The sequence below is a fragment of the Plecotus auritus genome, assembly GCF_963455305.1.
Source record: "Plecotus auritus genome assembly, chromosome: 9".
Classification (NCBI taxonomy): Eukaryota; Metazoa; Chordata; class Mammalia; order Chiroptera; family Vespertilionidae; genus Plecotus; species Plecotus auritus.
Genome location: NC_137783.1, coordinates 17,106,781 through 17,250,959, shown reverse-complemented (window position 1 = coordinate 17,250,959; position 144,179 = coordinate 17,106,781). Strand labels below are relative to the sequence as shown.

Genomic DNA, 144,179 nt, shown 5'->3' with positions numbered 1-144,179 from the left:
TGATTCTTGAGTGTGCCCTGACTGGGAATCAAACCTGCAACTTTGGCATATCCAAGTGACACTCTAATCAACTGAGCTGCCTGGCCAGGGCCCTCATAATCTTGTATATTAGCCATATAATGATCATCTCTGGTGCTATTCATTTCTCCCTGTAGGTATAGGTGCTCCAAATTGAATAAGCCCCTTGAACTGTGACTGAAGTACTGTTGGTGCTCATGGCCTGCCCTGCCAAAACATCTATGTTGATCAAGCTGGGACTGGGGGTGGGTATGTGGCAAGCTGGGACTGGGGGAGGGTGTGGGGCATGAGACCAGCCCCAGGCCAGAATGCCACAGACTCCCATTGTTCTTACCTGAAGTTCAGCTATTTTTCAGATATAGATGCTTTTCAGATTTTTCAATTGCCTTTGATCTATTCTCAGAGTACTAAAATGGTTGTTTTGGCCAAATTTGTCCTGTTTTGTGGTTGCGTTTTTGGGGAGACCATTTGCTGATTTTCTCAATCAGCTATGGCTGGAAATCCCTGATGGTAGGGTTCGTAGTTAACAGTAGGTCCTTTGGGTCAAGCATAATGCGGTAGCTCAAGAAATAAGGGGTGAAGGATTGAATTGTAGAATGAGGTCAGAAATTACCTAGCTGGAGAAAGCAGTTACTTACAGCCCATCCTTCCTCATGGAGTTTTAAGTCGATTTCTAAGTCAGCAGGAGACATGTAATCCGCTGGAGCATTTCCTGGAATGAGAAGAACCAGAAATGATGTCAAAGGACAGCTGAGTGTGAGATACCTTCTAGGTCTTTACATTTAAACTAACTCTTCTTTTTAGCCCAAATGGTCTGATGTGACCAAAGGGGATCCAGAGATGAGGGTGATGACCTTTGCAAAGATGAAGAGAGCAGGAGGTAAGGGGCTGGGGTTCATCCTGGAGAGCAGAGAATAACTTTTTCATTAGGAACACTTGTGTCCCAAGGGCCTGAGTTGAGCGCATGAGAAAGAATTTTGCATTTTGTGTTTTAAAAGTCTGTATCCTGAAGAAAGTAGAATGGTGGTTGCCAGGGACTGGGAGGAGGAGAAAATAGGCAGTTATTGTTTAATGGGTACAGAGTTTCAGTTTTGCAAGATGAAAAGCGTTATGGAGCTGGATGGTGATGATGGTTGTACAGCAATGTGAATGTACTTTTAATATCACTATACTGTGCACTTAAAAATTATTAAGATGGTAAATGTTATGTATATTTTATCACAATAAAAAAATGAAAAGAAGAGTTGTATCTCAGTGTGATGCTGAGCATGGTGTGGTTTGTACTATGTAAACCTATGTGACAGTCACCTGTGCACCACATTATACCTGGTCATTTAAGACACAAATTCACCCAGTGTCTTGCCAAGGGTGGAGGTTCCTGTGTGTACTGGGTAGTTTATGAGATAGGTGGACTATTTTGAATTGGACTCATGCTCATAATGAGCTGAGTGGAAACAATCATGCCTTGTTCTTCACCTCAAGTCTTGGATACACATTCACTTTTCTGAGAAAATCCCAGAGTGTTGCTATGACAGATGTCCTTAGAGGGGCTGAGCTGGTAACACAACTGCTTCCCTAGAGACCACCATCTACCAGTGAGCACACCAGCTGGAAAATAAACTATCTGTGTCTTACTCTTATTTTTCTATTTTTATTATAAAAATGCCACAAAGAGTGTATGGCACCTGGAGCTGACTAAGGATCTAGTTTTGGAGAAATGGAATGAAAAGTCCTAAAATAACGGAGCAAAATGTTGATATCTGTCCAAGCAGATAATTGTCTAAGCCAGAATAAAAGGACTACTAAAAATGTCAAAAAGAGATGAGAACCTTTCTTTTTATGCAGGACTTTTATAAAAGTTTATAATCTTGATCAAATAAATTGTGTATAGACATGCACACAATTTTGAAACTAATGAAAAATTATGGTGTATTTTCTAATTTTTAAATGTTGAGTATATGTTACTTATTTAATAACAAAAGTCATTTAAAATCAACATCCCTTAAATCTCACAAATGTAATGTTAAGTGAAAGAAGCCAGACATATAAGAGAGTATATACTGTATGATTCTATTTATATAAAGAACAAAACCAGGCAAAACTATTCTATGGTGTTAGAAGTCAGGATATTGGTTACCCTTTAGTTGGGGGTGGTGATTGAGAATAGAAGAATGAAAGGGCTCTTGAGTATATTTAATGTTTCTTGATCTTTAACTATTTATTTCAAGAAAATATTTTTTCAAGTTTTCATCCTTAGTATTTAAAGTTGAGAGAAATTAGAAAGTAAAAACTAATTAAATGCATAAAATCCCACATTTTGTGTTATTGTCACTTGCATAGAAAAATAGACCATTTTAAATGTTAATGTAACTTAAGAGATGAGCTATATCATCATCCTGATTTTTCTTAATTATTTGACATGTACCAATAGGCTCAAGTAGCCACGGCATTTCATAAGCATTAGCATAAAGCTGGCCAATGGAATAGAATTTTGATTTTCTTATCAATTTATCATTCTCCCCAGGGCTACTTTCAATCAAGGAAAAATTGAACTCTCCAATGATGTCAAAGACAGCATATTGCAGAGGTTAATTAATGAGTCACCCAGAGAAGATTGAACAGCCATTGTGTTGACATGTTTAAGAGCTAATAGGTCCTGATGATGTAATTTGCAGTAGTGCTTGATGTATATTAGCTGAATGGGTGACAGCTGCTGTGGGCCTTGTAGATTAAAGTGTGAAGCATGGGGAGGTGAGTGCTTTCAAATGGAGAGAGACTTTTATAGAACGAGTGAATTCAACCTGGTCACACTGGTTACTCTGCTTGGGAAAGCCTGCTCAACTAATACAGATTTTACCAGGCCTAACACAATCTCAACTCCAAGATCACTTCATCAACTCCAGTAAACACTGATGCTCCCTTCCCTGAACTCCAGTAGTACTTACAGTCAGTATTAAACACTTTAGCACTTATTTTTTGAATGTTTATTATGTTTCCCCAACTTGGTGATAAGTTACTTAAGGACTTAATTATTTCTGCATCTCTGCAAAATGTTGATAATTTCCAAGCAGAGGGATGGTTACATGTAGGTTTATTCTATTCTTTCTACTTTTGTGTATTTAAAAATTCCCTTGGAAACAGGATTGGCAGATTTAGCAAATAAAAATGCAGGATGCCCAGTTAAATTTGAATTTCAAATAAACAATAAATAATTTTTTGCTATTAATAATTTATACTTTTTATAGTATGACAATATTTCATATCTTTTAATTTAATCATATAATCATTTTATTATAGCATATATATTGATGTTATATACTTATATTATTTTATTACATGTTCCCATGACCCATATTTATACTAAAAAGTATTGTTTATATGAAATGAAAATTTAACCGAGTGTCCTGTATTTTACCTGGCAACCTGACTTGCTAGAAACTTAAAAACATGATTGGCTAAGAGAAATGGATGGTAGAGACAGTACAATGTTTCTTAGATTGTGATCTGCTGTCACTTGCATCAGAAACCCCGAGGAACCCTGTTAAAAAGGCAGCTCCCTATGGTCCCGTGCCCTCACTCTCTAGGTGCCAAATTAGTATTTCTGCTGGTGGGGTTCTGCTTTAGCAATAAAGACCCCAGGTGATTCTGGTGCTGTTGCTAGCTGACCTGGAATCTATGCTGTTTCTAGTTTTTGTGATATGCTCTTTTATTTCCGTATAGTGGCCAGACTTGAGCAACTTCTACTGTTTTTGTGTCAGGGACCTGCCTTAAGAGATGTTACTATTCCTGTTCCATGATTCACCCCTAAAGATTACAGGTCAAATACTATCCTAATGGCCTTTTGTAGTTAAGCTACTCCTTGAAAATTCATTCAATGGCCTAGCTTCTTAACTACTGATGTATATTCTACTAATACATATTCATTGTTACTGAGAAAATGATAGTTGACAAATTTACACCTCCCTTTAGTATTTTAAGGTCAGGGCTTCTAGGGCAACCAAATCTCCTGGTTTGCTTGGGACTGTTCCAGTTTTAGCACTGATATCCCCATGTCCTGGGCTACCCTCACTCCTGGTTGCCCCTGGTCATCCTATCTGTAGTAGATATCATAGTATGCCACCCAGATCTCCACTTCAGGACCAAGGCACTGTTTTCACCAGAGCTGGTAGTATGAGCTCACAGTTGACACCCTACTCAGGAAATTGCCTCCCTCAAAATTATGCCTTGTCCCCAGGGTCAGTAACCAATTGATGCAGCCAGCCCCAATCTTCAATTCAAGACATTTCTGATTACCCATTTCAGTGTCAGAGCTCCATGTAGGGTCAGCTGAGGCCTCTGTTACGCCTGCCCTACAATTCAACTTCTCCCTCTACCTGATCCTGCTTCCTTTACCCCCTCACAGGAGCAGCTCCTGAATGCTCTCCCTAATACACCCCTACAGGCAAATCTAGAATCTAAGAATCTGGATGAACCTGACCTCCAATAATTGGAACAACAGTAGGGTGGTCTTAGGAAGCAGATTCTAAAATAAGATTTTGGAGTTGGGTTACCTGCTGACTGGCTGGTAACAAGAACTCCTCACTAGAGGCCCTGAGGAGGTAGCAGTGCAAACAGTAAAACTTTCAGCAGTGGCAAACTGGGATGGGATGCCAGCAGAAGAGAATGAGCTGGAGGGTGCAGCATCCTGGGCATCCAGAGGTTCAGGGGAAGTAGCAATGTAAGGCCAATGGACTGGGATAGCTCCTACTGGAGAAAGACAAGAAAGGCGGAGAGTGATTAATCACCAACTGAAGAGACCAGACCTCCTGAGGTTGAGGCACAGAACTTAAATTATAAGGTAACAGAGCTCCAATGAAGACAGAATTCTCAATCGTAGCAAGTCGGCTATGTCAAAGTCCTGGCCTTAATTGGGAAAGATTGAGATTTTGTGATATGGGAGAGGACATGTGGGTTGATATTCTTGTACATCTTGACTCCACAGATTTCCTCTGAATCCTCTGGGTTACGGAAGGGGCCCACTCTCCAGGTTAAAAGTTTGCACTCCCCACTCTCAAGAGTTGCCTTGCAAGAAAAATTATTGCCTTTCCTCAAAGAATCTTACTCACTCCACCACACCCACTTCCTACTGCAAACCAGTAATTAGAATTAAATCACAACATAAGTGATGGTCCTGATAAAGAGAAAAGAGACTAAACTGTACTGGCAGAAGCTGGAAAAGTATAGATCCTGAGTATGCATGGTTAAGGGGAGTGGGAGTGGGAAGAATGAACAATTGGATAAGGAAAAATTCATTGATAAGATAGCATTCTCCCATGATATGGGAGTTCACCATGACAAGGACCCAATGAGATGGTGCTACCACACTACTAGGATGACTCTTGGAAGCTTGGAGAAAATAGTACATCAAATAGGTCTGCTATATCAATGATAATCATATTAATCACACTAGGTGGGCAAGAAGTGTCAGTATGTTGAAGGTCTTGGTCATACACTTGTGCTTCAAAGGGAAGGAGTTAAATCTACAGAGATTCAAGGCTCCGCTACACCAGTGAATTTGCAGTAGTGAATTTTGAAGGGTGTAGAGGCTGGGCTATACTGGGACATCCCTTCAAAATAAAGATCGAATTGTTGCAGTTCATGTCTTCCATTACTAAGAAGGAAGCACAATGCCTGGTAGGCTCTTAGGGTTCTGCAAGCAGCATTTTCCACCCTCAGGAGTACTTCTTTGGCTCTTTGGCTGGTAACTGAGATGTGTAGCTGACTGGTGCTTTGAAGCAAGGCCAGGGTGCGGTGACAGCAGCCCTGACACTTGGGCTTTTCTAACCAGCACACCTGTTCATTTAAAGTCATGGGCATTGCCATGTAACCCCCCCTCCACCACTCCCCTAAAATCTTCAGTGAAGAGGTACCTTTCTCTCACTGTAGGTGCAACAGGAGATGGAATTTGTTATCCAAACTCCTGTGCTATAAAACAGACTCTAATATAGATATGTAAAGCCCCAGACAACAGAGAACCTAAGTACCCTGAAAATTTCATAATGCCATGGAAACTGAGCCAACTATGGGATGGGAAGGAAGGCCCCAGGAGACAATTGGGTGGCACATCTAATTCATCATTATACAAATTGGAAAGTGGAGAGGAGTTGTTAAAAATGAGCCTAATGAGTTATACAAGGCAATAAAATATCAATGCTTTTCACATTTGTTCTCAAACAATAGAAAATATGAAAGTGCTGCTGAAGCTTTAACCCATGTTTCCTGGTTATCCCGGAAAGGAGATATAATTGGGATCCGATATAAAGTCGTGTTTCTCTGGCTCTTCCCCCTGATACCAGGTGGCATCGCCATTTCGCTTCTCTGGCTCTGCTCCAGCTCCCCAGGATTCTGTCTGTGGCTGAGGCAGCCAGTACCTGGGACAAAAGTGTCTAATTTATCCTGCAGATGCCCTGGCTGCCCCAAAGGCAGGGAAGCCGCTGTGGGGGCTGCCAGCCCCCAGACTGGTATTCCTTAATTCCCCTATTCTAAATTAAAACCCTTGGCCTCTATTCTTTTTTACAATACCCTTTAATTTCTTTATAACTTTTACCCATATATAAAATACTAATGGGTGTACTTGTTTAATTAATGTCTACTTCACCAACTGGACTATAAGCTCCATGAGATCAGAAACAATGTCTGTTTTGCTAAGTACTACATCCCTAACTCAAAAATGAATGAATGAAGTAGATTATGGAACTCATTGAGAAACACAGTTGTATATACAACGGGAATATTTTTTAACTACTTTGAGGAGAATATAAGGAGATAAATTTTGGAAGCAATTGTGTCTGTGGCCATATGCTAGGTCTTTTTAGTCTCCAACCTCCACAGGTGTGAGAGTCTAAATATTCCAATGCCTAGATGTTTCAATGAGGCATAAGACTTTGATTCTAGTAAATTGAACAATTCTCCTTTCCATTGGGAACTTGTTTCTCTCTATTCTTCTTCTTTTTTTTTTAAAAAAATATTTTATTGATTTTTTACAGAGATGAAGGGAGAGGGATAGAGAGTTGGAAACATTGATGAGAGAGAAACATTGATCAGCTGCCTCCTGCACACCCCCTACTGGGGATATACCTGCAACCAAGGTACTTGCCGTTGACCGGAATTGAACCTGGGACCCTTCAGTCCGCAGGCCAACGCTCTATCCACTGAGGCAAACAGGTTAGGGCCTCTCTATTCTACTTTTGTGTTGAAGATCAAAGAACTTATTATTTGAAGACATGAGGTTGAACAAGACTTTATATATTAGTTTAGCAGCACCTCCTTAACAAGTCTATACAGACTGATCATGAATTGGGTGGAGTTCAAAGCAAAGTTTTACTTCAGGAATTTCCTGAAATAACTCTCCACAAAAGTTTGGCTCTCATAAATGAAGATTACATAGACCTTATGAACTGTGCATGCACATTTTAAAACTTCCTGGGATCATAAAGAAGTTTCCAGTTATGATGTTACCAGTTTATAATGATCAGGGGCACTTTGAACATACTTTTCTTCATATTCCATTGTGATAATTGTAATATATTACAATAATTTGTTTATGCATCAGTCTCTTCTACCTCTGGACTGTGCCCTCCTCAAGGGCAGGAATACAGTAGTTTCTTAGAGAGAGACAGTTCTAATCCAATTCACCACTTGTTATCTCTGTAACACTGGATAGGTCATTTGAATTATCTTAATTTCCCTCCTTTTAAAACAATTATGACAAATTTAAACATACAGACAAATGTAAAAAGTAATAAAAATTAATGTCTACCTACCACCAATTTTATAAATTTGTAATATTTTGTCAAATGTGACAAAGAGAATAACATGTGTTCATCAAATCCTATTTCATTTTCTTCCTTCTGGGCACACAAAAGGACTACATCTCTCACCCTACTTTGCAGTTAGATTGGTAGCTGAGCCCTGCGCCGGTTTGGCTCAGTGGATGGAGCGTTGGCCTGCAGACTGAAGGGTCCCCCCCAGGTTCAATTCCAGTCAGTCTGGAATTCCAATTCCAATTGCGTGGTTGCAGGCTCTATCCCCAGTAGGGGGCGTGCAGGAGGCAGCCCATCAATGATTCTCTCTCATCAGTGATGTTTCCATCTCTCTCTTCCTCTCTGAAATCAATAAAAATATATTTAAAAAGAGGATTGGTAGCTGAGACTAGTTGTGCCAATGGGCTGTAAGCAGATGTGGTGTGTATTACTTCCAAGGTAAGCATAGAAGAATGACTGAATCTGTGCTCTCTTCCTCTTTGCAGAGACTGTGGAAGCCATGCTTTGAAATGGCAGTATCAGAAGACTCTGAAACCTCCATCAGCTGGTATCCCTAAATGGATCGGTGTCTGAGGATCTTGCCTGACCTATCTACATCTTCATCAACACTGAGTTTTGTCAGTTTGATGATCTGAAATCATTGTTTTAATTTGTATTTTGCTTATGATTATGCGTGTTGTTGAGCATCTTTTCAAATGCTTGTTTGTCATTTAGTTTCTTCTATGAATGCATATTCATCCATGGTGGTGGTGGGGTTCATTGTCCCAGTGTTTTGTAGGAATACTTTATATACAGGGGTGGGCAAAAGTAGGTTTTCAGCTACTCGTATGGAAAATAATATAGTAATTAATAAATAATAAACTGTGTTTTGCACACTCACAACTGTGAACCTACTTTTCCCACCCCTGTATTTTGGACACTAATGTTTTATCAGCTACATTCTCTGCAAATACTTTCTCTGAATTTATAGCCTATATTTTTACTTTGTTTAAAGTATATCTGATGTATGAAAGTTTAAATTTATTGGTCTTTTTCTCTTACTTTATGTGAGAATTCTTTCCTATTTCAAGATCATAAAGGTATTTTCTTATATTTATTTTTGAAAAAAATATTTTTATTGATTTCAGAGAGGAAGGAAGAGGAAGAGAGAGATAGAAACATCAATGATAAGAGAGAATCACTGATCAGCTGCCTCCTGCATGTCCCACACTGGGGATCAAGCCTGCAATCACAACTGGGGCATGTGCCCTGACTGAGAATTGAACCGTGACCTCCTGGTTCATAGGTCGATGCTCAACCACTGACCCACGCCAGCCAGGCTTAACTATTTAAAACAAAAATAAGATGAAAACACTTCCATGTTTACTGCAGCATTATTCACCATAGCCAAGATGTGAAAACAACATAAGTATCTGTCAGTGAATGAATGGATAAAGATGTGATACATACACAAACACACATACATAGAATATTATTCATCCATGAGAAAGAATGACATTCTGCCATTTGTCACCACATGGGTGGACCTTGAGGGCATCATGCTAAATGAAATACTAAGTCAGACAAAGACAAATACTGTATGGTATTATTTATACAGTATTCTAAAAAAGCCAAACTCATAGAAACAGAGACTAAAATGGTGGTTACCAGGGTGGGGGCGGAGGTAGGGTAGGGGGAAAAGGGAAGATAATTGGTCAAAAGGTACAAACTTCCAGTTACAAGATGAATAAATTCTGGGGATTGAATGTATAACATAGTAGTTATAGTTAATATTGTATTATATATTTGAAAGTTGTTAAGAGAGTAGATTTTTTTTTATCCTCACCTAAGAATATTTTTTTCTATTGATTTTTAGAGAGAGTGGAAGGAGAGGAAGAAGACAGAGAAAAACACCAATGTGAGAGAGACACATTGATTGGTTGACTCCTGCATGCCCCTGATCAGGGCGGGGAGCAACCAAGGTACATGCCCTTGACTGGAATTGAACCTGGGGCCCTTCAGTCCCCAGGCCAATGCTCCATCCACTGAGCCAAACTGGCTAGGGCAAGAAAGTAGATCTTAAATGTGCTTACCACAAAAAAGATATGGTAATTATGTGATGTGATGGAGTAGTTAGCTAACAGCTCTGTGGTGATCATCATTTTGCAATATGTAAGTGTATCAACATGTTGTACACCTCAAGCTTACCCAATGTTATATTTGTTAATTCTATCTTTAAACAGCTGGGGTGGGGGGAGGAAGGGGGAAGGAGATTTTGGGGAAGGCAGCTCTGAGACTAAGATAAAACGTCCCGAAAGTTTATCACTTGGAGAACATGGTTGGGTCCAACACCTGTGGAAAGGAAGGAAAGGAAGTAGGATTGGGCAGGGAGAAGGTGGACTGTGAAATAGATTCAGCAAAGGTCTCCACTAAGCCTGTTGGGATCTCTGGAGTTTGGATGGCCTTTCAGAATTGTCTTGCATTGGGGTAAGAAAGCCAGGTCTTGATGTACACTGGCATCAACAAGTCAATGGATGAGGAAGAAGATGTGACCTGGGGAGAGGGGACTCATTAGCGGGTCATTTCTGGAGAGCACTGTCTCCTATCACCTGAGGAAGTAAGTCCTTCAGTCTTGAAGGGGGTAGTGGGTGACACATTTAGCACCACTCCTGTAGCAAAGCCAGTTTTCTGTCATTCTGCCCAATGACACTTTAAGTTTGTCAATAAAACCCCACTTAGCCCTTTCAATGACAACTGATATAGCTAAGAACAGCACTGGCTTTTGGCTCTTGCTCCTCAACTCTGGCTTCTTGTGTTAAAACTAGAGGCCTGATGCACGAAATTCATGCAAGGGGCTTGGTCCCCACCGCCATGGAGGCCGCCTCTGCCTTGGCATCGGCCTCCGTCCACCGTGGTGGCTGGGGGCCTCTGCTGCCTCTGCCTTGGCCCCCGCCACCAGTGCTTCGTCCGGTCTAATTAGCATATTACGATTTTATTATTATAGATATCGACCAACATCATTTGATTGCTGTCCCTCCTGAGTGCTTAACTTCTTGTGTTAAGCAAATTGGAAAAGATAAAATGTCTTCTATATCAGAGACATCACTGTTCTTTTATTTTTTACTTTCAATATGATTTTGTATTGGTTTCAGGTGTATAGCATAGTGGTTAGACAATCATATATTTTACAAAGCATTCCCATCCCTCCACCTCCCATATCTCCAGTACGCACCTGGCACCAAACATAGTTATCGCAATAGTCACTTTTCTTCTTCTTCTTTTCAAATCCTGCTTTCACCTTCTCATTGTTTAAGACCCATTGACGTAGTTCTAAATCTCTGGTTAATTTTCCACCTGCTCTTGGGAATTAAAGAAATACTGATATTTTTCCCTTCTGTGTAGCACACAAGTAAGAAATACTTTGACTATACAAAAACCATTATTCTTTAATAAAAATGGTGTTTATTGAAGCTGAAGAAGTACATCACCTAATAGTGCTTTTACATTAATAATTGAGCTAGCTTGCTTTTCCAGCTCAATAGGGTAATTTGAAAATAATTCAGTTGGCCTGGTTTACAGGAGCGCACCGCATTGTAAACGAGTTTATCTGGAGAATATGGATGCTATCAAAACATAATGGAACATAACCTCCCTTTGGAAAAGTAAATCATGCAGCTTGAGGAGAAGATGAAGGGAAGCCCTTTGGGAGAGAGCTGGTGCTTCTGAGTTTGTTGGTTTAGCAAGATTGGTTCTGGGTTTGGATGGCAGTAATACTTGGCTTCAAAGCAGCCTTGATCCTTCAATAATTCCCTAATCCTTGTTGTTATGTGAACCAGCAAACATTTGAAAGGCAAAGCTGTAGCACAGAATTAGGATGGTTTCCTAAGTGAGACAGAAAGTCTCAATGGTACAAAGGACTTGCAGTGTTCCACTTGAAACCTGTGTTTTGAGGATTTTCGTGAATATTGAATAGAAGCAAAATGTTCTACATATCTGAGGATAAAATTATTGGTGTTAACCACAAGTAAAAAAACCACCAAAGCGCTTCCATATTATAGGAAGAGTCACAAAGATGGGGAGATCTCCCCCATTTAAAGGACATGTCTGAAATTCCATGGAATAGGACAGAACCTAAGGTAACAGAGAAGGTAGAAAAGAGAACGTTCCAGATGTTTAAATGACAACACTGAAGTCTAAGTCAGAGGCCAGTGCGATCACTGCTTTATAAATCATCTTTGTTAAAACAAGAAGAAGGTGTCCTTTGGGTAGACAGACTCACAGCCTCTCAGCCTAGTTAATAAAATGTGGACTGAATTTCAGCCTCCCCTTACCCTTTCAGGGGTGTGCTTTTGTGCGATGCACAAAAAAACAAACTATTAGTCTTTCCACAAGCCAAAGAGAAATCTGGAAACCAGAATGCCCAACTTGATTGATTTGGGAGTGAGGTGATTAGAGTCAGCACAGTTTGAACACAAAGGTTCAAACAGAACATAACTTTTCCAGCAGTCAGGCATGGATCAGGGTAGATAAGACTTGGCAGCATGGTCATGGGATGGAAATCAGGAGGGCACTGTTGATTTCGGTAGGGTATATCCAGAGTGGGATAGAGAAGACTGACTGGAGAACTCTATCTCCAGGGGTCAGGCTCTAGGAGAGGATCTGAATGAAGAATGATAACAAGGGGTACATGGGAAACTGGTCAGTATCCTAGTCTGTATAATGTTGTACTTTGATGCTGAAGTATTTTTATTATTTATTTTTATTGATTTCAGAGAGGAAGGGAGAGAGAGAGAGAGAGAAACATCAATGATGAGAGAGAATCATTGATCGGCTGCCTCCTGCACACCCCACTCTGGAGATCGAGCCTGCAACCCGGGCATGTGCCCTGACCAGGAATTGAACCATGATCTCCTGGTTCATAGGTCGATGCTCAATCACTGAGCCAAGCTGGCCAGGTGATGCTGAAGTTTTTTGTTTTTGTTTTTGTTTTTTTTTTTTTAAAAATATATTTTTATTGATTTCAAAGAGGAAGGGAAAGGGAGGGAGAGATAGAAACATCAATGATGAGAATCATTGGGGCCTCCTGCACCCCCCCACCTGGGGATCAAGCCCGCAACCCAGGCATGTACCCTTGGCTGGAATTGAACTCAGAACCCTTCAGTACGCAGGCCAACGCTCTATCCACTGAGCCAAACCAGCTATGGCATATAGTACTCCTTTTTAAAGTAAAATTTTGATTTACTTAATATTGTTTCAATGATATATTGTTGCTTAACAAACGTCCCTAAAACTTAGTGCCTTAAATTAACAGCAATTGCTTATTTACTTCATGAATCTGCTGGGCAGGGCTCAGTGGGGAAGGCCTGGATCTCCTCCACTTGCTGTCAGCTGGGGTCATTTGGCTAGAAACTGGAAGATAACTTCAAGATGGTTTATTCACATGGCTGGCAAGTTGATGCTGGCTGTTAGGTGGGAGCTCTACCAGGACTGAGGGCCTGGGACCCATGTTCCTTTCCTCCCAGGCCTCTCTTCATGGGCCTCATCATGGGTTGTTTGGACTTTCTCAGAGCATGGTGGCTAGTTTCCAAAACTGAGTGTCCAAGTGACAGTTTCCAAGACTGAGTGTCCAAGTGACAGGAAGCAGAAACTGCCAATTTCTTAAGGAATGGGTCTGGAAACTGGCAGTGTCACTTCTGCCATATTATATTAGTTAAGCAGTCATAGCTCCAAGATTCATAGACACCCCTCTTGACAGGAGGAGTTTCAAAAACATGTAGTGGCTATACGTTAAAATTATACATACAGAAAAACATACAAATCATAAGAGCAGAGTCTAGTGAATTTTTTCATAATAAACCCACCCATATAGTCAGCATCCAGAGGTCTTCCCCTGTGACCTTTTCTAGTCACTACCTCCTCAAGGGTAACCAACATCCTGATCTCTAATACTAAAGATTAGTACTGTACAGGGTTTCTCAACTTGAGCTGGATAATTCTTTGTTGGAGACAGGGATGGGGAGCTGTCTTGGGCATTGTAAGATGTAGAGCAGCATTTCTGACCTCTACCTACCAGTGGCCAGTAGCACCCCCTCTCACAGTTGTGACACCTAAAAAAGTCTGCAGAAATGGCCAAATACCCTGTGTGTGCAAGTGAGGCGCAAAATTGCCTTGGGTTAGAAGATAGTATCTTTTATTATTTGTCTACATCCCACTTAACCATGGAGAATTTAAGTTCCACCCAACCGGTGTGACTCAATGGTTGACTGTCAACCTATGAACCAGGAGGTCACAGTTCAATTCCTGGTCATGCCCCGGTTGCTGGCTTGATCCCAATTGGGGGGCGTGCAGCAAGCAGCCAACCAATGATTCTCTCTCTTCATTGATGTGTCTATCTCTCCCTCTGCCTTCCTCTCTGAAATCAATATAAATATACATATATTTTAAAAAAATAATACTATTTCTTTTAAAAATATATATTTTATTGTTTTTTTTTTTTCAGAGAGGAAGGGAGAGAGATAGTTAGAAACATCAATCAGCTGCCTCCTGCACACCCCCTGCTGGGGATGTGCCCGAAACCAAGGTACATGCCCTTGACTGGAATCGAACCTAGGTCCCTTCAGTCTGCAGGCCGACACTCTATCCACTGAACCAAACCGGTTAGGGCTAAATCTTTTTCTTAAAAAGAAAAAAGAGAGAGAGAATACAGGTTCCAAGAAGCTACAGGGTTTTGTTTTTGTTTTTGTTTTTTTGCCCATTTTGATTCTGACTGATTCTCTAGTCATCCCTACAGGAGTATATAGCCTAGCCTATAGTAGAAAATTGAGACCATCTGATGAATGAAGGAGTGGATGAAACGTGGCAATTCTAAACAGTTATTTAAAGAGTCAATTCTGGAATACATTTTTTCTCCCTCAGTGGAACCCTCAACCACAAATAATTGGTTCATTTTTGTTAGAAATGGCCATTTTATAAAGTTCAGATGAATGAAAACTTGAAAATAGATGTGGCTCTAATCGGAATCTATATTGGTTAATTTCCTCCTGCAGCAGCATGAAACATGAGTCACAGAAATAGAAAATTTCGTGATTTCCCAGACAAATAGGCAGTGTCTCGTGACTGTAATAAGCCACAGATTTTGGTCTCTAGTTGTTGTGGCGGCTTTGTGAGACAGGAATGTGCAGTAATAAAGTTTTCATTAAAAACCTGCTGCTCTGAAAGAGTAGAAGAGTTAAAGGGGAAGATTATGAAACGATAGTAAGAACTTTTTATTTCCTTACGGGGAAAACCTGAAAATGTCTTTTGGAAGATAGCCACTGACATTACTCTGAAAACATCCCACGCAATCCTCAAGGCATGTGGCAAGCTTTCTTATCTTACTAGGTACATTTCCGAAGGTTATTCCAAAAATAGCTTTGGGTGGAAACAGGATTCTCAATGAGTTTTGACAGACAAGCCCTTCTTTCTGAAATCCCTAACTGCATTTATTTACTCCTCAGTCCCAATTGTGTCAGAAAAATGGACACAATTACTAGTATATGCATAAGGCAGCTAATGTTAGGGACACAATGAAAACAGAATTTTACAGTTACAAGGGCCCTTAAAGTTCATGTTGAAGAAGCTACCTACTACCAAAATCATACCTTAGCAGTTATTCTATTTTCTGGGTCTTTCTGAATTGTTTCAACTCCCTGAAGCCTCCATTGTTAAAAATGAAACTCAAGTGTAAGCCTCATAGTGTCGAGTAGTGACTTGCCCACAGAGAGAGTTAATGATGGGACAAATAATTTTGAGCCAGTGCTAAAAAAATGATCACATCCAACTTGTTTGCCTTATGAAACAAAGAAGAACTGCAGTACTTAAAAGTATGGGCAGCACAATAGCACAAAGACTTTTATTAATCACAAAGGATTGGCTGCCTGAAGGCTGCAGCTCATGTCTGAATGAGATGAATTCAATATTGACCACTTTAAGTCCTTAACATTCAAAAGAAGTGGTATCTAAATTTTTAAACTGGAATGTGAGTGCCACTTGTAAAAGAAGTATGCCTGTAGAGTTTTTAATTCCTCCAGATTTGAATATGTTAAGACTTGCCATTACACTGCCAAATGTTTATGATTCATTTCAGCAGAAGCAGCTAGAGATGAGGAGATGGTGGGAGTGTGAGTGCAACAGTTCTGTATGACGCAGAAAGGGACATTAATGTAGAAGGGAGGATATTTTTAGATTCCCCTTTTGAAACAAAAGTAGCTTACCAGGTGATTTGTTTACTTTTAAAGTAGGAAAAAAAAAAAAAAAAAAGACCAAAAATCCGTTTTGGAATTTTCTGAATGACACACAATCCTATTTCAGGAGAATAACTGTCATGATTGCAGGTTACTTTTTAAAAATACCTGAGAAAATATTTCTTTCTAAAAATATAACTCCACAAGGATAGACTAATGTATTTATACCACAGTTCTTGTACACCAAAGGAATTTGCTACTTCCATGGTAACCTACACAGTAGCATTTAAAGAACTTAGTAGTAAACTTGCTGCCTAAATTAGAAATAAGGAAGGGAAAGTAATTGATGTGAAATTTGCTTTCAATAGGTATAAAGTTCATTCACTTTCATTCATTATTCTACACAAATTTATGGAATAGGAAGATATTGGGCTACCTCCTGTGAGGTAGCTATACAGACCACCTTAGTTCTTCAATGCTAGGAGTTTGGTTTACCAAGATCTTGGATTCCAGTTCAAATCTGCTATTGTTATCTCTGAGTAACTCTATCTCAGTTTTTCTTAACTTTTATGGGGGCTATTTTAGATCTTACCTCATTGGGTTGACATCAGGTTTAACTGGGATAATGCATGTAAACCACTAAGCACAGTGCTGGCATATAGTAAGCACTCAATACATATTTGATTTTTAATTAAAAAATTTAAATTGATTTTTAAAGAGAGAGAGAAGAGGGAGGAGAGAGGAGGGAGGAGGGAAAGAGAGGAGGGAGAGGGGAGAGGGGAAAAGGGAGAAGGGAGAGAGAGAGGGCAAATTGTGAAGATAGTTCTCCCTTCACCAAGCTATTAGTGAGAATGTCTTGAACTGTGTATTAAATGAATACTTTACATGGCCACTGGTTAAACTTCACTTTCAAAGGTTTAAGAATTCAAGGAAGCCCAACTACGGTTTACAAATAACACAAACATCTAGCTATCAAGGTCATTACTGGGAAAATCTGAATCTGTCTAAATGACATCTCACTGGTATTATTAAATAATTTCTGTGGCTATAACTTCATGGAAAAAAATGTATAAACTCCTATGAACTCCCTCATCATTTCAACAAAGTATGTTATACTTGATCACCTCATTTACACAATATTAACAATGCCATTTGACATTATTATTTGACATGATGCGGCAATTCATAAAATAAGATAAAGTGGCCAATATACATATGAAAAAGTGTTACATCATTAATAATCAGAGAATTGTAAATGAGAGGTTATTTGTTCTATCAGCTTGACAAATATTAAAAAGTTGAGATAATACCTTGGTGCTATTGAGGGTGTGGTGAGACTGGCACTCTCACATATTGCTAGTAGGAGTATAAATTAGTATAATCTTTCTACTGGACAATTTGGCAATACAGGAAAAAATTCTGAATATTATCTTTGACTCAGTAACTCCACTTCTTGTATTTTATCTTAAGGAAATACAATCAGACAAATACACAAAGATGCTTGTGTATGCATGCTCACTGCAGTGTTGTTTATGATAAAAAAAATTGGAAACCACCTAAATGCCTACCAATAAAGAAATGTTTAAATGAAATGTGGTTGAGGTATACCCTCGGACTCCATGCACTTATTAAAAATGATTGGATAGATCTATTTGTACTGGTATGGAAAGATATCCATGATCTATATTTGACACCATTTTTTTGGACACCATTTTTATATTTAAAAAATATATGCATAGCCCAGCTGGTCTGCCTCAGTGTTGTCCCATGGACCAAGAGGTCCCTGGTTAGATAGCGGGCCAGGGCAAAACCCAGTAGGGGGCATGCAGGAGGCAGCCATTCTATGTTTCTATCTCTCTCTCCTTCTCCCTTCCTCTCTATCTAAAAATCAATAAAAATATGTATTTTTTAAAAAAGTAAGATATATATGTAGAGAGAGAGATTTAACCAGATTTTTTTCTATGCATACATTTTTAGAAGTATTTTTTTAAATGTACACAGTTGTGTAATCATTACTACAATATAATTTTAGAACTTTTTTTTTTTGTTAACCCCCCAAAATTCCCTCTTGCTCATAGGCTTAACTTTCACAGTGGTTAGGTTGGGACTGAAGTTGGGTAGAGGGAAGGCAGAATGGGAGAATTATAGACAGGTTCCTAATTTACCATTTCTAAATTATTTGAATTAATTTACAACAAGGATATACTATCTTTTAATTTGAGAAAACAGTAAAGGTTTTTCTATTTTGAAAATAGCAAAAAATGGAAACAGATTTAAACCCTTTGACCCAAATTTGCTTCTGGTAATTTCCCTAAGGAAATAATCAAATATGTGGAAAAGGATTTGTAGAGATATTTATCAATGTTTTATCTAAAGTTGAGAAAAGTTCTATGTAATCTAAATATTTCATGTTTTAAGGAAACAGTTGCTAATGGTATGGGAATATGAAGTGTGTAGGGTGAAAACCTTTATATTCAGTATACTTTAATCCACGTAAATGAAAGTCAATCCACAGCCAAAAAGTCCGGTTTGGAAATACAGTGCAATCTTATCAATATTTATATCTGGGTGGTAGAATTAAAGTATGTCTTTGCTTCTTATTTTATTCTTTGTGCATTTAAAATTTTCCACAATGAGTATGTATTACCTTTACATCTAGTGCCATCTGCATAAATAATAATAGTTAAAAATAGATTAGTTTTTATTGCCACAGGTGTATACATCTGTCAAAACATAAAATCGAATATTTTAAATATGTACAGTTTGTTGCATATCAATTCTACCTTAATGAAACTATGAAAAAAACAAGAGGGATCTTGAGAAACAAAATAATTTTAACTCTCTTTCTGGAAGAAGAGTTTTGGGGCTGGAGGGAAAAATGGTTGGGCCTTATATAGATAGCAATTTGGCCTCTGCTCCAGATAAACTCCATTCATTCAAGGGAACTGCCTTCTCATTATATGTTAGGAATGTTGTCAGGTTCTTGGATACAATGATGAGTAACAAGCCACTGCCCTAAGTGCTCCTTTCTGGTGGAGAATAGGAAGGCAGGTCACTATCTGGTAGATTCCAGCCAACGCCCACATGGCCCAAGCCTTCTTCCACTCATGCTGCCCAAGGGGCCAGAGGCAGATCTGGAAGCCAAGGTAGTAAGTGGTTCAGATGGAGTCAGGAAGGGTGGCACAGGAATACGGTTGTTGAAGATTACCCTCAAGGAGTGTCGTGGTCATCATCTGAGAAGTGGACTTACACACTTTATATATATCTGTGTCTATCTACCTGCACACTTAAAAAAATTTTTTTTTATTGTTTTCAGAGAGGAGGGAGAGGAATAGAAACATCAAGGATGAGAATCATTGATCGGCTGCCACCTGCACACCCTCTACTGGGGATCGAACCTGCAACCTGGGCATGTGCCCTGATGGGGAATTCAACTGTGACCTCTTGGTTCATAAGTCCATGCTCAACCACTGAAGCACACTAGTCGGACTTACCTGCACACTTGTAGCAACAGCAAGAACAAAAATTGAGCAGGCACCGCGCAAACGGCTTTATATCCATTGCCTCATTTACTCCTCTCCGTAAGAAAGGAAAGGTTACTGCCCAAGGTCACAGAGCTGGTAATTTCTAGCTCCAAAGCTCCCAGCCATCACACATGCTCCTCTCACTGTACTATTGGACCCATTTGAAAGCGAAAAAAATCCTTTCGGGCCCCATCGGTACAGCTCAGCTTTCAGTGTTTACAAAATTTCTCAGATCCAGAATGGAGGCAACATCCGCTAGCAACATCAACAGGGTCGTGCCCGCGGGGCAACTCTACCAAAATCCTGGACTGATAGGATTTTAGGGCTTAGAAGGTAAATGGGGAACAATTCGTAAGGAGCGAGGAACGCAAGAGTCCACGTCGCACCCCGGGCGGGACCCCTGCGAGCCCCTCAAGGCCGCCAGCAAGTTGAGCTCAACGCGCGTGCGCGGGGCCAGAGGGCACGCCCCCACGCGAGCGCGCGGTGAGCGGGGCGCGCGACCTGCAGAGCGCGCGGGCGCGCTGCGGCATTGGCGTCGGCGTCGGCGTCGGCGCGCGCTCCAGAACGAGGCTGTGTGGGCTGGGAAGGGAGCGAGGAGGCGGCGGCGGCGTCGGAGCCCAGGAGCCGAGGGGACGCGCGGGCCTCGCGCCGCGGGAGCGGACAGCTGCGGAGGGGACCCCGGGCTCGCGGCCCGAGGCGGGAGAGCTCGGCCTGTGGATTGCCGGCCCCAGAGGTCGCCGGCCGCGTCCCTTGCCCGGAGTGGCCGCCGCCCCTGGAGACTCGCCGTGACACGGGCCTAAGCCGCGGCGACCGCGGGCGTCTGAACCGCTCGGACCCATCGGGCTGGGCCGGGTTGGGACCGAGTCCGGGCAGGTGCCGCCCCCCTAGGGCCGACAGGGGCAAGGCACCCACCGCGCGGCCCGCGGGCCGGGGTCGGCCGAGGGACCGCCCGCGCAGCACCCCCTCACCCCACCGTGGGTCGGAGTCAGAGTTGCGCCCCGCCTTCCCCGGGACGCCCAGCCGGAGCGGCGGGAGCCGGGAGAGCCCGCGCCCGCCGCCGCCCGCCGGGCTCGCGCGGGAGAAGAGGGAGGAGAAACTTTGCCTTTTATTGTTGTTTTAGTCCTTAAGTGCCAGGAACTCTGTTAGGAGGAAAAATGTCCTTCTTCAATTTCCGTAAAATCTTCAAGTTGGGGAGCGAGAAGAAGAAGAAACAGTACGAACATGTGAAGAGGGACCTGAACCCTGAGGAGTTTTGGGAAATTATAGGAGAATTGGGCGACGGAGCCTTTGGGAAAGTGTACAAGGTAAGAGGGAGAAAACGGGAAGTTGCGCTTGTAAGATAAAACGGCCACTGTCCTGGAGTGGCACGAGGATTTCTCCCCCCCTTCCCACCCCCCTGTCCCTTTCCTGTCTCTTGCCCATCTTTTGACTTCGGAAACGTACATCGGAACTTTATCCAGGCTGTCATCCAAGGAGCAACCAAGACAGTAGGGTTTAAGGTTGAACGTCAAAGAGTGATTGCTAAAGGGAGGTGAGGTTATTATACTGGCTACTCTGTCAAACTTTAAAGGAAGTGGGGAAAGCTCTTTAATTTAAAGCAGGGATCAGGTTGTGGCCTTCAAGTATTTTAAAACCATACTTACTATAGAAACCCATTATACTTTTCAGTGGCTTTATATTTGTCTACTAGCTGTTTGCAGTCATGTGTATGATTGTACTAAACCAGTTTCTTTTTCAGAGTCAGGGCATATGCTTGGTTGTGTCTATAGGTAATACATAACCTATGTCTTGGGATGAGAGCACAGTGATTGCTACTTGCCCACTATTCTTGAATTGGTTGCTTCACAACGTACTATAAAATGGAGTGGAATTTCTGATAGAAAATTTCCAGAAGAAAACCTGCATTTAGTACTAGTTTCAGAGGAAGCATTGACTAGAAGTCAATACCAGTGCTTAAGAAATTAAAAATAACACACACTTTATTTATTTATCTATTTATTTATATTTCAGTAGGAAGAGTCTTGAGGTTTCAACCTGAAGGCATTAGTGTTCGCTGTTTATTACCCCATAAGGGTATATGAATGATGTCATTAGAATATTTTCATCCTGAAGGGTGAGGTTTTTATGAGACACAGGTTTGGGGGAAAGATCCACGTGAAAACAAAGAACTAATGTTTATACATGTCTTTGTAGTTTTTATTAGCACTTTCACATAATTTGGCCCCATGAAAGTCCTGTGAGGTCGAGAGGTCGGTGGTATCTACATTTCACAGATGAGGACACTGAGAGTCAGAAATTGTTCAAAGTCACACAAGTCAGATTTAGTCAGTCACACAGTTTAGATTTGAACTCAGGTCTTCTGACCCCATATTTACTGTTGTTTTTTAGTTGAATGTCCATTGGTAAAAATATAGTTTCCCCCCACCTTTCTAAGCACCAGCACACTTCTGCCTTTGCTCTGCCTCAGATGCATCTCACAGCCCCTTGCCTTGCTCATTCTTTTTTTTTTTTTTTTAAATATATTTTATTGATTTTTTACAGAGAGGAAGGGAAAGGGATAGAGAGTAAGAAACATCGATGGGAGAGAAACATCGATCAGCTGCCTCCTGCACACCTCCCACTGGGGATGTGCCCGCAACCAAGGTACATGCCCTTGACCGGAATTGAACCTGGGACCCTTCAGTCCGCAGGCCAACGCTCTATCCACTGAGCCAAACCGGTCAGGGCTTGCTCATTCTTTACTCAGGCTGAAATATACACTCTGTGTGCTTTCAGAACACATTCTTCACATGGCTACTACGGCACCATTACATGTTATAGTTAATATGTTTATGTTTTTATGATAAAACCAGAGGCCAAATGTAAATTATGATAAACATTTGGGTTCATCAGTTGCCTTAGCACATAGTGTATCTCTCTGTATTTGTTGAAAGGAAAGAATGTATGTTACCTACATGTGAGTGCTATTGAAGTTATTGTATGCTGTGAAAGTTGGCAAAATAAACTTCAGTGCTTGTGTGGAGGATAGAGAATGCGTTCCAAAGAGAGTTTACAGTTTAGATGTATGGTAGGAAGGAAAAGCTTTTAGTGCAGTGGGAAGATCACTCCTGGGATTTGTGCTTTAGTGTTGGCTGTCACAAACCAGCTCTGGGGTCTTGGGCAGAACACTTCTCTGGACCTCCATGTTCTTAGCTGGAGAATCATAGATATCCCCAAACGTTTGTTTTGATTTCTTCTACTAGGTGAATTCTGAGTATGCAGTTATCTGGGAAAGGCAAAAATAAGTTACTCAAGGCACCTGGAATCCGGTGGTTAGAAGGTGGTAGGTGATTATAGGCAGTTTTCATGGTATAAGTTAGTGGTCGGCAAACTCATTAGTCAACAGAATGGCAAACCGCGGCTCGGCTCGCAAGCTGCGGTTTTTTCGACCACTAGTATAAGTGTTTTATTGAATAGATCATTGTAGTATTAAAACACTGGCCCTGGAGTTGTGCTATATCTTGGCTCCCTCAATAGCAGCCTGTGAGTTGGACAAATTACTTAATTGTTCCATGTCTCACTTTTCCTGATCAGTAAAACCTGCTTTTAAATGTGTGAAAATTAAAGGAGATAGTAAATATAAGGCACATAAAAAGGGCTCGGTAAGTGGTAGAAATTACTGTTATTATATTTAGAATTCAGAAGTAAACTATAGGATGGGACAGGAAAAGGGACCTATGAAAATAGTGAACCATTTTCTTATTTTCCTATGGCACAGAATGATTGTATGGACATGATAATGCTCTGGGATTTAATTATTTAATGACTCTTTCTGCAAAGTGTAACATATCTTTCTATAGCAGTGGTTCTCAACCTTTCTAATGCCGTGACCCTTTAATACAGTTCCTCATGTTGTGGTGACCCCCAACCATAAAATTATTTTCGTTGCTACTTCATAACTGTAATTTTGGTACTGTTATGAATCGTAATGTAAATATCTGTGTTTTCCGATGGTCGACTTAGGCTCTACAGCAGCGGTTCGCGACCCACAGGTTGAGAACCGCTAGCAGGGTCGCCTAAGACCATCGGAAAACACAGATATTTACATTATGATTCATAACAGTAGCAAAATTACAGTTATGAAGTAGCAACGAAAATAATTTTATGGTTGGGGGTCACCACAACATGAGGAACTGTATTAAAGGGTCGCGGCATTAGAAAGGTTGAGAACCACTGTTCTATAGTGAGATATCAATTGAAAAATTCCTGAAAAATAAGAGACTCCATATAGTTGAAACACTGAAAAATTGTGTCAAGGATAATTTTTCTGGGCTTCATGACTATTTCAGTGTGATATTTGAAGATCTTAAATCCTTTGTATCTTTTCATTTTACTGGTCTATGCTTCCAAGGCTCTGAGATTTTTTTTCTTTTAAATTCTTTATTTTTGAAAGTATTATATATGTCCCCTTCTTCCCCCATTGTCCTCTCCCAGCCTGATATTTTTTTAGAAAAAAGTTTAAACTTATCTGACCTGTTTTTTCTCTTTTTCCTGAAAGTTTTTGTTTTCCAAGATATGCTAGAAATTTTAAATTTATACACTTCCTTCTGTGTGGGGGAAAAAGCTACTAAACTTTCGTATTGTATGAAGTAGAAAACTATTTCTAAAATTGATTGTAACCATCATTTACTTATGGAAGTTAGTAACTTATAAAAATTAAATTATAAACAGGCAATCATCTTGAGTACTTAGTTTATTTGAAACATTTTTTTATCATATACTTTTATTCTTTCTACTCAATTCAGCACTACACAAATCTGTTTTCCCTATTTTTAATCTATTTTCTCTTTTTTAAGTCTCTGACTTATCTTTATTTTTAATTTTCTCTTTAATGTTGTATTATTTGACATATAAAGGAAAACATATATATCTCTCAAACTTTTTACCTTATTTATTCATTTTTTATTTTTTAATCCTTACCTGAGAATATTTTTCCATTGATTTTTAGAGAGAGTGGGAGAGGGAAAGACCGAGAAATATCGATGTGAGAGAAAACACATCAATTGGTTGCCTCCTGCATGAGCCCTGACCAGGGCCCTGGCTGGGGAGGAGCCTGCAACCGAGGTATGTGCCCTTGACGGGAACTGGACCCAAGACCCTTTGGTCCACAGGCCCACACTTTATCCACTGAGCCAAACTGGCAAAGGCTTATTTTTTATTATTATTTATTTTTTAAACTTAAATTCTTTATTGTTTAAAAGTATTACGTATGTCTCCTTTTTCCCCCGTTGACCTCTCCCTGGCTGTTCCCACACCCCATCACATGCCCTCACCCCCCTACTGTCTGTGTCCTTGGGTTATGCTTATATACATGCATACAAGTCCCTTGGTTGACCTCTACCCCCCTTCTCACCCCCCTACCCTCTGAGGTTGGACGGTCTGTTCAATGCTTCTATGTCTCTGGATCTATTTTTTGTTCATCAGTTTATGTTCATTATATTCCACAAATGAGTGAGATCATGTGATATTTATCTTTCACCAACTGGCTTATTTTGCTTAGCAAAATGCTCTCCAGATCCATCCAAGCTGTTGCAAATGGTAAGAGTTCCTTCTTTTTTACAGCAGTGTAGTATTCCATTGTGTAGATGTACCACAGTTTTTTAATCCACTCACCTGCTGATGGGCACTTAGGCTGTTTCCAAATCTTAGCTATTGTAAATTGTGCTGCTATGAACATAGGGGTGCATATATCTTTCTGATAGGTGTTTCTGATTTCTTGGGATATATTCCTACAAGTGGGATTACTGGGCCAAATGGGAGTTCTATTTTTAATTTTTTGAAAAAACTCCATACTGTTTTCCACAGTGGCTGAACTAGTCTGCATTCCCACCAGCAGTGCAGGAGGGTTCCTTTTTATCCACATCCTCACCAGCACTTGTTGTTTGTTGATGATAGCCATTCTGACAGGTGTGAGATGGTACCTCATTGTCATTTTGATTTGCATCTCTTGGACCATTAGTGACTTTGAGCATGTTTTCATATGTCTCTCGGCCTTCTGTATGTCCTTTTTCAAAAAGTGTCTATTTAGGTCCTTTGCCCATTTTTTGATTGATTGTTTATCTTCCTTTTGTTAAGTTGTATGAATTCCCTATAAATGTTGGACATTAAACCCTAGTTGGATATAACATTGGCAAATATGTTCTCCCATGCAGTGGGCTCTTTTGTTGTTTTGTTGATGGTCTTTTTTTTTTGCTGTGCAGAAGCTTTTTATTTTGATGAGTCCCATTTGTTTATTTTCTCCTTAGTTTCCATTGTCTAGGGCTTATTTTTTTATGTTTGGATTTCTGTTGTTATTAATGTGAAAAAAAGGAGTAACATAAAATTATGTATTGAATTGAAACTCACCTCCTGACTGTATACTGGATGAAAGTGATTATTTTTATGGCACTGATGGGTGTACACCTTTAAAAATAAAAATTTAAAAATTGGGTGTACAATTACCTAGAGCTGTAATTGTATTGAAAAGCATAAAAACACATGTACATTTAGTAAATAATAATATGATAATATTAATCATCAGAGTCAAGGAATTCTGCCAGCACCCCAGAATTCCTCCCACCTTTCTTCTGAATTGATCTCTCCCCCTAAACTTTAGGGCCTAAAGGAAAGCACTATCCTGTTTTTAAGTTTTTCATTTCTTTGCTTTTCTTTATAGTTTACTATCAAGGTATGTAACCCTAAATATTATAATTTAGTTTTTTAAAGAATATATATTTTTATTGATTTCAGAGTGGAAGGGAGAGAGGGAGAGAAATAGAAACATCAGTGATGAGAGAGAATTATTGATCGGCTGCCTCCTGCACGCCCCCTACTGGGGATGGAGCCTGACTGGGAATTGAACCTTGACCTCCTGGTTGGTAGGTGGACACTCAACCATTGAGCCATGCCAGCTGGGCTATAATTTAGTTTTGAATACACTTGAACTTTATATGAATGGAATCATGCTGAGTGTCTTGCCTCTTTCAAAATAAGCATTATGTTTGTGAGGTTCACCTTTGTTATCACCTAGAGCTGTAATTCATTATTGTATAGAATTCCATTATATCGTTACTCTTAATGGTAAAGAATGGGTGTATCAGTTGTTTCCAGTTTTTGGCTTTTATACACAATACTGATGCATATATTCATGAGTTTCACTAAGACTTAATTCAGGAGTAGTATTGCTGGGTTATAGGGTGGTGTATCTTTAATTTTACTAGATGATGCCAAAGTGTACCAAGTTACACTCTTACCAGCAGCATACGAGAATTTCCTTGCTCTGCATCCTTGACAACAATTTTGATATTGTCAAATTTTTTCAGTTTTGACAATCTAATGTTGTCATATATATCTGACTACTAATTACTAATAAGTAATTCTTTTCATAGCTTTATTGGTAGATTGAATTTCTTCTTTTGGGTTCAGTTCTCTTGTTCATGTTCCTATTAGATGTCTTTCTCTTGTTTATTTGTGTATTGTTGATTTTAACAATTTTGTAAATCACTTTTTCTACCTTGCTAGCTGCTCACTTGTAGTTTTAACAATTATGGAGCACTAGAGGAAGGCTGTAAGGAGGTGGATGAAGAAAGGACTTTCACCTTTTTCTTTTTCTGTGGGCTTCCTGTCTGCTTTCCTGTTACTATAACCATCATCCTAGTGGAAATTCCTCATCCAGCGACAGGAGTTAAATCCAGTTTGTAGTTTTTGCAACACTCAGAGCTAGCCTCATCATAACCTTTCATAACACCAGCTCCAGTTGGCTGGCCCCCTCTTCCTCAAAAATTCCATAAGACCCCTCTTCCAAGTTCAGAGAGGCCAGCAGCACCTGAGCAGCACTCTCTCCCCAGGGATCTGTTTCAGCTCTGCAGAACATTTCCTCCAAGCTTCTGAATTTTAATAATTCCAATCCCTTGGCTCCGCTGGTCCTAGGGTAGTAGTCTTTTCCTGCAGTTGTTACTTCCACCTCCCAGACTCTCTTAATCTTCTGTTTATTTTTTAATTACCTAGTTAACAACAGAATCAATAATTATTTATATGAAATTCTCTTTTAAAATGATCAATATGATTTCTTCCTCCTGGCTGGACCCTGATTGGTTAAATAAGCTAATAAATAAGCCACAGTTGAAATAAGAGTAATGTAAGATGATGTAATTTTTACACTACTTCGTTTAGATTTAGAACATGAAAACAGTACAGGAAACTTAATAATCGTTATGTTTCCCTGTAGCCCCTAGTTGTTTATGTAAAGTGGCCAAGCTCTATTCATGATTTGTAAAAATTAAAGCAGTGAGTTTTATGTGATTATGACTGATCTCTGAAAACATTTTATCAATGTCAAGTACTATCTTGGTATGTGTTATTTCATTCTTGTTTTTTTAACATTTGTTTAGTTATTTCATTAAATCTTTATGTGAAAATGAGATTGTTTCTTTTTAAACATTTTTTTAAGTAGTCCGTTTTTCTTTTATTATTAATAATTATTATTATTATTTTTAATCCTTGCCTGAGGATATTTTTCCACTGATTTTTTAGAGAGAGTGGAAGAGAGAGGGAAAGACAGTGAGAAATATTGATGTGAGAGAAACACAGGTTGGTTGCCTCCTGCACGAGCCCCAGATGGGGAGGAGCCTGCAACCAAGGTATGTGTCCTTGACTGGAATCGAACCCGAGACCCTTGGGTCCACAGGTTGTTGCTCTATCTGCTGAGCCAAACCGGCTAGGGCGAGATTGTTTCTTTTTAACACTAATATCCATTATATTTGTTTAAAATGTAGTATTACATGCTTAATCAATGTTTATTTCAGTTTTGAGTTTCAGAGTTCTTTAGAACCAGATCCTCATGAATAATTGTTATTTTCAAGCATTAATGTAGGAGGCACTATACTTTCTAATGTAACTTTTATTCATTATATTAAACCAAAAGTTTCCATTGTTGTTTTAATCGGTATCTCCAGGGGAATGGAATAATTAAATCCTATCTAATAAAGAGGGAATATGCTAATTAACCATCACTCCGTCACAAAGATGGCTGCACCCACAGCTGAGGCCAAGTTCCCATAAGGAGCCTTAATGAGCAATCAGCAGGGACCTGAGGCTATGCCCTCCCCCACCTAGCAGGGCTTGACAGGGGACCTCAAGGTGTGCTTCCCGTCCTGGTGCTGGGCTAGGGGACCTCAGGCTGCTCCTCCCACCCCAGCGTCAGGCCGGGGACCTCAGGCCACGCCCCCCACCCCGGCACCAGGCTGGGGAACCTCAGGCCGCACCACCCGCCCCAGTACCGGGCCAGGGGACCTGAGGCTGCGCCCCCCCCCTGCCTGGCAGGGCTTGACAGGGGACCTCAGGCTGCACCCCCTGCCCTGTGGGGCTTGACGGGGGATCTGAGGCTACACCCCCCTGCTGGAGGGGCTTGACAGGGGACCTGAGGCTGTTCCCCCCTCCCAGTGCTAGGCCAGGGGACCTGAGGCTGCGCCCCCCCACCTGGCAGGGCTTGACGGGGGACCTCAGGCCATGCCCCCACCCAGCAGGGCTTGACAGGGGATCTCAGGCTGTGTCCCACACCTGGTGGGGCTTGATGGGGGACCTCAAGGCATGACCCCTGCCCTGGTCTGGGCTGAGGGACCTCAGGCCATGCCCCCCATCCTGGCGCAGGGCCAGGGGACCTGAGGCTATGTCCCCTGCCTGGCGGGGCTTGACAAGGGTGGGACTGGCCGGGTCTGGATCTAGCCCAATGGGGGGTGGTGGCCGGTCGGGTCTGGGTCTCACGTGATTTTGAGGTGCATGTGGGTGGGTGGGGACTTGACTCAGGTTCCATGGTGTGCCCCAGACTCTGACAGGAGGAAGGTTTTCATATACATTTTACTAATTTTCTTTCATCTCTGACACTTCTATTATAGAGAAAGGGCAAATAGCAATATTAAATTATTTCCTCTAATTAATCCCCCCCTTTTTTTTGGTATAGCAAAGGTGGAGATTTATTGAAGAACAAGTGCAGACTCCCACATGGGGAGAGGGAAAGAGTCCCACAGAATGGACTCCCATGTGGGGAGGGGGAAAGGGTCCCCTAATGAATCCCCTTTTAATGTGCACGAATTTCGTGCACCAGGCCACTAGTCTATATATAAAACCCTCATATGCAAGTAGACCAGATGGTGGAATAACCAAACAACCGGTTGCTATGACGTGCACTGACCACCAGGGGGCGCATGTGGAAACATGGTGGGAGTTGGCAGCAGGTGGCAGAGCATGGAACATGGCTGCGGTGGGATGGTGGAGCAGGTGAGCGGGGGTGGGGGGGTGAGAACAAGGCAGGGCATCGGTCACTGTCAACGGGGCGAGCCTCTGGTGGTTACTGAACATTTTTTGCTCCTGTGTGCCACGATCCTGCTTGGTGCTCACACCTGCTGCTGGCCCCGCTCGCACCCACTACCAGCGCCAGAGCTGCCACTTGCACTGGCTGTTGTCGCCCAGCACCAGCCCCAATTGGTTGGTGCCATCAGCAGGTGTGAGCGGTGGTGGTGGTGGGAGCAGGGCTGCTGGCAGACAGGGAACTGGGGCTGTGGCGGGAGGAGCCAGGCAGGGGCGGTGCCGCTCTGCCCACTACAGCCTTGCTGCCCACAGTTCCTTTCAAGGTGCATGAATTCATGCACTGGGCCCCTAGTTGTTACTATAAAGAACTTTAGAGATTATCTAGTGTTATTTTCTCCCTCTTCATGCTATTCCATTCATAAGTAAAAAACATCTTTAAAAACTCTAAGGACATTAGTAGAAGCATGCAGAAGTAAAATGACTTTTAACTCCACTCACAATATCCTTAGTCTATTACCAGAGTTTATATTTTATAGTATGCCTCTTCAAAGAAAGTTCCTCTGGTCTCTTTCTTCCCAGAGTATTATATTAAAACTAGAGGCCCGGAGCACAAAATTTGTGCACGTTGTGTGTGTGTGTGTGTGTGTGTGTGTGTCCCTGTCCCTCAGCCTGGCCTGCATCCTCTCAAAATCTGGGACCCCTCGGGGGATGTCCAACTGGCAGTCGGATATCTCTCTCACAATCGGGGACCGCTGGCTCCTAACCACTCTCCTGTCTGCCTGCCTGATTGCCCCAATCACTCTGCCTGCCTGCCTGATTGCCCCTAACCACTCACCTGCCTGCCTGATTGGCCCTAACTGCTCGCCTGCTCACCTGATTGCCCCTAACTGCCTCTGCCTGCCTGTCTCATCGCCCCGGAATCGAACCCAGGACCCTTTAGTCTGCAGGCCAACGTTCTATCCACTGAGATAAACCAGCTATGGGTGAGCCAAACCAGCTAGGGCTGAAGTCTTTTGTACAAAACATATTATTTGAATCCTAAACATTAGGGTTACTTAATTAGTAATTAGTATTTTTGCCCCTATTTTTTTTCTAAGGAAGTAAAACATAGAAATAATGTACTTAGAAAATGTTAAACAAAAGAGTTCACAGTCAAAAGTTTCTCGAAAGAAAGGTTTTATTGAGCCAAGTGCTAGCCTGAAAGGACCAGGTCTTGGGGCATGAAGTCTAAACCACCAGTAATGTAGCTAGATGGAAAAGTTAGCATGTTCATACTGGCATTGATGGGCGCTTGTGTACATTCTGTTTTGGGGAAGAAAGATTGTTTTGGAAAGAATATACATTGGCTACAGATGGGGGTGGGGTGGGAAAAGATGAACTGGGGGCAATTTTGTGATAGTTACACAATCTATAAGGAACAAATATTTACTAGTGTTGTTTAATTACGGGCAGCAGTCCTGAAAGTTCATGCATACTTGTCTAGTGATTGGCTAGTAGACTCTGGAGATTGATTTAAAGTTCCAACACATATTCAGGAGTGAGAGCACTCTTGTTAGTTGGCCCACAACTGTTAACTGGTTAATTGTTCCAATTTCTTTCTCTGACTCTCCTGTCCACTGTAATTAATTTAGGACATACAGAATTTTTCTTTTGACAAAAAATTCCCATATACAGGCTGATACCTGTTGTGCTTATTCTTTTCTTCATTATTGCCAAGGTTAGATAATAGATCACTAAGAAATCTCACACATACTGAATTTAAAATGCTTTACTATATTTGTAAAAATAATACATGTTCGTTTTTAAAAGCTGAAACAATATGGTATGAAATATAGAAAAAGTCAAAAGCACCTGAAATTCCACCATCCTCACTAGTGAAGTCTTTCTAGATACTTATGAAGCTATCCATATGTGAAAATGGATGTGTAGTTTCTGTAAAATTACATATCTCTCATGTTTAATAAGTTGTGTTTTTTCTCCAGTCACTGATGTCTATGGGCTACTATTCCATCTTAAGAAATATTAATTGATTAGTCAATTCATTTGGCTGTGTAATGTCTCATTGTAGAATTATATTGAATGATTTAAGCAGGTTCTTGTGAATGGACATTTAGTTGATTCAGTTTTCTTACTGTAAATAATACTTTGATGAATATTTTTATACATGCATATTTTTTATTTTGTAAAATTACCTCCTTATGATCAATTCTTAAAAGTGGGATTTGGACTTTTATTTATAATTTGAAACACTTATTAGTAGCTTTTAAAAGTTTGGTATTTTTTTTTTTTAAGTAATCAGTTTTGCTGAAATGATAATGTATAATATTGAAATGTTTTTTAAAAAACCTAATTAGTATTTTAAGATCTGATTAAGATATGCACTTAGCATGGTGCATAACATGCATTAATTAATATTTATGTTTAGGCTATCTTTCAAAATAAGCATTCTATATAATAAAATGCTAATATGCAAATTGACCGAACAGCAGAACAACCGGTTGCTATGACATGCACTGACCACCAGGGGGCAGATGCTCAACACAGGAACTGCCCCCTCGTGGTCAGTGCACTCCCACAATGGGAGCGCCGCTCAGCCAGAAGCCAGGCTCACGGCTGGCGAGTGCAGTGGCAGTGACGGGAGGCTCTCCTGCCTCTGTGTGGCACCTGCCCAGTGGAGAGGAGACAGGAGCTGCTGGGGCTTCTCATACTAGGAGTCTGTCCTCTCTCCTCATGCAGAGGCAGTCCCTGCACATGCGTGTTTCTCTGTGCGCCTCCTCGCTGATTTCACCTCTACTTCTTGGAATCATAATGGGAAGCTGTCACCCATAGTTTGGGTTCCTTGTTCCTTTGCAAGAGTGTTTTATTCTAAACCTCAGAGCGGGGGCTCCCAGACTGCGAGAGGGCGCAGGCCGGGCTGAAGACCACCTCCTCCAGTGCACGAATTTTGTGCACCAGGCCTCTAGGGTAAAAAAAATAAAGAGACAAGCCACTAGTGGGAGAAAATATTTGCAAAAGATATCTGATAAACTATTCAAATATGTAAAGAACTCTTAAAACTTAACTATTAGAAAACCAACAATCTGATTAAAAATGGACAAAAGATCTGAGCAGACATCTCACCAAAGATTTACAGATGGTCACTGAGTACATTAAAAGATGCTCAATACTATATGTCATTAAAACAAGTAGATACCACTATACACCCATGTTAGAATGGTGAAAATCCAAAACATTGACAACACCAAATGCTGACAAGAATGTGGCACAGTAGGAACTCGCATTCATTGCTGGTGGGAGTGAAAAATGGAAGACAGTTTGGCAGTTTCCTACAAAACTAAACATATTCTTATCATATGATCCAGTAATTGTGCTCCTTGGTATTTACCCAAAGGAGTTGAAAACTTACGTTTACACAAAAACCTGCAAATGTATGTTTGTAGCAGCTTTATTTATAATTACTGAAACTTGAAAACAACCAAGATGCCTTCAGTAGGTGATTGGATAAATAAATTCGCACATCTATATAATGAACTATTATTTAGTGCTAAAAAGAAATGAGTTGTCAAACCATGAGAAGACATGGAGAAACCTTAAATGTATGTTACTAAGTGAAAGAAGCCAATCTGAAAGGCTATATACTATGGATTTCTGGAAAAGCAAAACTAGGGAGTAAAAGATCAGTGGCTGCCAGGGGTTTTGAAGAAGGGAGGGATGAATAGATAGTGCATAGAGGATTTTTAGGGCAGTGAAACTATTTTGTATAATATAGTGGTGGACACATGTCATGCATTTGTCAAAATCAATTGACTGTATACCAAATGTAAACAGTGGTCCGAGAGTGATAATGATGTGTCAAGAGGGCATTAATTGTAACAAATGTGCAGAATCTTGATAGTGTGGGAGGCTCTGCATGTGTAGAAGCAGGGAGTATATGGAAACTTTGTACTTTCTGCTCAACTTTGCTGTGAACCTAAAACTATTCTAAAAAATTAAGTTTATTAAAAATAAAATTAAAAAACTAAGTATGCATTGAGATATTTTTGATCTTATATTTTTAGGCCCAGAATAAAGAGACCAATGTTTTAGCTGCTGCAAAGGTGATTGACACCAAATCTGAAGAAGAACTTGAAGATTACATGGTTGAAATTGATATTTTAGCATCTTGTGATCACCCAAATATAGTCAAACTTTTAGATGCTTTCTATTATGAGAACAATCTTTGGGTAAGTATTTTCTGTTGATCTATAGGAGTAGTCAAAATGAATTAATTGTCCTAAAGAGGTTTATAAGTTTTGAAAGCCTATTTTGTATATAACCTCTTTTGTTTAGTTACTTGTGTTGAGAGTTATCTGCGGATGGGAGGATCATTGACAACACAGTTACCCTTAACTTCAACAGATACAGGGGTAGGCAAAGGCAGGTTTACATTTACTCATATGGAAAAAGACATGCAAGTTGTGATTATTACAATAGCTTTATTAACTCTGTGTTTTGTGACTCACAATTGTAAACCTACTTTGCCCACCCGTGTATTCAGATGTGTATTTCAGATTGTACCATATTTCATGATTGTTTGACATTGGACATTGACAATGGAGAAACTTGGTTAGAATATTAAATTTCCTAAACTATGAAATTAGATAGCCTTTTTTTATTTTTTTTAAATCTTAGCATTTACTTAAAAAATTTTAAAAGTTTCTTTTGCTTATAATTTTATTACCCTAAATTTTTTCTAAATCATGTAATAAATTATAAAATGCTTACTAGAAATGTTACATATTTGTCTTATATAATCAGGCCCTGCTTTAGTACATGATATAAGTAGTTCAGGCTATATGTATAAATTATGTTCATTTTTAGAAAATATTAGACACAAGTAGATATAAAAATTAATGTTTATTATAGTAACCAGTCTCTTGCTCTGCACCAACACTAATTTAATCAAGAGGGCTTTTTGAAATGCAGTTTTTGTTTTTCTCCTTGAAGGAAGAAGCAAAGTGTTAAGACAGAAGAGTAGGTAGTACAAATAATACCTGACTAGGAATCAAAGGCCTATATTTTTTGATCCTGGTGTTGCTAGGAGCTTAAATAAATCAATTAACTTTTATGAGTCTGTGTACTCATAGGATGAGTTAATGACCTACCTCCCAACATCATTTATTTTTTAAATGATGTAATGCATTTAAAAACAATTTGTAATTGGCAAGCATCTGTGAAAAATAAATTGTTATTATATAGAGGGAAAACAAAACAGGAAGGTATGTAATTTGTTAATATTTGTAATTTTAAAAAGTTAGTTATTATTTCTGTGATATCTTTTAATGTAGCTGATCAGGTCTCTTAAAAAATGTTTCCAGAGATTATGATAAAAATGAACTCCTAGATGATTTAATAAAGAGATAAGATATTCAAGACTATTATAAAATAAAAAGTTGGACAACTCTGAAGGGACAGGTTAGTGGGAGAAGTAGACATTAATTAACCAAAGCGTCATAGTCAAAATTACAACTGTGATAAGGGTTAAGAAGGAAAGGTACGTGCTGGTATGTACCAGGGAGGTCTGGGAAGACATCCATCAGGAAGTGATAATTGAGCTAGGATCTGAAGGTTTTATGTATATCGTGTTTTTTTTAACTCGAAGTCTCTATATTTTCCGGATTCCTATTAGTAAAGCTAAAAATGCTACATTGGATCACTTAAATCACAATAGTTACCTTAAAAATGAAAGTAATAAAATCATTCAGGAGTGATGAAATGGATATATAGTATTTCCTGGCCCTGGCTGGGTTGCTCAGTTAGAGTGTTGTTCCTATACACTAAGCGGGTTTGATCCCCAGTCAAGGCACACACAAAAGACAACCAATGAATGCATAATGGGTGGAACAGTGGGTCCATGTTTCTTTCTCTCAAATCAATAAATTAAAAAAAATACTATCCTGAAGAAAAATTCTATGCCTGGTTATTTTAGACAAGCAGGCACGCTAAAGATGGTGATTAACAAAAAAGCACATACTTCCAGAATGTGTTCTTTTTGTGCTTTCTCAAATGATTATCATTAAGACTCCTAACACTTTTAACACTTGTATGGTTAGCATAATATTATTTCCATAGTCCAGTTAAATTGACAGCTATTTTTTATCCTTTTTGCTAAATTGAAGAAAAAATACTCAAACTCAAGGTTGTATTAAATGCATGCTTTTTTATATGCCTGTAGATCCTCATTGAATTTTGTGCAGGTGGAGCAGTGGATGCTGTGATGCTTGGTAAATACCTTTTTTCCTTCATATCTTAAATTACACTTAATAAAAATTGATGGATTTCAAACATTTATGCATATATCTTATTGTTAGGTGAAGTTCAATCAGTTAAGAAATCAGCTTAATTATATTTTTAATATTCTTAGACAATTGTAATAAAATTCTAAAATTAAATGAGTATAATATATGAGGAAAGTAATCTTGTAGATATTCAGTTCTTCTAAAATAAATTCACTATATAAATCATTGACAATGATGGTAAAAGTAAGAGCCTGCTGACATGTTTTCACTGTGTAAAAATGCAGATTTGTTTACTTTTTCCTTACAGAACTTGAGCGACCATTAACTGAGTCCCAAATACAAGTAGTTTGTAAACAGACCTTAGAGGCATTGAACTACTTACATGATAATAAAATCATCCACAGAGATCTAAAGGCTGGCAACATTCTCTTTACCCTAGATGGAGATATTAAGTTGGGTAAGTTTATTTCCTTAAATAAGACATTGGAATTTGTGCTTTTTATCTTCATTTCTTTTATTATGGTGAAATATACTTAACAAAATTTACCATTTAATCATTTTTAAGTGTACAGTTCTGTATCATTAAGTTCATTCACATTGTTGTACAACTATTAGCACTATCCAAAACTTTTCATCTTCTCCAACTGAAACTCTTTATTATTATTATTATTTTTAATATATTTTATTGATTTTTTTACAGAGAGGAAGGAAGAGGGATAGAGAGTTAGAAACATCGGTGAGAGAGAAACATCGATCAGCTGCCTCCTGCACACCTCCCACTGGGGATGTGCCCGCAACCAAGTTACGTGCCCTTGACCGGAATCGAACCTGGGACCTTTCAGTCCGCAGGCCGACGCTCTATCCACTGAGCCAAACCGGTTTTGGCCAGCTGAAACTCTTTAAACACTAGCTCCTCATTGCGCTGTCTCCCACAACCTCTGGCAACCACTGTTAACTTTTCTCTTTCTATGAATTTGACAACTCCAGGTACCTCATATAAACGGAATCAGACAATATTTGTCCTTTCGTGTCTGGCTTATTTTACTTAGCATGTCTTCAAGGTTCATCCATTTTGTAGCATGTGTCAATTTCCTTCCTTTTAAAAGCTGAATAGTATTTATGTATATGCCACATTTGGTTTATCCTTTCATCCATTAATGGACACTTTGGTTGCTTCTACCTTTTGGCTCTTGTGAATAATGCTGCTATGGACATTGGTGTACAAATACCTGTTTGAGCCCTTGATTTCAATTCTTTTGGGTATTCCAAAAGTGGAATTGCTGGATCATATGGTGATTCTGTGCTAATTTTTTTGAGGAACCACCATATAATTTTCCATAGTAGTTTCACCATTTTATGTTCTTATCAGCAATGCACAAGGATTCCAATTTCTCCACATCCTTGCTAATTTACGGGTGTGGAGTGGTAATGGGTATGAATTTGTTTATCTGCTATTGCATTCCTCTTAATTTAGTCTTTTTTTTCCTAAATGATTTTTTATTTCTAATTTTCTCAAGTTCTGCCATCTCATTTCTGAGTTTTTGTAATTCTGACTTAATGTTACTCTTTTATGTTTTACCTCACCTAAGGATATATTGTATTGATTTTTTTTTTTAATTGAAAGAGAGGAAATGGGAGGGAAGAGAGAGAGAGCGAGAGAGAGAAAGAGAGAAACGTTGATGTGAGAAACATTGATTGGTTGCCTCCCACATGCTCCCCAACTGGGGACCAAATCTGTTCCCTGACTGGGAATTGAACCCACAACCTTTTGGTGTACAGGATAACACTCCAACCAACTGAGCCACCCGGCTAGGATTGTCTTACATCATTTTTTGAAGTCTTGTAGCTCATTTTGAAATAGTTATGTTATAATTTTGATTCATTTTTTGGTGAATGTTTTTCTGTAAATGTATTAAAACCTTATTTGAATATAAGAATATACTGTTGTGTAAAATAATGTATACTTTAAAAAATAAGTATATTTTTGAAGATCTAGGAATGCCAAATAGTTTTGAGTTGGTTGACATTTAAAATAGTTTCAATTTCTGTTTAATTAATTTATAAATACAGAGAACCTTCCATTTCTTTTATACCCTGTTAAATAATATTTATAAGTATAGAGTTATACTATCCTCAAGAATCATATTGCAATACTCCAATTTTTATGATCTTACTGGATCACATAATTGCAAGTAAAAATAAGTATGTAAAAATGCTATTTTAACAGGCCAGTGTGTACATGTCACATCATTATAAGTAGAAATACGAAGCACATGGCAAACTTAATTTTTCCCTTTGCACAGAAAAAACAAAGATGCCTTTTGTACCTCCTGTTCATTAGAGTGCTTGGAGAGGTATGAATGTTGACAGTAAACAGTTGTTGTTTAGGCCTGTTTCTGGACCTCCTTCCTCAGTTATGTTCATAGGGGAGAGAGTTAAAAAGAATAGTGTTAATAGGTTCTAGGAAAACAATGGAATAAGTACTGAGCTGACTTTACCTGAGTCCAGAACCTCTCTGGCAGAATTTCATATTGTGATCTCAGCTCCTTCCTCCAGGAATTTAAGAGAAGCTTGTAAGTAGAGGAGGTGGGGGGGTGGCAATAGGGGTGAGGAGTCCTGAATAAATCTATATTGTATCTTCTGTAAATAATATATTCCAAGTATAATATGTTCTGTTTGCTTCTTTATTAATTTAATTATAAAACATTAATTCAATATCTAATGTAATGAAGGATTTTGTACACTACGTTAGGAAGCTTGAACTTCATTCCATAGGCAATAGGTAGCTGCTTATTTATGTTTAAGCAGGAGAACTACATGGTCAAAAAAAAAAAAAAAGAGAGAGAGAACCATATAATAAATACAAATAATTAGATTACAAAGCAGGACTTAATGAGTTTTAAGAGTTCTACCAACACAATATCCCAAAAGTTAGAATTATAGATATGGTTAATAATAGTAGCTACCATTTACTGTGCTAGGCCTTGGGGCATAAATACTAAATGCTGGATTTTGGTATTTAATTTTGAGAATTGTTGGCATGTCAAACATGAAACCTTGAAAGATAGATAGATGTATGGCATGAGGTAATTTAGGCAGCTATAGCAGTTTTATGTTGCTATTAATGGTTGTCTCTGCTGTAAACTTAAAAGATGGTGTTTAACAGCAGCTTTATATTGTTGCTGTTCTCTAAAATTTATATTTTTTTGAGTGGCTTAAAACCACACTGATTTATTCTCTTACAGTTCTGAAGGTCAGAAGTCCTAATGTTAAGGTGTTGGCAGGGCTGCATTCCTTTTAGAGACTCCAAGGGATAATCCATTTCTTTAGCAAAAGCTTCTAGAGGCTGCCTGCATTCTTTGGCTCACGGATCCATCCTCCATCTTCAAAACTAGCATCTTCTCTTTCTGTGATTTGGAGCCTCCTTTCCTTCTTATAAGGAGCCTTGGGATTCCAGTGACAAACCTGGGTAATTCAGGATAATTGCTCTGTCTTGATTTAATCACATCTGCAAAGTCCCTTATGTGAAGTGTTGTGATGTACTTTTAGTTCAGAGGATTAGGATTTGGACATCTTTGGGGACCATTATTTTGCCTACCACAAGGGAAGGGGCAAGCAATTTGGCAATATCTGCCAAAATTACAGATACAGCTTTGGCTGGTGTGGCTCAGTTGGTTGTGCATGTCTTGAAGGGTTGCTGGTTGGATTCCTGGTCAGGGCACATGTCTGGGTTGTTGGCTTGACCCCTGTAGGGAGTGTGTAGGAGGCAGCTGATTGATGTTACACTCTCATTTCGATGTTTTTCTCTCTTCCTTCCTCTCTCTCAGTGTCTATGCAGTCTCCACTTCCTGTCCTTGGTTATCAGGGTTCTCTCCAGCTAGTCTTCAATTGATTATTCAGGGTATTTTTTTTTTTTTTTTTGTATTTTAGTTGTAATTCCAGTTTGGTTCTGGGAATGTGTCTGTGTAGTAGTATCCACTTATTCTGCCACCATTTTTAATCTCCTCTGTGCTCTATAATTTAAATAAGAAAACATGGTTCCTAATTTTTTTCTTTGTAATATAATCTTCTGAGGAAGTTAGCAAGCCATATGCTGTCATAAAGGCTACTTTGGTATAATTTCTGTTTTTCGCACTACAGAAAAATGTTTATATCTATTTAATTATAATATAGCACTAGTTGACATTTGTTTTGAAATGGATAGACTGGTCTGTTTTAAAGTTACAATCTTGTTCTTCAATTCTGGAGAATTTGTGAACTGAAGATGTATAAAAATGGTGGTATTAAGTGTGTTAATGATGGAATCTTTTCTGCATCATTTTTGGTGAGTAGGTGTGATAGAAAGAGGGTGGTCAAAATTAGGATGGTAGAGAAGTTTATTTTCCTTACCCTTTAATAAGAATGGCCTTATGAAGGACTTGATATGTTTTCCCAAACTTCACTGACTACAGGGAACTTGGCTTAAACACTGTCATTAACACTTCTGTATAATTATTTATTTCAAGCGGATTTTGGAGTATCAGCTAAAAACACAAGGACAATCCAAAGAAGAGATTCATTTATTGGCACACCATATTGGTATGTATTAATTTTTATGGATTTACAGGTTAGTTATATCAGCAGTTATTATACTCATTAATTTATTCACATAATTGGTGATACTGTCTATCTTTTATAAGGGTTGCAATCACTATTCTTAAGTTAAACATCTTAACTTCCCATTTTCTGTTTTCATAGGATGGCTCCTGAGGTAGTCATGTGTGAAACATCGAAGGACAGACCCTATGACTACAAAGCTGATGTTTGGTCCCTGGGTATCACTTTAATAGAAATGGCTGAGATAGAACCACCACATCATGAATTAAACCCAATGCGAGTGCTGCTAAAAATAGCAAAATCTGAGCCTCCTACATTAGCACAACCATCAAAATGGTAAAATATTCTAAACAAAGCTTTTTAAGAAGTAAAACTTGACGCTTTATTCTTCCAACTTTCCAAGAATATTTAAATTTATGGTACAAAGACTATATGAAGTAGAAAACTGATTTTTGGTATAGTTTCAAGACTTAAGGACCATTTAAACTCTTAAAACTAACTTTTCCCATAATTTTTTCTTTTAAATCCTCACCCGAGGATATTTTTCCATTGATTTTTTAGAGAGAGTGGGAGAGAGAGGGAAAGACAGAACTATTAGTGTCAGAGAAATATATCGATTGGTTGCCTCCTGCACATGCCCTGAACGGGGCTGGGCCGGGGGAGAGGGAGGCTGCAACTGAGGTACACGCTCTTGACCAGAATCGAACCCGGGACCCTTTGGCTCTATCCACTGAGCAAAACCGGCTAGGGCCCCATAACTTTAAAAAAAAATCAATTTTAGAGAGTGAGGGAAGGTAAGAGAGAGGGAGAGAGAAAGAAAGAAACATCGGTATGAGAGAGACACATTGACAGTGGATCAAATCCACAACTTAGGTATGTGCTGTGACCAGGAATCAAATCTAACCTTCAGTTGCCAGGACTGCTCTCCAACTAGCTGAACCACACTGGCCAGGGGTTTTCCTATAAATTTGAAGATACCAGTGACTTGAGTTCTACACAAAAAAAGTATTTTCTGTTCTATGAGAAAGTGAGGCATATATCTGACCTATATTTGTAGAATTTAATATAGAAGAATTTTTGTGACTTGGCATACTTGTGAATATATGGTTATATCTCATTGGTTAAAACTTTGAATCTACTTACTTATATGTGTAAATTGTATTTATAAATAAACTAGAGGCCCAGTGCACAAAATTTGTGCACAGGGTGGGGGGGTGGGGGCTGTCCCTCAGTCTGGCCTGCACCCTCTCGCAATCTGGGACTGCTGGCTCCTAACCGCTCACCTGCCTGCCTGCCTGCCTCATCGCCCCTAACCCCTTTGCCTGCCTGCCTGATCACCCCTAACCACTCATCTGCCTGTCTGATCACCCCTATCCCCTCTGCCTGCCTGCCTGATCACCCTTAACCACTCGCCTGCCTGATCACCCCTAACCACTCATCTGCCTGCCTGATCACCCCTATCTCCTCTGCCTGCCTGCCTGATCACCCCTAACCACTTGCCTTCCTGCCTGATTGCCTGTAACCGTCTCTGCCTCAGCCCCTGCTGTCGTGGCTTTGTCCGGAAGGACGTCTGGAAGGTCGTTCAGCTGTCTGGTCTAATTAGCATATTATGCTTTTATTATAGATAACTAATAAAATCTTAATATTCTCATTAACTAGTTTTTTTATGTTGAGTAATACTATTGTATACATAATGAAACTTAATTTATTAGAGTTTTGTTTGATTTTAATAACACGAAAGTAAAATAGGATGTCATTGTTAAAATTTTATTTTGAAGGTCTTCGAATTTTAAGGACTTTCTAAAGAAATGCTTGGAAAAAAATGTGGATTCCAGGTGGACAACATCTCAGCTACTACAGGTAAGATAAGATTCATTCATTGTGCTCTTTTTACACTTGAGTTTCCTTGTGGAAACTCAAAATACATTATAGTAGTTAACATTTATTTTATCAACATATATTAGTAGGTGCTGCCATTGCTAAAAGGCATTTAACTTATAAGTCATTCCTTCTGTGCTTTTTTGATTGCGTTTGTGTTCTTTCATTTTGTTAGTTATATCTGCTTTGTTAGTTGCTTCCATTTTGTTTCTCATCTCTCTTAAGGGTAAATGTTGATTTTAACAAATAGTGTTAAAGTGATTGGATAATTTTGATTTATAGTGAGACCTGTTTATAATATTTGAAATAAAACATAGTCAAATAGTTAATATTACAGGTGAACACAAAGAATGGCAAATATTGAGGCACTTACTGTTAGGTTGAGTTACTGTATAACTCCTACATTATCATGTTTTCAAAAACATGATAATGTAGGAGTTATAGGAAAAGTTAGTTATACATATTTATGTTGAGGGGGTGGTGAAAGCAGGAAAAATTGCCTTGTTCTGTGCAATAAGAATTCCCTGGGACACACTTACTTTTATTATTTTACTACGTCCACATTTGAAAGCCTTAGTCTGTGACAGACACTGTTAAGTGCCAAGTACACAGAGATAATGAAGTGTCTTCTTACTCTTAAGAATATTAGAACCATGAGCATAACCAATGGACACAGACAGTAGTGGGGTGAGGGCATGTGCTGGGGGGTGGGAGCGGCTGGGGAAAGGTCAATGGGGGAAAAGGAGACTTTTGTAATACTTTAAACAATAAAGAATTAAAAAAAAAAAAGAATATTAGAACCATGTCAAAAAAGCAGATGTTTGTAGACACTTTTAACTTTAAAAATTTATTTTATTTAGGCTTTAAACTGGATTTATATATATTGCTACTTTTTAAGAACTGGTATTGTACAGTTAACTTGAAACGTACTTTAAATTTAAATTTAGTTTTTATATTACGAAATTTTCAAACATACACAAAAGTACGTGTACTTATAGATATAATGTCATTATTTTTGACATATTTCCTTCAGATTCTTTAAAAAGGTACAAGTAGGGGTTGCAGGCCCCTGTTCAATCCCCTTTACCTTCTTCCTTTCCTAGATGTAATATTACTTGATGGTGTTGATATTTTTCCTAACTATGTATTCATATTTTCACCACATAATAATGTGTTTTTTGTTTTGAAACTTACTCTATGAGCAAGCATTTCAGGTGTTATTGAGCATGCTCTTTTTAATGATCTGACAGCATCCTTTTGTTACTGTGGATTCCAACAAACCAATCCGAGAATTGATTGCAGAGGCAAAGGCTGAAGTAACAGAAGAAGTTGAAGATGGTAAAGAGGAGGAAGAGGATGAAGAAACAGAAAATTCTCTGGTCAGTATAATAGAAAGGAAATTTTATTTAGGTAATTTTTAGAGTTGGGTTTTGAGGTATGATTATACCTGTATTTAATGATTAGTTGATGGGTAGCAGTGCAAACCTTTAATTTTAGAGATGAAGATTAATAGCAAGTTTACTCTTGTTATCCCATTTTTGTCATATTTATTATGTGAAGATTTATCAGTTCTTTAAACTACTTTTATAACTTCATCAGATTTACTGAATAAATATATTAGATCATTATATATGAAGTAGATAACTTTAAAATATAAATAAATAAATAAAGTAAGTAAAATGTTGTTTTGGTCACCATCTTGTTTTAACACTAAAAATATATAAAACCTTTTCCAGCCAATACCTGCAAGTAAGCGTGCCTCCTCTGACCTCAGTATTGCCAGCTCTGAAGAAGATAAACTTTCACAAAATGCTTGTATTTTGGAATCTGTATCAGAAAAAACAGAACGTAATACTCCTGAAGATAAATTTAACAGCAGAGTTCTTAATGAAAAACCCACTACTGAAGAGCCTGAAAAAGGTGTGGAGGTTATTGATGAAACTTTAGGAGCTATGGCTGAACTCCATACTAGAACAATAATAATCAAGGAAAATGGAAGAGAGGAGAAGAGACCCAAGCTTGAAAATCTGCCTGACATAGAAGACCAAGAAAGAGTAGACATGAAGTCAATCAACGAAGGAAAAGAGAATAATATAACTGTAGAAACAAATATTGAACAGAGTCTGAAACCTGAGGAAGAAAGGGATCAGGAAAAGCAACAGATATTTGAAAATAAGGTTATAAAATCTGAAGAAGAAGAAATTAAAGATACTATTATGCAAACAATTGATTTAGTTTCTCAAGAGACTGGAGAAAAGGAGGTAGATATTCAAACAATTGACAATGAAGTTGAGCTTACAAAGAAAGACACCCAAGAGAATTTGGGAAAAGATGAGAAAACGAAAAAAGATGTAATCAGTGATACAAGTAATGCAGTAGGAACAAGTGAGGCCATAGATGTTGCTCAGAAGACAGTTGAAAACAATGCTAAGGACGCTCAGAGTAATGATGGGAAAGAAAAGGTTGAAGCAGGTCAGGAATTAGCAAGTAAACCCATGGAGGGTCCTGAGGTTGGTGGTACTGAGGAAGTTTCTCTTAGAGAAATAGTTGAAACTAATGAGATAGATCAAAGATCTATAGAAGGTAAAGGTGAGAAACAGTTAATCAGCAGTTCTGAGAACATAGTGGAGACCACTGAGGAAACCAGGACAAACGAAGTTGAAATTACTGAGTCAAGTAGCACTAAAGAAATAGAGGTCAGAAGTGCAGTGATTCATACTGACCAAAAGCCTTCAGGAAGTGAAACACAGGATGCTCATGAAGCCACTACTCGGACAGATACAGAGCAAAAAGAGATTCCATGTGAAGTGCCAATTAAAAGAGAACCTGACGTTGCTGCCACTTCACAGCCCAGTGAACCTCAGCCTGTTCCAATACCTAGTATTAATATCAACTCTGATGGTGCAGAAAATAAAGGAGAAATAGGTGCTTTATCAAAAATTGAAACCATGTTGCTACCAGAATCTGAGACTCAAAAGGAAAATGATACTGATTCGGGCACTGGTTCTACTGCTGATAATAGCAGCATTGACTTGAATTTATCCATCTCTAGCTTCCTAAGCAAAACTAAAGACAGTGGATCAATATCTTTACAAGTAAGTGTACATGAGTCCTTGTTCCGGTTTTTCTTTGTCATTTTGGTAATTTAGAGTTTATGTGAAACTGATGTCTTGAAAATGAGGCAGCACTAAATCAGTGTAGTATTTACTACCCCTATAAAATTCTTAAGGCCTACAAAGGCAATCAATTAACAGAACCAAGGAGAGAGGTTGTGGATGTGACCTTTAAATTTTTTGGTAGTACCTACTTATTTTTGCCAACTTGATATAAACAGTATATATTATTGCTTAGTGTGATTTGGGTTCTCTTATTGTACATAGGTAGATACTATTTTAGCAAGAATCAATAGTATATGAGAGAATTGAGAAAGAATGATCTTTTTAAAAGCACGTTTAGGGTGTAAACAGTCCTTGATTTAACATTGGCCCACACAGATGACCACTGTTGCTTCTTCCTCAGTAATAGCCATCACTACTGCCATGAGAAACCATTGTGGAAAAACAAACAAAACTAAAACCCAGCACACTTGCAGCTCCTAAATATTAGTGTGCTTAAGACTTAGCAGGGGGGAGCTATATAGGAGTATGGAGTGGGGCCCAAGAATCAGTATTTGTAACAAAAGATCCCATGGAATTTTGATGCAGGTGAACCATGGACAAAGAGTTTGGGTTGACAGGTAGCAGAAGACAAGACTGTGAAAAGCAGAAACAACTTAGGAAAACAGACCTTATGGACAAGACTAGGGCATGACTAATCAGCCTGCCTATCTGCCTCAGATTATTACATCTTGCCTAGATAGTCTTCATTTTATTTTTGTTTCACTGACTGAAATTCTATTAATCTGAAGTCCATTCACTGACTTATTGAGTAATGCAACTATGTATGGTAACATTTAAGTTACACTATAAAAAGATACTAATTTTTAAAAAATGCAAATGCTTTGAGAATTAAGGTCATGTTAATTATGGATATTTTAGTAGGAACTGAAGAAATGGAAAGTTTGGAGGTTATGGGGATGTAGATCTGTTTTGGGAGCAAGCCCACTTTAGATTTTAGAGGAAGCCTGGTTAGGGTGCTAAGGGGGAGGAGAGGAAACTGGAAGCCTGGAGAATAGAACAGTAAGAGGTTGCAAAAAGGTGACTGGAAAGTGACAGACAGTTTAAAATTCTAATGCATTTAGAAAATACTAATGAGTTTAGTATTTTTACATCCTACTTTTGCTCCTTCTGCTTTGTAAGCTTTCCCCCATATCAAAACCTAGTAATTATCTGTTCTGAATACTTATATTTTTACCATGTTTATGTATTTGTAGGAGTGTTATATTTTTATTTTTTGTTTACATTTAAAAAACATTTGGATATCAGTTGAGGAATCAAGAGTTTGGTCTTAATAGAGTGGTAGGCAGCTCTCCCTCTCAGGTTTCCCACCAGGTATGTTACTTTTCTCTTTCCCTCTCCTAAGCTCCAAGGGCCCTTCTGCCTCTGTAACTTGTTTCCTGAGCTTAGCAGCCCAACTGGCTCACTTCTACTACCTTTGTAACTTTCTAAATAAACTTTCTCTTTTAGTTTGAAAAAAAAGAAAAAAAGAATGGTAGGCAATAGTTAGCGGGCAAATATGGTTCTTTTGAGGTGCAATAGAAGTACTATCTTGCTAATAACTCTAAAATCACACATTCATCTCCAGCTCTGAAATGGAGAGCAGAGCTGTTGATATTGTTGCTGATGAAATAGCTTTTGGTTCCTAGTCCTGGCAGTGTTTAAAAATTACCTGGGAGCCTTTTCAAAATATAAGTTCCCAGCTACCCTTAACCCTATTGATTTAGAGCAGGGGTCCTCAAACTTTTTAAACGGGGGGCCAGTTCACTGTCCCTCAGACCGTTGGAGGGCCGGACTATAGTTAAAAAAGACAAACTATGAACAAATTCCTATGCGCACTGCGGGCCCGGGACGAGTCGGCTGCTAAGCAGGACAGGCAGCGGCATCTGGTGCGCCGGATAAATGTCCTCGGCGGGCCGCAGTTTGAGGACGCCTGAAGAGTCTTTAAGGGATGAGCCCCAGGAATTCAATTTTGTTTTGTCAGTGGTCCTAAACTGAAAGCAGAGGTATATGAGAACCTACAAGGTGAAAAGAGGAAGAAAAACTAATGGTTAACATGTAAAAGTTATACTAATTAGTCACTTATGTGAATTGATCCTTACCACTGTAAGGGTTCTTATCTGATTATGATGTGGTATCATAAAAATTATACATGCACATCATGAAAACTCATACTTTGACTTGAAAAATTTAGATTTCATCTGTAAAGTCATGTGAAAGTCAAATAAGATGATATAACTGGTTCTACATGTGAGTCTTATTGCTTTATATTCTTACTTTATATGTGTAGTCTTAATGGTTATTCAATTTTTTTTAAAGAAGAAAATGCTTTCTATCTTTAGTATTGCTCATATAAAGCCTAACTAAAATAAAATCTCACTCAGGAAACAAGAAGACAAAAGAAAACATTGAAGAAAACACGCAAATTTATTGTTGATGGTGTAGAAGTGAGTGTAACAACATCAAAGATAGTTACAGATAGTGATTCCAAAACTGAAGAATTGAGGTTTCTTAGGTGAGTAGAGAACAACATAATTAAAACTGGTGCCCTAGCCGGTTTGGCTCGGTGGATAGAGCATCAGCCTGCGGACTGAAGGGTCCCAGGTTTGATTCCGGTCAAGGGCATATGCCTGGGTTGCGGGCTTGATCCCCTGTGGGGGGCGTGCAGGAGGCAGCCAATCAATGATTCTCTCTCATCATTGATGTTTCTATCTCTCTCTCCCTCTCTGAAATCAATAAAACAAAACTGGTTTTGTGACTTCTTTTTAGATTCTACAAAGTCTGAAGACTAGAGAAAGGAATAAAGACTTGGCTAATTTTGGACCATTCTTTTATTACTTTTATGTTTGCAAAAAATTACTTTTAAAGGTGTTTTTTTTTTTTTTTTTTTTTTTTTTTTTTTTTTTTAAAAAAGCATTACTTCAAAGGTATAACTTTTGTTTTCTCCTTTATCATGGCTATAACATTTTATTCAGACGCCAGGAACTTCGGGAATTAAGATTTCTTCAAAAAGAAGAGCAAAGAGCCCAACAACAGCTCAATAGCAAACTGCAGCAGCAGCGAGAGCAAATCTTCCGGCGCTTTGAGCAAGAAATGATGGTAAAGTCTTAAATACTTGTACCATTTTGTTAATTATGAAATTTGATGCTTTAAGAAAAAACCCACTAGTGGTTTTAGATCTTGTTCTCTGATGACTAGATTTTTCTGGCTTTATGATGTGTTTTTGCCCAAAAGGGTCCATCCTCGTTTTCCTATCACTGACTTATAGTGTGATCGGGGTCCTCATTTTTCTTTGATTAAAATCCGTCATGAAAACCTGGAATCATGAAGATGTTTACAAAGTTCTTTGGTGTGCCTATTGCTGGATCATTTTTCAGTGTTACAGTTTGACCTCTCAGATTTGGAATCCAAGATTTTAAGCCAGTCTAGAACAGTTATCTTTAAACCTTGCTGAGTATTAGAACTTCTTGGGGGCTTTTTCAAAACAAACTTACTTCTCTGGCAATTCACAGCTGCTAGATAAATTAGTGCTGTTTAGTCAAGGGTAATTGTAACTGAGTCTTGGTTTTTACCTTGTGCCCAAAGTTAAAAAAGGAGTTAGTAATGTGGTAAAACATTTTGATAACTTACGTTGAACATCTAGCTTAATGTAGGTTAAAAAAAAGATACTTTGAAATGTTACAGTGTTTATGCTTTAAACATAGTTCTTTTGCTGTTCTTATAAGTGCTAAGAATTGTTTTGTGTGAAGTGCGGTATTGTTGATTACATTTGTTGGATCATAACTGAGAATTCCTAAGAAAATAATGAATTTTTTTTCTTACTGAGTATTTTTATAGTACGAATATTCTATTTTCCAGAACCTTATAAAAGCTGAGTTTCTTTCCCCCCCCCACCCCCGGATATTTTTCAGAATGTTTTGCTTTTTAATTTGTTAAAGAAAACACCCTTTACAAATATTTAACTCTCTCTTATCCAAAATTGCAATGTTACTCAAGTTTTATATAAGCAGCAATCTTTTGTTGAAAAGGGTAGATTTATAATTCCAAAAGATTTGTTTCAATGATATAAGATGTTTATTTTAAGAAATTAATTAAGAAGGGTAAATCTGAAAATGACAATAGTACATAATTAAAATAGACTTCAGATAAGACCTTTGATTTATCAAACATTATAATGTATAAATATAGAGATTTTTTTTTTTACTTTAGTACTTCATAGCAATTGGATATTCTCCTGGATTCTCTAAAAATTTGCAACATTCTACTGCTTGTATAATAGAAAAATGTACAGTTGACCCTTGAACAGTGCAGGGTTTTAGGGGCATGAACCTGCAGCCCTGCCCCTTCCCTTGTGCAGTAGAAAATCCATGTTTAACTTGTAACTCCCTAAAAACCTAACTACAGTTGTCCCTGGGTATCTGCAGAGGATTGGTTTCAGGACCCCCTACAAATACCAAAATCTGCAGATGTAGAACAGTGCATACAATAGGCCCTCTGCATCCACAGATTCCCAACAATGGGTCAAAAATACTGTTTTCAATTTGTGATTGGTTGAATGTGCAGATGTGAAACCCAGGGATACAGAGGGCCAACTGTATATTTATTGAAAAAAAATCTGTATATAAGTGGACCTGTACAATTCAAACCTGTTCAGGGGTCAACTGTATTTATTTTCCATGTTAGAAGAAAAGAAATGCATGACTTTTTGAAAAATTATATATTTTAGTTCATTTGACTTGTTCAGTACTACAAAGGTTATATATATTCATTACATCTAAATTAAAATGCTAGTTATGTCCTCTTAGTAAACATCTTCATTATAATAGTTAATATGAGTGATAGAAAAATAAAATGATCTTGAGCTACATTGTTTTACAGAGCAAAAAGCGACAATATGACCAAGAAATTGAGAATCTAGAAAAACAGCAGAAACAGACTATTGAACGTCTAGAACAAGAACACACAAATCGCTTGCGAGATGAAGCCAAACGCATTAAAGGAGAACAAGAGAGAGAATTGTCCAAATTTCAGAATATATTGAAGAACCGAAAAAAGGAGGTAAGTTTAACTACTGTTTTTAATTATTAAAGCTACTTTTACTAGTTAAATAGGACTCTATATATTTTTTGTTATCTTCCCAACAGTCATGTAGGTTAGTAGTGAGGTCAGGTGTTAACCCATTTTACTGCTCAGGAGGCTGGAGTAGAAGAGGTTTTAATGGCCTGTTCAAGTTCACAATCTGCCAGTAAATATCCAGCTACACGTTGAGCCAAATCTTCATTTTTCTTCCAAATTATCACTTCTCTTTTATTAATACAGCATTTAAGGCATATTACAGAAGTATTTTTTCAAGACAACTTAGTGTTGTGTTTGTAGGAGGCAATAATATATTTAATTCATACTTAAAATACTCTTTTTATTAACTTGATTGCCTCTCTTTGACATTGTACCAAAACAAAAGCTAAATAATCTGAAATTCAAAATTGTATCTATAAATTCATCAAATTGTGAGGTACTTTGGAGAATCAAAGGTAGAAAACATCTGTAAAGTCATTTGAATAGGATGAATTTTTCATTTTTCCTGAAACTGTTCCATATTGTGGTAGAATCTTGTTTGTGGTATGAAAGATTGTCATTGATTGAGAAAGAAGATTTATATATTGGATTAGTATGTCTTTTTCTCCCAGACTAAGAGAGCTTTATATATTAGCAGCTTTCAGAGATAATTTTTATCATTTATTCTGTACCTTTAGTGTAGGGGGAGAAGTTACTTTTTCATGATTCTAAAGGACCCAGGAACAATAATTATGACATTTTTATTAGATTGGAACCAAAACATCTCAACCAGACTACTAGTGAATGCATTTTCACTTTGTATGTTTCAAATACCCAGCTCCATTGACTTTAACATTTAAATTATGCAGAAAATTGAACATCATATTGCTGAACTTGAGGATCTACTTTAAAAAGGATAGAATCAAACATTAATAAATATAGTGTGTTCAGTGATTTCTTTAGGTAAAGATGAATGAAATGGTATATAATTTTATTTGATGTGGCTATCATTTCTAAAAATTACTGTTTTGTCACATTATATTTTACATAAAATGGTTTTGTATATCATGGTGTATGACTTTTACTGAGGCTACATGTTAATTCTCTTGAAACCATGGGTAGTTTTCATTGAGAGGTTATTTTAAAAAAAAAAATTTTCATTTCAGAGAGGAAGGGAGAGGGAGAGAGAGATAGAAACATCAGTGATGAGTGAGAATCATTGATCAGCTGCCTTCTGCCTACTGGGGATCAAGCCCACAACCTGGGCATGTATCCTGGCCAGGAATCCAACTGTGACCTCCTGATTCATAGGTAGATGCTCAACCTCTGAGCCATATCAGCTGGGTGAGAGGTTATTTTTAATATCAAATTAAATAAATAAAATTTTACAGATAAATATGTGATTTAATCCTAAGTACATAAGAGCCTCTAGTTATTATTACTGTTTTGGGTAAGGGAATTTTAGCCAGTGAATATGTTTGAGATCATGATAATGTATATTTTAAATAATTATGTATTTTTTCCCTTATCACTAAACTTCTTGCATTTGGGGAGTTTCTTCCTTTTCATGGTGATTTGGTTTCATGAGGAATTACTGATGGGAAATTTTAAGTACACTGTTAAATCAAAATCAGTCTCTTTCACAAACCATCAATAGCATGTGGTGATTTGGAATCTGGTTGCTTTTGGTGCTTCTACTTGTTTGAATACATGATCATTTTTCATAGTTGGATTACAGGTCTGTTTTTAGGTGGAATACATATCTAGAATTTTGAAATGATTTAAAAGAAAGAACTCTAAAATATACTTCATTTTATGATATGTTTTATTGGTTATAATAAATCAAAGCAAATTAAACTTATTTTATGAGTGCTTGTATTACTGATTTTAAACTTGACAATTAAGTTTGGCTTAAATTGTCAGCAAAGGAGAATGTTATTTTAATCCAACTCAAAAGTGTCAGATATATTCATTTTTATCACACCGTGTATAAAATGGTGTGTTTTCTGAAAAAAGAAAATGTGGTATCCATTTATTTCTCCTTTGTGTGTTCTAAGGCTTACTTACCCGGTTGTTCTTTTGATCTCATTGAGTGGATTTTATTTAAAATTATCAAGCTAATTGTGAAATGTTTCACTTTTATAAGGGGCATTAGCTTTCCTTATGCCCAATATTTCAAACAGTGTCAATAGATATGCTTATAATTTTATGATCTTTCAAGAAGGTCAGTTGAGTTTATTATCTTAGTTCAGCATCAGTACTGTAAGTAATCCTTTACTGATTATCTTTGGGTCTTTAGAGGGAATGATATATAGAGATAATTAAGCAACTAATTAACTTCTACATGGCATAATGTCCCTTTTCTGCACTGAGATTAAGCATGTTCTGTCCTTTCATTCTTTTCCACCAAACTAACACCTATGCTAATGCATGTTCAACTTTTTAACAGCTTTAATATTTGACTAGTAGCTTGTCTGCTCACATAAATGCTTGCTGTGGAGAAAGTATTATTTCCCCACCTCCTGCATGCTTATACACTGTAGGTTATAAATGAAGTGGAGAGTGCACCCAAAGAGCTGAGAAAAGAGCTCATGAAACGCAGGAAAGAGGAGCTTGCACAAACCCAGCATGCTCAGGTAACAGCAGCAGCTTAATGCTACTAAAAACAGAAAGCAGCATTATTCTAACAGCTCAGTAAACCATGGTTGAAAGGGTAATTTCTAAGTGTATGTGTTACTGACTATGTATGTCATACAAAGGTTCCCAGGGCATTCTTAAGGTAGTTTCTAAAGGCACACTAATGGTGACATTTAAGTTGCTAATATGCTCCATGCTGGGGATCTAGCCCGCAACCCCGGGGGGCATGTGCCCTGACTGGGAATTGAAACTTGACCTCCTGGTTCATAGGTCTCTTCTCAACTACTGAGCCACACCGGCTGAGCCCAATTTTAAATATAAGTCTGTTGCTTTTCTTTTTGACTCAGAATCTAGCAGTTAAAAAAATAGACTATTTTTACTCATATAAATTTGATTCTAGGTTATAAGGCTGAGCCAATGAAGATGAGTGAATTCTTTATTAAATTAGATGAATTAGTATTTTCAATATATTCTTATGTAGAATTATTTCATGTGACTCTACAAGGTTTTTTATACTAGGAATCATCTTTCTTTTAATTAAGTTTGCACTCAGCTTGGAGGCAAAGAAAAGTGAGTTCAATTTATAGTTACATATGTCAATGAAAGGAAGAACACACATGGATTATATATTAATTGTTGCCTATATTATCTTTTTAATGTGGTTTTATGTAATTTCAAAAGTGGTTCCCAGACTTTTAAACTTTATAGACCTATGAAAAGAAACATAAAATATAACCAAAAAACATTGGGGGCCATGACAAATGGATTGCCATTAAAATTTTTTTTATTTTTGCCAAGTAAGGATATTTTAAAACTGCCATTTACTTGTCACCATCATTTCAAAGGAGAGACTATTTTAATACCATAAAAAAGAATAAACATCTCAGAATTAAAAATTTTAATAGTGAAAAGTTTTCTCTTGACTGATATGGAGATCACTAAATAGAAAACATAGCATTTACTATGTATCAAGCACTGTTCTAAATGCTTTACCTGTATAAACTCATTTAACCTTACAACATATGAGGTAGTTTCTCTTATTACCTCCATTCTACAGTGAGGAAATTAAAAGCACAGGAAGGTTGAGTGACTTTTCTAAGATCACACATCTGGTTAATGGTAAAACCAGAATACTTGTCTAAGCCAAGTTTGGTTCCACATTGAACTGCCATAACATACTGCCTCTCAGATTTAAGCTACCCTTTCTGTGCCGAATCTAAACTCTTACCAGCTTAGCTTAGTGGTTGTTGGCCATTTCTTGTTATTAAGTGAAAGGGAAGTTCTTGCTGGTTGTATGTATGTTTTTGGGTAATTTGGATTTTAAATCAGATAATAATACAGTTTTTGCCTTGTAAAGGAATGTAGACTTTTTAAATTCCAAAGGGTAATATATCAGACAATAAAGTTGAAATTGAGAATGCTAAATTGAGGTGCTAAATTGAGAATGCTAAATTGAGGTGCTAAAACTTGATTACAGAGTCTATTTTAAACTTTTTTTGAGTGTTTATAAATAATAGCCATATATTCATGGAGCTAGAATGTATTTGATCATCTGGTCCAGTGGTTCTCAAATTGTGCTTCCAGTAGCTCTTGAGTTTAGAAGTACCTTGAGAATCCTTCAGAAAGTAAGGACTGTGGGGCTCTTGGCCCCTGCTTCCACTTCAACACAAGCAGCAACACTTTTTAACTGTTTTATAAATTTTATGTATTTTTGGTGAGTTTTTTAAAAAGAGGGCTTGACTAGAGTTCGGAAACCATTGATCTAGTTCAAATCCTTCATTTTACAGAAGAGAAAGAGGCCCTTCTGTTCCATGCCTAAAGAAACTCAACATTTGTATAATTATTTTTTTCCATTTATAAAAAGTCATTCAGCTGTATTCTCACCTGGGAGGTGCGTTGTATTCTGATCCACAGGGTCTTGCTCAGGTCATGATTCAATCTTTTCAGTTGTCATCTTGTGCAGTCTTCAACGCCCAAATGCAGGATGTAAGTCCCACGTGCCTGTAGGAGGATGCCTTCTCCTGTTTTACCTGCTTTTTCTTTGGCTCACATGTGCCTTTTCATTGTTAGCTTTATTTGTTACAATTTTAGAAGATTGATAGATGATAATGTCAGTAATGATAATAACAGTAATAATTTGACATGACCTTTATAGTACAGTATTCTTCAGAGTTTTCACATTTGATTCCCACTGCCACCACCCTAATGTAGGGATGGAGTGTATTCATTTTACAGATGAAGAAATCAAGGCACAGAAGTCTAAGTGATCTGCCTAAAGTCTCAAAGAGATTAGAACTAGAACACTTCTAATACAGTGTTCTTTTTCTATCTACTCCACCACAATTTTTAATTTGAGATTTTCATATTTTTTAAGAAATATCTTCCCAAAAGTATTTTATGAACTTTGCACATGTGAGAAATTGAATGCTGTGGTTAGATTTTTATCTTGGTGTGAAGTGACATTTTGATTGCATATATGTTTATGTAGCTGTTTTAATTATGGATATGGTCAGAAAAGCCATATTAAAAGTGGTGATTTTAGTTCCATTTAACTGTAGTTTTCACTATTCAAATTGTTCATAATGAATAGTGAGTTGCTATTCTTCTTGTAGTTTTAAATTAAGTCTGGAATTCCAGGCTGTATTCTTTCTCACAGTTTCTATAGGGAGTGACTAGCTCATTTAACACTATAATTTTTGTTTGTTATGTTTGATATATACAACTGGAATAGATAGAATACAGCTTGATTTCAACCCCCTCTTTCCCCTCTCCTGAAATTAGACTAATTTTTTTTTATTGGTAGCTCTTGGACTCTATAGTCTTCTAAAAGAGTAAGCAAAACATTAATTTTTTTAACGAGAGGGAGAAATTATGAATTACGATCACTTTTCTGATCATTACCATTTTTTAGATTTTCTTTTGAGTTAAAATGATCAAATTCTGTACAAATAGCCCAATATATTATAACCCTTTCTTACAGTTTTCTGAAACACAAAGTTGTATTTTTCATGTTCATAGATATCTGATTAATGTGATAAAATTACTTATCAAAATTCAAACTTGTACATTTAATGGTCCTTTACAATTTATGTGTCCTTTTAAAAAATACTTTTTACTTCCAGTGATCAGATTCATCTCTTAATTTTTTTTTATTGGATGAATGTAATTTGTACAGTCTTTTTGGAATGTAACATCACTTTTCATTTAGAGCCTAAGAGTAATTTCTAATTAAAAAATTCCATTGTGAATATATTGTACTTGGCTTGTGGAGTTAGGAAATTTAATGAAAGCTCAATAATAATAAAATTTCATTTCTTTTGAGGTAATAAAATATATTAATTAGTATGTAAAAGACCTTTCAGGTAATTTTTAGCTTTAATATAAACAATTATCTATGCTTTATCCTTGACTGTGTAATCATTCAGACTCTGCTTAATTATTCAAGTCCATAGCTCTGTAAGGCAGCTGGTGTTTTTGCTAACTAGCTGTTAGGAAGCTCTGCCATGTATTGCTACCTTGACTCTTTCCTGTTGATTCGTATTTTACCTTCTGGACCAGAGCAATGCTAGTTCTGCCTGCTTCCATAGGCAGTCTTAGCCTTTCTTTTTCCTCATTTACTCTTAGCTGCTTCACAGCATGCTTCTGTAGCTCCTTCAGTCATTCATTGTGTAGCATGATTTATGGTGGTAATGTTTTTTGTTGCTGTTAATCCTCACCCGAGGATATTTTTCCATTGATTTTTAGCGTGAAAGGGAGGGGGAGAGACACACAGAGAGAAACATTGATGTGAGAGAGACGCATTGATTGGTTGCCCCCTGCATGATTCCTGATTGGGGCTAGGGATCGAGCCTGCAACCCAGGTACATGCCCTTAATTGGAATCGAACCCGAGACCCTTCAGTTTGAGGGCCGACACTATCCACTGAGCCAAACTGGCTAGGGCTACTGTTGAACTTTTGAAAGTGTAATACTAAGAGAAGGGGCCCACTGCTTAGTTAAAGGTTTTCTTTTAATGGAATTCTTATATTGTTTATCTAGACATATTATTACAGTAATATTACAGAATGTGACCAAAATTGGCATTGACAAGAAATTGCATTTGAGTGGCACCAATTTGTATATACCTTTTTAATTTTCAATATAAATATGTACAAATAAATTTGCCCCATCTTGTATTTTTGCACTTGATTTTTTTGAGTCTAAAGGTAATATTTATATTTATGCTAGTTAATTTGGACCCATTGTTTCTGTCCACCACACACAAATATTTTTTTTTATCCTCACCTGAGGATATGTCTTTTTGTTGATTTTTAGAGAGGAAGGAAGAGAGAGAGAGAGAGAGAGAGAGAGAGAGAGAGAGAGAGAGAGAGAGAGAGAAAGAGAAAGAGAGAAACATGGATCGGTTGCCCCCCCTGGTATGGGACATTGCTCCAACCAACTGAGCCACCTGGCCAGGACCACACACATTTTTTTAAGTTCTTTATACCAACCAATGACAAAAAATGTTGAACAAAAGAAAACCCTTTGATATGTCTGCCAGCTAATGTAAGTTTATTTAATAAGTTTGCATATAGAAATTTTATAATGAAATTAGAAAAAATTTAATTTTTATTACAATTGATACTTACTGTAGGACAAAGAGAAGCTTGAACAACTTTCTTTGTTGTAACTGCTTAAAAGATAGGCATGGCAATTTTGCATCTCTTTAAATAAAACTCAAAAGACCTTATTCTATATAGTTGAATTTAAATATTTATTTAGTTTTACTTTATTTTTTGCTGTGATAAAGTTATATAGGTATCCGTAGTTAAGTTGACAATTTTATTTTATAGAGGTAATTCATTAGTCTTTTGCTACTGTATATTTGTATTTTTGCTAAAATACAAATTATGATGCAGATGAAACAGCAGCTTTTGTGACTCTGAATTACTGGATGTCCTTAATGGTAAGACCTGATCTTCACCTCCAGGGACAGTAGTAACGCAGGGGCTTGAGGAACACTGCTAGACTTGTTCTTTGTGCATTGAAGGCCAGGCTGGTTGTGATTTAGATCTATGAAACTCCGTTTGAGGCCCAAAAAGTAGTTCCAGAAGGATGTGAGGGTTTTATCTTCTCTAGGATGTGCAAGAGGAGGAATTATAGGTGAAATGGTGTTTCAACACTAAATTTTTAAATCTATACTCAAATTGATCAGAATATATCTTGAGCTGATCACAAACTGCTCGAACTGCCAAGAGAGGGGTAGAGATCCAAACATTTCCTGGGCAAAATTTACATTTCTTCAGTTTGGATATTGTTCCTTTTCTTCTGTACATCTTCTAGCATAAAGATCATAAGTCACTTTATCCTTTCTTACAAAGTAACCAAAGTATATTTTTAAAGCATAAATTTGGTATTTAGGTACATGGTACGTACTCAGTAAATATTTGTTGAATGAGTGAGTGAATCCCAAACATTTTATTTTTCCCCCCAAACATTTTAGAATAGTTCTCTGATTATAAGGAATTTTGTTTACAGATTTATAAATGTAGCTCACTTTCCTATTCCTAGTTCACATTTCTCTAGCAATGCACTGCTTCTTATTAAGTCCTCAAACTATTGTTCTTTTTAAGCACAGGCTGTTGATACAGAAACTATCTTTCTCTGTTAGTATAGGCATGGTATTTCTTCCTAACTCTTTATTTGTCAGAAAAATAGTGTTTAAAATTCTGACATCTGTTTTACTTATTTGCTGTTTATTGCCTTTCTTTCTAAAAGGCATTTCTTGTTTGTTCTTGTTTTATCCACACCATACTGGAATAGATAGTCAGTTTTAGAAGATGTAAATTTATTATTTTCCCAAAGATGTCATTGTAACAGGGCATTTTAATTATGAGTTGATAATAGACTTCTTTTGTATGTGTTAGTCTTAATGATGAGTTTAGAATAATATGTATTCTAGTACTTTTTTTCTAGGCTTGAATTGGGTGACTAATACATTTATATATATACTATATAATCTTAGTATTTTAAAAATTTCACTAACTTTAAAAACTTGGTTTAGAAATATTGATAACCATTAATATATACAATCATACAGATAAATGGATGTTTTGCTCAGTAAATACTTATTAACTGATGGTTAACTATGTCTAATAGGAACAAGAGTTTGTTCAGAAGCAACAACAAGAATTAGATGGCTCTCTGAAAAAGATCATCCAGCAGCAGAAGGCAGAGTTAGCCAATATTGAGAGAGAGTGCCTGAATAACAAGCAGCAACTCATGAGAGGTATATGAAATTGTGCAGCATATGTGTACATATAAAATGATATCTCAAAAACATTGCGGCACTATACCTTGAAAATTACTTGAATGCTTTCCTTTGCTAGAGTGGTAGAGGGAAAGATAAAGTTGAGGTAAATAAGAGGAAAAATTATAAAATACTGTGAGTTATAGAATTCCTTTATGACAGTAGAAGTGAAAATAAATATATTCCTTAAAACATCTTTTTGTCCAGATGATGCTAGAAATATACCTGAATAATTTTACATACTCATTATGTCTTATAATTGTTGGTATATTTAATGGCTACATGATAGAATGGGATTTTAACCACTTATTTCCCCTAAGAAATAGCTTAGATTTTTTTTTTTTAATTTCTCATGAAGATGATTAAATAGAATTTTGGTATTGGGGGTGTGGCATTCTCTATTATAGGACATTAGAACAGAACTGAAAGTAGTAATAGATGTTATCTTTACATTGGTAATATTTTATTTATAGCTCAGAATGTCAGTTTGTATGTAAGTGTATATGGATCACTTTTATATAAATTTGTGTAAAAACATGAAATCCAAAGTACATTAGTAAAAAAAACAAAGTGACATTTTTGAAAATTGCTTTCTTCTTCTAGCTCGAGAAGCTGCAATTTGGGAGCTTGAAGAACGACACTTACAAGAAAAACACCAGCTGCTCAAACAGCAACTTAAAGATCAGTATTTCATGCAAAGACATCAGTTACTGAAGCGCCATGAGAAGGTTAATGAAAGGAAAATTTATTTACTTTTTTGTTCATTTTAAAGTTTGCAGAGTGAGGATTTCATTTTTGAAACTTATACTTCTTAGAGAATACATTTCACATTTCTTTATTTTATCCCTAAAATGTCTTTGATGAAGTTTGGAGTAATTAATTATATGTTGATCCTGATTGCAAACTTCTTTTCTACAAATTCCATGGAAGGTAACTAATTATAATGCCTAATGGCTTTGATAATCTTCATCTTGGTCTCTCAAAAGTAGCTGTTATGGCTCCATTTATGGTTCATATATCTTAAAAATGTGGACTCCCTATACTTAGTAAAAGAGAGCTTCAATATAAGACTCTTAGTACTAATAGCTTCATTTTTCCTAGAAGTTATTTTTTGGCTAATATTTTGCTGATTTTTATGCAGTAAGGGAGAGAATAATTTTGGGAAACAACAACAAAATGGCATGTTTGAACATATGTATGGGTATTGAGTGTTAAATTATATCTACATCAACTGGATTCTGTTTAAAACTTTCTAAGGAAACAGAACAAATGCAGCGTTACAATCAACGACTTATTGAGGAATTGAAAAATAGACAGACTCAAGAAAGAGCAAGACTGCCTAAGATTCAGCGTAGTGAAGCCAAGACTCGAATGGCCATGTTTAAGAAAAGTTTGAGAATTAACTCAACGGCCACACCAGATCAGGACCGTGAAAAAATTAAACAGGTAAATAAGCAAATTACTGTCTTCTCTTTTAGGTTAAGAATATTTGAATGACTTTTAGAAGGGTCACATGATAGTGTTGTAAACATTTAGAGGCAGCTTGCACTTATTGATGTTCACTTTGGCTCTGTGGGTTGGGGCTAGATATATGGCATGTGCCAGCTTAGTCTTCCTAGGGTGATGGCCACAGAGGGCAGAGCCCTCCCTCCCATGCCCCACACCAGGTCCTGGATTATACTGGTCATAAAACTAGTCCTGGGAATGAGATGACTTGGACAGCTTTTAAAGTAAAAACATATGACCTCACTATATTTCGAAAGTCCCACACACAAATTAACTGAGGTCAGTCCCTAAGCTGATAGGAGGAACAAGGTTGTAATCAGAAGTCCTCCCCTCCCCATAAAATAGACTCCAGCTTGAGTCACAATATATTATTACATGCAGCTTTAATTTATTGTACTATAAGCTTTGGTAAATTTCTTAATTATACATTTTGAAGATACAGAAATTACATTGCTTGTTAACCATATTTGCTTTTGTTTTTCTTATTTACAGTTTGCTGCTCAAGAAGAAAAGAGGCAGAAAAATGAGAGGATGGCTCAGCATCAAAAACATGAAAATCAAATGCGGGATCTTCAGTTGCAGTGTGAAGCCAATGTCCGAGAGCTGCATCAGCTGCAGGTTAGATATGGAAGCTCTAAGACAAAGCTGGTAATAGATGAGCAGCACCGGGTTTGGGAAAATAATAGCTAACCAAAGTAAGCTTCACTTTACTCATGAAAATGCTGGAATCTGTTTCCTGTTACAGACTGAAAATAAGACCACTTTAGCATCATAGGCACTTGTTTGGATTTTATATAACTATAATAGAGCATGAAATTAAATTATAACCTAAGAATTTGAGTCTTTCAAAAGTAGTATTGAGTATTTTTAGTATATTTTGCAAAGAAAATGAACAAAGTTTTCAAAATGATGTAAGCAGTTTTGTTACCAGATTCTGAATTTGAAATTTCATTTAGGGATAAATAGCTTATTTTCTTCTAGTTTTATGAAAAAGGTGATAAACTAAATATATGAGAATTTTTCCCTAAGAAATTTAAAGGTTACTTTAGAGAGGACTGTTTTTGAACCTTACCTGGAATATGCAACCCATCTAGTAGAGAGCCTAAAATGTTTAGAATTTCAGAGTAGTATATGCATTTTGGATACTCTACATATTTGCTTAATTTACCAGAAGATTTCTGAAACCCATATTCTGGTGCCAATGGGTAAAATGCATACAAGCTGCCTTCTGAAGTGTCAGTGTTATGAGTAAACCTTAGAAAGGAAAAGCAGGATCAAACTAATGCTGCCTATTTAAGTTCTTTTCATGTGATAATAGATCTAGCTTCTAAACCTGCAAAGATGAAGCTATGACTCATTTCCTAATTCTTGGCCCTTGGTTTTTAGAGAATTTGAACCTCAGTAATAGCTTGGTGTTTGATGAATAATTTATTATTTTGAAAGATAATGTATTTGTGAAAAGTTACTTTGTTGATCTGAAGTTTTTTAACCCAAACTTTATTTCCAGAATGAAAAATGCCATCTATTGGTTGAGCATGAAACTCAGAAACTAAAGGAGTTAGATGAGGAGCACAGCCAGGAATTAAAGGAATGGAGAGAGAAATTGAGACCTAGGAAAAAGGTAATTTTAAAAACTTTAATTAAAATGTTTACATCTATCTATCCATCCATCCATCCACCCACCCACCCACTCATCCTCCCAGCTATTGGCTCTTTACCTAATGAGTGTCAGATGCAGGAGATACAGGGGAGAGAAGACAAAATCTCTGTCCCCCAAAGGTTCAGAATCTGGTGACAAGCAATTACAGGTCAGTAGGATCATTGCTCTACTGAAGGAGTTAAGTTCAAGATACAGGGGAGGGGAGCACAGTGTGCAAGCCAAGGAGGAGGAGTGCTTAGGTCTTCAGGAGTGGGGGACTCAGGGAAGCTTCTGAGAGGAGATGCTTTGTAAGCCAAGAGGGGCTTGAAGGATGAGTAAGAGCTTCCAGGATGGACCGACAGATTGGGGTGGGATGAGGCAATTTAGTCACAGAGAAGAAAATGACTGAAGGTAGTATGTACAGAAATTTTAAGTAGCTCCCCATAGCGGGAGTGTGTTCCTACGTGTAGGCATTAGGGAGGGGGAGAAGGAAGGAAGTAATGACAGCTTGGTCTAGACAGGTTGACAGAGCCAGATTGCAAGGCCATTGGGTGCTATGTAAATTGACAATCTAATAAAATAGGAATGGCTTCCCTGCCTTTATCTAACCAGCTACCCATTTTCCTTATTTGCACTTGGCTGTTTGATAGCCTGGTCCAGTTGGTCAACCATTCAGTTCTTGTTATCACTATATGATCCTCTCCCTTTGTTAACTCTCAAACTTAAAGCTTTATTTTCTCTCGGGCTTCTTGCCTGCTATACATTTCAACCATTCCTTTCTTCTATTCATCCCATCAGTGAATTACAGGAATATGAATTTAGCACCTATTATTTGTTAACGTTTCTAGAGGAAGTGAAATGACCAAGTCAGTTGATAGTGTGGCTTTTTAATTTAAATTTTATTTTTAAATTTTTGAATAGGTAATGCATTCATATGGTTCAGAACTCAAAAGGCATGGAAGGGTAAACAGTGAGAAGAAGTCTCTTTCTCTAGTTTCTTTTAACTCTTTGCAGTCTAGCAAACTCCCAAATTGAACTTTAACAGGTCACAAAGTGAGTTGGTAATAACCAGGTCCTATGACATTATCTAATTGTTCTGATTATAAATCTTGTTTCTTAAAATTCTTTTCTCGCCTGACTTTTGTGATATACTCTCTTCTTTGTGCTCTTTATCACCTTTTCTCTGTCATCCAGGCACCTGAAGTGTAGACATTTCCCAGTTTTACATCCTTAGCTCGGTCCTTTATCTTGATGATCTCGTAGCTAGTCATGGCTTAAACTGTTGCATATTTAAGGACAATCCCAAAACTTGTATAGTAGGGGTTGTATAGAGCACAAATTCTAAAATCATACAGATCTGGATTCAAATATCAGTGTTGACACTGATTAATTTTGTTATTTAACATTTCTAAGTCTAGTTCTCCTTATTTGTAAAATTTATGTTAGTTTGTGTTAAGACAGTTAAAAGAAGTGCTGCGTGCACAGCAGTAGTCCCAGTACTTGAGCGTGGTCAGGGTTCAATGAATGGTTATTATTGCTACTGTTGTTTATTGTTTTACTATTATTGGTTCATTCTCAGAGCTCCCATTTTCCACCTTGATGTTCCATTCCTCATTTCCTTCAGGCCTCTGTTCCAATATTATTTCATCAAAGGTTCTTTTTTGGATCGCTATATAGAAAATAGACTACATGCCTACCTCAAACACACTCTATCCCCTCACCTTTCTTTGTTTTTCCTCATAGCATTCATCACCACCAGATACATTGTTTATTGTTTGTCTTCTCTCACAAGAATGTAGGCTCCTTGAAAGCAAGGACATTATTGCTTTGGTCACTGGTACATCCCTAACTTTTAGAATAGTTCCTGCACATTATAATGGTCATTACATACCTGTTGAATGTTGATTAAAGATTGTAAACTCGGTGGAGATAAAACTAAACTTAACATCCTTTTCATCTTCATCTATGTGTCACCCTTTCCCTCTTTCTCTAGTCCCTTCACCAACAGATGTTCTTTCCGCATTCCTGTTCTCTTGCCATCTAGGCTAGAAACCTGAATTATTTTTCATTTCCATGATACCCTACATTCAATCATAATATTTCTCTTTTTCATATTATCATCTTACTACTTGCTTAACATTGTTCAATAATATCCTAATGGGCCTTCCTGTCTCTAGCTCCTTTTCTTTTTTCCTACTTGCCTACCATCACCCGGATATTTGCCCTCAAGAACATTTCTGATACTGTTAGAGTGGTATTGATAAATCTTCAGTTCTTTCAGAAATAAATGTAAATACCTCAATCTGACTTTAAAAAAAAAATCCTCACCTGAGGATATTTCTTCCATTGATTTTTCAGTGGAAGGGAGCGTGAAGGGGAGAAGAGAGAGAGAGAGAGACATCGGTGTGAGAGAGAGAAACATCAATGTGAGAGAGACCCATCAATTGGTTGCCTTTCCCACGTTCCTGAACCTGGGGTCAGGTATTAAACCTGCGACCCTTTGGTCCACAGACCGATGCTCTAACCACTGAGAAAACCGGCCAGGGCTCAGTCTCACTTTTAAGCCTTCATAGTGCCACACATTGGCCACAACCTTTCTAGCTTCATCTTCCACTAACCACTTTGATCCCAGGTTACGTTCCAGTATCCTATATAATAAAAGCCTAATATGCTAAGTGTCCAGTCGTCCCATCATCCATTCAACCAACCAAAGTGTAATATGCTAATGATATGCTAAGGCCACTCAACTGCTTGCTATGACATGCACTGACCACCAGGGGGCAGTCAGTCAACTGGTCAACCAGTCACTATGACATGCACTGACCACCAGGGGGCAGACAGTCGACCAGACAACCAGTCACTATGACATGCACTGACCACCAGGGGGCAGACACTCCGACTGTTAGGTTAGCTTGCTGCTGGAGTCCGGTTAATCAGGACTGACTGAAACAGGCCGGACATGCCCTGGAGCCCGCCTGTGGTCCTGGCTGGCCAGCCTCCTGTGTCCCTCCCCAGCCCTGATTGTGCACCGGTGGGGGTCCCTCGCCTGGCCTGTGCCCTCTCACAATCCAGTACCCCTTGGGAGATTGTGGTCGGAGAGCTGGTTTCGGCCTGGCCTTCGTGCGCCAGGCCTCTAATAGGGTATAATCACCGTTACTCAAAACCATTTTTGCAGTTTCCTGCCTCTGCATTGTTTCAGCTCCCTTTGTCTGGCATGCCTTCCCCATCCTGTCTATTAATTTCTTATCTTGACTTCAAGACTAAATTCATGTTTCATTTCTTCTGAGAAACCTTGTGTCCTTCCATCTTCTTCTATACTTTGATTATACCTCTGTAGCAGCACTTTATCCCTGAATCACTTTTCTGCAAAGTCATTGATACCTCAGATATTTATCAAGCACTTATATTTGCTCTGTATTATGGGGATATAATGTTGAATCTGATTTAGGTTTTAACTTTAAACAGTTTATAGTCCAATGTGGTAGAAAAAACATGCACATCAATAATCAAAATAAAAAACAGAAAATGGTAAGTCCACATGGGAGTCACAGATAATAGTAGGTGCCATCTATTGAGTACCAAGTATGTGTTAAGTACATCATCATCACATTTAATCTTCACACAGCAACCCAGTGAGGTGTAGGTGGTGTTTTCCCTATTTGTAGCAGAAGAATGAAATGATTCTATAAGATAGAGAAGTTAAGTAATTGACCTAACTTAGCCATTAGTATGGCTGAGCCAAGACTTGAATTGAACCTAGGGCTGTGCACAGCCTTTGATCCTAACTATTGAGCAGTCTGTTCTTCCATAGGATAATATACAGAGAATGTGTTTGGGGCAAATAGTTTTATCTTGGCCACCAGAGTAAATTCTGTTTGAAATACCAGTACATAATTTCCTTTTCCCTTCCTTTTTAAGACACTGGAAGAAGAATTTGCCAGGAAACTGCAGGAACAGGAAGTGTTCTTTAAAATGACTGGGGAGTCTGAATGCCTTAACCCATCAACACAGAGCCGAATTTCCAAATTCTATCCTATCCCTAGCTTGCATTCCACTGGATCGTAACTATGGGAAGTATTCTGTGGTCTAGTTTGGCTTTTGAAATATGTCATTTTTTTCTCTTCATCTTCTGCCACAGTCTACATTAGAGAGTGCACGAAGACAATCACCTGCCTCACTTAGAAGTTTTTGTGTTTGTTCGTCTTGTTCATTTAGCAAAGATGAAGGGAACTGAACTAAGACAGATGCTGGGCCATGTTGGCATAGAAGCATTTTGCAGTAATTCCCTAAGATGATTTTGTATGCTAGTATTAATCTTAAAAATTGTGTTCTTTAGATGCTGTTACCTAAAAAACTTTTAGAGATACAATGTTTAAAGTTATTTTAAAAAACCTGTTATGTCACTGAGTATTAGTAAATATCTTTTTCTCAATGATGCCTGAATTCTGTAGTTGGAACTTTGCTGTAGAGAGTTGTAATAATTTTCTTTTGGTGAATCAGCTCTCATGAAAAAGCTATGAGTTGCTCAAAATATAATACTGATTCATTAAATCAATTTTATCTTTAAATATCAACAAACCCTTTTAAAAGAGAAAAATTATTTCAGTAATCTAATATAATTATCTGTTTAGGCCTGAGCTAGTATTCAAGGGTGCTGGTTTTATTAAGATAGTGCCTAAAACACTAAATTTCAATTGAGTCTAAAATAGGATTTTCTTTTTTGATTCAACAGGGACAAAACATCCTTAGCATTAAGCATTATTGTTTTTTAAATCTTGGTTCTATTACCATTTGATAAAAATTTTCATCCTAAATGTGTTGTTCAAGGTTGGAAACATGAAAAAAAAAAAAAAAAAAGAACTTTTAGATGTCCAAATTGGAAATGTATTACTCACCAAATTAAAAAAATATATAGATTTAGCTCTCCCAGCTTATTTTTTAAAATAATACATGAGCTAGTTAAATGACTTCTTCCATCTCATCAAATTCTGTTCATTGAAAACTGTCAGAGGCCTTCTGGCTCTGAGTTACGTATTTTCTGAAATTGATTTTAAAAGAGGCATTTATTCAGAATACTTTTTTAAAAAATTAAGTAAAATATTTAGGCAAATGTTGGAAATGACTTAGTTGTTTTGAAATAGTCATTTATATTTTGGTTTTATTTTGTTCCATGCTTAAATTATTTGATTTGAGTGGGAAAAGCCTGAAACATTTATCCATGTGGTTGCTGATATGTATAATTATTAATGAAATGCTCACTCTTAGACCCTCTTGAGGCTTAGAATTTCAAGCACGTGTCAGGTCAAACAGTATTGTGAACTGTACTGTGCTGTGTGACACAGTAAGTGATGCTGCCTGCCATTTGCAACCTTTTCTCTTTTAAGAGCACCAGGTACCAAATTGTACAAGTTTCAGTTTTTGTTACATTACATTTGATGCTGATGAAAATTTAAATGTAACTGTGGGAACACTTAAGGAAATGTAAATATCTGTAGCACTTTCTTGCAGTTAATTTGAAAACTTTGAATGCTGAACCTTATTTTGTCAGTGGTTTAGATGATTTAAATGCATGTATGATTTTCATTTTGTAATTTTTTTGACAAGCATAATTTACTTGGACAACTTTGTGGGTAGCCTTAACTTCTGGCCAAGTTTGTTTTTATATATAAAAATTATATATACATATATATTATGTATGGTTGTAAATTCATACATTTATCACATGAATGTGTTACTGTATACAAAACTCCTTAATGCTTTATTCTCAAATGCTGGGTTGAAAAATGTTTTGAAAGCCTTTTAAAATATATATCTTTATAAAGTAATATTCAGGATGATGGAAATTGTTTATATTATGATAAAAATGACAGTATAAAGTTACTCAGTGTATTTAAAGATTTATTTTAAGAGGGAAAGAGGAGGAAGGCTCTCCTTTGAAATTTTCAGTGGACATTTTTTCAGTATCATTTAAATTATATTCTGTATGCTAAATAGTTGGTGGCACATAATTCATTTGGTCTGAATATTTGATTATTTTTATTCCTTTCAACTTGATATTCAGAGTATTGAGTAAAGGAAAGAGGCTCAGAGTAAAACGGTTGACACTCTGGTAAGTTTATTTGCAACTGTTGGTATCTCCCTTAAAACTGCCCTTCGGATTCAGTATTAATGCTTGAGTCTTCTTTCAAATATGACCATATTCATGTGTCCGCCGGACTACAGAGTGATACATATATAGAGGTGAAACATTCATTTTAATACTTAAGTGTTTTGTTACAGAATATGCTGTTTGTACCCATCCCTGCCCATTTCTTCTTAGGCCCTGTATTCAAATAGATAATAGTGATCTTTCTTGCATGTAGTGTAGATGGGCAGTGGGGGAGGGGCACAGACTTCTTTGAAATCAAAGAATACGGTCATATCCACTCCTGATTTGGTTGTTGTTGCTGTGGCAGAACGTTCTGTGAAATGCATAAAAGGAATTCTTCATATGTGTACCCTAATTGCTCACCCTCTCTTCTTCTCCCTGTGTGCTGTGGACACACCAGACCGCCACCCTTCTGCAGCTCTAGCTCTTAGAGCTCGTTGCACCAGGCTGCCTTTCCTAGTCCTGTCAATCCATAGTTGAGTGCGAATTGCTGAATTAGCTGCTATATTATGTGGAGTCACAATTAAGCTTTTTCTTACCCTTTTCTATGGGGAAGCTATAGGGTCGGTCAGGAGGAAATTGAGTGCTTATACTTTGCTGAAAATATTAGAACTTTACCAGGATACAGCAAATTGTAGTTAAATATAAACCAGAACCAGAGCTACCTCTAAGTAGTGTTTCCTCAAGCACAAAGCTCTCAGGCATATGAGACCCACTTTAATGGAGGGTCTCTGATTTCTCAAGCATCAGCGAGTTTCAGAAGCAACTGTCTTTTGTACTCTTCTAAGTTCCCTTGTAACTACACACTTTTTCCCATTCCACACTGTGCTTAAATGACAGTCTCTTCTGAGAAGCCAAATTCTGTCAAATGATTAGCTAGAGATAGTGTTGATTAAAGGAAACCTAGAACTGAGGTGAAAGGGGAGTTAGTTCTAGTGCTAATAGTCTTCTGATTAAATAAATCAATTCTTTTCTGGGAAATGTTCTTTTATGGGAAATGGGATATTTTAAATGCTTAAGTTTAAGGCACAACAGTTAATGCCTCTGTTGTTACCTTTCTGTGGCTGACATGGTTTTGATATAGCTTTACACTTTCTGCTACTAAGCTTCGGGTAGAATGTTATACCAGTTTTAAATGTTGGCTGCAGCTTTTTGTGATCCTTCTTTGATTTGCAGTGTAATAACTTCACAAACTAAATTTTCAGAATTTTGTTTCAGATTATGCCTCTTGTCTACTTGGGAGCAATTTGTCTTTTCAATCATGGGATTGACAAAAGAAAAATAAAGTTGTTTCTTAATCTATGTTGAGAAAGCAGTCTTTTATTGAGAACCGTTGAAACAGGATTGCCATACGTGAGAACAGTATGCAGCTTTTTTTGGGCCTACATTTTTATTTTTATTTTATTATTTTTTATTATTATTTTTTCTTGTTAGAAGTATTACAAATAGTAGTACATATGTCTCCTTTTTTTTTCCCCCATTGACCTCCCCCCCGGCCTCCCCTACCCCCCAGTACACGCCTTTACCTGCCACCGCCGCCCATTGGTTATGCTTACATTGCAGTCCTCTAGGTCTTCTGGCCTTTCAGACTTATTAGAGGTGCTTAAAATATTTCCATCAACATATGTATATGTACATATTTTTTCTTTCCCTTTTTCCCCTTGGGATGGATTCTTTTTCTCACCAAACATTTCACAAGCCATATGACCTCACTTTTGCTAAAAATAACCTCGTTTTGTCATTGATATGTTCATGCAAGATTCAGTAGACACTAGGCAGTATCATTTGGTAAGTGTTCAGCTTGGCTGGAGGAAGGCAAAGCATGTCATTTTCTAATCCAGGAGTATCGTACATTTATTGAGCTCATTCTTAACTTTTGTGTGTGTGTGTGTTTTTTAAATAGAAACCAAAGAGGCTCAGAGTCATTGACATCAAGCTGAGGACATATCTGCTTGTTTTTTTCTGGGTCCTGTCCAGAGAAGGTAAGCAGGTTTGGACTTTCACCTAATTCACATGGTCTTAGGACTCTGTGGATAGAGCGTCAGCCTGTGGACTGAAGGGTCCCAGATTCGATTCCGGCCAAGGGCACGTGCCCGGGTTGCGGGCTCGATTCCCAGTAGGAGGTGTGCAGGCAGCAGCCAATCAATGATTCTCTCCTATCCTTGATGTTTCTATCTCTCCCTCTCCCTTCCTATCTGAAATCAATATAGAAATATATTTTTAAAAAAATCACTAAATGGACTCAGACTTTAGGTAAGACTTTTTAGGTAAAACTAAAATATTAAAAAGGTACAATGTAGTCATTTATTATACACAATAAGTTTTCATTAGAAAGTAAAAAGTTTGAAATTCTGAAGGCCTTATGAACTCATTTTTTTTAAGAATTCCTTTATTGATTCACAGCAGGTAACTATCAGGATATGAAAAAGGAGGCAAACAAGAACATATAGAATGTTTGGTGCTTGACTAGTGGATGCTACTAGCAGTTGTTTGATATAGTGGAATTAAGTGTTGTGTTTTCCCCCAGGATAATATGTCAGATACTCAGTAAAGGCCACGTAAAAAATAAATGGTTCAGTCTTTTAGAAGAATAGAGGTGTAGAAGTAGATTTCATTTAACCCCACTTTAAATTATCCAGTAATTGAGCATCACAGTTTACAACAAATTCAAAAGTGGGCCAGCGGTCCTAACCGGTTTGGCTCAGTGGATAGAGCGGATAGAGCGTTGGCCTGCGGACTGAAAGGTCCCAGGTTTGATTCTGGTCAGGGGCATGTACCTTGATTGCGGGCACATCCCTAGTAGGAGGTGTGCAGGAGGCAGCTGATCGATGTTTCTCTCTCATCGATGTTTCTAACTCTCTATCCCTCTTTCTTTCTCTCTGTAAAAAATCAATAAAATATATTAAAAAAAAAAAAAAAAAAGTGGGCCAGAAGTAGCCTTGTCTGAATTTGCATTTCTGTGGGGCATTTGATGTTTGTGTGTTTTTCCTTAATAGGCGTTTTGATATTCCATACTACTTGTTCTGCCATTACAATTCATTTGCCCCAGGATAAATCACTACATTAGCTGAAAATAATCTTGTTGCTCATCTGTTGCATATGTTTTTATTTCAAGTAATTTATGCTTAGGGAAACTCTTCAAATGCTAGTTTCTAATTGCCCAAATTGAGTTACTAATTCCAGATGAAGGTCTGCCTTTAATGATCTCAATGATTAAACAAAATACCAGAAACTATGTCCCAGAATATTGCGTTTGTAATAGCGTTAGTCAAACCCAAAATCTTTTTTTTCCTTAACTTTGGTTAGATGGATCACATTACACGTGTTAAAAAAGGAAAAAATCCTTTAATCAGAAATTTTACTTTTGAAATTACTTTTCATCTAATAGACCACATTAACATTTTAGACATTGAAAAGTGCTTATAACCAACTGCACCCAGTATTCAATGCCATTTGCTAAGTGCAGAACAGGTGACATCCTGCCCCAGCAGTAGATATTCTATTTTCCCTCTCTCTTTCTCTTCTTGCCCCTTGCCCTTCTTTTTCTATTTGCTGCAGCCCAGTTCAGTACAATGAATCTATCTATAAACTCTAGCACAGACCTATGGATATAGCTACCACCAAACTTTCTAAGCAAGTGGGACTATATGTATTGAGAAATAACTGTTAGAAACCCTGTAGCCACCTTCAGGAGAAGTGAATTTCTTAACTTTTTCAGTTGCAAGAGTGGCTCCTTAGCCAACTGTTTTCTGTGACTAGAGAATGCGGAGTGAACAGGGGAGGAAGGAGCTGACAGCATAGCTTTATAGCATTAATCAGAATGCACCCCCATTAAGTGTAACCCACAGGAAGGCGCCCCCAACCATCCCCATCTTCCATTTTCTGGGCTCATTTACAGGCAAAGCTCAAGGACTCCTGAGCCAACTCGTATGGAACTGGCTTTCCTAGGTTAGGCTTGAACTAGCATTAAAGAGGCCAAGGAGCTCACATCTAGATAGCAGAGAAGTGTGTCTGCTGCCACAACACTGCAGCTACTCAAGTCTACCCAACGAAGCTGTTGCAGATGGTGTGTCTTTGAATTATTTATATATGTGTATATTGTTTCAGACTAAAATAAGTGTGTAGTTGACTGTTTGGCTGTGCTGTATCAGTAGGCATTGAGACTCCAGCTTTCATCCTTTGGAGAGATTTTAACTTAAGCACCTTAAGCCATTGCAAGAACTGGTCTGGGGGCTGTTCCACCAAGGGTAGCTCATGGCTTGGTGGCGATGCTTCTCCTTCTCCGCCCAACATAGACCTGGTCACCTGAAAGTTAGAAGATGAGTAGGAAGTTAAAAAATATCTTGTGGCCTGTGGGGACTTTAACGTGGGCAATTATGCCAACTGTGACTACTTGCAAAACTGGCTTCAAAGATAAACTCTTTTGTAAGACTATCAATTTATTTAGATTGTTTACCCTCTTTCATTACCAGATTGGTTCTCCTTTTCCTCCCTGCATTGGCACTCTCTTTCCTTTCTCCCCTGCTGGCTGATTGTTGTGCAGATTACACTGTTGGCAGGGTCTGCCTTTAGTAATTCACATTTGCCTTAATTTTCCAGGCTTGCTGTGGAACAAATCTCTGTGGCAGTGGAGGCTTACCTTTGTCTCCTTTTTCTCCCTTGGGCCCTTGAGGGCCAGGTGGCCCAGGCCGGCCAGGTGGCCCAGCAGGGCCCCTCTCACCTAGAAGGAGAGATGGATGCTAAGTAAAGCTGTTGTGTGGGGCCTGGAGGAGCAGCAGAGCCCAGCATAGCGTTGGCAAGGGAGCTGCTTTTCAACATGAGGTTGTAACACAGGATCCTGGCGGCCATTTCCTGCCACTACTTACCTCTGGGTCCTGAGATGCCCACCTCTCCCTTTTGCCCAGGGGGTCCTGGAATGGCTCCATGAGCTGCAAGGAAAAAAATGGGCCTTAGACTAGCAGTCACCATGAAGCTGGGGAGATAAAGGGATTTGTTCACACATGGATAGTGGCAGAGTTTGAGCTTGTAAGAGGAAAACAAAGTTTAGAATTTGTCAGATTTTTAGCATCTCAGTGTTAATAATGGGGTTTTCCAGGAGACTGTTTTTTGTGGAGCAAGGTACGGGTTGGGAAAACAAGCGGGGAGGCCCTTACTTCGGAAGAAGTCCATGAGGTCCTCAGTCACATTGCTGTAGGCAGAGAAGACCTTGCTGATGCCTGGAGGGCCCTGGGGCCCAGGCCGGCCTGGTGGGCCTTGAACGGTGTGGGCCAGCCCTTGCAGCAGGCCTTGACCTGTAAAGCATGGAAGTGTGGGCACACTCTTCACAGTGGGAGTACAGCACCCCTGACTGTCTAGCTCCCAACGCAATTAGAGGAGGTTAAGTGACAGGAGGGAAAAGCACTGTGGCCTTCCCTGTGCTGTGGCCTTTCATCAGAAGCCTTTTAGCCAACCACCTCCCCTCAGCCCCAGCAGAAACCGTCATAGTCGTAAAGACTTCTGCCACCCACACAAGTTAGTGGGAGAGCAAAGCACAGAGACCCCAATATTCTCCCTTCCCTGTAGCAGAGGTTCTGGTCTTGTCTGGGGCCCCTTGAACTAAGATGACTGAGAATTAGGTTGGGGCTTCCTGTCTTCAGTCCCCGTCCTTCTGACTCCAGAATTGCTGGCCTCACAACCTGGGTGCTCCAAAATGAGAGGGTGAGTTTCTGGAGCCTAGATGGGGAAAGGCTCACATGCTCCCACGCCCTCCACAGCACTGAGGCCTAAGTGCCCCAACTTACGCTGCAAACTCTCGGACACCCGGACAGCCAGCTCGTTGTAATCCAGACCTCCAGCAAAGCCAGCCCCGAACAGTCCGCTGTCACTGCCATACATGCCCCCTTCCGAGCCAAAGGCTCCCCCTTCACCCAGGGAGCCTCCGCTGGTTCCTCCTACACCCATGGAAGAGCTGTAGGAGGTGCTCCTGCTGACCGACGAGCTGCTGCCCTGACTGTAGGAGCCATCCATGGACCCCAGGCGGCCATCTCCAGGTGGTCCCCGGGGCCCAGGAGGACCTGGGGGACCCACAATGAAGCTGCGCACATCAGGACCTGTGGGGAGGAAGCTGCGTGAGTGGGAGCTCAGGTCTGGGTGGAGAGAAAGAGGGGAGTTAAGGGGGTCTCCCAGAGTCTCAACATTCCTGAGCAGGATATGAACTTCAAGGCACTGGGCATTCTCTGACTAGTGCCTGACATGTGTTTGGCCTTCACCTTCTCCCCTGACAGGGAGAAGTGAGGTCTGGGAAGGGGCATAGAGGAAAGCAGAATTAGGGGCACTTACTTGTCAGGTAGCTAATCAGTTCACTCCGGAAGCTGTCGCTGTTATCAGCTGCGTAGGTTGCCAGTGCTCCCGAGACACCCGGAGGCCCTCGAGGGCCCGGGGGACCCGGAGGGCCTGGCGGGCCTGGGATGGAGGACAAGCCAGCAGCTGAGCAGGAGGCAAGAGAAAGAAAGGTCAGAGGTCGCCCTGTGAGAATGCTGAATTCCCAGCTCAGGGGCCCCTCTTGGGAAGGAGAGGATGAGGAGGGAACAACTGACACCCAGGACACCACCAGGGAATGACTGCCTATGACTGGCCCTCCCTCTCCCAATCCTGAGTTGCATTCAACCCAGATCCTATCCCCTCCCCTTAGCCCTCCTGCCCCTGAGGGTTGAACTCTGCCTGGTTCCTGATCATGGATGACACACTGGCTCGTGAGCTGCCTGAGGGCAGTGCTGCGCCTGGGAGCACTGTCCCTCCCACCTTGCCCACTGATGGGACGGACTGAGCACCTCAAAGCTCGTATGTCCCTCTGCAGGCCCCCAGGGCCCAGCCCTGTACATGCTGCAGGAGGACTTGGTAACTAAGTGGATTTAACTCCACAGCTGCCCTTATAAAAACCATGCAGCCCTCTGCCCTCCTCACCCCTGCTCCCCATGCCTTACTGTGCAAGTAAGATGAGAGGTCCTCCACGCTGATGCTGGACCACGCGTTGCCTGGGATCCCTGGTGGCCCAGGGGGACCTGGTGGCCCAACGATGCCTCTGAATTCAGATCCTGAGATGCCAAGGAGAAGCAACGAGTTGGTCATGGCCGGGGCTAGGGAGCTCTGCCTTCCATCCCAAACCACTTGGACAGATGTCCCCTGTTCAGCCTTACCTTGCAACAAGGAGCGGAGTTCCTCATAGGATGTTCCAGGCAAGCCAGGGGGTCCTGGGGGGCCAGGAAGTCCAATGCTAATTCCAGAACCTGAGGAACAAAATCCCAAGTTGTGATGGATTCAGATCAGATAGGGAAAGCAGATAGAAACACCTGTGAGAGGAAGCCAGACAAGCAATGTAACCAGAAGTGGGGGCAAGACGGAAGAAGCAGTAGGAAGGGACAGGCAGAGGAACGCAGAGATACAATCCGGGGTAATGACACCAAGGAGGAGGGGCCCCAGTCCTGGGAAGAGCATAGGTCATAAAGGGCTCATATCCATCTTGCCAGTGTGTGTGTTTATAGAGAGAGATGTGTATGGAAGTGTATGTGTATGTATGCAGAAGTGTGTGTGCAGAGAAGTGTGCATGTGATTGTATGTATAGATGTGTGTGTATGAAAGTGTACATGTGAGGTGTGTTTGTATAGAGAAGTATGAGTGTGTATTGAGAAGTGTGTGTAAGTGTGTTGTGTGTGTATATAGAGAACTGTGTGTGTCTACAGAGAAGTGTGGGAGTCGTGTGCAAATTCCATGAAGGACAGTGCCCAAGACACTCATTTTGGCTTCCCTCACCAGGCTCTTTGATCTGTTCTGCAGCCTCGGTTTTGAATAGCACTGAATGCCACTCCCTCTGGGTCTGTACAGCCGGGTAGGAGAGGGTCATGGGCCATTTCAAGGAAGATCAGCCTGAACTCCTGACCACTCTGGCCTGCAAAGGACAGATACTCACGCGACATGTAGCTGAGAATGCGGCTGCTCAACTCTGCGTAGTCCAAAGACTGGAGGGACCAATCTCCACTGGCTCCTGGTGGCCCTGGGGGGCCCCGAGGGCCCATCAGGTACTGACGTAGATACTGACGCACGTCATCCCCTGAAAGGAAAGGGTGTGGTAGCATCATCTCGGCCAGTGGTCGGCAAACTCATTAGTCAACAGAGCGGCAAACCACGGCTCGCGAGCCGCATGTGGCTCATGAGCGCAGTTTGCCGACCACTGACCTGGGCCATGGGACAGTGTGGTCTCCCCGCGCAGACTGGCTGCTAAGTGATGTGTGAGCCCTGGTTCTCAGGCCCACAGGGGTAGGGGGTGGGGGTGGAGTGGGAATCCGTAAGCTCCCAGGTATCTGAGGAGGGGCAGCTGCCTGTTGCCTGGCACTAGAAGCCAGGAGATTTGCTGCCTCCTTTCTGTGGTTGGGAGCAGTGAGGGAGTGGCTCCTTGTCCTGAAGGACCACCTCCCCTCTGCAGCCCTCACAAGGCTCAAGAGGGACAAGATAGGTCAGGAGAAGGCAAAGGGGCTCCCACATCCAGCCCCTGCAAGAGACTTACGCTGCAGTGCAGCCAGGATGTCTTCAGAAGTGATGGAGGCAGCCGACAAGGAGCTGATGCTGTACCCGGAAGCTGTCGGGAAGGGAAGCTGGGGTTACCTGCGTATCTGTACTAAAGCAATACCCCCATTACTCCAGAATCACAGACTGGTCAACGGGCTGTTTCCACTTGGGGGAGATGAACAAAGGGGGGGGCATTAGGAGGTTGTTTTTAAAGCATGAAAAGGTGGTGGAAGGTTGTTACTTTGATTTTGTTGGGTAAATGCAGTTTGCTATCCAGGTTCTTTAGCCTAAGGCCTACGAGATCCCACCAGCCTGTAGGATCCCATTTCACATATTTAGAACACAGCCCTCAGCTGCAAGAAGGCTCACTGCACACGGCTATGCAGCATTTCTTCATCTGAGCAAAGCCTTTAGAAGCCAGCTCCAGGGGGTCTGATTACCCTGGGGTCAGATTTGAATGTCATGTTCAGAAGAAAGGCAAAGCCAACACAAGTTAAGAGACAAGGTTCTGGGAACAACAGTGAGCCCTGGGGGAAGGGTCATTTCAGGGGTGGGGGAGGCTTACTCCGTAAGTAGCTCACGACGAGGCTTGCCAGCTCTGAGTAGTCGAAAGTCTCACCATTGATGGTGGTGACAGGCCCAGGGGGACCAGGTGGGCCTGGGGGACCCTGAACTCCAGATAGGTAAGACCTAACACTGTCACCTGCCAACAAACAAAGCAAAGTCAAGCCTGCCTCCAGGTGGGCATGTGCTTCCCATGGAGGTGACCTGAAGCACCGGATGAAATGCCTACCACACCCCACACTCGGGCCCAAGGCAGAGCAAGCAGGGAGCCTCGATGTCCCCTTACAGATAAAGAAACTGAGGCAGTGGCCTCGGCGGGTCAGGGGGTGCTCGGGGGCTGTGGACCAACAAGACTATTCAGCCACCCATTTAGCAAAGCTCTGTTGCCCACATTTGTGGAAATCACATCCATGGGGAGTACAGGGATGGGGTCAGGAATAAACACATGTGAAAGTGAGTGTGTAGCTGTGTATGCATGTGGACAAGCGTGTGGGTGTGCGAGTGAGATCATGTGTGTGGGCAGCTAGCAGGCAGGAGCTCATGGACCTGCTGTCTCGCACGCAGGTGTGGAAGACCTGGGCCTGGCCATACAAACTGCTGACCTCCATCACAGATGTGCATGCAGTTGCGCACACCCACGCACACAGGCAGACGTGCACACACACACTGCTCGACTGGCCCGGCACTCACTCTGCATGTACTCAGAAATGTACTGCTGAATCTCCAGGCCAGAGCTTCTGAGGGAGCCTGGAGGCCCAGGCGGTCCAGGGGGGCCTGGAGGGCCCTGCATGAACATGGTGCCAGATGATGATCCCCCTGGAAGAAAGAAAGCCTGAGCTGATTTCTCCACCTTAGGGGTAGACAAAGGGGCCAGGCACTGCTCTCACCAGCTGGAGGGAGGGTCTTTCCCAGGAGAAGAAAGGACAGTGGCAAAGAGAAGGCTCCCCAAAAGGAGAGGATAGGAGTGCCTGCAGCAGCCACTGTCTGCAAGGGGCACAGAGATGGGAGCTCTCCAGGCCAAACCCTCACTCCTTTCTGGGCAGCCTGCTCACCACCCCACAATACCCCTCATCTCTGAACACCCCCAGTTCCCAGGGCCTGTTAAATCTCCATCTCTTGTCATTGGCATTGTTAGTCACCTTTACACACAGGGGTTCTTCCCTCCTGCCCCACTAACATGTAACCTTAAGGCAGCTCAGAGATCCTAGCATGTGGAGAAAGTGCCTAATCAACACTGAGTCATGGCTGAATGAATGAATGAATCCATGTCCTCATTGGCAATGATCAGCCTTGAAGAAGGAGAAAGGAACTTCGGTCACCTTTGGTTCTTACCTTGAGAGGAACCACCAGGAATTCCAGGATCACCTGGAATCCAAAATGAGAAGCCCTTTTTACATCACCTCCTCCAGGAAGCCTTCCTCGATTAAGCCCAACCACACCTATCAGCATGTGGCTCAACAGTTGTCTCATGTCTCTGTTGCCTCAATGATACCACAAGCTCCCTTTGGGCAGAGACTGTGTGTGTCCTCACATCCTCATCCCTTCCTCCCTTCAGCCTCTCTTTCCTTCCCCTCCAGGCGTTAGCACCAATAAACATATGCTGGTCACTCTGGGCTCTGGGAGCCAGCCTTACTCCTACTCCTCACTGCCTCCTTGGCTGCTCCCTTACTGACCTTTGTCACCTTTGGGTCCCGGGGGGCCTGGTGGTCCCTGCAGGTTGAATCCCAGAGAACTGGAACCTGGAAGCCAACACCATACACAGTGCAGTCAGCCAGGGCTGGGAGTGGCTTTAGCCAGAGCCTGCATTGGGGGTGCGGGTGAGGCTTGAGCACTTACCTGAGGTTGAGAACCCTGGGAGGCCTTGCTCGCCTGAGGAACACAGTGAGAGTGGACAGTCAGTACCTAGAGTAGTATACACACACACACACACACCCATACCCATACCCACAAGCACAGTACCTAGAGTAGTACACACACACACATCCATACCCACGAGCACAGTCAGTACCTAGAATAGTACACACACACACATCCATACCCATGAGCACAGTCAGTACCTAGAGTAGTACACACACACACACACCCACACGCACAGTCAGTACCTAGAGTAGTACACACACAACACACACACACACACACACACACCCACAACACACACACACACACACACACACACCCACGAGCACAGTCAGTACCTAGAGTAGTACACACACACACACACACACACACACACACACACACACACAAAAGCACATGGGTTCTCAGTCACTCATAGAGACACACACTGATCTCTGGCCAAAGGCTCTTGGGACGCCAGCTTTTGCCACCCTCCCCCCCCACCAGGTTTTGTGTGATGCCAGCTCTGCTCTACCTTGGTGGCCTCAGGGGCCTGGGGGGCCCGAGGGAAGGAGGCTCAGAGTTGTGAGATACATATGAGCCAGACATTGTGAATAAAAGGGGCCCTTGGGGAGGGGATGGGGCTCCAGGGCTGGGACAGACATGGCTTGGGGCTCCTCCTGCCTCTCCTCCCACCAGGCCAATGCAGAGGCAGGAATCCTGTGTAAAGCTTCTGACCATCATGCTTCCCCCCACCCCATGCTCCAGGGATATGGCAAGAGAATGAAGCAATGCCCCGGCTCATCAAGCCTCATCCAAACTCTCCTGGCCACCAGCTGGGCACATACAGGCTCCCGTATTCCCTAGAACACGGCTCTCACCTTGGTCTCCTTTGGGGCCTCGGGGGCCTGGAATGGAAGGTCCTGCAGGAAAGAGTGAGGAAAAGGCAATGCTGAACTTACAGAGCCGATCCTGCCCCTGGGAGCAGGGCCTGCTTCCTCACTAAGTGCCTAGTTTCCCCAGTGCCCCATGATTCTCCACCTTCCAAAGATCCCTGAGATGCTCACCTGGTGGCCCAGGTGGTCCAGGTGGGCCTGGGGGACCTCGTAAATCAAGACCCTCTGGAGGGAGAAGAAAACGGAAATGAGCAAAAGCTGACACAGGGGTGCTTTCCACCAGCTTCTCCCCTCACCAGGATCATCCGTGCCAGGCACCCTGGGCTACACTCATACCCACACACCAGACCCCCTCTGCCATGGTGCCCTTGCTCAGAGGCAGGGCAGGGCTACAGTCAAACTCCCTGATAGCTCATATGGGTGCAGCAAGTGCTAGGCAAGAACATGGCTTCAGTGTCAGAGAGCCTGAGTTCAAATCTCTGCTCCACCACTTCCAGCTGGTGACTCGGGGCAAGTTCTCAACATTTTCCAGCAACAGCTTCCTCCTCTGTAAACCAGAGGCACATGGCCTATAGCACAGGGCCCCGTGAGGACAGATGCCACGGCACCATGTCTGGTACACATGACAGCTGGACCGGGGTTGGCTACCATCTTGGCTGTTCAGCTGTCGAGAGGCTCAGGTGCTGAGGTGTAGGCCCAGCAGCATCTCCACCTGGGCTCTTTAACGGGCTTTGGGACCAGGAGGACCAGGAGTTCACCCTCCCAGGCCAGGCCTGAGGCTGAGAACCTGGTCACTGCTCCCGTGAGAGGGGCTGCAGTACTGCTGCCAGCGACACTAGCCGTGTCTGGCTCGCTCAGAGGCCCTGCGTGACCCTGGAAGCTGAGAACCTTTCTGACAGCTGCCCCATCCCCAGTGAATCACCTCCCCCCGCCTTCCCCCCCCCGCCGCCCCGCCCCACACTGACAAAGCCCCTGCTGTCCTGGGCTGGCACTGTGTTCCAGAGGACTGTCATCCTCACCTGCATCTGGGGCTCCGATGACTCACTGGTGCAGCTGCCACAGGCCTCAGTGTCCTGACCTCGCTGCCACTTCCCCCCCCCGCCGGACCCCCCCGCCTCCAGCACCTGCCCTGGGACACTCACGGGCAGAGAGAACTTCAGAGATGGAGCTGCTGCTGCTAACGAACGATTCACCAGCAAGTCCTTGCTCCCCTCGTGGGCCTGTGGGAGAGACAGAGTCAGGGTGGATGCTGCCAGCAGAAATCCCTCCGGTGACGGCTGCAGCCCAGGTGCCTGGGGCACCTGGCCAGAGCGTTGACTGCAAACAGGAGGAAGTGGACTGGCTTTCCCAGAGCCTGACTGGGTGTGTTTTGGTATTTGGAGAGGTCTATGGACACCATAATCAGGGTCTGGTCACAAGAGGCCCAAGGCCAGTGAAAACAGCTGAGCTTGACCAGGTGGCCACAGAGCTTCAATGCCCTGTCTGACCGACCCCTGCCTTGCAGCGGAAGCTTCCCAAGGCTTTTGGTGAAGAACCATGTCACCCCCTCACCTCCTTCCCCAAAAGCATGTCTCGCTTTATTTACAGACGGGGCCCAAGTCCAGCCTGGGAAGGAAGCCCTCCTGACTGAGATCACCAGGTGTGTGCCCTCTCAGGCGTGGCATACCTTGCTGTCCTGGGAGACCAGCTGGGCCAACAGGGCCTGGAAATGGGGTTGGGAAGAAAAGGCTTTGTCACACCTCTAGGGTCCCAGTTCTAGAAAGAGCTGAAGACAAGGTGGGTCCTGGGTACACACCTAGCTTCCTCACAAGGCATGGGACAGTAACCCAGAGAGGTCAGCTTGCACTGGGCCCCTGGATGGGCAGGACCGCCCTCTCAGATACTGTTCTTCAACAACGAGGGACTTTACGTGCCCCAGTGCCCCCTCCCTAACTGGAGCTTATCAGGAGGGAAGGCTGGTCCATACCTGCCTTGGTCGTGTTAAATCACGTATTTCATTTACATGTGAACATCTTTAGATAATGAAAAAATAGAGTTGACTCTTGAATAACATGGGGGTTAGGGGCGCTGACTCTCTGTGCAGTTGAAAATTCACATATAACGTTTGATTTTCCAAAAACTGTGACTACTAATAGCACACTGTTGACTGGAAGCCTTACCAAAGTCAATTAACACTATTTTATATGTTATATGTATTATATACTATAGTCTTACAATAAAGTAAGCCAGAGACGAGAAAATGTTATTAAGAAAGTCATAAAGTTTGTTTGCAAATTTTTTTCAAGTTGTCACAAATCTCCAAAAAAATGTTTGTGTATAAGTGAACCTGCACAGTTCAAACCCATCTATATATCAAAATAACAGGCTTTTTGGAAAAAATAGAAAATGTCACCTATACATTTTTTTTGGCATCTTGTAAAAATATTGTTGCAACCACAGAGCACACTTTATGGAGCATTCTGCTGTTTACAATAATACTATTATCCCCTAATAACTTTCTTTTAAGTCTTCATATTTTTGTAGCAATTTCATTATGGTTGAACAATTTGGGGAAATTTTCTCCAAATAGATTCCTAGCATCTTTGTTGCCCTTGATGCGTATTATCAAGTTGTTTTCTAAGAGGCAACTCCTTAGCTGCGTGACCTTAAGAAAGCGGTCTACACGGTGCTGTGGGGTCTGGTGAAGCAAGGCCTGTGCAGTGCATGGGATACTTGGTGTGTGATGAGGGCTCGCTACGCTGTCCGGGGGGCTTTCTCAGCTCCTCCTCACACTCCTCCCTCGGTTCCTTTCCTGGATTTCAGGTACTGAAACACGGGTACTGTCAAATGCTACCTAGGCCTGCTGCTGATTTGGGAGCAAAGCAAGAAAACAGACTGACCTGGAGCACCTGGTGGTCCTGGGGGTCCCATGGCTCCAGGAGGTCCTGGTGGGCCTGGGACAGTGAGAGTCGATGACCCATCTGAAAACAGAAGACACAGGCAACACTGAGCCCACTGTCCTGGCTCAGAGGTGCCAGGACCCAGGCCAGGCTGTGGGCCGGGCTGGGCCATCGGCTCTTGTTCTCATTACTTCTAAACCCCGCCCACTGCCTCAGTGCTGACCGGAAGAGCCCAGCACTGCATCCTGCCCAAGCATTGTGTCCTTGGACTGGTGCTTCTTGGAGGGTATTAGGGCAGAGCCCGGGCAGATGCCCGGTACATGGGAATGCACAGTCCAGGGCCTGCCTACCTGCCGTCACGACCCTTCCTGGAGCTCCTGGTTCACCTGGGAGGGGAGGAAAAGGAGAGCGGTTGTTCCCAGGATCAATTAGTGACCCAGTCAATCATTTGCAAGGCCTCTGATTGCATTTGAGACCCACTCCTGGGCCTCTAACCTGCAGGCTAACGGCATTTTAATGAACTAAGGGGAGTGTGCAGGATGCATTAAGCACCAGTCTCTGCACGGACACCCTGAGGTCTTGGCCCACATTAGCTTTTAGAAGAAGCTGGGACTCCCCGCAGGGGCAGAGTTTGCCTTTCAGTGAGGCCGAAATGAGGCTGACTTGAGAGTCATTCCCACTCCCTCTCTCTTCTCCCACAGTGGTGTCTCAGGATCTCACTGGGAACAGGCTTGGGCAGGAAAAGTACTGAGAGGTCAAAGGACAGAGGCTTCAGGATCCAGGGCCTTGTTGAGCAGAGCAGATCCCTGGCTCCTAGCCTCACAGCCACTAGATGCCACTGTTGATCCAGGCTCTGCCCAGACAGGGCTTCACTCCTGCCAACACCTCCCCTCCCCTTCCCTCCCACAAAAATGATGAGTGAAAAGAAAGAAAATCTAGTTTGGAAAGTCACTTACCTCTAGCGCCTGGTCGGCCGGCGGTTCCAGGAAGTCCTGATGTGATTGAAAACAAGTCAGTCAGGATAATGAAGGCCCAGCAATTTCCGACACCCTCTGTTGTGGCCAGCGCCCTGTCACTCAGCATGGCCACAATCGCTGACGCAACCTGGAGGCCTCCCTGGCTTTGCCTAGCCTTTGTCTCCTGAACTCCACCAGGGAGCATCTGCAGGGCGTCCCTGTGTGCTCAGCTTTTGGGGGACCTGCTGCTTGATTTCTTTTTACATCTTTGCTTAATTCCCTTTAGGGGTTGGAGCTGGGTGTGGTGCCAGCACACAGGGGCCCAACTATAGGATGGACTTGGACGCCGAGGCTGTCTCAGAAACTGGGCCCCTCTGAGTGGTGAGCTCCCACTCCTCCAGGCGACGGGATGTGGGCTGCCACGGGGCCAGCCAACTCCTGGGCCTGAGCCGGAGGGGAGCAGGGCACAGGCAGGCAGAGCGGGCACACGGGCGAATTCCATTTCTACCAGGATGCCGTTCTAGATTGCCCGGTGCATGCCTTTCCTTCCTAAGGTGCTTCTCAAGATGCACAGCAAAAGGTATGAGCCCATTTTCGCTGGGAGAGTGCGGGGAGGAGAGGAGACTCAACAGCGCTGAGGAGAGGCATTGCTGGATGCTGGAAGGCTGGAATGGGAGTGACCCAGTGACTCACCCTGAGGTCCTTGGGGTCCCGTGAGACCTACAGAAAAGAAAACACACGAGGGAGAGTTGAAGGGCTGAGGAGCCACACCCTCGAATGCAGGGCCGGTGGGGTTGGTGGGGCAGCCAGACTCGGGGGTCCTCCCAGCACTGGACTCGGCAGTGAAGTGACCCACTGCTCCCTCAGGCAGCGGTTCTCAGCCTGTTTGGGGTCACAGACCTCTGGCATCTGAGAGCCATGAACTCAGAAAACACACTCACTGACCCCCTCATGCTGCCCCCAGGCTTCCTCCTTGGCGCTCCCAACAATGGAGCCAGGAGGCCTCCTGCTCCTCCCACCGCTGAGGGCCTGGCCCCTCCCAGCTTTCTCAGCGTTTTGATTTGTTTCTCCTGCAGCCCGGAGCATCTGGCTTCTGTTGGGCCTTCGTGGAGATGCCCTCTCATCAGACTGGTGGGCATTAGTGAGGGTCCAGGTATGGCCCGAGGGGAGGTGGGCCAGAGGGAAGGCTCCGAGGAGCAAGGTGCTGAGGTGGTGTTAAACTCTGCCCCTTGTTTTCAACCGTTCCACCTTTCTCTTCCCAGTTGCCAGACTTGGTGACTCAGAGGTGTCAGGACACACAGCCACCTCGCAAAGCCAAGCCAGCAGTTGTGTCAGTTACCTGCTGAGCTGCTGGAGGAAAATTGGACAAGACAGGCATGCGCACACACACACACACACACACACACACACACTCTCACACACTCACTCTCACACACTCAGCAGGGTGTGGCTCCCTCTTCCCGTGGTTACCTGGCTTTCCTGGGTCCCCAGAAGGTCCTGGTGGGCCTCGGATTCCAGGCATCCCCATGAGACCTTGTTCACCTGGAGAGAGTATGACCAATGTGCCAATGTTTTCCTTCTGGGAACGCTGAACTGGCCAGCACATCTGAGCTGATGCTTTCTTAGGGTTTTACTGAGTGACTTGCAGGCAGGTGGGCAGGAGAAAGCTAATAAAAGCCGGATTTGTATGTTTCTATGTGGCACGTGCCTCGTAGCTATGATTGGAAGGCGTGGGCAGGACAGGCAGTGGGGGGCAGGGGAGGCAGTGACAGTGAGGAGAGCTGATCAGTGACCAACCTCTTGGGCCTTGGTGTCCATCGGGGCCAGCAGGTCCTAGGAAAGCAGAACCACAGCTCATCAGTGACTGGGAGCTACTTCTGGGACTCCCTCCCTATGCTGCCCATCAAGCTCACATCAAGTTGTCTCCCAGGTGGGGGGAGCCCTTGGGCCCCTTCCATGGCCGCCAAATGTGGAAAAGCCCCGTCTCTGTCACGGCTTTCTCCCTGCCCTCTTCCCCTACACCAGTAACTTCTATCTTCCTGTTAAAACTGTCCGGTGACTCCCATTGCATCTCCAGTGCCCTGGGCAGGACTCGGCACACACAGATGTGTGTTTCTTGGCTCAGTAAAGGCCAGACTCGTTTGCTCCAGGTCCTGGAAGTCGAGCTCCTCCAAGCTCTTGTCTCCTCCGCTCCAGTGAGGCCAACCTCCCTGAGGTCCTTCTGGGTCCATGTCTTGCTCCCCCCATCCCCACCCCTATCTCTGTCCTTCCTTGCTATGTTATCGTTTCTGCATGGAATTTTCCAAATTGACCATGATCAAAATCTTCTTGTACTTTTTAGGACAATTTGAAATGCTGCCTCCGCCACCTTTCTGGGTACAAGCAATCCTCCTCACACTCTGTACCTCTCATGGCACTTGTCACCTCGTACCGGCTTTATCTCCCCTCGAGGGAGGGGAAGCATATTATTTGCCCAGAAAAGCATCCTGCATAGAATTGCACTTCCTAACAATTTCATATATATATATATATTTCAGAGGGGAAGTGAGAGATAGAAACATCAATGAGAGAAAATTATTGATCTGTTGCCTCCTGCATGCCCCCTACTAGGGATCAAGCCCACAACCCGGGCATGTGCCCTGACTGGGAATCGAACTGTGACCTCCTGGTTTATAGGTCAATGCTCAACCACTGAGCCATACCAGCTGGGCAACAATTTCTTAAATGAATGAGAAGGTGAGTAAATCACATCTCCCATTGGTGGGGCTTAATCCCTCCTGGGACTTGGTGCTAAACACCTGGCCCTTTGTCAGCTCCATGCCCCTGGATCTGGTTGTGAGACCTGCCCTGAGATGTCAAGGCTATGTCTGGAATACAGAGGGTTCCTGGCATTGCCTGTCCTCTCCAGGGACCCAAGTGGCTTGGGGACAGGGTGGGGGCCATGCCTTGCCCAATCCCCCCGCTAGAGCAGTGAGAAACCCACAGAGACTGCTGCTCTCTGAGCCCCAGGAGGGATGTGCAGGCCCAGAAACAGCCTGTAAACAGATCCTCTACCAGGGGGTGGGGGGTCAGAGAACAGGAGAGGTGGCTCAACTCCAGAGCCATGATGATGATCGGAAGGGGACAGACTTGCTGCATTCACTCCTCCGGACACTCACCCATTGCTCCTTTAGCTCCAGGCTCCCCGGCAGCACCAGGTGGACCTCTGGAGCCTGGCTCGCCTGCGAAGGAAATGGCCTAGCTTAGTGGTCGGCAAACTCATTAGTCAACAGAGCCAAATATCAACAGTACAACGATTGAAATTTCTTTTGAGAGCCAAATTTTTTAAACTTAAACTTCTAACGCCACTTCTTCAAAATAGACTCGCCCAGGCAGTGGTATTTTGTGGAAGAGCCAAACTCAAGGGGCCAAAGGACCGCATGTGGCTCGCGAGCCGCAGTTTGCCAACCACGGGCCTAGCTGGTTGGAGGCTTTCAAGTTTTGCATCCTTGACCGTGGTAGAATGCTGTTTCCTCCCTGCCCACCTCCAAGCCTGCCACTTCCCCAACCAGATGAGCTTCGGGTACCAGAGAGGTTGGGGACACAGTGTCCACTTAGATTCTACAGTCAGGGCCACTCAGGCAGCAGGCATGAGCCTGGTCTGCAGCTGAGTGTGTCTGAGTCTTATTTCCTTGGCAACAGAGAGCAGCTCCTTGTCGCTAAAGTATCATTATTATTAACTAGAGGCCTGGTGCATGAAATTTGTGCACAGGTAGGGTCCCTAGGCCTGGCTGGCGATCAGGGCCGATCAGGACCTTCTGGCTACTGGCTGGGGCCTTACTTTGTTCTGCCCCGCCCCCTGGTGGTCAGCGCATGTCATAGCGAGTGATTGGTCTCCCGGTCGAACTCCCATGGGGATAATTTGCATATTAGGCCCATATATATATATTTCCTTTTTAATCATGCAAGTTGGCAGGAGGTAAGTGAATGAGGGGGGACAAGTGGTGTCAACTTTCTGCCACTTTGGGAAGAGCTTAATTTCCTCAACTGGATTTCCCAAAAGAACCAGTGACATCCTAATTCCCTTTTCTGCCCCAGATGTTTACTGTCTGGCAAGCCTGATGCTGGCTTGTCTCCAGCCAGCGCTTCATGCCATTCATCTGTGTTTTGTAGATTGCAAGTTCCCTGAAGTAGACAGAGATTTTGTCTCATACCTCTGTATTTTTTCCCCACCTCCAGTGCCCAGTAGATTTATAAAATGTCTTTCAATGATCAAAGTGGATTCCCATGTAGGACTGACCTGTGAGGCCTCGGGGTCCTTTCTCACCCTGGTCACCTAAAACAAACATGGGATGGGGGGCAGGAAGCATCGGTCAGGAGCAAGGAAAGCGTTCTCACCCCGTTAGAGGGACCCTGCTGCAGAACAGTTCTCACTGTGCCTGGAAGCTGCTGTCAGCAGAATCTGGTGAGAACTCGTCATTTATGAAGTCAAAGGGGCACATTTGATTCCACCCACAAGCTGCCCCCGGCCCTGACTGTCATACAGTGGGTGCTGTGGGCACAGGATGGCCAGAACAGGAGGACCTCAATACTGCATCCTCGCCACCCCAAGGACTACCCACCCACAATGCTGCAATGTGGGTGCTTTGTGACTCCTCTTTGTGCCTCAGTTTCCCTATCTGAGAGGCACATCCCTCCCAGCCCCAGGGCCTGGGAGCCAGAGTCATCTGTGTTCTTGGATGCCGGGGCATGAGTCACATTTGGGTTCCCAGGAGTCAGGCAAGCTCTAGTGATGTCTGAGCAGCAGTAGGAGCAACATACCTTTAGGTCCTGGTGGTCCCATAGAACCTTTGTCACCTGAAAAAGTAATGGCCAACCTGATATAAAGAGCCTTGGCAAGGAAGACCAGGAAGGGCAGTGTCTTTGTCTGAAGACAGCATCCTGCCTACCATCTTGACTTCCCCTCTTCTTGCGTGCCTGTCAGCCTGCACAGGCTGTTGGTTATGTCCATCTGACCCTCTCTGTCCCCCCAACACCTTCTTCCTGAGTGACTGGCCCCTACAGGGTGACATCTCCCCCTACCCAGCTCCTTCCCACCAGCTTACCTTTGAGGCCAGGGAGTCCCACTTCACCTCGGGACCCTTGGAGACCTACAGGGCCTGTGAGCAGAGGAAACCATGCAAGTGGGTGAGTGCCCCAGCTTTGGAACGGACGGACGCACACACAGACACACACATGCAGGCAGACAGGACATAACCATGTATACATGCATGTGTGCACACATCCAGGCGCTTACACACACACTTTGGAGTGAAAATCAAGAGCTGCTCTCTGCAGACTCCTCCCCACCTCCCTCCACATCGTCCTAGTCCAGGTTCTCTGCCTCTTTGACTACCACGCCCTGGTCATAGGGCACCTCGTGGGACCTGACAGAGACACTGGCCTGCATTACAATGTGGCCTGTAGCTCGAGATTCCCAAGACCGCAGGACGAGCTCTGGCCAGTAGAAATGAGGTGGAGGCAGGCACTTGCTCAGATGTGAGGGCAGGATGGGAGCTGCCTGCCGCTGAAGCTGCCAGAGGGCCCAGGCCCCAAGCCAGGCTCCCTGGTACCTGATGTCCCCCGCAGGGGACAGTGTGGACCTGAATTTTGTACCTCCAGGCGCTCTTTAAATTTGCTTCTTTTGCTTAAATAATGTTTGCTTTTCCTTTTGGCACCCCTTTCTTTGCCCCAGAAATAACGTCTATTATAAGGAGAAGCGTACTGACCTGGGGGACCCGGTGGGCCTGGAGAACCACTGGCACCTGGGAAGGATGACAGAACAACAATGATCAGAAGGGTCAGACACAGGCCAGGGCAGCTGACCCCACGGTGAAGGTCAGGTGGAGGGGTGGGGCTCACTTCCCAGTGAGGGCTGTGTGTGCATGCCCCCTACATGGTCTGGGTTCTTGCCAGGACCCCAGAGCCAGTGCAAAGTCATCCAGGGAGGAAGCTGAAACTGGTGGGAACAAGAGAGCCCTGCTCCTTCCCAGTCAGAGTAAAACATCTGGGCTGGGGCGGAGGAGGGAGGAGAGGTGAGCAGTGGGCATCAAATCGAGAAGGCCCACTCTCTCGGGTGGTTCAGACATGTTGCATTTTGAATGTGTGTATCTGGGCCCAGACAGGTGAGGAGATGGTATGACTTCTGATTTCCTGATCCATCCAGCCAGTTAGGGGCCACATAATGGGGCCATTGAAAACAGATGGAAATACGGCCCCAAATCCACCATGCAGCCCGAACTAGCCCCAACCCTGACTCCTGACTCCTTTGTAGGTGACCTTCTGTGGGCCCATCGCCCCTGCACAGACCTGGGGCAGAGGCTGTCTGGGATCCTAGCACCTGGACCTCTGTTATCTATCCAGGACATGGCAAACTTGGGTACCATCCTAGGCACCTGACTTACCTTTGGGACCCACAGAACCTGGGACGCCAGGTAGGCCAGGAACACCCGGTTCACCAGACCCTGGGGAGAAATGAGCACTCTGAGAGAGTCCACCCAGCCTGGAGGTGTCAGTGGGGGGTGGTCCCCACCCTCTGAGCCATTGGGTGCCTCCCCAAGGCCATCAATCAGCAAAACACCTTCAGTTTCTACCCTCAGAGCCTTTATGCTCCATGAAGTCTGACACCCTACTTGATACTCATTTGTTGCCTTATTGAGCAATATTTTTAAGAGAAAGGGAAGCTAAAAATTATGCTTCTTGCTCAGCTCATGACCTGTTGGCATTGAGAGGATTTCTGTTGTTTTTGAAAAAACAACAAAACAAAAACAAAAACAGACTCCTGGTTAAGAATCTAATTGCAAAATCTTCCCAGGCCTCTCCAGGGCTGTGCCTGTGCCTGGGGCTTTCCATGCCTTCTTCCCTGGCTAATTCCAGCCAAGAGAGGCTCGAGGGTCTGAACCGCACTCCGCCTTCCACCAGGCCCTGCTCTAAACTCTTCACCTCAGCCCTGACTCCTCGCCGCCCCACGTGGGAAGGCCCTTTCCCCCTGTGACCATGTTCTCCTTGCATTCTGAGCTCTGCAAGGTTCTTAGCCTGAGGCCTGGACCTATGGCCCTGCCCACACCCTCCACCAGGCCTGGCCCAGACCCTGGCTCAAGATGCCCAGCAAATGCTAGTGAGAAAAATGGAAGAAGGAAGTGTGGATGTAACTAACCCTCCTGGTGAAGGAATCGCCTCTTACCTCTGTCCCCTTTCTCTCCAAACCCAGGTGGTCCCGGTTCACCACGAGGTCCCATGGGGCCTTCACGCCCTCTCTGGCCCACAGGTCCCTCCATGCCAGGCTCTCCTAAAAATAGAAATGGCCATATGAGAGTTAGGACCCTGAGGGCTCCGCGGGCAGCATCTCGCTGGTAGGACACCTGCCTGGAGTCTCTGCACTGGTCCCTTGGGCCTCCCCTCGCCCCCTGTAGCCCAGGCTCAACCCAGACAGAACGACCCTTGAGAATGCAAGAGGATCATGTCCCACCTCTGCCCCAAACCTGCAAGTGGCTATTTGCCTCGCTGGGAGGAAGTCTTCATAAGGCCTCCAGGGCCCCACATGTCAGCCTTGCTCCCTGCCCTCCCTCTGGACTCTCCGCATCCCTTCTGGGTTCTAGCTGAGGCCCCTATGATCTCCTCCTCTTTACTCCTTGACTAGTGGGCACACCTGTGCCAGGGCCTGTGGCTGCTCCCTCTGCCTGGAATGTTGCTCTAAGTTCTCCTCATGCCAGGCTCCCTCATGCGCTCAAGTCTTGGCTCACATGGCACCTTCTCAGGGAGGCCTTTCCTGAGGGCTCCCTCAGGACTCCCCATGTCCCACCAGCCTCTGCCTTTCCCATTCCCAACCACCTCCTACTCTGCTAAGAACTTCACATATTTATCTATTATTTTTCTTCCCCACCCAAACATAAACAGGAGTTTCTCTGTTTTGTTCACTGAATCTCCCCAACAGCTAAAATGGCCTGGCACACAGCGGGCACTTAATAAATGTCTATTGAGAGAGGGAGGGAGGAAAGGAAGGAGTGGATGGAGAAGCAGTTCTTACCAATGCTGCCCTTTTGTCCCTTCGGTCCTTCTGGACCTGGCTGTCCCAAGAGCCCAGGGATACCTGTAGATACATGAAAATACCCCCTAGAACCTGGGATCCAGGACCAGCAGCCCACCACCAGCCGTGCCGTCAGAGATTACGCACCTGGAGTCCCAGGGAGCCCCCGATCTCCTGCGGGACAGAGATAAGAAAGAGAAGTCAGCTCGAAGACTTGGGCCATTACCTAAAGGAGCCACGAGGTGGGATTCAGACAGGATTGCCAAATATAGCAAATAAAAATACAGGGTGCTCTGGTAAGTCTGAATTGCAGATAAACATTGAATAAACTTTTAGTATAAGTATGTTTCATGTAATATTTGGGACATACTTATAGTGAAAAGTTATCTGTGCTTTGAATTTAACTGGGCAGCCCACATTTCCTGGCAACTGCAGGCTCAGGGGCTCCAGGACCTTCGGTCCCCATCCCCAGCAGGGTCATGGGGTATGACCTACGCGCTGGAGTCCTGGGGGAGGGGAGCTGGGGTGGTGACCCAGGCGTGTGCATGGAGACAGGCAAACCTGAAGAGAAGAGGACCACCAAGTGCAGGAACCCCAACTCCTGCATAGGGGTCTCTTCGAAAGAAAGATGGAGCCCAGAGAGGTGACCCTGTCACCTTCAACAGTGATTCTCAGAATAAACTGGGGTGATCAGGATTGCAGACTCCTGGCCCCACCCACCTGTACCACCAGGACTGCGGAATCAGAGGCTCTGGAAGTGGGACCCCGAATCTCCTGTCCATGCTCATGCACTCTGAAGTGTGTGAACCCCACTCAGCTAGATCCAGGGGCGCTGCTGCAGTCCCGGGATCGGAAACCTCTTCCCGCCACCCATGGGCCCACCCCATTGACCATCAAGCCACTTCTCTGAGGAAATACATCAATTTCTTACAGCACGTAAGTGTGTGCCACACAAGGTAGCATGCGGTTGTCCCCAACTGACTAGCACTGTGGGCACCTGCTCCTGTGACTACGTCCCGCACACCCCTGGAGGCAGGTGCTGGTGCTCCTGCTGGATCCCCCACAGGAGGTCAGTTCCCAACGGCTGGGTTTTATCCCCGGCCTCCCTCGGCTAAGACCCCTGAGAGCAGGTGGCTCACTTGGAATGGTGGTTCCTGACTTGATTCATCGGAATTAAAACCCGGATAGAGGGTAGGTCTAGCCCCTGAGCATTTGCTCCAGGAACCTGATTCTCAGCAGGGCCCAGGACTCTGTATTTATAGAAACCTCCAGGGGGCTGAGGAAGCTGAGCCGTAGCAGGCCCTCAGGCTGCCCTTTGGAGCTGGGGGTAGATGTAAGCCCTTGACACAGGCTGCCCGAGGGCCTGCGAGTCCCTGGAGCCCTGAGAAGGGGCGAAGCCCTGCTCTGTCACGAAGCCCCTGCCCCACCCAAGCCCAAGGGTCTGCAGGCTGCTCTGCAAAACTCGGTGCCACCACCGATGGCCAAGAGCATGTGAGGTGGGTTCTCTGATGCTCGCTGATTGCTTTAAGCTGTCAACCCTCACTAATAATTAAGGTAAAAATTACCTTTGGGGCCTGGACTTCCCATGTCACCTAAAATAAGAAAGATAAAACAATTGTGAGTGGGGTGAGTACCCAAGGGCCTGTCTCTCATAGGCGGGAAGACCAGCTGACAGCAGGTGAACCGCATTTCAAGGTGAGCTGGCGTGGGGCGTGGCTTCCTCTCAGTCCCCGTCTGTGTCACTTGGCACATCACCGGCCTCTCAGAGGATGCCCTAGGTCCCTTCCCATCCCGAGATCTTCTGACTGTACAGCCAATTCCCAACCCTCCCACAGATACCGTAAGATTTGTCTACTGCTCATCCTTCAATTTGGAAAACAGCTTTCTAATCCACCCAGAAAACAGGGCTCCAAGTTCAGGAAAGGAGAGGGAAAGGGCTCAACCCACCACAGTACCTTTTGGGCCAGGGTTTCCTCGGAGATTGCCTACAAGAGAAAGTAAACCCCGAGTTAGTTACACATCTGTGTGACACACAGACACGAAAGGAATCTCTGTGGTGTAGTGGGGAGAAACTGAGGGTAGGGCTAGCCATCAGATTCTAAAATGTGCTGCTTGTGTGATATTGGGCAATTCTTTCCGGGCCTCAGTTTTCCCAACAGTAAAATGGATTCACAGTACTGGTCCTGAGAGTGAAGGAAGTGTGGGAGTCCCCTGAGCAGGTACCACTCCACACACAGGCCGGCCCTTTGCCCTGCGATGTGCTCACCGTTTTCCTGCTCCATCATCAGCTTGTCCCTCATGAACAGCCAGAGCGCCTCCTGACTGGAAGCATCCAGCCCTAATTTGTTCATGCCTGTGCCCACCCCGGGCGCCAGCCCCTGCAGCCGTTCCTTGCTGCTTTTCTCTATCTGCTCCTGCAGCAGCACGCCACTCCGCATCCGCTCCAGCTCGTCCACACGCGCTTTCAGCTTCCGCACCTCCTCCGCTGAAATGGCAGACGGGCAGCTCAGCCGAGGGTCAGCCCCAGTGCCTTCCCAGCACACACTCACTCCCCCGGGGGTCCTGAACTGGGGACTCTCGGGGCTGGGGAGCTTTTTCTTGCCATTGGGGACATATTAAATATACATATATATTTACTGATTTCAGAGAGGAAGGGGAAGGGTGAGAGAGATAGAAACATCAACGATGAGAGAGAATTATTGATTGGCCGCCTCCTGCCTTTCCCCCACTGGTTATCTAGCCCGCAACCTGGGCATGTGCCCTGACCTGGAATCGAACTGTGGCTTCCTGCTTCATTAAGTCAATGCTCATCCACTGAGCCACACAGGGAACATTTTGATAGAATGCTTATGGCTAGCAGCCAGATTCGCTACTCAAAATTGTCATCGACCCTTAAAGAAACCTGGTCTGGGTGGCTGGGCTGTCTTCTCATTTGAGAGAGTGACAGAGCTGGCCCTTACCCTCCCTGGGAGCTGTGTGAGGCCAACAGAGCGTTGGGGCAAAACTGCTATGAGAAGGCCTGGCCTGACTACCGGGGCAGCTGGGAGCCTAGAGCCGTGCTGCAGGGATGGGGGCCTGGGCAGTGGAGCTGCACCAGGATCCAGCTCCGCCACTAGGTGGCGTCCTCCCAGAGCTTGTTTCCCCACTGCAGAACAGAGCTCTGCACTGATGGCGGACGCTTGGGACACAGCAAATTCCTGCCCTTTGAATGGGCAGCTGGGCACTGGGACCGGCTGCCCTGCCACCGTTACCACGTACCCAGAGCAATGAGGCCGAAGAGCAGCCCCAGGAGCAGCAGCCAGGTGAGCAGCAGGCCCAGCAGCCACTTCCACCAGCTGCAGCAGGAGCTGCAGGGGCACCAGGTGGGCGCTGCTCCCCATGGGGCCCCGCCGACACCGACACCGCCGCCAGCGCCGCCACCGCCGCCGCCGCCACCTTTACTGCCACTGACACCGTTATGGTGATCGTAGCCGTAGCCGTGGATATCTGTGGGAGAGAGAAGGGGAAGGTGAAGGCAGGTGGCGTTGGCTCTCTTCCCTCTAAATTCTCTGGCTTTGGGTGACTTCCTGTGGGCCCGAGTGAACGTAAGTGAGTCTCTCAGGATCCTGTGCGGCTCCGTGAAGGATGAGGCTGGTGAAGAGTAGAAGTCTGACAACCCTGGGCTTGAGCTGTGTGACCCTGAGATGGTCACTTAACCACTGTTTCCTTTTCTTTTTCCTTTTGTTTTAACTACAATGAGCTTAAAAGATTACTTACTTCATAGGACAGTTGCTGAGTGAAATGAGACGCATGGAAGGCAGTTAGCAGGGGATGTAGCACAGAGGGTTCGGTTTAAAATTCTTGAGGAAGAACTTTGACCTGCCACAACCTCCTACATTTTATTAGGCCCAAACCCAAGGTGTTCCCATCTCCATGGAGCAGTGTTTACAACTCTGTGTAATTCCCAAGTGCCTAGAATGACACTCAGCATTTAAGGTATGCCCAGGCAATTTTTTTTGTAAAAAGGTTAGTATTTAAAACGGGGTGCTAACCCTTGCCCTGCCTCTCCCACAGGCTAGAGGAGGGAGAGAGGAAAGTGTAACGGGTTGGAGATGTGCATGAATTAGTGCCACCTTAAAGCCTCTGTGTGTGTGTCTGGGGGGTGGACAACAGCAGCCCTGCTGTGTTGCTCCTGCTACAGGGGGAGCCCCTGGACCTGAGGGCAGGTAGCAGTGTGTGTGTGTGTGTGTGTGCGGGGGGGGGGGGGGGTAACCTGTGAGTAAATTGCCCCTGAACTAAGCTTCTTCTGTGGACCACTCTAGCCCCGGTCTGCTCCCTCTACCGCCCTCCACCCCACTCCCTTGAGCCTTCAGGGACTCTCTTTAGAGTTGGGTGGCTCAGGTGTGCACTGGCTCCAGGCGAGGGGCCTGATCTGTTCCGTTCACCATCACCAACCCCAGGGGTTGCTGTCACGGCAGGACTCGCCGGGCTCACCTACCTGCGGAGGCCGTCTTGCCCTTGGTGGACACGGTCTTCACGTCTCCTGAAAGACAAGCACCGAGAACAGGTGTTGACCTGTGCTTTTATTTATTTGTATTTTTAAAAATATATCTTTATTGATTTCAGAGAGGAAGGGAGAGGGAGAGAGAGATAGAAACATCAGTGATGAGAGAGAATCATTGATTGGCTGCCTCCTGCACACCCCTCATTGGGGGTCGTGCCTACAACCTGAGCATGTGCCCTTAATTGGAATCAAACCCAAAACCCTTCAATGCACAGGCCGATGCTCTATCCACTGAGCCAAACTGTCTAGGACTTGACTTGATCTTTTAAATGTGAGGAGTCCAGACAGCCTCTGTGCAGATTTGGGGCAGGGCTGTAGGTAGATGTACCCCTCGGGCACCTTGAGTAATTGCATCGAAGCAGACATGTCTTGGCAAACAATTAATGGTGGGAAAAAGCAATGTCATAACCCTCTTGTGACCTGAAACCTGTAAAGCCCTAGACATTTTAGAGGACCATTGAGGAGTGACCTTTGCTCTCAAACAATAAATGTACTTGTGAGAAATGACTTTTTTTGGTGAAGGGACTTTTATTTTTAATTTATCTTTATTGTTGGAAGTATTACATATGCCCTTTTTTCCCCCATTAACACTCCTCCCCCCGCAAGGCCTTCTTGGTAAAGGGACTTTGAATGCAAGTTCCTGACCCGACAGCAAGGATGGGCTGGGAGGAGGGCTGTTCATGAGTTCCTGATGCTATCTGACCATGGAGTGTTTGTGGGCATGTGCACAATTTTCTGGGAAAGTTGTTCACAGCTTTCATCAGATTCTGAAAGGGTCTTTTGGCTTCACTGCCCCATTTCCACCCCGACAATGTAAGGAACTGCTAACTTAGGCATTGTCAGGGCTGGGACTGATTTCTTTTGCATTTATCTAAAAATGTTCTATGACTTACTTTTCTCCTCCTTTACTGACCCCTCTCTTCCCTCCCCCTCTGAAACCAGTGATTTGGAGAGATGGTCCGGGACTCACAGCAGTGAAGCAATGCATTTATCTACGAGAGGATCCAGGTGTTTGAGAAGAAAAAATAAAGCTAGCAAGTGCTTTGCAAAGCATTTTCTATTAGTTCTGAAAATTAAGGGAGGATGAGTAAGGTGAGAAAAAAATACCACTGTAGGCTTTACACATGTCATGGGAAAGCTTTTGTTTCAATATTGTGCGCACACAAGTCAACTGGAAGCCTGTTAAAACGCAGCCTCTGGCTCAGCAGGGCCTGGGCGTCTGTAACAGGCTCCCAGGTGCTGCCGCCGCTGCTGGTCCAGGGACCACCTGTGGAGTAGTGAGGTCTCAGGAGACAAATACGTAAATGAAACATGGATGGGCTGAAGGCAAGGTGGACAGAGATCAGATGTGGTCTTACCATTAGTATCCAAGATCAGCTTAGTGTCAGTGGTGTAGGTAGCTTGCTTTTCCTTTTTTAGGGTGTCCTCTGAAAAAGAAGCTGTGCACACAACTCATGACAATCTAGAATATTCCCTCCCCGCTCTCCAACCCCAGTCCACATCCTGTCCACGTGGGGAGGAGAGGTAGCCGGGTAGGAAGAGGACCCAGCTTTCCTGGGGTTAATCCCCCGCATCTGTGTTTGTGGTTGGGAGTCTTGTTGAGGTTGCCCTTTTCCAGAATTTTCCAGGTTTGTCTGCATTCTAGGCAGACCCCAGGAGTACCCTGGTTAGGCAGGCAGTTTTTCATTTGAATGGATGACTGTGCTTTCACTACTAAAACATCTCAAACCACCTTGCTAGGACATTGGGTCTCCTACACTACCTGCCTTTCTTCTGACACCTGAGTCCCTTGGGCTCCCACATACTTGCAGCGATGCTGGCGGGGGAGGCAGTAAAGACCTTCCCACTGTCCTTGTTCATGATCAGCAGCTCCATCTCCTTCTTGGCAGGCACGTTATCTTTCTCCAGGATCAGGAACTTACAGTCCTTGTGTAAGAGCTCATCATTCTGGACACTCGTGGTACAGGCTAGAGGGGAAGAGGTGGGTGAGGAGGAAGGAAAAGGTACCAGGAGGAGGTGGAGGGAGGAAATGACCAGAAGAGGAAGGAGAAGGAAAAGGGGCGGGGGGAGGAAAAGAGAGATTAGTGGGTGTCCAAGGGTCTCTGATCTCCCTGACAGTGGCTGCTAAGAAGCATCTTAGGGACCAAAGACAACCTCCCCTGCTTCCCAGGGCCTGGTTGTGAGGAGGTTGGGTCCATGTCAGAAGTACTGGGGGGCTGGCTGATGGGCAGCCTCCCACCTGGATGCTATAGGATCTCTACTGAATGGACAAAAGTCCCTTCTCAGACAGGCCCTTCTTTAACCTGGTGGGTTCATTTCTATCCTTTAGGTCTCAGGTGTTAGTGTCCTGGGGGTTTTTCCTGACCACCCTGTCTAATATACACACATTCCTTTTTCTACTCTTTCACCTATGTCTTTCCTTCAAGTTATCTTGCCTACTTGTTTATCTGCCTCCACTGCAATTGTCAGGCTGGTGGGCAGGAACCTAGCCTGCCTTGTTCATTCTGTGGTCCAGGCACTTAGAACAGCGTCCAGAAGGAAACACCCAGGAGCAGAGCAGTGGCGGAAACAGCTGACCCCGTGCAGTGAGCCCAAGTCGATAATGAGTCTACAGAAAGTAGGGAGGGTGTGGCAGCTTTGACCGGCTCCTTGGTTCTTGCCATGGGTGACATGTAACAGGACCAGGCCAGGGGCTTCCAGACAAAGGTGGGAGCTGGGGTGTAAGTGTCTGACCCTAGGCAGGTGTGGAGGGTGAAGCTTCCCGCCTCCCTTGGACAGAAAGGTCAAGGTGAGGTCAGGGAGCTGCTGATCTCTGCTCATTTCTGGAAGTAACCGAGCGGCCCATTTGGGACCTTAGACCACCAATGGGTTATGTCCACTCCTCCCATATGCTAAGTGTCACCAAGGAGCAATTCTCCCGGTACTGCAGCCTGCCCTGGCAGCTGGGGACAGCACTCACCGGCAGAGGTGGACACGCCAGTGCTCACAACGGCAGGGCTCTGGGGTATGTTTTTCTTCATCCCGTATGCTGCAAGAGAGGAACCACTGAGTGAGGGGGACCAGAGTGAGAGGGCAGCTCCACGCAACTTAGCAGCAGCCTGACCAGCCCTGGCAGACAGGCAGCCTCCCCACGTGAGAGGAAGATAATAATAATAATGAATAATAATTATAAATGAATAATGAACATGAAGAATAAGGAATAATGCAATCAACTCTCCAGCTATGGGGGCAGCAATGAGAGCTTAGATGGAACTTTCTTTGTATAATTCCCATCCTTCTAGAACAGTTCTAAAGGTCACCTCCTCCATGAAGTCCTCCTATATCCTCCCACAGTACCTTCCCTTCTGAACTCCTACAACCCTAAGACCTGCTCTGCACAATTTGATTCATGTTTTCTTATAGAATCCCCCAATAGTTTCATGTTTATTACACTTTTTACTCTAAACAGTAAGCAAATTGAGGGCCAGAGCTGAGGCTCATGCCTCTTCTGTCCACCCTCCCTCAGGTGTGCACAAGGAGCAAACCATAAAATCAGCCAGATGATTGATTTGCAGTGGCATTGGCAGTCAGGGACAGCAATGAATCACAGGGCTACACGGGTGACACCCCACAGTAATACTCCCCCGGGTTTTCACATGTCTGATCCAGCAAATGATCGAGGTTGGCATCTCTAGGTTGGGAGTGGAGGCTGTTTCTTTGGTGGGAAAGGTCGATTGATTTTTAGGGACATCTTGGTCCCTCTGATGCAGTTGTTGAAAGGGATATTGTGAGTTATAGCTGCAAAGAAGCATTACGTCTGAGCCCCTAAGCTCCAAGCCTCAGCTACTGACCTGTGGAGGTGGTGGCCATGCCATGGGACAGGGCGGATGAGCTGGGGGCCAGATTGTTCTGCATGCCAAACACTGTGAAAGGAATTGAAGACAGGTGAGCGCAGGCGCAGAGAGGAGGGTCCTCAGCTTACGGCAGCTCCACCCCCGGCATCCCAACACCACTTTCATGATAAATAAATGCCTTTGCATATGACAGAGATTCCCAAACTTTCTCAGTTCTCACATTCTAAGTGACACAGCAATATTTTTATGCCCCCCCTCCCCATCTTGGGCTAAATGTTACAAATAGTTCCATTTATTGAATACTTAGGTCTACACAGCTTACAGCGGTAGTTCACACAGGGTCTGACATTTCACTGTATTCAAAAATACCCTTGGAATGTAAAAACACCCCCGAGTTCCGTTCCCTACAGCACCCTAGGGTGCCTTGGTGCACAGTGTGGGAACTGTGGGCATAGGATACAGACACAAGGGGGCCAAAGGCATAGACTTGGCAGAGACCTCGTTTTCCCTTGAACTCTTCCTTCTGACTCAAACACATCAAGCTCCCCTCACCCCTAGTCTGATTTCAAAGCCGAAGCTCACTCCTCCTCCTCCCTAGTTAACGCTTTCTCTTATCCCATCCTGTGTAGTGTTTGGGGTACAAGATTGTGGATTTAATATCTTCAGTCAGTACTTGGCTAAACAGAATAGCAAAGGCAGAAGAAATGAAGCCTGAACCAGGTGTCTTCTGGGTTTGGTGGGATGCTAGTCAATTGGAGGTGTTGAAATCAGAGATATGCCAGTCAAGTAAATAAGGAGGCCCACATCATTATGTTAATTAGTCATGATGCCACAAGGAGAGGGCACATTCCTTTAAAAAAAGGGGTGGCTGGTTACCTACATTCAGGTTGTTGCAGTGTATGTGGAAATAGACTGAATAAATTTGAGCTCCCAATGACTTACAGTATTTATAAAAAGACCTGAAGTAAGAGCTTTCTAACTGTACAATGTTGTGGTTTTCTTTTTATGTTTGTTTTATCTGAAATGTCCTAAGCCAGGCCTCACTTAGCTTCTTTCCTCCAATTTCTCCACCTCTCAGAGAAAACATGTGAGGTCTCTGGCCCCTCTGCCCTTAGACCTCTCCCTTGGGGATTGAGCTGTCTCTGACCCCTGGGCCACTGCCTCTGTGTTGGTATATATGCAGGAATGTCCTCATGCTCCTGGGCAGAGAGGACATCTTCTCTAGAAACATTTTCATACATTTTCCTCACCAGGAAGGAGCATGTATATAATTAAAGCAAACCACCTGGAAAAGGCGGTGGAAGCTGGCGAGCACTGACCTGAGGAGCAGGTGCTGATTCCGGGGTGCAGAGTAGGGGAGCAGGATGCCATGTTGTTTGGAACTCCAAAGACTGCAGGGGAGAGGGAGGGCTGGTGAGAGGGATGTCCAGCCCAGAACAGGGCGTGCCCCAAAAGTTCCAGAATTAACAGGTTGCATTTTTATATTTTATTAAATTTGTTTTTCAGAAAATCGTAGGCATTTGCCTTGCAGCAGAGAACCAAACATTCGTCTCTGGTTTGCACCTTAGATCATGGCCAAGGGGTGGTCAAAGGTTGGTCGGGCCTCAAGTGGACATTGGCTCTGGACAAAGCCCACATGTTAGTGACCATTTTACAGAAAAGGAAGCTGGCCTGGCCAGTTTTGCTCAGTGGTTGAGGATTGACCCAGGAACCAAGAGGTCACGGGTTTGATTCCCTGGTCAGGGCACATGCCTGGTTTTGGGCTCGATCCCCATTAGGGGGCGTGCAGAAGGCAGCTGATCGATGATGTTTCTCTCTCATCCACATTTCTATTTCTCTATCCCTCTCCCTTCCTCTCTCTCTAAAAATAAATAAAAAGAGATTTAAAAAAAAGAAAAGGAACTTGAAACCCAGAGATGGTCAATAACTAGCTCAAGGTCACACAGTTAATGCACATGGAGTGAAACCAGGTTCCTTGCATCTGCATTTTTTCTAATGCACTGTGGAATATAGTTCTTTTTATAGAGGACCCACCCAAAGAAACACTTTGGAGACTGAAAGGAAGTGAAATTCCAGTGGAAAAACCTTGGGATGTTTGGCCACAGAAAGCCCTCAAGCAAGCCTTGGGGACGGTGCACACCAGCAGGGTCTTTCAGCTCCAGGTAAAGGTGAGGAGGGCTCAGGGGTGGGAGGGCACGTGCGCTGCGCATCACATACCTGATCCTGAAGAATAGGCATTGGTGTTGAGGAGGGACGAGCTGTGGGTTGTCATGTTGTTATGATAGGTTCCCATGGAGGACCCCGCCGGCAAGGTGGAGGACCACATGTGGGAGGGAAGGTTGGCATCCAGGATGGTTGCATCATAGGTCCCGGACACTGGAAACAGACAGACAGACAGACACCCCAGTGAGAGACAAACCAGAACTCTGTGCTGGGGTGACCCAGTTGGCTCTGTTTGCTGGGACTTTCCTGGTTTAGCCCTGAAGGTCCCACATCCCAGCAACCTCTTGGTCCAGGGCAAACTAGAACCGTTGGTCATCCCAATTCTGTCTGAAGCCTCAGAGCTGGTGCAACCTTATCCCTTGGGTTAGACATTCTTGCTGGCTCTTGATGAAATTTGAAGTAGGTAAATTTTGCTTTGGGGTTGCCCATTTCTCCTTCTAAGCACTCCCACCCCACCCCACCTCCTCTGAGCAGTCCCCACCAATGTTCTCATTCTCTATTTGTTCCTGTCTCCACCTTCAAAGATACCAGGGAGTAGTAGACCCACAGCGAATGCCCACAGAATTCCAGGCACAAGCAAGCACAGGCAGGGAGCCCGTACTTCTGAGGCCACTCCACACGGAAGACAGCCTTTTCTGGTAAACTCTCCTTGCCAAGGAGACCCAAAGGCACTCTGCCCCCAAGAAGGGGTTTTGGTGCTTCTTCAAATCTGAAGCCAATTCTGCCTATTCCTTCTACGAAAGGGAGCTAGCCCCACAGGTCATAAAGTGCTCTGAGGTTTCGGCTGTATTAAAAAATAAAAGGAAGATCATAATCTCAAGGTTTCTCTCCTCCTCCCCCAGTAGCAAATGACAAAGAAAGCTCCATTCACATCCTAGCAGAACTGGCTTCTTTCCTCATCTCCCTCCAAGGATCTCCTCACTCCTCTTTCTGCCTCCCACAGAACCCACCTTATACGTGGTAGGCACGTGATATATGAGTGCTGAACAACCCTCATCCCATCTGACTACAATCTCTTGGTACTCTGACCCCCCTTCCCCCAGAGGCCCTCACCTCCACGAGGGCAATGGCTGTGTCTGTCTTGTTCATTGCCTTTCCTCAGTGCCTGGTGGTTGGCATGGAGGAGGCAAATAATAAACATTCACTGAATGAATGAACCGATGAAAGAAAACATGACAACTTCCCAATATTCTTCATTTGGGGAACCTGGCCCACACATTCCCAGGAGATGTCAAGAACCTCCTGGAGAAAATCTCTAGGATGTGGAGCTTGACTCAGCAGGCCCTTGGGGTGGTTGACCAGCACACATTTTCATGCTGCACAAAGGGCAGTGCTTTGACATAGTCTGGAGGGCCTGCCAGGGTCTGACTGAATTCCTGGACCAGGACTAATATACCACCTTGTTCCCTTCCCTCCACGCAGCCCCGGGCTGTAGGGCTCACCTGACTGGGAGCTCACGGTTTTGGTCTCCACAGTGCCTTTCTTGGGGATGGGGAGTGTGTTGGAGGAATTCCGGGTGGGGCTCGCGCTTGCTGATCGGCTTCCCTTGACCAAACGTTTAACTTCATCCAATTCCGTCCCTGTAGAAAAATCCCCACATTCTCCATTAGGCCCAGGATTATTTCCCAAGTCCGGCTGCAGTGAGAGTTACATTTATGGCATTCTGAACACTAGGGAGGATGGCATCTACTTTGCATGCTGGGACATTTTTGGTTAGCCTTATAATTTTTGCATTTTGTCAATTTATAGCACTTATTAACCTGGCACTTTGTAATATTAATGGCCTCATAAATATAGTGCCTCTACAAGGAGGTCAAAGTCATTGGTAGATATTTCCTAATTATACCTCATCAGACACCACAGGGATGACTCTGTGGCTGAAAGACAATGTCATCCTGGGTCAAGGGAAATTTACACCCAGGGCAGTTAGAGAACCAGGCCTCTTGAAACAAATGGTTCAGTAGTGATTTCAACCCATGCTCAAGACACCTCAGGTGTCGGGTCCCTGACCTTGTACGCTCTGCAGTGTCAAAGGGATTTGTGGCCCATAACTCCTAAACATTATGCTGTTTTGTGTGAGTTGATTTCAAGCCTGTCAGGCTGGTATTATTTGTAGCAAGGCGATCTAGTGGAGCAGGCTCCCAGTGCTTCCCACATGGCAAACAGGAGAGGAGGGAGGAGGGGAAGGCATGGTGCAAGGGCAATGCATAAAAGGAGACAGATTTGCAGACAATACCTGCTGGAGGACCACGCAGGACCCCCTCCCCTGATATCCCCATCCTATGGACTCAGCACCCCTAAGCCTAGAAGGGCTCAGGTGAGATAGCATCAGGCCTAGAGTCAGATTCCTGGACCCCAGGCACTGAGCTCTTTGGGCAAGTACCCATCTCTGATTCCTGAGCCACCCACTCAGCTCTTCCTCCTCCTACTCTGTACTCGGCTCCTGTCCTAACAGTTGGGGTCATTTCAAAATGTCAACCTCTAACAAGAACAAAAGAAGTCTAACACAGTCAGCAGACAGAGACGGGGAATCCCTAACATTTGAGATCAAGTTCAAACTCTCACACTCTACTCCTGACCTTCTCTAATCTCACTATCCCATGAGGGCCCCTCCTGCTGCTTTTCCTTCAGCCACACTGAAGCTTTCTCCAAAGTCTCATCATATGGTCCTCAAATGTCTCTGCCAGCTCATCCCATGGAGCCTAACTGATCCAGCCTTCAGTCTCTCTTCAAGTGACACTAACCCAGGAAGGCTTCCCAGGACCCCTGCTCCCTCCACTCCCTGAGCTGTCCTAGTTGGTTGTTGACTGTCTCCCCATTAGTCTGTGAACAACGGAACAGCAGGGACTGTGACTTACTTAGCTCCTTCCCCCCTTGCCCCTGCACCTAGCACAGGATCTCTCTCACAGAAGGCCCTCAGAGACATTTAAGATTGAGTGACTGTGCGCGCGCACGTGTACACACACACACACACACACACACACACACACACACACACACACACACACACACACACAGCCCTGGATTCCTGGGCCCTTTCTTTTCAGCATGACAGTGACCACTTACATCGGGTAGATGGGGATGCACTCTGCAGTCGCACTCGGATTTCACTCTCTGTAGGAGGAAAGAGAAGGAGACGGCTGTGAGTGAAGGAACTTGGGTCACAGTGCCTGACACTGAGCTCTGAGCAGTGGATAAATCTTGGGGCTGCTTTGAGATCTGTGTCCTGGGAACAGGAACCCAGGTATACCCAGGACGAGTGCTGCTCAAAAAGACATGTCCTTTCTCTACAACTCAGCCTGCCCACTGCACACCTCCAGCCGCCTGGAGATGTTCTGATGAAACCCCAGGCTGAAGAGGGCAGCTCCATCACAGTCATCAATGACCCACCTCTTTCCATTCACCCGTTTCCCAGTTGCCAGAACCACGCTGCTCTTCTTGCCTCCAGGGTCTCTCAGGCAGTAGTGAGAGGATTCTAAAACCTATAATGTTTACTTAGCCATTTTGGCCTCTTCAGAAATGGAGAGGGCAGAAAGCGGGTAGTTTAACATTCTTAGTTGCAGGTGGAAGGCTGGCATCTTTCCACTATCAGCCTAAAGTTGTGGTTGGTATGTTCCTAACTTTTCAAGTCTAGACTGGTCATCGAGAACTCCCAAAGTCTACGAAGAATTCTGCCTTCTGTGTGGCCCTGACACCTGCTCCTCACAGGTTCAATAAGGGCAGCTTGCCCGGGACCACGTTTCCCACCGACAGCCTTATCCATGGGCAGATGTGGAGAGTGCAAAACTGTCACCGAGCCCTTTGTCCCCAGGGTAATTGGGAAAAGAAGGGCTTTTGCTCAGTTTTGATGCATAAAGGCATTCACAGCACCTCTTGTTAAAATCAACCAGGAGACTAGAAGTGAGACAAGATGTAGCGCCAGCATCTTCAGAAAATCCACGGCAGAAGCAACTACTGCCCAGGTGGTCACCATGCGTTTTTATTCCTGTCTCCACGTGCTTGTTAGATTACCGTCGAATCTACCGTCCCACCCTGGTGGAGCCAGCAAAAGATTCCCCGGATGCTGTAGGCCCCTTGAGGGTAGAACCAGGCCTCATTTATTCGTCTGCACTCCTCCCATTTCCTGGCTCAAGGCTGGACACGTTAAATGCTCAGAAAATTCTTGTTGGTTGAACTGAATTGAACCCAGAGATAGAGCTCACCTCGCGTCTGGCTGCGTCCTCTGGTTGCAGAAGATGCTGAGAAACAAACAAACAAAAAAGTTACCTTAGATAAGAGGTGGTATGCTAAATATTTTTGATGTGGGGGTAGACCTATTTGGGTTGGGGGAGGAGCTGGTTTTCACAGTATGTGTTTTCCAGATAGGTGTCCTTATGGATAATGGATGTTTAATAAATGATGACCATGTAGCCAAAAGGCAGAGAAAGTTAAATGAATGTCAAGTTAGCTCACACTTAGAGTGTTAAGTTAGCTGAGGTAATCCATTTAGGAGCATGATCCATTTGGACTAGTTCACTACACCCTGATCAAATGTATCAAAAGGCTGCCAGATGTTTTCTTTATTTCTTTATTTTTTGGTTTTGTTTTGTTAGAGATTGCTTTGGTTTTCTCACTGAAAGCAAACAAATAAAATTATAAACACTGTATAATCAATGATCATATTAATTCATACGCACAGTGAGAATCTGAGAACATGGATGAAAGACTTAGGGCCAGAAGAGACTTGGGTTTTACTTGTCCCACCACGTGCCTCTTAGATGCCTGCTATAGTGGAAGTGCTGGGATGTTTGGCATGTGTGTGTTCTGACCCCCCACTCCTCTTTGTTGGGAGGTCTCTGTGAAAGGAAATAAATCCTACAATTGTTGCTTGGCCTTAGGGCTTATCTGTCCACGCCTGAGCTTTGTATGAATTGCTTGCTATTTCAGTAGCCTCACGAGCAAAGGCTGCAACAACCCCCATAAATGTTTTAGGATGAAAAGCAAGAAAAAAACAGGTTAGCAGAGGTTAAACTCTTTTGGAGAATCCGTTTAACTCACGATGTTCCTTCCCCCGTCCACCTCCCCCTCGCCCGGCCCCGGCCCCGGCCCCTTTCTAGGGCCTCATTTGACCATTTCTTCAGGAAATAAGGAAGGGACATACCAAATTCCTTCCGAGGGTACTCCGGAGAAGAGTTGCCACTGGAGCTCCCTGGAGAGAGGACAAATACTCAGTACAGGCACACCTCGCTTTATTGAGCTTCACAGGTGTTGGCGTTTTCTACAAATTGAAGGCAAGACCCTCCACCAGAAAAAATATTACGACTTGCTTCATTGCAATACTTGTTTTATTGTGGTGGCCTGGCCTGGAACCAAACTTGCAATATCTCTGAGGTCTGCCTGTACCAATGGCCACTTGAACCCAAACAGCTTCCGAGAGGGTGCTGCCGGGTACCCCTTTATGAACCTTGCGGCCTGCCTGTTCAGGACAACAGGTGCTCTTCAGCGATCTCCTGACTTACACCCGCTTTGCCTATCGGACATGGTTGTGGCCCTTCAATCTGGTCCCTGGGCTACTTCAGTGGGGCAAGGATTGAACAAAGGAAGGTAGGAGCCTTTTTTTGTTTTCACTTCCTCAACTGTTTGCCCCATGCCAGTGCTGGTGAAGGTGGCCTGGCCCTGGTCAAGTAGATATGTTGTTATCTAGGGTGTCTCTGACCTTGTGAAGGTCATCCTGAGTGTGGACCCTGTAAAAATGAAGGTACTAGCCCCTGCGTAGGCCCAACACCAGAAAGCACTGTGGTGACACCATCCTCTTAGCCTGGATTTGGGGCTCCCCAAGACTCCGTGGCAGTTCTGGGTCTTTTAAAAAAATTTTATTGATTTCAGAGAGAAGGGAGAGGGAGAGAGAGATAGAAACATCAATGATGAGAGAGAATCATTGATCGGCTGCCTCCTGCAAGCCCCCTACTGGGGATCGGGCCCACAACCCGGAATAGAACCTGGGACCTTTCAGTTTGCAGGCCGACGCTCTATCCACTGAGCCAAACCGGCTAGGGCCAGTTCTGGGTCTTAAGTGAGTTACTGGGGGTACCCATCCCTAATCCTGCTTCCCCAGTCACTATTAGACCCATTTGCTGCCTGGCTTGTCTGCTTTCCACTAAACCTGCTTCTGCAGATCACCAGACCTCCAGTAACCTCCTCCTGCCTTCTCCTTCTTGACCCTGAGCACTTTCTTATACTGACTTCAGTGATGCCGCCTGTACCTGGTCTCCTGCTCCCCTCAAAGTATCTTCTTCCTCTGTATCCCCGGCTCTTTTTCTCTTTCTTCCCAAAAGTTTACCTTTCTTTGCTCTCTTCTGCTTTTTATACTCTCTTCCTCAGCCAACTCCTTCAGTTTTCTACCTTCTACTAACATCTCTTGGTGAATGACTCCAAATGGGATGTCTGGCTCTGACTTCTTCCATGAGCTGAAGTCCTATGAGTCCCTCTACCTGCTTGGCACCCCCACCGGAAAGCCCTGCCAGTAGTTCTATTTAAGGACCAAATAACTGAACTCATCTGCGTGAACTCCCTGCTGTAATTGTTGGCACCAATATGAACCCAACCACCCGTGTTTCAAATTTCAGCAGAATCACGAACTCCTTTTTCGTCTGTTAAAATAAAAAACAAAGGGAGACCAGCCTTAAAAATCTCCTGAACAGACAAAACTAGATGAATCATTCAAGCAAAGCGTAATTTAGCTAATTTTGAAAGATGAACTAAGTCGCCTCTTGCTCATGCCCCTGAAAATCATAAGCAAAACTGAAACTGTTTCCCAAGGTTAATATGAGGTAACTACTGACCAATTCCCTATCACTTAAGGGAATTCTAACAGTGTAATCAGTCACCATGAAAAATAAACTACATAAGCTGCTTTGTAACAATACGACCTGGAGCCTCATTCCACGTTTGGTTTGAGTGCTCTCACGCTGCAAACTGTCTTTTTGGTGTGCACACAATACACTTTTACTAACTGGTATTTTAGTGATGCGCTGGTTTTACTTCTGTAATTTCTGAACTTCTGACACTCCCCTTTTCCCAACATTTAATCAATTGTCAAACTGGTCAATTCCTCTTCTGCAATACCTCTCCCCTCCAGCTCCTCCTCTCCTCTCCCACTGCCACCACCCTAGTCCCAGCCAAGTTCTCCCTTCCCTGGACTATTGAGCACAGTCTAACATGTCACCATGTTCAACCTATTTCCTCCCTATTTTTCCTGCATATGGCTTTCACAGTGCTAGTCCTGGACCTCAAATATGATCGACTCTTTTGCTCAGAAATCTCTGTGGCTTCTCACTATATACAGAATAAAGTCCAAACATTTTAGCCTGGCACTGACGCTGAGTCCCTCAAGCCCTCCCTCTTACCTAAGCACCACGGGCCATGACTCTACTGCCTGTCCTTTTTCTGCTGCTGCTCCCGCAGCCTGGAGCTCCCATCTCTCCACCTCCGGGTATCAAACTCTTACACATCATGAAGGCCCAGCTCACAGGCACCTTCCCTATAGACACTTTCCTGGAGACTCAGCTTGAAATGGTAATTGCCTTGTACTTTGTATTATGGTTTTTATCTGTCGTCTTAACTTGTCTATTAGACTATAGATTCCTTGAAGACAAGATCCATTCAAGCGTCTGATTCATTTAAGTGCCCCTCAAAGCATTCTGCATGGTGTTAAACACATGGTAGATATGTGATAAAATACCACATGAGAAAGTGACTAAATGAATGAATGAACGAAGGGGTAATGTCAGTCCTTAAAAGAAATGAAGGAAGAGTGGAGAGAAAGGTCAGGGGGCAGGGCAGGCCCAGGTGAATACAGGTGCCAGTTCTTCAAAGGATGAGTGAAGTTACTGGGAGGAGAGTGGTTCTCCCTCTCATACCTTCGTATGTTCCATGGCGGGTGATGTGAGTTTTCCTTTCAAAGGTTGAGCCTGGTGAGTTGGGCAGAGTGGAGGCAGGCGAATGAGCCCTCCTGTAACTGGAGGTGGAGGCGTTGCCTCGGGTGCTTCCACCTGCAAACCAGAAAGAGTGTCAGTCCTGGTAGCACTTCAGCAGATTGGCAGCCAGTTATCTTAACTACGTACACCAGGCTGCTCCGAATGAAGGAGGGCCCCACGGAGGGGCCAGAGGACATCAGCACTGAAAGGCTCCACCCCACATTCCCTCGGGTGCTCAGAAATGGGGGTAGCATCATTGTTCCTGCCCTTCCTCCCCAAGCTGGGGTTCCTTGATGCACATAGCTGCAGTGTATGGACATGGAGGGGTTTCGGCAGCATTGTTCTCGAAGACCTGGCACTAATCTGAGCTCCCTGCTGGAGAGACTAGAACATAATCCCATGTGGAAGGTTTCTCAACAGATGAGGGCAAGTGCTTCTCTTGGCCAGCCTGACCATTTGCCTGTCTTGGGTCTTTTTTTAAAAAAAAATTTTTTTTTTATTGAATTCAGAGAGTAAGGGAGTGGGAGAGAGAGATAGAAACATCAGTGACGAGAGAGACTCATTGATCAGCTGCCTTCTGCACACCCCCTGCTGGGGATTGAGCACCCCAGGCATGTGCCCTGACTGGGAATCGAACTGCGACCTCCTGGTTCATAGGTCGATGCCAACCACTGAGCTACACCGGCCAGGCTTGGGTCTTCCTTTTTAGTGTCACTTCAAGAGTTTTAAAATGGATTGGTGGGCTATGTGTGTGCTTGCTTTTCCCCTTTGCCTTGTTTTCTTTTGCTTAGTTTGAAAGCTACCATGAAAGAGTGGTTCATGAGGAACAACGGGCCGATGTTGGGTGCTTGCCCAATGGAAACTCGCAGGGTGTGGGATCAGATTCCCTGCGCACAGTGACCCAGTCCTTCAGTTTCTTTAGTGGTTGTTGTTAATTCAAATTGTAAACCCTCAGATGTGCACACCCTTCTCTAAAGGAGATGGCTCAAAGAGTGATTCAGGGCGGGGAAGAAGCCACCTCCCTATGAAGCCTCCTTAATTAATTATTGTTATTTATATTAGGGAAACAATGAAAGTTGACCCCATTTTAGGTTGGCATCAAATGCACATGATGTGAAAGTCTCACTTTTTCTGGGTTCGGTGTCATTTACATACTCTTGGGGTCATTTGGATGGATGACAGTTTGGCCCCTCTCCTTGCGGGAGTCAATCTCTCCCAGGCTGCTCCTCCCCCACCCGCACTCCCCACCAGCAGGCACTCACTTGAGTTTATGTAGCCGCTGCTGCCATGGGTCAGGCTCTGTTTCTCCAGCCGGCTCCCTCCACTGAGGGAGCCTGTTTTAGCATAGCCATTGGTGGTCCCCCCTTCTGCAGAAACAAGGAGCAGGTGATCATTTATGGGTGAAGTCAGCCCAGAGGGTCCCTCAACCCTTGCCCCTTGGAAGCCTTCCCTAGCTTCTCAACCATGACCCTCTTGGTTTGGGCTCCCTTTCCCATCTACAGTGCAAGCTGCCAGGCTCTCATTTCATTTGTTTCTGATACAAATGTTAAAAGCAAATATTAACCCGATTTAAAAGGAATGTCTTCTGGGTGGAGCATAGCAAGTTGTTTATTAGGAAAATTTAAATATTAGAAAAGGTAGCGAATGATGAAAAGCTCCTTGAGGCCAAGATCTGGGCTGGGCTTGCTTTTTTCAAATGCCTGGTCTGTGCCCCAGGCATGTAGCCCCTAGAATTGTTGGAGGGAGTGGTAACAGCTCTGTGTTGCTAGTTTCCCATCTGGCAGCCCATCATACTCCAACCTCCCATGTTGATGGGTGGGATTTCCACACTCCTCCGCCTCTGTGTGCCAGGCTTCCTGGGAGGGGCAGGAGTAACTTTAGGGCTCAGACCTCCATTACAGCATCCACTACACATAACGACCTCCGAGGAAAATGTAGACTCAAACGGAAACCTCACTGGTGGTTCCCTGCTCCCACCCCATGCTCAGGTGGGATAATAATAGTATTGTCAATATTTCAGTTTCCAGATCAGGCAATTCTATAGAGACTGAAAGTAGATTTGTGGTTTTCAGGAACTGGAGAGAGAATGGGGAGTGGCTACAAATTGCCATGAGGTTTCCTTTTGGCAGGATGGAAATGTTTTAAAATTTGATTGTTGCAACGGCTGCACAACTCTAAATATACTAACAACCATTGAATTATACACCCCAAACTGGTGAATTTTATGGTATACGAATTGATGTCAATTTAACTGTAAAGAAAAAAGAGATTTCAGATATTTTGGATTTGCTCTACTGCAGCGTGAGTGCCGCTGGGAAAGGTTAGACGCAGAGTCCTTCACACATGACTCACTGAGAAGAAGCTCTCGAGATAGTCACTTACTTGGCGGTAAGGATGTGAGTCTTGAAGTCACTGTTTCGGTGATAACTAGGAAAAGACAAGGAAAAGATCAGCTCTTAGGTAAGGCACTGAAATCCCTGTAGTTCGGCAAGGTCTCATCTGTCATAGGCTCAGTGCATTAAATTCGGTTCCACAGAGATTTTTATACATTATGTGATAAGGTATGTGATCTTTCTCGCTATACATGAAGACAGGTACAATAACAATGAAGTTTAGTGTACCTGGAAAATACGTTTATATCCCTTTGGAACCAAAAGGAAGTGTCTATCCATTGATTTGAAAAATGAGTTGTCATGGCGTCAATATCACTCGTTTAACTATTAGATCCAGTCCAGCCTGGATTTGCTTTTGAAGGAGGACCAGGACCTCAAGTCACTCTCAAGTGTCTTAAGTCACACTCTTTCACCGCACTGCCCCTCCCAAATGGTCACCCAGTCCAGCTGGGGCCCGTGCATCATCCTGGCTGATTTCACTGTGACGTGGATAATTACCTTGCTTTTAAAAAAAATAAATTTGAGGGTGTCTCAAGGATATCATAATTCATTCTAAAATCTGCAGGACCATTCCTGGGGAGGTGTAGCCCTGCCTTATCCCATCCACACTCGAGGACTATATCCCTAAATAAGGAAATGGTTAAACACACGCTAGCAAATTCATTCAACAGAATATTATGCAACCATTAAAAAAGCTGATTATAAAAATTATTCATCAAAATGGAAGTTTTCATGTTTGAAGAAAAAGCAGAACACATTTTTATTACAAGTATATTAAAATAAAAATAAACAAAAGGAATCTCATGGGAAGGAATAGTTTTTTTTAAAGAAATACTTTTAAAATGATAGTTTCTTTAAAAAGCCAAAACAAAAAAAAAACACCAAACACACCCTAAATACAAAAAAAAAAAAAAAAAAAAAATGATACAGTAGTTAATGGTGGAACTAGTGATGAATTATTCACTCTTTCCAAATTTTAATCACTTTGGTAATGACATATATATCATGCTTTTACTTCTTTCAGTGACTTCGGTGCCATCTCGCTTGCTTTTCTTGGTCACATCCATACCATAGCCACCTGTGGAAAAAGCCAGAAACCATAAACAACCATGCGTCTTACTATCACTTTTTTAAAAAAGTTTATTTTTATTGATTTCAAAGAGGAAGAAGAGAGAGAGATAGAAACATCAATGATGAGACAGAATAATTGATCGGCTGCCTCCTGCACACCCCCTACTGGGGATCGAGCCCACAACCCAGGCATGTGTCCTGACTGGATATCGAACCATGACCTCCTGGTTCATAGGTCAATGCTCAACCTTGGAGCCATGCCAGTCAGGCTTAGTATCACTTTTTCTAATCAGAGGTCTCTACTATTCAAGCTGAGAACCTAAAACTCGATTCCTGGAATTCAAAGCATAATTCTTTCATGTGCACATTTTTTATGAGTCATCCCTTGTGATTCGTGTATCGTTTATAATAGCAAGTAATTTAATAGTTTCAATTTTGATTCTATTCCTTGTACTGAGATCTTATTTTTCAGAATCTAAATGAGCAGGCTGCCTGCCCCCTGCTGGGCATTAATAAATAGATGATGCGCTGCCCAGACCTCTGACTAGAATACTTCCATTCTTTGTCAAAGTAACAAATAGCTGAAGGATATCTATTTGTCAAAGCACTTAGTGCTTTCAGCTAACTCATTTTGATGTATCCCATAATGTTCAATCTTCTATATGGAGTTCTATGAATGTAAGACATTTATGCTTTATTATTTAGAGTTCGGTGTGAGAATGATGTTTGATGGATTGAAATCAGGATAATAATCATGATAATGGTCATACTTGTATGGAACTTTACACTTTTAACAATTTGAAACTTTCTCTTTATAACAAATTAGCCCTTGTGTGCTTTTTATGCAGATATAACTAGAAAAATAATATGAAGAAAACATGTGTAAAATCTATTGAAATATGTAAGAATATAAAATATTCATATATGCTAGCTATGCTCCTCCTTTGTGATTACTCTGCTTCTGGAAAGGAAAATCATTGAGATCTTGTCCATTGTGTCCTGGAGTGTGGATGGCATAAGGTAGGGCTGACATCAAGGGGTGGGCTGGGGTGGGGCTCAGGCCTGAACATGCATGATTATATAGCCCAACTGAGCTCTTGTGGCTGTAGATCCCAGTTTCAGGTTCTGGAAAAACTTGAAATCTGGCTTTCCCTTTGGTCTTCTTCCCCTACACTCCCAACCTGTCCTTCCTCCCAGATTATTTTTTGGATAAAGTTCAAGTTGGATTCTAGAATTCTGAGGCAAGCCACTTCTGCCCAGGACACCCCTTACTTGAAGATCTCTGCTTTCAAGCTTTTTTTCTTGCCTGGTGACTTTAGTGCCTAATACCACCATACTTTTACATGCCCAAAAAACTATTTTAATTTCTTTTTAAAACCAGAAGGAAAAATGGACACACTCCAACCTGGATTACCTTATTCCAATGCAGTTATAAAATAAATACAATTTTTTAAGGATTTTTTATTTTTTAACGGAGGAAGGGGTCCCAAAGGCAAAAGTGTCTAGGACCCATGAAAAGTCATAATTAACCTTGAGTGACTTCCCACCTTGAAAAGCAAGACCACATGCAACCAGCTGGTAGAGTTAACCAAGATCGGCACAGCTAGCTTCAGGGCTGGGTTGAATGTGCCAACTTCTTGCTCATCGAAGTTTTTTAAATGCAGCTCTAGGCAAGGAATGAAGCATCATGGAAAAACTCCTAGGTGGATCTGAGAAGCCACAGAAGGCCTTTTTGTAGGTATGTGCCCCAAAGCCTAGAGGAGGGGCCCATAAACAGTTTAACAAGGGAATCCAGCCTCTCTGGAAGGCCAGACCTGGCCTGTGACTCTCTGCATTCCAGCAATAACCTGTATGATTTTGTCATGCAAACCTACATATAACTGGATATCCTCTTTGAAATCCTTTGTTTAAGCATTAATTGCTTTGGTACCTCTGAAGCCCCTCTCCACTTAAAAAAAAAAAAAAAAAGGTCATTAGCTGTGAACCATTTTGAAGATTAAACATTCAAATGCACCTGGCTGCCGATGGGTGCACCTAGGATGGCACCTGAATCCATAGGAAACATTATCCTGAAAGGAACTGTTTATAACAGTCCATGGAAACTTTTACTTCCCACAAATGATTGCTTATTTTGATCCTTTAATGAAAGTTGCTGCCAGCAACTATAACTTTGGCATGGGATGGGTTTATTCCACTTGTGGCCATCCAGGCAGGCTGAAGACTTTAAAAAAAAAGTTTTTTAAAAAAATATTTTATTGATTTTTTTTTCAGAGAGGAAGGGAGAGGGATAGAGAGTTAGAAACATTGATCAGCTGCCTCCTACACACCCTCTACCTGGGGATGTGCCCGCAACCAAGGTACATGCCCTTGACTGGAATCGAACCTGGGACCCTTCAGTCTGCAGGCTGACCCTCTATCCACTGAGCCAAACCAGCCAGGGCAGGCTGATGACCTTTTGGTAAGAGTTGAAGTGTCTAAGTAGCAAAACAGGCAAGTGTTTTCTTGTTGTTTCTATACCCAGAAAAATAACAGACTTTCCCCGCCCCTCCGTCTTTTTCTTAAATCCTAAATTACGGAGCCCTGAGATCTGCAGCAAAAAGCCAAGGGTTTCCCAACTTCCAGAGACTTCGTGCTAAGAAATCAGATGCCCTTCTTCAGAGTCTGGGGTGGGAGGGCACATACCTACAAAAAGACCTTCTGTGGCTTCTCAGATCCACCTGGGAGTTTTTCTATGATGCTTCATTCCTTGCCTAGAGCTGGAATAGAATGTGGCCTAGGTGGGTGCAGGATGGCCCCTTGCCTCTCTCTCAGCCTGAAGCCCTTCAAATGTGTGTCCCATGGCCAAACAGAATGATTTCTTGGGCCTGAAATGTACAAGATGGAACTCTGTTGACTGCCAAAAATTTTCCCAGACTGGTAGTCTGAAGTGGCAGGAATGTGTTGGGAGATGGATTCCTTTAAATCAAATGTGAGAGGAAACTTTCTGTAAGTGGGTTATCAAATGGAAAACGAGGGGTTGAGGCACAAACCTAGACTGGGATCATCCTGTGGGATCTACAGTATTTCCACAAGACTTCCTTTTTAAACATTTTAAGTGCCGATGGATTTAAAAAGCATAACTAACAGTAGGGAAAGGAAATTACATGCCCAGGCACAAGCCCAATCCTGTCTTTCTGAGCAGTGCACTCTCCTCCAAAAACACTACTTAATGGAAGCACAGTCGAGTAGAATAATTTTTAACTTCTTGGATGTTTGGGCCGCTTCACCAGAACTAAGGATGAGCAGTCACTCAAGTTCTTAATTTCAAAAGTATGCTAATTTCCATCTATAGTTCTAAGGGGGCTGCTTTGTGGTTATTTCATAGTTAATGCTCTGTTGAACAGATCCCATGCCATTTTCTGATGCAAAAAAAACAACACAAAAGACCATGCAATTTCAAAATCATTTTTCTACCTCTTTGAGTTTTTTCTTTTCACTTCATTTAAAATGATGTCACAACCACCTAAAACTTGTCCAATGATGATGAGGTGTAACACACACACACACACACACACACAAGCAAGGACAGTAATAGAAAACCACGGCATAGACCTCATCTTATTCTAATGGCTCATTAAACACCTTGGTCTTTGATACAAAGAAAGGAATAGAGAAGCGAAATGTTTTTCTTTCTATTTTCTATTTTAATAATAAATGTCCCTATACTCTGCTAAGGTATCACAAGCTTGTTTTCTTTTTATAGCTATTACTCCAATCTCTGTACACTTTAATACAAAACAACAACAAAATGGTCAAAGTGTAAGAAAGTCACCCTCTAGCTATTGATCGGTAGACACAGAGGGGCCAAGCAGTTTGACAGCAAAGAAAACCAATGCCCTGGGGTTGATTGCCTCCAAGCTTTTGTCTCTACCCCAGCAATGGGTTGGCCCACTTGCAATATTTGGCATCTTCGGATTTTCAGAGCTTGGGAGTGGGGAAGCTTGGGCACCAGCTTTTTGATTATGCTGCTTGTTTACAGCCATGTTTGGTTAAACCCAACTGCTGTTAATAACAACAAATGAGCCAAACCAGGCAAACACAGATTTCTTTGGGTCAGGCATCATTTAAGAAGGTGGTCAGTTCTCAGGTCAGATTGGTTTCACTAAAATAAGGAGTTTCTATCTAAGCTTAAATCAGAACTGTTCACTTTAGCTTTTCCCATGTAAACTCTGCCCAGATTTCTGGGGTGTTTTGAAGGGGCTGAGAGTAAAGCAGGCCCCTCTGATTCTCTGAAGGGGCTGGCTGCCTGCTTTAGTTCAGTTGTGACTTAGCTCTGTGCCTTAGCTCTAAGAGGTGGGGAGGAACTATTCTGATTTTCAAATGAAATTCTTTATAAAATTTCACTACATTTTATGGACAGAACAAATCCAACCAGTAGGCTACTGATGAACTGCTTCTCAAAAGAAGTGGTGTGCCAGAGGCTTTGCTTATGCTTCAGAAAGTGAAGCAGTAATTTGTCATGTAGTAGTTAATGTGGTCCAGTGAGACTCCTAAGATGGTAATTCTCACCCCAAAATGATTTTGGGGGCCCAAATTGGCCAGTTAAAGTATGTACACACACAATTTTTGTTGTTGTTGTTTTTTGTTCTACATTTGACTCCAGGAAATTCCTGGATTAATTATATCATTGCAGATATTTCATGTTGCTTTAGATTAGGCAAGTAGTAATTTTAGAGTGTGATAAACAACAACGTTTGCCCAGCGCCTTCAGCTTAACCAGAACCTGGCAGCACAGAGGCCTGGGCAGCACATCAGCTCTTAGTGCTCAGGGGCTGCTTCTCGAAGGCTCCCCTTACCCCCACTTCACCTCTGCTGTCAGGGGAGAGAGGAAAAGAGAGGGAGTGGGGAGAATGAGAGAGAACGAGAGAGAGGTTGAGAGAGAAGAAATCATAAACCCTTATCATATTCTAAATAAAACAACTTAACACAAGCCATTTTATAACACTGAAAATAACACAAAAAGTTCTGGCAATAGAGCCCAGTGTATCTTAATTAGCCTTTTTCTTCTCTTTACCACTGATGAATCTTTCTTGTTGATCCTTTAAAAGACTTATCCTAAGCAGAATGCATAAACCGAAGTCATCACTTATGATCAATTAATCACTTCAACGAGAACACTTGAAATTCAACAACTTTATCTTATTTTCTCCAACCAACATTTAAGTTCTAAATGGCAAATCTCAAATCAAAGTCTCAGGCAAAGGGAGAAAAGTCAAAGTCTTCCTGTTACTCACCTCGTCTGAGATTTTGAAGGAATGGGAAACAACTTTGAATATATCCCCCCTCTCTCTTCCCCTGATGTTTTCTTCTAGACGTTTGCCGTTTCCACTTTTTTATCCAGACCCAGCCAAGGTGTGTTGAAGCTGAGTGATCTTTCAGAAATGTTCACTTCTTCTCCCCCCCCTTGTTTCTTTCAGTCCTTTGCTCCCAGACAAGTCCTGACAAAGGTGTGTCGTGGTTTATAGCGTTACTCCACCCTCCCAATTATCTGACACTTGCGGGATTTAAAAAAAAAAAAAATCTGCCTCCAGGAATCAAACTTTATAGGAGGCAGAAATTTTCTCCTACCTGTTTAGGATTAACCATTTCTGGGCGCATGGGGAAAAATGGAACAAAGGTCAGTGTAAAGGAAATTCCCCTGTTTTACTTCTTACCTTCTTTAGCCAGAGAACTGCCACAACTTGGTATTCCCCTTCCTCACTGCCATGGAATATGCAAAAATCCCAATATGCATGATCCGTGGTGTAGCTGGGCATGTAGTGGCCTGTGGTCAAGTCGTCTGAGCCCCAGAAGAACTGTGAAGTTGGCAGGATTGATGTTTGAGACCTTTGACCTCTTTCCCCCATTCTGACCCAAGCCAGGTCAAGTCCACCTGGAAGAAATAGTAGGTGAACTAATTTAGAATAAGATGTTAGTGATGGAAAATGTGAAGCAATTGGTGGAATGGGGATTCATATTTTTAAAATAAGGCAATCTGATATAGTGATGCTGACTCCAAAGAGTGACATGTTAGTCACAGGCTTTTAGGCATGTAGCCACCTAAATAATGGAGAGAGATACTGTCGGGGAGGGTTAAGGATCTTCTTGTTCCTCAAATCAGCAACTGCATAGTCTCCATACACCTGGGTGGACTCCCAGAGGCCCTGCCACTTCAGGTGCATTCCGTGGAACCCTCGGACTTCCCTCGAGGGCCAATTTGCACCAATCTAGATAATTTTTATGATTACCTGAAGAGCATCTGACTTTCCAGGACCCCTAAAGACTAGATGAGACTCTTGCTGTAGGTAATATGGGAAGTCTGAACTTAGAACTCACTCAGGTGCTTCTTTGGAGCCATAGCATCTTCTTGGGACCCAATGTCAGTTTTGGATTCCCAATTCTGAGGCATCATTCTAAGATCCTGGAGGGGAGCCATGGAATTCCTTTAGCAGAACACCAATGCATGTCTGCACCCTGCTATGTGCAGACATGCATTGAAGGGTTTGAGCACCACTTGTGGGGTTCTCACTCCAACGCTCCCAATGTTCTGCTTGGAGTCACACATTTCAGAATCCTTCCAGAATGTGACACTATTGGGTTCTTGCTTTCTGGGATGTTCCTGCTTTTCCCAAATAAATACTTACTCAACATGTCTGCTGTCAGCCTCAGAGGAGAAGAGCACTGAAAAATCTGGAAGACAGACAGCATGAAATTGACACAACCCTGCATCATTCATTCACTTATTTATTAACTAGAGGCCCAGTACACAAAATTCGTGCACGGGAGGGGTGTGTCCCTCAGCCCAGCTTGCACCCTCTCCAATCTGGGACCCCTCGAGGGATGTCCGACTGCCCATTTAGGCCTGATCCCTCTCACAATCCAGGACTGCTGGCTCACAACTGCTCGCCTGCCTGCCTTCCTGATTGCCCCTAACCACTTCTGCCTGCCAGCCTATCACCCCCTAGCCACTCCCCTGCCAGCCTGATTGATACCTAACTGCTCCCCTGCCAGCCTGTTTGCCCCTAACTGCCCTCCCCTGCAGGCCCGGTCGCCCCCAACTTCCCTCCTCTGCCGGCCTGGTCACCCCTAACTGCCCTCCCCTGCTGGCCATCTTATGGCGGCCATCTTGTGTCCACAGGGGGGCAGCAATCTTGTGTGTTGAAGTGATGGTCAATTTGCATATTACTCTTTTATTAGATAGGATAGAGGCCTGGTGCACAGATGGGGGCCAGCTGGTTTGCCCTGAAGGGCGTCCTGGATGAGGGTGGGGATTCCCTTGGGGCGTGGGGCGGCCTGGGCGAGGGGCCTGTGGTGGTTTGCAGGCCAGCCACACCCCCTAGTGACCCAAGCAGAGGCCCTGGTATCTGGGATTTATTTATCTTCTATAATTGAAACTTTGTAGCCTTGAGTGGAGGCTAGGCTGGCCAGGGTGTGTGGAAAGCTTGGTTTCCTCCATTACCGGGGAAACCCAAGCCTCCTACTCTCTCCATGGCCACAGCCATCTTGGTTGGGTTAATTTGCATACTCGCTCCTGATTGGCATGGCTTGTGGGTATAGCGGAGGTACGGTCAATTTGCATATCACTCTTTTATTAGATAGGATTCATAAATTGAACAAAAATATATTCACTCATGCTTGGAACCAGACATTGATCTATATGCTGAGAGTTCAGTGGTGAAGCATAGACATGTCCTCTGTCATTAGGGAGTTCACAGCCTAGTGGAGTAAGATAGGCCTTAAACAATGGAATACTCCATAGGACTGCCATAACAAAAATTCTGGTGGCTTAAACAACAGAAATTATTTTTTCCCCCAGTTCTGGAGGTGGGAAGTCCAAGATTAAAATGTCAGCGGGTTTGGTTTCTCCTGAGGCCTCTCTCCTTGGCTTGCCGATGGCTGTCTTCTTGCTGGGTCCTCACACGGCCTTTTCTCTGTGTGTGTGCACCCCTGGTGTCTCTCTTTATATATCCTAATCTCCTCTTATAAGGACACCAGTCAGATTGGTTAAGGCCCATCTTAACAGCCTCATTTTAACTTAATTACTTCTTTAAGGGCCATGTCCCCAAACACTACCACATTCTAAGGTACTGGCGGTTGGGCTTTAATATTTGAATCTGGGGGGACATAATTTACAACAAATTATGTACACAGCACATAATTATGTACCAATATACATTCAGAGTGTGATAGCTATTATGAAGAAAGAATTATGAATACTATGAGAGAGCAAAAGAGGAGACATAATCTTGAGGAGAGATGTAAGAAAAAGCCCTGCTAAGAAAGCGACATTACTAGTAAACAGATAGATTAAGGTCGAATAGAGATTACACAGGTGAAAGGAGGGATTCCAGAACCTAGACAGGGAAAAGAGTATTTGAGAAGGTTCTGAAGTAGAAGAAGCCTACTCAGTTTGAGGAACAGTGATGACAATACATTTAAGTGCACCAAGTGAAGGGAGAGTGCTATTGGAAGAGAAGCTGGAGAGAGGCAGGAGCTAGATCACACACCGTCTCAAAGGCCATGGTAGGAAGGTGGTTTTGGTATTTGGCAAATGTTCTTAAATTGGCATTTGGGAACAACTCTATATAGGCGCTGTATGAATGTTTGGATGGTTAAGAAAGAAGAGAGCCTGACCAGTGTGGCTCAGTGGTTGAGCATCAACCTATGAACCAGGAGGTCATGATTCCATTCCCCATCAGGGCACATGCCCTGGTTGCAGGCTTGATCCCCAGTGGGGGGCATGCAGGAGGCAGCCAATCAAAGATTCTCTTCCTCATTGATGTTTCTACCTCTCTCCCTTCCTCTCTTAAATCAATAAAAACATATTTAAAAAAAAAAAAGAAGAAAGAAGAGAGATTGGAACTAATGTTTTCTAAAGTCTATTATGTGTCAGACATTTTACATACATTATCTTATTTAATCCCTACAGCAACCCTAAGAGGTATGTATTATCTTTATTTTATAGGTGAGAAAAATGGAATTCAGAGAAACTGAGTAACCGGGCCAAAGATCTTACATCTAATAAGTGGCTCCAGAGAGGGAAGAGGGACTGGAAAAGGAGCTAAATGATTGATCATGCCTACATGATGAAGCCGCCATAAAAATCCCAACAGTGTGGGGTTCAGAGAGCTCCCAGGTTGGTGAACAAGTCCACAGACTGGGAGGGTGACACACCCCAACTCCATGAGGCTTGAAGCTCCTGTGCTCAGCACCCTCCCAGATCTCACCCTATGTACCTCTTCATCTGGCTATTCATCTGTATCTTTTATTTTATCCTCTAATAAATTGGTAAATGTAAGTAAGAGTTCCCCTGAGTTCTGTGAACTGTTCAAGCAAATAATTGAATCCAAGGGGGAGCGGGTTATGGGAACTTCCAATGTATAGCCCAATAAGACAGAAGTTGTGGGTAACCTGGGACCCTACCACTTGTGATTGGCATCTAAAGTCTCATGGGACTGAGCCTTTAACCAGAGGGATCTGACACTATTAGCAGGTAGATAGTGTCTGAAAAGTTAAATGTAGTACACCTAGCTAGTGTCATGGAGAATTGCTTGGTGTCACATTGTGGGAACCCCCAACCCATCATGTCTTGGTGTCAGAAGTATTGTGAGTATGGTAGTAGTGTGAGAGTAAAGAAAGACACAGGAGGAGGACTAGGAGATGTTTTTTATACAGTGCAGAGCCTATATTCCACTTAACCTTTGAACCCTCATTTCCCACTGCCCGTGTATTATTAAGATTTAAGTTTGCCCCCAGCTTGAACTGAAAGGAGACAGGCAATATCAAAACAGAACTGGCTGAGGGTAAATGATAACTTAAATAAGAACTAAAACCATCTGAACAATGGAGATATTTTCAATCAACAGCATTATGATGTTGGTATACTTTATAGATGATTTTAGATAAAAATCTGTATTAGATGCTGGCAACCATAAACCGATCAATTATTCAATTCATATAACTACTATATAAAACCAACTATTGGAATCAGCATGGCTATTTTTCTCCTCCTGTTGGATTCCTGTAATAACTAATATTCTAGTATATACTATATGTACTGATTATATTCTATACATATTATATTCTAGTTACTCAAGTTTCATAGTTTATTGTGCTTGGCAAAATTATTTCCAATAAGACATATCTTGGTACATGAGGTGAAAGAAACCTTATGTTCATTTGACATTCATATGTTAAGTTTCTACCATATCCTGGTACTAGGGAATTGTCTTTTAAATGTTTCAAATTAGCCAGAAAGCAACAAAATTCTTACTAAAATTAAGGAACAGAGTCATATTTAAGAGAAAGCAATGACTAAGACACCGGAAAGGTGTTTCTTGCTCCATTTGGACCTATGTTTAATGAGTCACATTTAATCAATTTTTGATGGAGCAGAAAGAAAATTTCTGTAAGAGGCAACCAGAAAAATAGTCATCCTCCCAAAATTATCTACTGACTTTTAACTAAGTTGGGGAGAAAAGATGTCTGTTTACGTGTAGCCCAGACTGACACCTGGTACCAGACTCTCATTGCTTGCTGAGCACTGTGAGTACAGGTATACCCCATTTCCTGTGGCTGATGAGTTTCTGAAAAACTGGATGTGTAAATCTGGTTTTTGGTGACTAGGGTGGATGTTTTTGTCAAATGACTATTCATTACCTCATTAACCTTTGTGAACACAGATTTTTCTGTATTTGTTTGGTTTAAAGGAATGTACCCTGTAGATGGATTTCTCCCTATTCCGTGACCCTCTACTATAAGATTATTATGATAGTGATATGTTTTTATCAAATGTTCATCAAGGGATCCTAGAGCTTTGAGACACATTTGCCTTGCACTCCTAAGAGACAATAAGAAGTGAAGTTCACTAAAGGAGAAAATAGTGCTTGCTTTGGCAGCACATACACTAAAATTGGAATAATACAGAAAAGATAAGCATGACCCCTGCACAAGGAGAACATTCAAATTCATAAGCATTTCATTTAAAAAAGGAGAAAATGATTTTATAATTAGTGAGATAATTCCACAATCTACAATAGTTGAGTCAGCTTTTTTTGTTGGACAAAAAAAAAAAAAAAAAAAAATTCACTGATTTTTTAAAAAAAGGTGAATTCCTGTATATTAAAATAAAGAGAATATGATTATTTGTTGCAGGTTGCTACAACATTTCTAAGACTAGAAGCCCATATTTCCTCATAGCTTTCTCTTTGGTTAGCATGTGCTCCTGGATAATAAGCAATTATAACAATAACAAATGTCACAGTTATGGAGCATTTGGCTTTTGGAAGGCTGCAGCTGAGAAATAGTACCAAGTCCTGCCCTTCATACATGGGTATAAGGTCTTCATCAGCTTTTCTTGTTTATAATGGTTCTTAAATTGTTTCTGCTGCCTTTATGATAATAACAATGCACTCTGGTTTCCTTTATTCCATTTCCAATTTCAAATCTATTCATTTATTTATCCATTCAAAACTCATACATATTTGTTGAATGAGGAAACAAATATCCATTGACGGTCTACCATGAACATGACACTGTGTGTATAGATACAATTAAGGATGAAATGTAAAACCTGTATTCAAGGAATTAACAATGTAAAACAAAAAGATAGATGGGTGTATTTACCACCTATATAAAAAATTACAATGTACGGAAGAATGTAATCCATTAGAAACCATTAGGAACCATGTAAATCCACTTCCAGCTGTGGATGTCAGCCAATGCTTTATGAAAGAGGTGTCATTTGAGTTGGGCTTTAAAAGATGGGTAGTAGTAAGAAGCTGAAGATGGAGCTGGAATTTCAAGAAGGGAGTCCAACATGAAGGCACAAGTACAGGAAAAAGTAAGGCTCAGGTGGAGGACGGTGAAACATAGTGAAAAAAGAGTAGATGGGGAGAGGCTGGAAGTGTAGAACGTGTCAGTTGGATGTGGGAAATCTGAAATGCCAGCCTAAGGAGTGTCTATGTCATTGTGTGGGTGAAGGGGAATTATGGGAAGACAAAAAAATAAATGATGAGAGTTGAGTTGGACAAAGATTAATTTGGTGACAATGTAGAGAGTGGACCAGAAAAGAGATAGACTGATCAGGACAACAGTTTTGGTAAAAGATAATACAGGCCTAAAGTTCAGGAAGATAAGAATGAAAAAGAAAAGGAACTGTGGTGGGCAATATTAGTGAGGCTGAGCAGAGACAAGGCATTCAGTGATTGCTGTCAGGATGAGAGAGAGGACAGGGCCTAGGATGACGCTGAAATTTTCCAAGCTAACCACTGACCACACTTCCCTCTTCTTCCCTGCCAAGTTACCTTCCTCAAAGGTCCACCTGTTAAAGCTTACATTTCAGTGGAGGATTGAAAAAATCCCCACCCGGCTGGTGTGCTCAGTGGTTGGGTGTCAACCCATGACCAAGAGATCACTGTTTGGATTCCCAGTCTAGGCACATGCTCAAGTTGCTGGCTTGATCCCCAGTGGGGTGCATGCAGGAGGCAGCCTATTGATGTTCCTCTCTTATCAATGTTTCTAGCTCTCTATTCCTCTCCCTTTCTCTTTCTAAAAATCAATAAAAACATCTTTTAAAAATTCCCCTTGGTTTGGTCTCTTCCCTCTAGTAGGCAGTTAGACAGGCATGAACAAAGCAAGACAATAGGTCAGGCACGAATGCCACCAGAGAAGAAAATCCCAGGTACCTAGCAATGGGTAGCCAGGGAGAGCAAATATTGAAAATATGTTTGGTAAGTTAGGACCTTATCCCTGAAGTACCCTTTCTTTCCCTAGCTAGTCATGCAAGTCAGACCCTTCCCTGACCTTTTCTCCACTGGCATGTAGCTAGTCATGTAGGTAGAGCACCTTAGAGAAGAAACAAGGGGCTGAAGAAAAGCCCCACATGATTTCCATACAAGGATAGGGGACAGTGGGACAAGCCCCATGGGTCAACTTAAAGAAGGAAGCAGTTAGGCTTCCCTTTCCCCCCCAAGGAACCCTTGTCAATACCCCGGGGCCACTCTTTGGCTAAAATCTTCCTTCAAGTGTACTTCTGCTTTGCTTGCTGAATAAACTTTCTTTTATAGTTTGAGTCTTGGATCTGAATTCTTTCTTAGTCAGAACTCAAGCACCAAGGTTGCTGAACTGAGATGCAGTCTGACTCCGCTGGTCTAACTCCTGCTGCTGTTTCGCTGCCAACATTCCCTACTCCCATTTTGTCCTGTGTTCATTACCTAATGTATTACAAATGTGAGGTTTAAAACAATGGTTTATTTTATGTCTTGAAGAATTTGGATATGAAAACAATAGGATATTAGAATATGTCATCTGTAGGTGATATATTTATTAGTTTAAAACCGCCGTGTGTTTTTTTAACATGCCCTACTAAATTGTCTATAATTTGTTTCTAGCAACTTAACATTTATAGTTTAGTTTTGTCATAAGACAGCAAAGAGCCAAAGAAAAATATGTGAAGTGTTAGTCTTACTAGTTGTTACTCTTTTGTAATCAGAGAAAAGAAATAATAGTTCTGAGGTAAATCACCCTATCTTGTATGTGCATCTTTCCTAGAGGACAAACCTCAAATATTGCAACAAGTAAAACATGTAATGATTTCTTAATATTCAGTAAAGATGCTGCTGAAGAAAAACAGATCTGTATACTGAACTAGTCGCAAATGAGTTCACAGAGATTACTACTAATATCATCACCATCAATCATTTCTTCCACAGGGGTGGTAATAAAAAGGAGTCAGAATAGTTTAAAAAAACAACAACTGTCATATGAGGGCATGCAAAACCCACTGCACCTGCTGTCAATCAAAAAGTGGGTATTCCAGCCCAGTTGGTGTGGCTCAGTGGTTGAACATCAAACCATGAACCAGGAAGTCACGGTTCTATTTCTGATCAGGGCACATGCCGGGGTTGCAGGTTTGACCCCCAATGAAAGGTGTGCAGGAGGCAGCTGATCCATGATTCTCTCTCATCATTGATGTTCCTATCTCTCCCTCTTCCTTCCTCTCTGAAATCAATAAAAACATATTAAAAATCTTTTAAAAGTGGGTATTCCAGAACAGCGAGGTCAAAAAAGGAGAAATATATCTAGCAGAGGGATGAAACACATATGAGGCAAACCCCCCCTCCCCGCAAAGAATACAAATCACTAATAATGTGGTTAGTGATAATGGACCTTGGTCTTATAGAAAGGAATTGACCAAGGATTTCCAGAAGTGGGCAGTACATGTTGTTATTGCTGTGGCTTTGTGCACAGCATTCTGTGTAGACTAAGAATGTATTATGTGTTATAGTGGTCATGGTGGTTGCCTTCCACTTCTTCCCTTGGATTCCAAAAGATTCTCTATTGATAGAAGAAATGAAAATCCTTCTGTCTAGCTGGGAAGTCATTTCTAGCCTTATGTTTGGCAATGTTAACCTGCCCACACAGGCAGTGTTAAGCCTCTCTAAGAACTGGGGCAAACCAAGCTATTTGCCCTTTATTTGCTCAGAAATGACATGGAAAGGATGTCAAAAGCATCAAGAGATGAAAAGTTCAATACTGCTCATAGAAAAAGATGTGCTCTCAAAAGTGAACTATTTAATATAAATAGACAAGTTGTTTAAAATATGTGTAAAGCTTGATCCCTACTCAGGAGCAAGAAAAAACTATTCAACTAAACAGCAGGAAGCCACATGACAGATGGGATTATTACTGGATTTTAATGGTATTTAGCCTAAAGATCTGAAAAGGCTGTCAGGTGATGAGCATTCTCTTGTACTGTAGGCCATGATTCAGAAGACAGGTCTGATTCTCACAAAACATGTCAACACAAGGACTATCTTTATTAAGATAAAGACCACACCCTATTATCTGGTTTATAGTTACCACTATTTTCCTCATGGGTATATCGCTAATACATACACTCATGCTGAAAATCCCGTCTTGTGGCCTGACATGTTCATTGACTCAATGTTCCATTAATGATAACTCATCCAAGCATTTCTGAACTATGCTATTCCAGTGATTCCCAGCTTATGTTTGGAGACCCTGGTGTTTTAGCCATTTGCCAGAATCACATGTAAATCAAATAACTTAAATTCAGTAAAATTTGCTCTTTTTAGTATCCTATGAGTTTTGACAAATGCATTTAGTCAAGTCAGCACCACCACTTTCAAGACCTAGAACAGTTTCAACACATCACCAAATTTCTTTGTCTACCCCCATCTCCAGTACCTGGCTGTTTTTTATCCCTATAGTTTTGTCTTTTTCTGAATGTCCTATAATGGAATTATACAGTAGATAGTCTTTTGAATTTGACTTCTTTGACTTAGCATTTGAGATTCATCCATGTCATTGAGAAATTATCAAAAATTTGCAGACCAAATCTATGTCACTAAAATTCTGTGCACATTTTAGCCATTTTCAATGAAACATGATGGTGATGATGAACTTAAACAGAATAATTCTACTCTTGATGATTTCTACCATCCACTCATTTCTCTTGGGAATAAGAAGTAGGCTCAGCCATTCTACATACTTACAAGGTGATTGAAAGGATAGGATAGTTAGTGTGGCATAATATCAAATGTTTTATAAAGTAATTTTTTACCACATACATATATTTTATATTTATCAAATTGGGCTCATTTCATATATATTGAATAGGACAGTCATAGCAGGGAGAGTACCTGAAATGAGATACTGAAATTTAAAAGAAAATATTATCATTTCCAGTGACCTCAAGTCCTCCACCTCTTTGGCCTATAGCTAGAGACTTAATTAAATTTTTAATGGGCAAAAAATTAGAGTCAATAGGCAGTCCTTCTCTTTTCCCAAAATGAACAAGAAGCAGTTTTATCTTCAATGTAAGTTTTTCATAATAACCCCTTCTAACTTGCAGGAGTATCATAAATAAGTTTCAAGGAGTGATTCATTAATAACATATTACCATAATATAAATAATATTTTAATAGGTAATTTTGGAAGAAAGTCAACACTTCGAATTGAAATTAACCCAGACATCACTGAGAAAAAATATCCAAGTTGATGGCAGCTATATTGATTTACTATATATAGAAGCCCACACCAATGTTCAAGGCTTCCTGTTTTCTTAGCGATAACTTGTGGCTAGACAGCAATGTTCTTGGCCCAGGAAAAGCACAAAGGGAGACTTTTCCTTTAAAGGAATTAAAATGTAGCAGGTATGTGACCTTTGGGTTTCCATTTTTGGTTTGTCTGGGTTAACTCAGGCATCTGCGAAAAGGCGGGGAGAGTTAAGTTGTGTATGTAAACTTTATTTATTTAATCAGCCTATGGAGATTTTTTTTTTAGGTTAGGAGAGATAGACACTATGGGTGACTGATGGAAGAGTAGAGAGTTTTCTCTGTTGGTCTAACTCAGTGGTCGGCAAACTCATTGGTCAACAGAGCCAAATATCAACAGTACAACGACTGAAATTTCTTTTGAGAGCCAAAATTTTTAAACTTAAACTTCTAACGCCACTTCTTCAAAATAGACTCGCCCAGGCCCTGGTATTTTGTGGAAGAGCCACACTCAAGGGGCCAAAGAGCCGCATGTGGCTCGTGAGCCAGTTTGCCGACCACAGGTCTAACTAATGGGGTTGGGGATAGGGTAGGGATAGAGTGGGAAGGAATTGCCTTTAGTTCTAAGATGTGATAACTTGATAGTCAAAGAGGATTTCATCACAAAAGCTGGGAAGGGTTTCTGAAATAGAAAGCCAGTTTAGTCAGATCTCACAGGACAGAGATTTACCTGTGTTGTCAGGAAGTTCTTGCAGCCCATCAGGCTGGCAGCTTTATTAAAGCCTGCATGTTCATCCCAGAATACCCTCGGGCTTGTTCTAGGGCCCAGGAAGTGCAAGGGAAGGAATGTGAGAGATCACTGGCGATATTTTGCAAATTCACCATAGTGTTAAGACTGACAATAAAGCTAAAAAGTTCAGGCTTCTTGTAACAACTTGGGAAGGAGCCCTTCCAGGTAGTCATGGATTTCCCCTCTCTATATAGAGATGAAGACTGTTCTGGTTCTGGGAGATCAGCATCCAGTTAGCGAAAGAAGGATACAAATCGGAAAAGCTTACGTCCCATGGGTGAGACTGGCTGAAACAATTCGGTATCAATAGAGCTTCAAGAACCCCAAATTTAATGCCTATGGAGATCACCTTGGCTGATCCACTTAATGAAACTGAGGTGCTCACTTCACCCCTTACCCCTCTCTGGGGTACATCTGACCACTTGTTCTTTGTATCTCTTCAGTACATGCCCATTCTTTTACCTCTGCACCTTTAACACTTGAGTACACTTGTTTGTTTTCTTAAAGCCCTTGGAGAAATGGGCTGAAATTTTATCTTTTTATCATATGCCCAACACCATAGTGCCTATAGTACAGCAGGCATTTAGTGAAACTTCCTCTTTCCCAAGCTCCTGATTCATATTCTCAACTATTTCTGTTTACCTCCATTGGCATCCCACTGGCACTTTAAACTCGACATGTTCAAAAACAGACTTGTTTCTCTCCCTCCTGTCCCCTCCCCTTAGCCATGCTCTGGTGCTGTATTTATCTGTGTGTCTGCAGGGCCTGGGTTGTATCAGGCTCACTGTAAGTATTCAGAAAATATTCAAAGTGGGATGAGAAGAGAAATGAGGAAAAAAAAAAAAAACAGAAAAGAAGCATGAGAAAAAAATAGTAAAATGAAGAAGGGAATTATGAAGGCAACAAAGAGAAAAGAGGAAAGAGGAGAGGAGGGTGAGAAAGATATTTTAAATCCCTCACACCCCCCCCCACCCCCCCTGAAGTCAGGAGGCATGGAATGCACCAAGCGCCCTTGAAAGAAGAGCTAGATCACTTTCCCATCTTCTCCACTTCCCTTCAGTGTTGTCTTCACTGCTTCCAGTTTGGGTTGGACTTTCAGTATTTATGTGATGAGAGAAGGGGCTTGGAGGCATGTCTCCACCTTTGCAGCCATTCCCACACATGCAGCTATCAGCAGCTGGGCTATTTTCCACTATGAAGCATGTTTCTATATGACAGTTGGCAAAAATTAGGATTAGACTCTGAATTTTTAAACCTTATAGTTCTGGAGATGAGGTTCTGAAATGCAAATGTAGGGTTGAGGTTCATTTGTTTTTCCCATGGGGAATGATTCCCAATTTTGCCTTAGGTAGGTAAGCGGACAAGATCTTGCTTGCTCTCCCAGTGCTGGAGTTTTTACAGTCTTGTAACGTTATTGTATGTTTTCTTTTTGGGTTCTGTTGCTAGATTATTTTAAGTCAGATGCTCTAATCTCTTTGAGTGATGACATGTCATAACTGTAACCCCAAGACATTTTCAAGTAAAGACAAGATACAGGCACACCTTGATTTTATTTGTGGGAGGTACATTATAGCCCACAGGGAAATGTGTAATGAATATTCCGTCATTTTAAGGGACTTGCTAAAATCATGCTGCCATCTGGTAGTTTTCAAGGGTGCTTAGATCTATGAAAAGAGTCTTTTCCAGAGAAATTATTTTTTTCAACACTTGTTCTAAAAAAGAGGCTTAAAGGACTCCTGTGATTTTTTTTTTTTAAATCAGTGAAAGTACCTGCTATTCCTAAGGCAGCTGTCCTCACATGCTGAGTATATAAAATCTATGCACCCCAGATGTCTGGCATCCCTGGGAGAGGGTTTTATATTAGAATGGAAAATTTTACTGAAATATAAATAGGCAAGAGTTTGTGAATTAACTCCTTTAGTCAGCACAGGAGGCAGGTAGTGAAAACTAACAGGAGGTCCCTTCCTGCTGAAACCCCTGGCCTAGAGACTTGAAGCATATTCTTTTTTGCAGTCTAGGTTTCTAATATAAATGAATATTGAAAACATAAGGCAGCTTGTCTTCAGGCATGGTACTCACAAGGAAATTAGGCAACAGGATAGGACTCAGTATAACCTCATACAACTCAAAGGATTCCCCTAAAATATTGGAGTTCACAGGCAAGAGTAATTTTCATGAAAGAAGAACAACACATCCATTCCTAATAAAGCAAATGATACCCACCACACAGCAAATGAAGTGAGCACGTAGCTCATTTTCAGATAAGTCCCAATTTTCCAAAAATTACTAACACCATGGATGAACTCTACACTCTACTACCACTGTTTATATTTGTGCAGGTGTATTTATCTAAACACATCTGAGAACCTTGCACTTCAAAAAGCAGTTAATGGCATTTGTCAGAGGACAGACTTGGCCTCAGAATGGGGAAGCCTATTGGTATCTTAGAGACCTAAAGGTTACCATGTTTCAGTGATAAGAATGTTATCAGAAAAAAAGAATGTCTATATATTTGCTAATTTTAAACAAGATTTATGATGTGGAGGATGAAAATCTCTAATTAATAATAAAGATGGGTGATAGAGAAAGAAAATATAATTCAGGCTAGTTTGAGAACTCCCATGATCTGAGGAGAAAACATGAATTAATAAATGTAATGAATTCGCTTCTCATGTTATAGTAACTCAAAGTCAGGTAACATACTATTTTATTGTAGCTGTTGAAGGCACTGTTTCATTGAGTAAGTAATTATTGTCATGATTATAGGTGTTAAAGTTTTAACAATAGGTTTATTTTCTTAGAGCTCTAAATAATTCCCCTCAATATTATTAATATTTTTCCATGAAGAGAAAGTTCATTAAGCCTAGGGTCATTAGATGTCAATTTAATCCTTCTGTTTTGATTTAGTAAAATTAGTGTTATAATGAGGATATTTTCCCATTGATTTTTAGAGAGAGTAGAAGGGTTGTATTTATGTGACAAGTTTTTTGGTTGTTTCTAAACACATCTGAGTATATCCGCTTTTTCTTCTTCTAATATACAATCATCACTCCCAGTATGTTGTTCTTTCCAATGACTAAGAAGTGGCTTTATCTTTAATTCAGTGCTCATAATTACAAATCCATCAAAGTTCATTCTAAGGCTAAAATGCAGTCATTAGATTTCCCCTGTTAGTCCTGAGTGCTTACTAGAAGCCACCACTACCTGCTTCTTCTTTGTGAACTAAGGCAGGTGAGAATAGTTATCTTCCTACTCAGTCATAATATTAGTCATTTCTGAGGGGCTGGCCTGAGGAATGCAGAAGGAGGAGCAGAGAAGAATTCTGCTGTCCAGACCCTCTCCAGGTTGAGTGTGGTCCATATTCACATTTTAAACTGTACTGGGCCTTTTAGGGATGACTGTGCCAAGAGGAAGAACTTGCGCATCCTGTCCTGAATCTTGTTGATTCAGAGCGTGACTCAGTGATCCTCAGTGTTGGGGATGAGGGTGAATGGCCCATGGCAAGTTCTTTCTGAAACACTATAATAGAGTCTTTTACCAGAATGTTGACACATCTAACTACCAAAGACAAGTGAAAGGTAGGCTAACTCTGAAATTTTAGGCCTGGGAAGCCAATTATTTTGCCCAAACACTTGGCCCTAAATCATTAACTTGATGATATTTAACTTAAACCATTGGCTAGTGGCACAAAAAGAAATTTACATCATCTCTGGGAAATATCTGCAGTTATAAAGAAGACAAAATCAATCAGCAATGGGAAATAATAATCTTTATGGAAACTGAACTTAAACTAAAAATGAATTTAAGAATCCCATTCAACTTTAATGGTGTATACATGTCTTTAAGCATTTGTCAAAACTCATAGAATATACATTACAAAGAATGAACCTTAATGTAAACTATAGACTTTAGTTAATAATAATGTCTCAATATTGGCTCACCAATTTTAACACATGAACCACACTAAGGATGCAAAATGCTAGTAATATAGGAAACTATGGTTTGTGGGGAGAAGGTGAGAGGGTATATGGGAACTCTTTGTACTTTCTGCTCAATTTTTCTGTAAACCTAAAAGTGTCCTAAAAAACAAAGTCTATTAATAAAATATTTTTAAAAATTCAATAATGTAGCTAATCTACATTGCTGCCTCAAAAGTCCTGAATTAAAAAATGAAGCATGCCCAGCCAGTGTGGCTCAGTGGTTTACAGTGATCTAGTATCAGCCTGTGAACCAAGAGGTCACTGGTTAGGTTCCATGACCTAGTTGTGGGCTCAGTCACCAGTGGGGACATGTAGGAGGCAGCCAATTGATGTTTCTATGCCTCTATCCTTCCCCCTGTCTCGAAAAGCAATAAAAACATATTTTTTTAAAAATGGAGCAAAACTTTAAAACATGGAAGAGAAAGTTCTTCATTCATTGGCTGCTTATCTTTTGTTTTTATTGCTTTGTTAGTTAAAAAATACACATACAGAAAGATATACAAATCATAAATATACAGCTTAATAAATTATCACAAAGTGAATATGCCCACATAACCAACATCTAGGGCAAGAAATAGAACATCACCAGCCCCTCAGAAACAGTACTCCGCAGGAACTTTTAGTAGCATAAATTAATTTTTTCTGTTTTTGAAATATAAAAAAGGAATTATAAAGTAATCTTTTGTGTCTGGCTTCTTTTGCTCAACACTGTGTTTATGACATTCATCCTTACTGTTGTGTGTAATTCATTTTTATTGCTGTACAGTTTTCCATTGTGTGAATATATTATATGTTTTTTATTTATCACCTGTTGATGGCATTTCAATGTTTTCAGACTTTGACTATTATGAAAAATGCTGCTACAAACATTCTTGTACATGTCGTTTGTTGAACATGTGCAGAAAATTCCTGTTGGATCTATACCTAGGAATGTACTTTCTGGATAACAGGTATATACATGTTTAGTAACTAATGCCAGATATTCCACAGGAGTTACACCAATTTACATTCCCATTAGCAGTGTATAAGAATTTCAGTTGCTCTATATCCACATGAACATTTGGTATGGTCAGTCTTTTTCACTTTTACTGATTTGGTGGTTCTATATTGGTATCTCACTGCAGCTTTAATTTTAATCTCCCTTATTTAATGAGGTTTCCTACCTTTTCATATATTAACTAGAGGCCCAGTGCAAAAAATCATGTGTGGGTAGGGTTCCTAGGCCTAGCCTGTAATCAGGGCCATCTTCTGTCTGTTCACAAGTCCCCAGTCTCACCCTGCCACCAACACCCACCCTGGTTCCCCGTTCGCCATCTGGTAATCTATCAGAGCCTGCAGGCTGGGTTGGAGGGGCCAAGAGGTCTGCCTTCCATCCGCTCGCCAGTGCCCAGTCCTACCCTGCCTCCACCCACCTCGGTTCCCCGTGGCTCCCCATTGGCCATCTAGCGATTGGAGACTGTGGGCTGGGGGGAGGGACCGAGAGGTGGTCAATGCACCTCATAGCGACTGATCAATCAGTCATTCTGGTCGTTATGGTCGCTGGCCTTTTATTATATAGGATGGCCATTTGGATACACCCTTTTGTAAAGTATTTGTTCAAGTTTCATGACCATTTTAAGATTAGGATTGTTTGTCTTTTTCTTATTCATTTCCTTTATCAGTTGTATATGTTGTAAATACCTTCTCTCAGTCTGTGGCACCCATTTCAATGCTCTTATATATATATATTTTTTATAAACAGAACATTTAATTGTTTCCTCAATGGTCAGTGTGTTTTATGTCTAAGAAACTTTTCCATTTCTCAAGGTCATGAAGATATTCTCTCCTATAAGTTTCCTAAAGTGTCATTTTTAACCTTTCACATTTGGATCTTCACCTTTTTCAAACTGATTTAAAAATATATATATATTTTTAGAGAGGAAAGAAGAGGAAGAGAAGAAACATCAATGATGAGAGAGAATTATCAACTGGCTGCCTCCTGCACACCCTACATTGGGGATTGAGCTGGTAACCCGGGCATGTGCCCTGACCAGTAATCGAACAATGACCTCCTGGTTCATAGGTTGATGCTTAACCACTAAACCATGCCTGCCAGGCTCAAATTGATTTTGGTGGATGGTATGAGTTAGGGGTCGTTTCATTTTCCCCATTTGGCTATCCAATTAATCTAGCACCATTTATTAAAAAGATAATTCTTTCCACCATTTCTCTGTATTGACATCTTATCATAAATCAAGTCTCTACCTCTGCATGGGTATGTTTTTTTAACTCTGTTCCACTGCATTCATCTATCCTTTTTCCAATCCATACTATCTAGATATCAAGTTATTTAGTAGAGAATGTTGTTCCTTTTTGTTCCTCTTTTTCCACATCTTGGCTGTTCTTGGGCCTTTACATTTCCAGTTAAAATTCAGAATCAGCCTGTCACACACACACACACACCCACACACACTCTAACATCTACTAAGAAAATTTAAAATTGAAATTGCACAAAATCCACATACCAATTTGAGGGAAAGCAACATCTTTAAAATGTAGTTTTTCAATTCATGAGCCCTGTCTATGCCTACATTTATTTAGATCTATGCTTTCTTGAAATGTTTTATAGTTGTATGTATTTTATAGTTTATATACTTTACAAACATACAATTTTTATGTTTTAATGTTTATGCTTTATATGCTTTTATATGGTCCATATTTTTATAGTTTATACATTTCATAGGTTTCTGTGTAGAGGTTTTATGTCTCTCATAGGTATTTGATTTTTTTATTCTATTTAAAATGTCTTTTAAAATTTCATTTTCTATTGGAAGTTTAATTATTTATATATTGACCTTATATGTAGTTATCTTGCTATATTCACATATTATTTTGAGTAATTTATCTATAAATTCTTTTGTATTATCTGTATACTCAATTATGTCATCTGCAGATAGTGAGTTTTATTTTTTCTCTCCAGTTCTTATACATTTTCTCTTTTTTTCCCTTATTACATTTTGTAATAAGAATTACATCATCATTCAGTACAATAATGATTAGAAGTGTTAACAGCAAGCATACATTTTAAAGATAAAGTTTTCAACATTTCACCATTGTATTTATCATAGTTTTTAAAATTAAATCCTCTATTAGATAAAGAAGTTCCTTTTAATTACTAATTTGCTTTTTTAGCATAAATTAATGTTGAACTTTATCAAATGCTTTTATCAGTTTACAGAAGTGTTTATATGAATGTAAGGATGTGTTTAGGTATATTTAGCAATATCAGGGCACACATAGCTATAATAAGAAAGAGTTTCCCAGGAAATTTGCCCCAGAGGGTTGTGAATTCTCCTTTTTTAAAACAAAAGCTAACCATCAAGCTTTCCTTTTAAAGCCAACTGTGGCTGGGTACAGAATCCTTAGGAAGGAAAGAGTGCTACTCCTAATTTTTAAAAATTTATTTTTTGTTCCTCACCCGAAGATATTTCTCCATTGATTTTTAGAGAGTGGAAGAGAGAGGGAAAGACAGAGAAATATCGATGTGAGAGAAACACATCGATTGGTTGCCTCCTGCACGTGCCCTGACCAGGGCCCGGGCCAAGGAGGAGCCTGCAACCAAGGTATGTGCCCTTGACCGGAATCAAACCCTGAACCCTTCGGTCCACAGGCCAACACTCTATCCACTGAGCCTAACCAGTTAGGGCACTCCTCCTAATTTTTGTTAGCATGTCAGATTCACTTCATAGCAATAAAGCCAACACTTGAGATAAGCAATTAACAAAAATACAAATAATCACATTTATGATTATGACAGGTCTTTGAATGTGAAACTATATTTGCAAAAATCACACTTGACACATACGTAAGTGTTCATCCAGCCCTCAGCAATAGGGACTACCTGGAAAAAGCTAGACTTGAATCTTCACATTCATGCTATGTTCTTTGAACCAGTTTATTTGTGTCTGGATCAGTGGTCAGCAAACTCATTAGTCAACAGAGCCAAATATTAACAGTACAACAATTGAAATTTCTTTTAAGAGCCGAAAACCGACTTCTGAGCATGGGCCACAAAGTTTCAATCGCACTGTACGTGCGCGCCCACACGTGGTATTTTGTGGAAGAGCCACACTCAAGGGGCCAAAGAGCCACATGTGGCTCCCGAGCCGCAGTTTGCTGACCACTGGTCTGGATCATGAGATTTCCAGATCCTTTTCTCGTATGCCTCTGACTAAACATAGAAGACTTACTAGAATAAACATGGACGAAGTAACACTGAGCCACAACATGAGAGGAGGGCTGTCTAAGACTATTCAGCGGGTTGGCTTCTTGCAATCCTCAGGAATTAGTCATGCCAGTCAACACCTAGAAATATGCTAGACTCAGCTACTTATCAAGAACAAGCAATAGACAAGTTGTTCTGAGCCTGTGAGGATTTCCGAGAAGATCAATCATGATTTAATCATTTGTGTTTTCCAAAATTGAGCAGCTGCCTTGTTAAATTCTTAGCTGTGAACAGCATAGTTCTCTTTTCTTGAGGATGACTGGTATTGAGCATGGGCTAAAGCAGGACATATTTCCTCTACATTTTCTATTTATGCTAACTCCCACTCTTCGGGATATTCCATAGAAAGTAACTCTAGTAGGTATAGATGCACTCACTTATTCAGAGTATATAACATATATAACAAGTGTGTAGCAACCAAGGTTTTTTTACTTTTTATTCTGTATTTGTAAGGCAGTCCTCCCCTACTATAAAAGTAGATTAGGAGATGAAGAGTTGGGCATTTTAGTAAAGCCTTAAGGGTGCCCTAATAACTAGGACTCTGATGCTTCAGACAATGGGATGCTGACAAAAACAGAACATGTGCTTCTGCAAGTAGTTGAGTGTGGGTATGACCTGGTGCTTTTTTCAGAACAGCATGAAATAAAGCCATATTGAATTCTGTCATATGAACTAGGAACAATAATATTAGCAAGAAGAGACCAAGCTACATGCTTACAAGTCTTTATAAAAGAAAATCCCTTTTAATAAAACAACTTTTGTTGAGTATTAAATATTTAAAATAAATCAGTTTACTAATGTTTCCTCTTAATATTCATTTGTTACCTATTCATTATGTCATCCATTTGCAGACACTAAACTTTTAAAAAGAGTATATAGAAAAAAATTATAATAGAAAGCATTCTACTTCTTATTTTATTTTTCTCTATGAATTTAAAAATTGGTGACTGGCATGACTGACATCTCTGATTGGACCCCCTGAAAAGCCTTTTGTGCAATTGCTGGGAATACAAAGATCAAAGACATAGTCCCTGCTCTCAAATAGCTCCTGGTGATACCTACAGGGTGCTGTGAAAAAAGACAGGTATCTAACTCCAGCTGGAAGACCTGGGAGAGAGAGGAAAAAAAAAAAGGAGTATATGGGCCACTAGGTGAGGAGTGGGAATTTTGACTCTTGGTCCTAGTCTGAAGATGGGAGTAGGAATTAGGCAGATGGAGAAGGAGTGTATGTGTTGCACATGCACTTGTGTATCTGTGTTTTATAGGCAGAAGAAAAGGACAAGATGATAAGAAGGAGAGGAACCTGAAGTATGGGAACTGCAAGTACATAATTTGAGAAGGCTTGTATGCGGGGTGTGGGCTGGGAAATGGCACAAGACGAAGTTGGAAAGGTATGTATGAGTGATTTGGTAAAGAATTTGGATTTTATCTTGAAAGTATTGGGTGTCACTGAACAATCTTAAGATCTTTAGAAAAATCATCCTGGCAGCCATGCAGAGAACAGATGGGCGGGGAAATGAGATGGCTTAGGGAAAGTCGTGTGCAAGTCTAGAAGCCAGGAGACCAGTCAGGAGGCTCTTGCAGGCAGGCATCCAGCCAGCCTGAGTTCAGGCAGCAGCAGTGATGTTGAAGTGAGAGACAAGACTTATTTAGGCAAATAAAATGAATAAACTGGGCAAAATAAAACACTAATCTTAGCTTTTCAGATAAATAAAACTTATTTACATTTTTATATTCCCTGAAATGATTCAAGTTTCTCTACCTTTTCCAGAGATTGTACTAATGGTTTATAGCACAGTTAGCAGAATTAATAGAATTAGTGTTCTTTTCATGAAGCCCAACATATATTTACTTCTTGATGCACCCATTTGACTTGTTTTCCTGAAGCTGAAGTTAGAGGTTGGTTTCCATGAAACTGCCTTATTTTTACTCCATTCCCTGGCTACACAGACTACAAATTATGCTGTCTCTCACAAGAGGATTGGGTAAAGGGTAGAAAAGATAAACCTGTTAAAACCCATCCCATTGTAAACAAAGCAACTCAAAAGGCACTGCTTCCAAGAGAGCTGGTCTTTAGTGAATATTTCTATGATTCTTTGATCCAATGACAGAAGCATCAATAAGATAAGACATGCAGCTCAAAGGTTTAGATTAGATTTGAGGAACAGTTTCTCCCTCAGAGAAGCTGTTCAGTATTGATATCAGTTATGTCAAAGAATATTCTTCACTAGAGATTTTTTTGGGGGAATGGTGGTGAAATATATAAAAAATTGACCATTTTAACCATTTTAAGTACAATTCTGTAGTATTAAGTACATTCACACTGTTGTACAACCATCACCATACCACCATTCAACTCCAAAACCTTTTTATCATCCCAAACTGAAACTCTGTACCCATTAAGCAAAAACTCTCTTATCTCTTCTCCCTCCAGTACCTGATAACCACTATTCTACTTTCTATTTCTATGAATTTAACTACTCTAAGTACCTCATATAAGTGGATTCAGACAATATTTGTCCTTTTGTGCCTAGCTTATTTCACTAACCATGATGTTGTCAAGATTCATCCATATTGCAAAATGTATCAGAATTTATGCCTTTTTAAGTCTGAATAATATTCCATTTTATTTATACTAGTGACCCAGTGCACAGATTCGTGCACAATGAAAGGAAATTAATTAGAAGGTGGCTGTCGGGGTGGGACTGGGCGAGACATGCCCTGGAGCCAACCTCCTGCAGTCCCTCCCCAGCTGGCCACACCTGAGGTGGCACTGTGGCTTGAAGGGCATCTGCGGAGTGAGCAGGGTCCCTCTGGCAGGTAGGGTCCTTCGGCCTGGCCTGCAGGGATCGGGCCGAAACTGGCTCTCCGACATCCCCCGAGGAGTCGCGAAGTGAGAGAGGGTACTCTGCAAAGTTGCTGTTGTATAGAGTGTGGAATGCAAACGCAAGTTTGCAATAAGCCAGATACAGGGCCGACAGTGCCCCAGCAACAACATAACCCACAGCCGAAGGTGGAATCATGCGGCCCCACAAGGAATCAGGCTCCCTCCTCTCTGGTTTCAGGGTGAGTCACCTGAGAACAACCGCTGCCAAGTCACTGCAGCTCGGCAGCTCCTGCATTGACCATCTGCCCCCTGTGGTCAGTGAGCATCATAGCTACCAGTCAGATGGACACTTAGCATATTAGCCTTATATATATATAGAATACTACATTTTGTTTATCCATGAATCTTTTGATGGATAGTTGGGTTGTTTCCACATTTTGGTTATTGTGAATACTTTTGCTATGAGCATTGGTGTACAAATATCTGTTTGAGTCTCTGATTTCAATTCTTTTGGGTATATATTAAAAAGTGGAATTGCTGGATCATGTATATTAGGAAAATAACCAGTTTTTTCCCCTGTGTGTCTTTCCTTTACTTTCACACTATTTCTGACACTTCTGTCACTAAATGTGTGGGATTTTCCCCCCTCCCACAACAAGCAATTCTTTGTGACATCAGCTGGGTGGCCTGTAACTTAACTCAATTCTGATACTATCTACCTATGTAGCATCAGATTCCACAGGTTAAGGACTCAGTCCCATTAGACTGCCCTCCTATTTTAGACACCAATCACAAGTAGTAGGCCCCCATGTTACCCACAACTTTTATCCAATTTGGCTACAAATTGGAGGTTCCCATGACCAGTCTCCCCCTTGCATTTTATTATTTCCTAGTAAAGCTCACAAAACTCAAGGAAATATGTTTACCAGTTTATCAAAGGATATGATAAAGGATAAAGATGAACAGCCAGATGAGGGGATACAGAGGGTGTTGAGGTGAATCACCCTCCTAGTACGTGCATGTGTTCACCAACCTGGAAGCTGTTCAATTCCCATACTATTGGGATTTATGGAGGTTTCCTCAGGTAGGCATGATCAATTATTGACTGTATTTTTAGTCCCTCTCCAGAAAAGGGGTAGGAGAGGGACTCAACATTCCAAGCTTCCAATCATGGCTTGGTCTTCCTGCTAACCAGCTAACATCCAGGAGCCAGAGTAACCTCATTAGAAGCAAAGACACTCTTATCACCCAGAAAATTCCAAGGGATTTAGGAGCTGTGTCAGAAACTGAAATCAAAGACCAAAATTTGAAATAAGGATGGTCCTAGTGCTCTTATTACCTAGGATTTTACAAGGATTTCAGGAGCACTGTACCAGGAACTTCCCTGGGGGCGGGGAAGAAGTAGAGAGGGGATAGCCTTTATAATAAAAGCCTAGTATGCTAAGTGTCCCACTGTTCAACCATTCAACCAGTTGCTATGATGCGCACTGACCACCAGG

The 144,179-nt window shown here is 42.1% G+C and overlaps 3 protein-coding genes across 4 annotated transcripts in view; 1 reads left to right on the top strand and 2 right to left on the bottom strand.

Moving 5' to 3' along the window:
- Positions 1-19,584, bottom strand: part of STN1 (STN1 subunit of CST complex) — a 58,227-nt gene extending 38,643 nt beyond the window's left edge. Inside the window, exons 1-2 of the mRNA XM_080687658.1 lie at positions 19,516-19,584; positions 657-730 (exon numbers count right to left, since the gene is read on the bottom strand). The gene's annotated coding sequence lies outside the window, so the exon portion shown is untranslated. The remainder of the gene's footprint in view (positions 1-656; positions 731-19,515) is intronic.
- A 466-nt stretch (positions 19,585-20,050) lies between these two features.
- On the top strand, positions 20,051-67,332 carry SLK (STE20 like kinase). Of its 2 annotated transcripts, XM_080642682.1 has the most exons (19): positions 20,051-20,849; positions 33,927-34,091; positions 36,083-36,131; positions 36,454-36,603; positions 40,652-40,724; positions 40,884-41,078; positions 42,521-42,602; positions 43,871-43,999; positions 44,357-45,715; positions 48,160-48,290; positions 48,751-48,874; positions 50,654-50,833; positions 53,374-53,466; positions 59,605-59,734; positions 60,359-60,483; positions 61,013-61,201; positions 61,754-61,879; positions 62,769-62,882; positions 66,819-67,332. In XM_080642682.1, the coding sequence occupies exons 1-19, from the start codon at positions 20,700-20,702 to the stop codon at positions 66,963-66,965; spliced, it is 3,711 nt and encodes a 1,236-aa protein (XP_080498808.1). In that variant the 5' UTR covers positions 20,051-20,699; the 3' UTR covers positions 66,966-67,332. The 2 variants fall into 2 exon arrangements, with proteins under 2 accessions (XP_080498808.1, XP_080498809.1); XM_080642683.1 differs by lacking the exon at positions 53,374-53,466.
- Positions 67,333-71,383: 4,051 nt separating this feature from the next.
- Positions 71,384-121,474, bottom strand: COL17A1 (collagen type XVII alpha 1 chain). Its single transcript, XM_080640793.1, has 55 exons — positions 121,445-121,474; positions 120,476-120,693; positions 114,727-114,789; positions 113,701-113,745; positions 112,581-112,685; positions 111,262-111,393; positions 108,504-108,551; positions 107,566-107,601; positions 106,430-106,477; positions 104,806-104,943; positions 103,358-103,516; positions 102,460-102,531; positions 101,138-101,209; positions 100,267-100,335; positions 99,113-99,274; positions 98,666-98,746; positions 97,242-97,286; positions 96,023-96,250; positions 95,031-95,249; positions 94,720-94,749; positions 94,330-94,356; positions 92,912-92,938; positions 92,765-92,827; positions 91,922-92,026; positions 91,143-91,202; positions 90,468-90,503; positions 89,805-89,858; positions 89,521-89,556; positions 89,000-89,035; positions 87,879-87,941; positions 86,518-86,553; positions 86,191-86,262; positions 85,414-85,440; positions 84,721-84,756; positions 84,115-84,150; positions 83,765-83,845; positions 82,552-82,587; positions 82,028-82,105; positions 81,057-81,110; positions 80,871-80,912; positions 79,990-80,022; positions 79,827-79,892; positions 79,486-79,518; positions 78,844-78,969; positions 78,155-78,292; positions 77,588-77,659; positions 76,994-77,134; positions 76,224-76,313; positions 76,011-76,121; positions 75,367-75,513; positions 74,829-75,137; positions 74,202-74,339; positions 73,914-73,976; positions 73,688-73,768; positions 71,384-73,353 (listed from the first exon to the last, which is right to left on the bottom strand). Exons 3-55 carry the CDS (start codon positions 114,776-114,778, stop codon positions 73,301-73,303), a joined length of 4,347 nt encoding a protein of 1,448 aa, XP_080496919.1. The 5' UTR covers positions 114,779-114,789; positions 120,476-120,693; positions 121,445-121,474; the 3' UTR covers positions 71,384-73,300.
- Positions 121,475-144,179: the final 22,705 nt, after the last annotated feature.

Coding starts and splice junctions, on each gene's coding strand:
- SLK (XM_080642682.1), top strand. CDS start 20,700: ATGTCCTTCTTCAATTTCCGTAAAATCTTCAAGTTGGGGAGCGAGAAG. Junction 20,850..33,926: donor CCTTTGGGAAAGTGTACAAG/GTAAGAGGGAGA, acceptor TTATATTTTTAG/GCCCAGAATAAAGAGACCAA. Junction 34,092..36,082: donor ATTATGAGAACAATCTTTGG/GTAAGTATTTTC, acceptor ATATGCCTGTAG/ATCCTCATTGAATTTTGTGC.
- COL17A1 (XM_080640793.1), bottom strand. CDS start 114,778: ATGGATGTGACCAAGAAAAGCAAGCGAGATGGCACCGAAGTCACTGAA. Junction 99,275..100,266: donor TGGCGTGTCCACCTCTGCCG/GTGAGTGCTGTC, acceptor CTTCCCCTCTAG/CCTGTACCACGAGTGTCCAG. Junction 94,357..94,719: donor AGGAAACCCTGGCCCAAAAG/GTACTGTGGTGG, acceptor TTCTTATTTTAG/GTGACATGGGAAGTCCAGGC.